Below are 108,883 nucleotides of genomic sequence, written 5' to 3'. Positions count from 1 at the left end.
TATTGCAACCCTGTTAACTTAGCGCGGTCATTTACCCAGCTGATTCACTGCAATCCTGAAACTTGCAAATTGTTGGCAACTTTAAGGTAAAAGTTTTTTTTTTTTTTTTTTTTAAATTGTGTTACAATTGGCTTAAATTGAGTGAAAATACCAGATTAAATATGGAAAAAAAGATCAAGGTATGAAAATCAATAATAAAACTATTTCGTGTTCTCATTACATTTGTGTCTGTGTTGTCAAATGTTTTGTAAGTGTCTATTTAGCAGGAATGTGTTATAAAAGTAGTTGTGTTTTGTGGAGTGTTACTTTTTCAGCGCATATCGGCGCAAGCAACTAACCAGGTGAATTTACTTATAAATATATAGGAATTTAAATTTAATTGGTCCGTTTTTTTGCACGTTTTTGCCGCTTTTCGAAAAAACAATACATGTTGCAGGTGTTTATGAGTTCTCTTATGCAGCGCTCCTCGAAGTTTGGGAGGAGACCCACCGGAAAGACGGCGCTGTTAGAGGTTTAAATTAAATATTATAACTAATAGAACCATATTTAGTAAAAGTTGTAGTTCTTTTTATAAAAAACTTAAGTTTATGAAAAAATTAAGTAAAAATGACTGTATGGCCAACTCTTGATGTAGGGGGGCGGCCATAGGCGTGGTCAAATTTCCAAAACAATAAAATTCGAAAAAAATAGTTCAAGCATATATGCAAAATTTGATATCAAAAATTGGAGTTTATGCAAAAAAAAAACGGCGTAGGAAACTTTTTAAAGTCACCCCAAAAATATGCCCAAAACAATCGCAAAGATGCAATTCTAAAGATTGATAACCGCACTAAGCGGCACATTAGAGCTTCGAAATTACCTTTGCTGTATACACGATTACTAAAAAACTATTGATCCGATCAACACCAACACCGATAATTTTGACCAATTATTTATTATGATATTAGCTTGTCCGTGAACGAAGGATTTTAAATTTTTTTGGAAACTCCTTTTTTAGAGCATAAAAATCAAAAATCTTATACCTTGAAAAAGTAAATTGTTTGTTAAAACCGTCGTCATTTTTTTTTAATCAAAATTTTTACAAATCCTTCGTTCTTGGACTAGGCAATACATACGAATACAATACGAATATTTTTTGAATTTTTGATTTCGGATGAACCGTTATCGGGATATGATGTCCACCGCAGACACTATCGAAAAAAGACCATCGAAAAAAAGACCATCGAAAAAAGACGATCTTGGAATTCGGCTATAACATTTTTATTATTTTATATTTTTTTATGAAAAAATTTAAATAAGTACCCAGAAACATTTACTAAACGACGTCGGTAAAACATTTTTAATAAATATTTTCTATTGTGTCAAAAAAAAATCGATAAAATTTCATTTTTTGCGCGGTACAACTGTATATAACCCCATAAAAACGCTAATTGTTCATGCTATTGTTTTTTTTGTTATTTTAAAATACAGAAAAATCTATCAATTTTGGATTTGTGCGAATGAAAAAATTCCTACGCCAAATTTTAGAAGGATATAGCCCAGGTGAATTTTGTTTTCTAGATAAAAATTAGCCTTATGAATAATCATCCTGTACTGGCGTTGCAGAAATGTGCGATTTGTGGGGTCGAGACGTGGCAAATTTATGTATTATAGGTATTATAAGTGACTTCATGCAAAATATTAAAGCTCTATTTCTTATAGTCCTTGGGATCCACGCATTCATACAGAAAAACGAATATGACTTGAACATACAAACATACATATATACTTTATAGGGTCGGAGATAATTTCTTCCTTGCATATTCTTGAATTTTTCAATTCACAATTTTCCCAATTTCCTTGATGTTTAAAATATCTCAGTATAATTGGTATATGTGCAAGATTTGTTTTCTATATTGCTCCTATTTTAATAGCTCTAGAAGTGTTTTGAGTACACACGATTTTTCTCCGATGTCCCTCAATTACACATCATGTATTAGTTTCTTATCTGTCCCCATCCTATTGCACCGTTAGCCCAAAGAATAACGCAAGGAGAGGAATTGAATAGAAAGTTTATATATGTGCAAAAAGCTTCATTCACGTTTGGAGTGGGTTCCGGCAAGGTCCTAGTAAAACAAAGATAACAAATTTGACTGTTTACATTTTAAAATTTAATTAAAAATTATCTTCAGCTATTAAAAATAGGTTTGCGTTAAATAAATTGTATTAAATATCAAAAATGCCACGAGCAACCGAATTATCTAAAGAAGAGCAGAACCAAATAAGAACTATGGCTGACTGTGGCGTCAAAGTTGGTGCTATTGCTAAAACAATAAATAGGCATCGAAACACTGCACTATGGTCCCAGTGCGGCATAAAATCGAAAAAATTATGAAACTATTTTTTGAATATGCACAAAATTTTGATGAATAGACATTCCAAATAAATATAATTATAAATTTTTTTGAGCTTTATTGCAACCCTGTTAACTTAGCGCGGTCATTTAACCAGCTGATTCACTGCAATCCTGAAACTTGCAAATTGTTGGCAACTTTAAGGTAAAAGTTTTTTTTTTTTTTTTTTTTAAAAATTGTGTTACAATTGGCTTAAATTGAGTGAAAATACCAGATTAAATATGGAAAAAAAGATCAAGGTATGAAAATCAATAATAAAACTATTTCGTGTTCTCATTACATTTGTGTCTGTGTTGTCAAATGTTTTGTAAGTGTCTATTTAGCAGGAATGTGTTATAAAAGTAGTTGTGTTTTGTGGAGTGTTACTTTTTCAGCGCATATCGGCGCAAGCAACTAACCAGGTGAATTTACTTATAAATATATAGGAATTTAAATTTAATTGGTCCGTTTTTTTGCACGTTTTTGCCGCTTTTCGAAAAAACAATACATGTTGCAGGTGTTTATGAGTTCTCTTATGCAGCGCTCCTCGAAGTTTGGGAGGAGACCCACCAGAAAGACGGCGCTGTTAGAGGTTTAAATTAAATATTATAACTAATAGAACCATATTTAGTAAAAGTTGTAGTTCTTTTTATAAAAAACTTAAGTTTATGAAAAAATTAAGTAAAAATGACTGTATGGCCAACTCTTGATGTAGGGGGCGGCCATAGGCGTGGTCAAATTTCCAAAACAATAAAATTCGAAAAAAATAGTTCAAGCATATATGCAAAATTTGATATCAAAAATTGGAGTTTATGCAAAAAAAAAACGGCGTAGGAAACTTTTTAAAGTCACCCCAAAAATATGCCCAAAACAATCGCAAAGATGCAATTCTAAAGATTGATAACCGCACTAAGCGGCACATTAGAGCTTCGAAATTACCTTTGCTGTATACACGATTACTAAAAAACTATTGATCCGATCAACACCAACACCGATAATTTTGACCAATTATTTATTATGATATTAGCTTGTCCGTGAACGAAGGATTTTAAATTTTTTTGGAAACTCCTTTTTTAGAGCATAAAAATCAAATATCTTATACCTTGAAAAAGTAAATTGTTTGTTAAAACCGTCGTCATTTTTTTTTTAATCAAAATTTTTACAAATCCTTCGTTCTTGGACTAGGCAATACATACGAATACAATACGAATATTTTTTGAATTTTTGATTTCGGATGAACCGTTATCGGGATATGATGTCCACCGCAGACACTATCGAAAAAAGACCATCGAAAAAAAGACCATCGAAAAAAGACGATCTTGGAATTCGGCTATAACATTTTTATTATTTTATATTTTTTTATGAAAAAATTTAAATAAGTACCCAGAAACATTTACTAAACGACGTCGGTAAAACATTTTTAATAAATATTTTCTATTGTGTCAAAAAAAAATCGATAAAATTTCATTTTTTGCGCGGTACAACTGTATATAACCCCATAAAAACGCTAATTGTTCATGCTATTGTTTTTTTTGTTATTTTAAAATACAGAAAAATCTATCAATTTTGGATTTGTGCGAATGAAAAAATTCCTACGCCAAATTTTAGAAGGATATAGCCCAGGTGAATTTTGTTTTCTAGATAAAAATTAGCCTTATGAATAATCATCCTGTACTAGCGTTGCAGAAATGTGCGATTTGTGGGGTCGAGACGTGGCAAATTTATGTATTATAGGTATTATAAGTGACTTCATGCAAAATATTAAAGCTCTATTTCTTATAGTCCTTGGGATCCACGCATTCATACAGAAAAACGAATATGACTTGAACATACAAACATACATATATACTTTATAGGGTCGGAGATAATTTCTTCCTTGCATATTCTTGAATTTTTCAATTCACAATTTTCCCAATTTCCTTGATGTTTAAAATATCTCAGTATAATTGGTATATGTGCAAGATTTGTTTTCTATATTGCTCCTATTTTAATAGCTCTAGAAGTGTTTTGAGTACACACGATTTTTCTCCGATGTCCCTCAATTACACATCATGTATTAGTTTCTTATCTGTCCCCATCCTATTGCACCGTTAGCCCAAAGAATAACGCAAGGAGAGGAATTGAATAGAAAGTTTATATATGTGCAAAAAGCTTCATTCACGTTTGGAGTGGGTTCCGGCAAGGTCCTAGTAAAACAAAGATAACAAATTTGACTGTTTACATTTTAAAATTTAATTAAAAATTATCTTCAGCTATTAAAAATAGGTTTGCGTTAAATAAATTGTATTAAATATCAAAAATGCCACGAGCAACCGAATTATCTAAAGAAGAGCAGAACCAAATAAGAACTATGGCTGACTGTGGCGTCAAAGTTGGTGCTATTGCTAAAACAATAAATAGGCATCGAAACACTGCACTATGGTCCCAGTGCGGCATAAAATCGAAAAAATTATGAAACTATTTTTTGAATATGCACAAAATTTTGATGAATAGACATTCCAAATAAATATAATTATAAATTTTTTTGAGCTTTATTGCAACCCTGTTAACTTAGCGCGGTCATTTAACCAGCTGATTCACTGCAATCCTGAAACTTGCAAATTGTTGGCAACTTTAAGGTAAAAGTTTTTTTTTTTTTTTTTTTTAAAAATTGTGTTACAATTGGCTTAAATTGAGTGAAAATACCAGATTAAATATGGAAAAAAAGATCAAGGTATGAAAATCAATAATAAAACTATTTCGTGTTCTCATTACATTTGTGTCTGTGTTGTCAAATGTTTTGTAAGTGTCTATTTAGCAGGAATGTGTTATAAAAGTAGTTGTGTTTTGTGGAGTGTTACTTTTTCAGCGCATATCGGCGCAAGCAACTAACCAGGTGAATTTACTTATAAATATATAGGAATTTAAATTTAATTGGTCCGTTTTTTGCACGTTTTTGCCGCTTTTCGAAAAAACAATACATGTTGCAGGTGTTTATGAGTTCTCTTATGCAGCGCTCCTCGAAGTTTGGGAGGAGACCCACCGGAAAGACGGCGCTGTTAGAGGTTTAAATTAAATATTATAACTAATAGAACCATATTTAGTAAAAGTTGTAGTTCTTTTTATAAAAAACTTAAGTTTATGAAAAAATTAAGTAAAAATGACTGTATGGCCAACTCTTGATGTAGGGGGCGGCCATAGGCGTGGTCAAATTTCCAAAACAATAAAATTCGAAAAAAATAGTTCAAGCATATATGCAAAATTTGATATCAAAAATTGGAGTTTATGCAAAAAAAAAACGGCGTAGGAAACTTTTTAAAGTCACCCCAAAAATATGCCCAAAACAATCGCAAAGATGCAATTCTAAAGATTGATAACCGCACTAAGCGGCACATTAGAGCTTCGAAATTACCTTTGCTGTATACACGATTACTAAAAAACTATTGATCCGATCAACACCAACACCGATAATTTTGACCAATTATTTATTATGATATTAGCTTGTCCGTGAACGAAGGATTTTAAATTTTTTTGGAAACTCCTTTTTTAGAGCATAAAAATCAAATATCTTATACCTTGAAAAAGTAAATTGTTTGTTAAAACCGTCGTCATTTTTTTTTTAATCAAAATTTTTACAAATCCTTCGTTCTTGGACTAGGCAATACATACGAATACAATACGAATATTTTTTGAATTTTTGATTTCGGATGAACCGTTATCGGGATATGATGTCCACCGCAGACACTATCGAAAAAAGACCATCGAAAAAAAGACCATCGAAAAAAGACGATCTTGGAATTCGGCTATAACATTTTTATTATTTTATATTTTTTTATGAAAAAATTTAAATAAGTACCCAGAAACATTTACTAAACGACGTCGGTAAAACATTTTTAATAAATATTTTCTATTGTGTCAAAAAAAAATCGATAAAATTTCATTTTTTGCGCGGTACAACTGTATATAACCCCATAAAAACGCTAATTGTTCATGCTATTGTTTTTTTTGTTATTTTAAAATACAGAAAAATCTATCAATTTTGGATTTGTGCGAATGAAAAAATTCCTACGCCAAATTTTAGAAGGATATAGCCCAGGTGAATTTTGTTTTCTAGATAAAAATTAGCCTTATGAATAATCATCCTGTACTGGCGTTGCAGAAATGTGCGATTTGTGGGGTCGAGACGTGGCAAATTTATGTATTATAGGTATTATAAGTGACTTCATGCAAAATATTAAAGCTCTATTTCTTATAGTCCTTGGGATCCACGCATTCATACAGAAAAACGAATATGACTTGAACATACAAACATACATATATACTTTATAGGGTCGGAGATAATTTCTTCCTTGCATATTCTTGAATTTTTCAATTCACAATTTTCCCAATTTCCTTGATGTTTAAAATATCTCAGTATAATTGGTATATGTGCAAGATTTGTTTTCTATATTGCTCCTATTTTAATAGCTCTAGAAGTGTTTTGAGTACACACGATTTTTCTCCGATGTCCCTCAATTACACATCATGTATTAGTTTCTTATCTGTCCCCATCCTATTGCACCGTTAGCCCAAAGAATAACGCAAGGAGAGGAATTGAATAGAAAGTTTATATATGTGCAAAAAGCTTCATTCACGTTTGGAGTGGGTTCCGGCAAGGTCCTAGTAAAACAAAGATAACAAATTTGACTGTTTACATTTTAAAATTTAATTAAAAATTATCTTCAGCTATTAAAAATAGGTTTGCGTTAAATAAATTGTATTAAATATCAAAAATGCCACGAGCAACCGAATTATCTAAAGAAGAGCAGAACCAAATAAGAACTATGGCTGACTGTGGCGTCAAAGTTGGTGCTATTGCTAAAACAATAAATAGGCATCGAAACACTGCACTATGGTCCCAGTGCGGCATAAAATCGAAAAAATTATGAAACTATTTTTTGAATATGCACAAAATTTTGATGAATAGACATTCCAAATAAATATAATTATAAATTTTTTTGAGCTTTATTGCAACCCTGTTAACTTAGCGCGGTCATTTAACCAGCTGATTCACTGCAATCCTGAAACTTGCAAATTGTTGGCAACTTTAAGGTAAAAGTTTTTTTTTTTTTTTTTTTTAAATTGTGTTACAATTGGCTTAAATTGAGTGAAAATACCAGATTAAATATGGAAAAAAAGATCAAGGTATGAAAATCAATAATAAAACTATTTCGTGTTCTCATTACATTTGTGTCTGTGTTGTCAAATGTTTTGTAAGTGTCTATTTAGCAGGAATGTGTTATAAAAGTAGTTGTGTTTTGTGGAGTGTTACTTTTTCAGCGCATATCGGCGCAAGCAACTAACCAGGTGAATTTACTTATAAATATATAGGAATTTAAATTTAATTGGTCCGTTTTTTTGCACGTTTTTGCCGCTTTTCGAAAAAACAATACATGTTGCAGGTGTTTATGAGTTCTCTTATGCAGCGCTCCTCGAAGTTTGGGAGGAGACCCACCGGAAAGACGGCGCTGTTAGAGGTTTAAATTAAATATTATAACTAATAGAACCATATTTAGTAAAAGTTGTAGTTCTTTTTATAAAAAACTTAAGTTTATGAAAAAATTAAGTAAAAATGACTGTATGGCCAACTCTTGATGTAGGGGGCGGCCATAGGCGTGGTCAAATTTCCAAAACAATAAAATTCGAAAAAAATAGTTCAAGCATATATGCAAAATTTGATATCAAAAATTGGAGTTTATGCAAAAAAAAAACGGCGTAGGAAACTTTTTAAAGTCACCCCAAAAATATGCCCAAAACAATCGCAAAGATGCAATTCTAAAGATTGATAACCGCACTAAGCGGCACATTAGAGCTTTGGCAACTGCCAAAAATTTGAGCTGTGCCAAAATTAAGGCACAATTGAAGTTACCAATATGTAGGCAACGGGTGTAACAAATTTGCCGAAAAGATTTGCATCTCACATACGAAGCAAAAATGGCATTACGGCGGCATGAAATGGCTCGACTAGCCTATTAGGTGTTATGACCACTTCGGGTCCGACGGTCTGCCTATCGGCATGGGTCTGGCTCCGGCTAGCTCATCCAGGGCCGTGGCTTCCCTGACCCCTCCCATCCGACCGTTAACAATAAATTAATCCTAAAAACACAAAGGTCTAACGGACGTTACTCAACACTGAAACTCCCACAACATTCAAATTTATGACTCCTAATACTAACACACGTAACATTTATGCTTACCCTACTGAATCACAGATCTTTTAATACTCCTGTTGACTTGGAGTTTCGTTGGCCTTCCCTCCCATCCTTAGCGGAACACTGGCCTTTTCTCGCGTCCGCCCCTATTTCATACACCCGATCCCCCCTCTACTTCCCCATTATCCCTTCCTCATGCCCCCTCTCGTATCGCTCTACTCAATATTCATCTCTTTTCTCAATTATTTCTTTATTTTAAGCTAATATTTAACAATTGATCTCCGTTCTTGAGCTTTTGTTTTGCTTTCCAGCGTTTTCCTTTTTCGAATTTTATCCCACCACGTGGGGAGTAAGGGTTTTAAATTTTCCCTACCTAGGAGAGCTCTCTTGGGATTTGGGACAGCCCACACATTATAGGGAAATAATTTCTGCCAGCTTCCACAGCCGCTACCGGAACTCACAATTTGTATTGGCAATAAATAAAAATCAAATAGGACTTATAATTAGGTACAAACTTTACAAGATATAAATAAAAAAAAATGTAACAACAAAAAAAAATAATTAACACACACATACACATTAAAATAAATACTAATATATATAAAGAAAATATAAAAAAAAATAATCGGGGCGTCGATGGCGGGATTTCCCCTTTTCCTTTTTTGCAGTCTTTGAAATAAAGGGACGAAAGCGATGTCCTCGTTTAAGAGTTTGGCCTCCGTTTAATTTTCCAAAGTTTTCTTCATTAAGGCGGGCCGCGCATGCCCAGTTGATGGCCCGCAGAAATAAAAACGTGTGGAGGAACCCAAGAAAACGGAAAATGCCGGCTTGCCTGGCACTAGGTTCACACTCCTGGTATTGGCGGTGCGGCGAAAATTTTAAACCACCAAAAATTATTCGCCAGGCCTAATTTTTCTTTTCAGGCCTGGCTTCCTTGTCAGGATAAACGGGTGTGGTCGGTCTGGAAAGAAGCAATCCATTAGTCATGGCTCTTCTTTCTGGACCGACCTCTTACCTTTATTTTCCGCCGATCCTGCCTCCCGTCTCTGTCTTCTACTTCTGGATTTTATTGGCCGGAACTATCCCTTTTAGTTTTACTTGGTTTAATTATACCCTTGCAGAGGGTATTATAATTTTGTCCAAAAGTGTGCAACGCAGTGAAGGAGACATCTCCGACCCTATAAAGTATATATATTCTTGATCAGGATCACCTCCTGAGTTGATATGAGCATGTCCGTCTGTCCGTCTGTCCGTCTGTCCGTCTGTCCGTCTGTCCGTCTGTCCGTCTGTCTGTCCGTCTGTCTGTTTCTACGCAAACTAGTCTCTCAGTTTTAAAGCTATCGTCTTGAAACTTTGCACACACCCTTCTTTCCTTTGCACGCAGTATATAAGTCGGAACGGCCCGGATCGGCCGACTATATCCTATAGCTGCCATATAACTGATTGATCGGAAATGGTATAACTTTGGTATTTTTAAAGTTAGAGAGTTCAAATTTTAGGTGAGAGCTATTTTTGGCAAAACATTACGACATGCCAAATTTCATAAGGATCGGCCGACTATATCCTATAGCTGTCATATAACTGAACGATCGGAAATGACCCAACTTTCGTGTTTTTGAAGATAGAAAGCTGGAATTTAGTACAGACTCTATTTTTGGTCAGTTGATCCAACCTACCAAATTTCATTAGGATCGGCCGACTATATCCTATAGCTGCCATATAACTGAACGATCGGAAATGGTATTTGGTAGAAATATCAACTTTCGTATTTTTGAAGATACAAGTTTGCGACTTTTTTTAGATTTTGTATTGTAATAAATTGGAGTATATATTCCTATTCCCATAAGGATCGGCCAACTATATCCGATGTTTGCGATATATATCCGGTTTTAACTGCAAGGGTATATAAACTTCGGCTCCGCCCGAAGTTAGCTTTCCTTTCTTGTTTTTTCTTCTTTTTTTTTTTTCTCTTTGAAAATTATGCTTTGGGTCTTTAGTTTCACATTTTTAATTTTTTTTTATATCTTTAGGTGACGTTGTCGCCTGCACTGCTCGACACTTGCATTTCTTCTGTTTCCCAGTTCTCTTGGGCCCCGGAACGGTCATTTGGATAGGTCCGTTATTCCATACATGAACCGTCCCGGGTCAACAACCCCTTCAAAAAAATTACCCCAAATTTCCCTATATCTTACTATCACTAGGTGGCATCATTAGGCCGATCTTGCCTGAATAGGTGGCATCCCTAGGGCCTACCATGCCTGAATAGGTGGCATCACTAGTCCGACTTATTTATCGGCCACAACATAGGAGAAATTTAAATTTTTGACCACCGAATTCCAAAATGTCATCTTCAGTGACGAAAAAAAATTTAATTTAGATGGCCAAGATGGAAATCAAAAGTATTGGCGAGACCTCAGGCATCCCAGACAAATTTGCCGAAAAGATTTGCATCTCACATACGAAGCAAAAATGGCATTACGGCGGCATAAAATGGCTCGACTAGCCTATTAGGAGAAATTTAAATTTTTGACTACCGAATTCCAAAATGTCATCTTCAGTGACGAAAAAAAATTTAATTTAGATGGCCAAGATGGAAATCAAAAGTATTGGCGAGACCTCAGGCATCCCAGACAAACTTGCCACAGACGCAACCATGGTGGTGGTTCCCTTATGGTATAGGCTGCCTTTAGTTACTTCGAGAAATCGCCTATATGGGCATTTCCAAAATCGCGCACGTGACATTCGTACGCGCTCAAAGTAAAAAAACTGTAAAAAGGAAACAATTTTTTTTTTTTATTTTGTTTGCATTGTTGCCTCTTCAAAAAGGTTAAAAAATTTTTCAAAGATAACTTGTATTTTTTTTTTAACGTCATTTGAAGTAAATTCGCACGGGACATTTTTTACCACCACTATTTTCGTAATTATACCCTTGCATAGGGTAGTTTAAGTTTGATCAAAAGTTTTAAACGCAGTGAGAAGGAGACATCTCCGACCCTATAAAGTATATATATTCTTGATCAGGATCACCAGGAGTTGATATGAGCATGTCCGTCTGCTGTCTTTTTCTACGCCAACTAGTCTGTCAGTTTTAAAGCTATCGTCTTGAAACTTTGCACACACCCTTCTTTCCATTGTCTGCAGTATATAAGTCGGAACGGCTGAAATCGGCTGACTATATCCTATAGCTGTCATATAACTGATTGATTGGAAATGCTATAGTTTCGGTATTTTTAAAGCTAAAGAGCTCGAGTTTTGTATGAATGCCATTTTTAGCAAAATAATACGACATATCAAATTTTATAAGGATCGGCCGACTATATCCTAATGCTGCCATATAACTGAACAATCGGAAATGACCCAACTTTCGTATTTCTGAAGATAGAAACATGTTACATGATTGTATGATTGTATTTTTGGTTAGTTTATCCGAACTACCAAATTTCATAACAATCGGTCGACTATATCTTATAGCTAACATATAACTGAACGATCGGAATTGGTTTTTGATAAAAATACCAACTTTGGTGTTCTTGAAAATAGAAGCTTGGGACTTTTTTTTTACATTTTTTATTGTAATTTTTGTATTTTTTATTGTAATTGGTTATATTATAATATTCAAATAAGGATCGGCCAACTTTATCCGATTTTTGCGATATATGTCCGGTTTTAATTGCAAGGGTATATCAACTTCGGGTCCGCCCGAACTTAGGTTTCTTTTCTTGATTGTACTTACAGTCGCGCACGGGACAAACTTCAAATGATCACCAAAAATACAAATATTTTTTTTCTCCATTTTTTTTTTAAATATTAACTGCACACTTAAACTCTGTTTGCAAAAAAAATTTGATGCAATTCGAGCAAGTGCTTTGGATCTACGGATAAAAAATGTTGTTTTTCAATCGCGCACTGAACAATAAAATAAGCGATAATGTAAATACAAATTTTTACCGTTATTGGTGATCGCCTGTTACATTTGCGTTCCTTTTCCATTTATTTAATCTCAAAGTGATTTTAGAAAGCAAAATGGAAAGCATAATGCATTTATTTTAGAAGTTGTTATAAACATATGCTTTGTGCCATGTCGCATGAACGCGGAAACGTATACATACTAATCTCTTGAAAAGTGAGCTAGTACCATTTTCCGAAGAGTTTCATCCCGGAAATATTGTCTTTCAACAGGATAACGCTCCTATACACATAGCGCGGTATACGAAGACGTTTCTGGAAAGTAAATCAATCGATTTGATGCAGTGGCCAGCTTTAAGTTCGGACTTAAATCCGATCGAGCATCTTTGGGGCATCCTGTCAGCAAAAGTTTTCGGAGGTGGAAGGAAATTTAAGACCCTTAAGGAATTAAAGGCGGCCATTGTTAATGAATGGGCATCCATTGATATAGCTGTCCTCCAAAACTTGGCAAATTCAATGCCGAAGCGATTAAAAATATTATATCAGCAAAAAGGAGACACGATACTATATTAATTAAAAAGTTAACTTATATTACAAATGTATATAATATTTTTTTTGTCACTTAAATAGTTTTGTACATATATCAATTTTCTATGAATAATAGTTTTAAGTTCCTATATAAACATTAAACAATGATTTATTAAATATATGTTAAGTTCATTCAATTTTTACATTTACTACCTACATATATAACAAGAAAGGAAAGCTAACTTCGGGCGGAGCCGAAGTTTATATACCCTTGCAGTTAAAACCGGATATATATCGCAAACATCGGATATAGTTGGCCGATCCTTATGGGAATAGGAATATATACTCCAATTTATTACAATACAAAATCTAAAAAAAGTCGCAAACTTGTATCTTCAAAAATACGAAAGTTGATATTTCTACCAAATACCATTTCCGATCGTTCAGTTATATGGCAGCTATAGGATATAGTCGGCCGATCCTAATGAAATTTGGTAGGTTGGATCAACTGACCAAAAATAGAGTCTGTACTAAATTCCAGCTTTCTATCTTCAAAAACACGAAAGTTGGGTCATTTCCGATCGTTCAGTTATATGACAGCTATAGGATATAGTCGGCCGATCCTTATGAAATTTGGCATGTCGTAATGTTTTGCCAAAAATAGCTCTCACCTAAAATTTGAACTCTCTAACTTTAAAAATACCAAAGTTATACCATTTCCGATCAATCAGTTATATGGCAGCTATAGGATATAGTCGGCCGATCCGGGCCGTTCCGACTTATATACTGCGTGCAAAGGAAAGAAGGGTGTGTGCAAAGTTTCAAGACGATAGCTTTAAAACTGAGAGACTAGTTTGCGTAGAAACAGACAGACGGACAGACAGACGGACAGACGGACAGACGGACAGACGGACAGACGGACATGCTCATATCAACTCAGGAGGTGATCCTGATCAAGAATATATATACTTTATAGGGTCGGAGATGTCTCCTTCACTGCGTTGCACACTTTTGGACAAAATTATAATACCCTCTGCAAGGGTATAAAAAGAATAAAAAAATATAACATGAACGAGTTAGAAAAAAATCAAGAAAAGCACGTTGCACATTTATCAATTTTACTGAGGTAACATGCTATAAATTGAAAATTGGTTGAAGTTACAATATATGTACAATCGTGGACATAAGTATTTTGACATAAATAAAAATGTACATTTTTTGTTCAAAACTCTAATTTATTTATCCAAAAAATATTAATTAAATTTATTCATAGCAATAGTGTAATAAGAAAATAAAAAACAACAAAAATATTACATTTCATATTACATCTTATAAACCAGAATTAAAAATGCATTAAAGTGGAAGGCCAAATGTATTTTGACATAGCATAATTTGTTAGAAAATTAATGTAAATTGACAAAAATGTTAAAAACAAAATATAAATTATTAAAAAGACCCTCTTTTTGTAGTCGTGCAGGAACAGATTTTACTTAATTTTTAAGTATTTCAAGGGAAATTTCCTTTCATAGTCCTTCGACTTCATCAATTGTCTCCTCGTTCTTGTTATGTTTGGACTCCTCTTACGTTTTATATAAGCTATGATGCTAAGATCGGGATTTTGGATCGGATCGGGGTGGCCAATCTAAAGATTTTACTTCCAAGTCCCTCAAAAATTTGGTTATCATTTTTTCTTTATGGCATGGAGCATTATCCTTTTGCAGGATAAAGTCTTGCCCAGTAAGTCTGTCGCCGGCAAGCAATACGGAGTCATTCAGGATACGCAAATAGTGTCCTTGATTCATCGTCTCATTAATAGGGACCAAATCACCGATCCCGTTAAAACAGACACATCCCCAAAACATGACACTGCCGCCACCACGTGGGATACGTTGAATTACAGGTCGCACTTTCTTTTTTTTTCTGGGTAATCTGCAGTAAATTTTATTTTTTGAACCATGCTACTCAAAGGAACTCTCATCGGTCCACAAAATTTTTTCTTAAAAAGATTGAGGCTTGTTAACAAATGATTTAGCAAAGGCTCATCGTTTCAACTTATTTTTAGGTGAAATGAAAGGTATAGGACGGGCCACATAAGTAGCAAAGTTAGCCTCTTTCAATCTACTTTAACTGTTTTTCTACTAATTTAAATATCATAATCTTTTTTAACTTCAATTGAAGCTGCTTTTGGTGTTATAATCATCTTTAAATTGTTCAAGGAGTAGACGATCTTGTCTAGGCGTAGTTTAACGTGGGCGTCCTTTTCTGACTAAATTATCCATCAAATTTGTCAGTTTATGTTTGTTAATTTTATAGTAAATGGTTTGTTGAGGTAGTTATAAAATATGCTGAGGCTCTGGACCGAAATACCTACCTACCTGTGATACTAAATTACTATTTCATTTCGCTGGATTTGGCTTAGCTCCCGTGTTTTTCCCATATTTTTATTAAATAACCGTAGAGAAATTAGGAAAATTGACAAAAAATGTATTAAAGCTGCTAATAGGTTTATAAGCTGGAGTTATAAATAACAATAAACTGTCTTCAATGCGCCCGACACAAATGAGAACTGATTAAATGAAATGTCAAAATATTTTTGTCCACCCAAAAATGCATAATCTCTCACATCACGTGTCATAGCTAAGAAATTAATTTACTTATCAGTGCCATCTTTTGCACTCTTAAAGCTACAAACAGAATCTCTTACTGGAAATGGATCCCATAACTTTTACGAGTACAGAGAGACACGCGATGGAATAAAGCTATACGCTGTGTCAAAATACTTATGTCCACGATTGTATATAAAATTTAACATTTTCTGGGAATACGTATTCATAGTTGTAATTTCGTTCTGTATTTTTTTACGCGAGCTAGTCTCTCAGTGTTAAAACTATCGTCTTTAGGCATCCTTATTTCCTTGCACGCAGTATATAACGCAGAATGGCCGGGATCGGCCGACTAAAGCCTAAATAACTGATAGATCGGAAATGTCATAATCTGGCTTTCTATACCCAGTAGCACAAGCGTAACTTGTATTCGTGTAACATGGAAAAAGAATCATCTCCGACCCCATAAAGTATATAGATTTTTATTAGAATCAACAGCTGCAACCTCCTGTAACCAGTAATACCCACGCAGTTCACGTTAGTTTCAAACTTTCCCCACGACCGCTCCCGCCCCCATAACTCGCACATTGCTGTACCGCCACTATAGAAAGGTATTTTGAAAAACTTTTGATGCCAAACTATTTCTATACTTCATTTATTTTTGAAATACAGGGGAAAAATTTGCAGGCCAACCGGCAATTTGAGACCGAGTCCAACGTTGGTACAATTTGGTTTTTACTAATGACAGCTTCTTTGAGTCGAAGTTTATATGAGACTATTGGAATACCAGTACCCTTCATTTCGTACTGAAGGGGTTTAGTCCTATACGAGCGTGTTCGTCTGATGTAAGTTGATGTGAGTATTATGTATGTCCGTGTTACCAGATAAGGCAAAATGCATTTTTTATACCTTTGCAGAGGATATTATAATTTTGTCCAAAAGTGAGCAAAGCAGTGAAGGAGACATCTCCGACCTTATAAAGTATGTATATTCTTGATCAGGATCACCTCCTGAGTTGATATGAGCACGTCCGTCTGTCCGTCTGTCTGTCTGTTTTTACGCAAACTAGTCTCTCAGTTTTAAAGGTATCGACTTGAAACTTTGCACACACCCTTCGTTCCTTTGCACGCAGTATATACGTCGGAACGACCGGGATCGTCCGACTATATCTTATAGCTGCCATATAACTGATTGATTGGAAATAGTATAACCTTGGTGTTTTTAGAGAGAGAGAGAGTTCAAATTTGACACGAGAGCTATATTTGTCAACACATTACGACATGCCAAATTTCATAAGGATCGGCCGACTATATCTTATAGCTGCCATATAGCTGAACGATCGGAAATGACCTTTTTTTTTTTTTAAGTTAGAAAGCTGGAACTTAGTACAGATTATATTTTTCTGGTTTTAACAGCAACGGTATATAAACTTCGGCTCCGCCCGAAGTTAGCTTTGGGGCCGTCCATATATTGCGTGACGCGAATTGCAGACTTTTTTGACCCCCTCCCCCCCTGCGTGACAAACCATGACGCGAGGTTAGACCCGCGTGACCACAAACCGTGACGTTAACCCGAACCCCCTCCCCCCAGGCGCGTCACGCAATATATGGACGGCCCCTTTCCTTTCTTGTTTGCAATACATATCGGTACACTGAATAAAAAAAAGTTAGTAACATAGTGAGGGGTTAAAGAAATTATTATTATAATAAAAAAAAAATTTTTTAATATTTAGCAATAAAAAAAAAACCCGCATTTTTTACATTTATAAAATAATACATAGCTTCTTACCTAAAAAATGTTCTGCGAAGAAGAAATTCATCGCTTCAAGTCGACCATTCTGGCAGAATCAAAAACAAGAATGTATTTCTTGCAGTAAAGTTTTAAAAAATCCAACACAATGCAACCGGATTTGCACGATCGATGAGAATACGAAAAACACTATAAATTGGTGTTGTAATTGTCCTTTGCATTTGCTGGGAGCCACACATGTAGATGACTTTTCATTTCCCATATGAAAGGCAGTCCAACAACAAAGAAAGGACGAGATCATTGGGAGTGGGCACCCCTGTTTTAGAGTTTTCCTAATTGCAATCCCCTCAGGTTGGAAGACGCTGCACATAGTGCAGTCCAGTCTAACATTTTTGTTGGCCAAAATCCATTTTTTTAAATTTTAAATATTAATGATATTTTGATTACATTCTAACAGAAAAAGAGTGACCATCAATTTTTCTTACCAAAAATTTGCATAGATTTGCAATTAGCGCCATATTAATATCAGCCTTTAAAGTCAGATTTTTGAATGCAATCACGTGCAGTGAAAAGCGTACTCTTAAGTGTTGTTTTCAAAAAGAAAACTTGTTTAAAAAAAAACAAAATTTTAATAAAATTTGTGATGGGTTCTAATCCCTCGGGTTTGTACTACATGTTTTGTAATGTGAAATGTTTCAAATTGTTGTGATGTCTTTGTAGTTATATGTAAAAGTAAGTCGTCTAACAGGTGTAATATTGAAATTAAATCTCATTTTCAAAAAGGTGTACAAAGTGAGTCCAACCTAGTCCAATCCTGAAACCTAATGTGTGTCGTACAGTTATCAATTCTTGATCAAGTGTATATAGTGTATATAGATATGGCTATTCCACTTTCAACCACTTTTTTTGGAATTTGCATTTTTAGTTCGTAACCTCAAATTCAACAACTCAGAGTTGTTTGCCCTGTGGAAGTCTATCTAGGGCCAAGTATCCAAGGAGAATGCTATTGTCGAATTTTTTAAAACGGCAATTGTCGGCAATATTTCTGAGGAAATTATTCAAGATTTTGAAGATGCTGGCAAGAAATTTTGTTATCGTTTTGCAGGCATAATGCAGAAGTATTTCAAAGCAGACATTCTGATTGGCTAAACACACAAACGTGTTTATCAGTTGGCCAGAAAAACAATTCAGTGGGACGCCCTGCATTAACATATAGTCAAATATCCTGAAGGATATTTTGGTGGGGAGGGAGCTGAAGCGCGAAACAAATCAGATCGCTTGCATCATGCACGGAAGTCCAGTCGAATAAATAACACAGTGCGACAAAAAAAGAAAATTTGGAGGAACTTTTGAAAAGACCTAGTAGAAATTGTATATTAGGTCGAATATGGAATAAGGGTGTTAGAAAAATTTTAAACACGGTTTCATATTCGACCTAATGACCTAGGTCTCTTCAAAAATTCCAAATCACTGTTGCACTGTGTAATTTTTGTGACGTCTTTTGTGACGGATTCCAGTATATAAAAATCAAACTTTAATCGTTTATATTTCATATATACGCAACCACTTAGTTGATTTATTTTTTAGTTCAATTAAGTTCCGTTATGTTTGTTTTCGGTTGAGTGTTTTACGTTGAAAGATTCGTAAAATACTCGCCTACTGAACATCGCTCACTGAGAGATATGATTGACGTTCGCACAGAGATCCGATTGAACCGATTGAACGAAAAATTCAATTCAAAAAGTCTTTTCAACACTTTAAATCAGGGGTGCCCAACCTCAGCATACAGCACACTATAGGAAATTTGACCACTTTTTCTGGCCAAAACCCATTTTTTGAACGTTAAGCATAGTACATACTGAGTTGACGAAAATCCGCTGTCGAACGAGTGACAGCTGTCAAACTAAATATAAAAAATACGGTGTAAAAAAAGGAAGAAGAAGAAATTTTCGCCTTCTAGATTTTGCGGGTACTGAGTTGACGAAAATTTTTGTTATCGATTTCAATGCTGTTGCCGGATCAAAAAAAATAAACAGCTGATCTCGGGGAGTTGAAAGAAATAATTTCATTTATTTCTATAGGTGTGACATGAAGGGTCAATTGATCAAATAAAAAAATAGTCGGCCCGAAAAATTTTCGACGCGCCAGGACAAATTAAAATTAATTTCTGCGGTCAAGACGAAGCCCATAATATGGCATTTGACCCACAAGGGGCATTTTAATTCCATAAAATGGCATTGAAATGATTTGTAATTGATTTGGATTTTAATTTTGACCCAGTTTTCTATTTCTTTATCAGCTCCTTAGCGGCGAAATACATACAGTGGGTCGCAGCTTATTTCAACCAGCACCCTAAAAAAAACTCAAAGCTAAATATCTCGTGAACTAAAAAAGGTATCAAAATAATTCAAATGCAGATTTTTAGTTTTACTTTTCAACAACAAATATATGTTTCTATTTATTTTCTAAGATTTTTTATACATTTAATAATAATATTTAAAGAAAAATACAACTAAAAATAGCGTCGCAGCTTATAAACAAAACACCAACATCCAATCGTTTTGAATTCATTTTTGCTTATTTGTTTTTTGTTTACAAACAACAGCTGTTCAGTATTACCATATTTCTTAATTTCTTTGGGTCACACTAGCTCGGTAGCTGAATAAAGTGCGATATCGTTATCGGATTTTCAACAGCGGATTTTCGTCAACTCAGTACTAGGCTTTAAAGTATTTAAATAATTTTAACTGCATATCATTCACAATAAATAAATTTTTAATGTTCCATACCAGAAATTTTCATAGATGGCGCCACTGCGAAGAAATCAGCTGTTAAAAACAGCTGTTGATGTTAACATTTACATGAGCTTAGAATTTACGATTTTTTGGTGCGATTTTAAAACGTGAAAATATGGACAAAATCAAAAGTTTTGAAATGAATACTTTTCAATGTGGTTTGTGTTATTTGTTTCTATATGTGAACTGTCCAAAAAACTTGTGTTGTCTTTTCAAGTGGGCGATGCCACGCCCACATTTTTTAAAAATCTTAAATCTATTGACCATGTGAACTCAAATCAAAAATCAGAAATTAAATATCTTGTTTCGTTCTTGAGATATTATTTTTGGCCAGAAAAAGTGATCATATTTCCTATAGGGCAGCAGAGCAAACTCCAATCCAATTTTTTTTGCAAGTCATGTCAATATACGGAAAAAAATTATAGTAACATTTTAAATGGAAAAAAGTAATAAAAAAATATTAATGAAATAAAAATTAAAAAATGTAATAAACTTTCAAATAAAAGAAATTCATAGCTCCGATGTCAACCGAGAGCAATTAAATTCTGTTCGATGCACAGTGGTACAATGCGTAACTATATTTATAAAATATTTTTAAAAATCTTTGATTTATTACATTTATTGGGAGTTAAGCCTGACAACTAATAAAGAGATAAGGTTTTGGGTATTTATTGAACTCCGTCGTTCGCTTAGAGTAAATTCTTAAGCTGAAAATGCTTTCTCTACAGATTTTTGAGTTGCAGGGATTGCACTACATGTGCAAGCGCACTCAGGTTTCACGATTTTAGCCTTAAATTTCTATAAAAATGTTTAATTCTAAACGACGATACATTTTGTCAAAGTTCTAATTTTGTTTATTTTAATTTTATTTATGCAAAAAAGACTTTTTGAATCGTCTCACTAAGTCAAACGGTCCTGGAAGGAACAGAGAAAATGGGAACAGAAAATATTGCTCGTCATTTGATCGAGAGCAAAATTTGTATACGAATATAGCAAACGGTTGCTCTCAGACTTTTGGCTCAAAGATCCTGAACAACACTTTTGAGACCCTAGAAATCGGTTAATGGTTATTTGCAAGCTATGAATAAAATATTTAAATAAAAAATTCGTTTTACGAAAATATTTTATGTTTTCGATCTTAATTTTCATGAAATATTCTTCTAAATTCTAAATATTCTATATTTGAATTTCCCCAAAAATATAAACAAGCTATAAATCAAAATAATTCATTTTAGACTCTAACTTTTCTCGTTCCTCGTACTCTTTTTTTGAATAGCCTAAAGATTTCGATTTTATTTAAAAAGTTCGCATTAAAAAACCAATCCATGAATTATAATCAAATGTATGTTATACATAAGTGTATACTGTCGAATGTAATACATTGTAGCTTTTATTAAATAAAAAAAAAAATTTTTTTCATATTCATAACATTTGGTAGACATGAGATGGAATTAGCTCGGAATTAGAAAGAAGACTGCGGTTAAGGCCACAATCATAAAAACTCACAGATAGGAACATTTTTAAGAGTTCGTTTTAAATATAATTGCCAACGACTAAAGAACATAAAATGAATATCAATGGAGTAAATCCTTGTCCTCCCGAATTAATAGATTCAGATTCCGGGTGCGATTTCTGGTAATTGCGGCAAAATGTCTCGTTTCGAATGAAATTAAACATGGACTCAACCAGATTCGCTGGTGTTATGTCTGGGCAAGTCTCCAGGCGAGCAACCACGCATGTCTGTAGGCTCAGCATGTCGTCACACTGCTTCTGACCTACAATAAGCTTTGGAATTGATTTTATTTTATTTTCGGCGATATACGAGGAATGGAATAATGCAGAGAAAGTGCTGTTGAGGCACTGCTGAATGTTATCCTTCTCAGACTGAAGGCACTCAGGTCCTTTTTCGCCAATGAAAAGGGCTATCTGGTCGCCATTCTTGTGACAGACGAAATTAAGCAGGCTTTGAACAATGCGTTTTATTGCATTTGGGCTCTCCTGTTCTTCTTTTTCAAGACATGGTGAAACAATCAAGGTAAAATCATCGACACAGTGGATGGCATCCGACCGCTTGTTGCAATATTTATTAAAAACAACATCTAGTTCGCCCCGTGGAGTCGCTTCTTCGATTTCCTGCTGTATCGCCGTGTGATTTACAATATTTACCATGCATTCGCTAAATACGCCAAAACTAGACTCTATTTCGTCATAAGCTTTGCTGCCGTCTTTTTCGCCGAGCACAGAAATACATTTGTTGCGAAAAGTGTCTCCTTCGAGACCTTCGAAGTTTGGCCTAAGCTCTAGAGGTACTTCTTTTGCAAGCTGGGCGTGTGTCCAAATGACATAGAAAAATAAGTGCAATACTACACAAATTGTGTTTTTCCATAGCGTCATCATATCGACTTGTGTATTGCTTGATTGCCAAAAACTAATTCCAATGTGAAAAAGACTTTGTATTCTTTGAAGCAAAAATGCAACCTTTTTCGTATGCTCAAAGTATTCTTGGAATGAGAAGCAGGCTTGTCAACACTAGTGTTGCCACTTTAGCAATTTATTTGCTAAATTTAGTAGAGATATCTAACCTTGTTCAATGTAACAGCCGAAAGTATAACATTTTTAAATTATTTTTTTATTTATTATTATTATTATTATTATTATATTATTATTATACATAATAAATGACACATAAAAGAATATTCGTACACGGCATGTGTCTTTGTTATATTTTTTTTCTTTCATGGGGCGAATAATATTATATCTTAATGTGTAATTTTTTCTTTAATATGATATATTGATTGATATAGTAATATTGTTTTTAAAAATTATTTGATTATGAGTATATTACAAATACTTTCCTTTCAACAGCCGATTAACACAGCCAGCAAGAATACTTCAAATGTAAGCCTAAAACTCAGATCGACAGGCGAGAGGCAAATAGGTGCCTTTCGGCCTGTTCGCTATCAAGTACTCAGATCGAACAAAAAAAAATACCAGAAATTTACATGGGGAAGTAACCCACACCAAACAACCTTTTACAGGGTTCGCAGCGAAAAGATTAGAAATTTTAATCTTTCGTCCCGTTTGACAGAGTCGGTGATAGAATTGCAAGAAATTTGATTTTTTATTTTAATAATGCAGAGAATCAATGTAAATTCTTGCCCAAGTCAAATTGATAAATTCGATGCGCTAAGAGTTAAGCCTAGTACTGAGTTGACGAAAATCCGCTGTTGAAAATCCGATAACGATATCGCACTTTATTCAGCTACCGAGCTAGTGTGACCAAAAAAATTAAGAAATATGGTAATACTGAACAGCTGTTGTTTGTAAACAAAAAACAAACAAATAAAAAACAAAAACAAAAAACAAAAATGAATTCAAAACGATTGGATGTTGGTGTTTTGTTTATGTATTTCGCCGCTAAGGAGCTGATTAGGAAATAGAAAACTGGGTCAAAATCAAAATCAATCAAAAATCATTTCAATGCCATTTTATGGAATTAAAATGCGCCTTATGGGTCAAATCCCATATTATGGGCTTCGCCTTGACCGCAGAAAAATAATTTTAATTTCTCCTGGCGCGTCGAAAATTTTTCGGGCCGACTTTTTTTTGTTTGATAATTTGACCCTCCATGTCTCACCTATAGAAATAAATTAAATAAATGAGATTTTATTTATACAGCTGAGATCAGCTGTTTATTTTTTTTGATCCGGCAACACCATTCAAATCGATAACAAAAAATTTTCGTCAACTCAGTACCCGCAACATCTAGAAGGCAAAAATTTCTTCTTCCTTTTTTACATCGTTTTTTTTATATGGAGTTTGACAGCTGTCACTCGTTCGACAGCGGATTTTCGTCAACTCAGTACTATGCTTTAGAGATCTAATTAAATTAGTAGAAATTTTTCTCGTCGACATATCATGATGGGGCAATTTCATGGCGCCAATCGCGTTAATTCGAACAAAAACCATTTCATATTAATAGTTTTACATCCAGATCTTCAATCAGTTGTTTCCAACATTGTCAATTTTTAAATTCTAATTAAAATCAATTTTAGAAGGGCTGCGTAAATTAAAAATATTTGTTCACACTGGAAAGAATAAACATTTTTACTCGTCAAACCTGTTTTTCGATATGAGTACTAGTCCATACGCTCAATTGCATATCGACCTTTATCTCCCATCACTAGAAGCGCCAAATTCTGCATTGCTTGCATTTTTATTCAAAAAGTCTGATTGTCTTTTAAAATATGTGTGATATAGATAACCTGATTGACTTAACCGAATGTGACGAAACCAAGGAAGACCATGGAAGTTTCCATAAAGAGGAGGAAAAGGAAAATCATCTCGTGGCCACAAACTGTTTCAGGGAACCCTACGATCCTTTTGACATGGTTGAGAACGAAGCTTATAATAAGGTTAGCTCTTGAATATATGTACATATGTATGCGAGTATAGTAAATACTGATTTTGTTTCTGGCAGGCCATTTCTTTAAAGTCTCAGATAGATGAAAAGGTGTCGAGTGCCGAGTGCCAGTACCCGGATCTTATTAATGAAAGTCCTCCGGTTTGCATGCAATCAGATGGGTTGCCTGCAGAAGCATCTAGGCAGCGATGTACCAACAATTGTTTTCAAAAACAATTGCTGAAGCTTAATGTTTCGCGTTTGATGGCTGACATGCTGCCTAAAAGTTTTGATGATTGCGCTCAGTTCGAAAACACCATTTTGAGGGAAAATTTGCAGATGTTGGCAGCTGAGTCACCGTTAAAATTAATAGAGGACGACCCATTATCTTCTAGTGCTAATTTCGAAGAAGATTTAAAAATGATGCGCATTCCGATTTTGGATGTATTGAGTAAGGAAAAGACATCATTAGCCATAGAAAATCGCGACAGCCAACTTTCTGAAAAAAGAAAAGAGGATGCGCCTCTGACCAATGACCTGTCAAAATCAAAGCATTTAAGAAAACTTCTCCAACAGTTAAAAGTTCTGACTCGTGAAAATATTGACAAGTCCAAGTGGCATCATTTTGATGAGATAATAAGTTCTATTTTTCAAATTATATATGGATGTACCGATGAAAATTTTGAAGCCAACGAAGACAATCAAAATGCTAAGGCAACACTTTCACTACCTTACCCGTACACACGGCAGGGGACATTCGACCTTGAACCACAGGTATATATCGTCGCATCTCCGGGAAAGTATTGTATATATGTTGCTTTTCTATATAAATTAAGATTTTAATTCCAAATTAATAACAAGAATGGAAATCTAATACCCTAAAGCCTTTATTATAAAACCAATTTATTAGAATACATAATTTAGAAAAAGTCCAAAGCTTTAATCTTGAAAAAAAAACATGTTGGTGATTTTACCAAACACCATTTCCGATTTTTTCAGTCGTATGCCAGCTATAGTATATAATCGGCCGATTCCTGTTTCTACTTATATACTGCGTGCAAAGGAAAGAACATTACCCTTTCTGCCATGTAACTTAACGATCGGAAATGATATTTGGTAAAAATACCCACCTTTGCTTTTTTCAAGATAGAAGCTTTGGACTTTTTCTAAATTATGTATTCTAATAAATTGGTTTTATTGACTTTATCCGATTTTTGCGATATTTATCCGTTTTTAACTGCAAGGGTGGGTATATTAACTTCGGAAGTTGAGTTAGCTTTCCTTTCTTGTTATTGAAAACTTTAATCCAATAATTTTCTTAGCGCATTTCGTAATAAAATTTCTGTACGCCCGTTAAATACAATTTTTTTTTATTATTTCTAGTACAATAAAGGAAAGAACGATGAGAATGTAGATAACCAAGAGACTAGCTTCAAGTCCACCATCGGTGGTAACAAGATTCAAAATTTTCCTGAAGCTATGGTCTCTTCGACAGCGACGTTTGATGGAGAATCTTATTTTGAAAAAGATTCCTACCAATGCCTTCAACCTTTACCTTCCATGCAATTGGCCGCAAGAGATACGTTTATGACTCAGTTGGTGGATGAAAGTCTGGCTATTCAGATTAAAAACATTTTAGAACAACATAGCCTTACTAAGACTGCCATTGGTATCATTGAACAGCCCAGCACCGATCCAAGGACGGTAATTTTACTAGTAAATCCAAGAAAAAATGATGAGAAATTGCAGACCCCTATCTGTGTTAAGCCTTTAAATCCAACGCCCAAACCTATTTTAAAAGATGCAGGAACGATGCGTCGGCGATCTTCTTCACTTTCAATACATGACAAGACGAATCTGATCAAGGAATCACGAAAGTCCGATCGCCAAATGGAAAATTTTGAGAACATTCAACCTACGGATACTAAAAGCACGAGCTCTACCGCGTCGTTTAATGCATCGAATGCATTTCGACAGAGGCGGAATTCGTTTTCTACGACAAATACAGTTTCGAAGCCATGTGACAGGCGCTCAGTCTTGGGAAGTCGTATAAAAACGCCGTCGATATCAGAGTCTTTAGTCAAGGGCCAGGGTGCTATGAAGACTACTATTCCAATAAAACGAGTGGTTCCCATTATGAAACCTTTGGGCTCCTGTAACGAAAGTAAAGCCCTATCCGTATCAGCCACTCGCTGCCCTGTTCCAGAGACGCCAATGTCATCAAAGGGCAAGACTGGACAGAAAATATTTAGCACCAGCACTCCATTACCCCAGATGCGCTCCCAACCCCGCAGATCGCATAAACCTCCTCTTTAAAGACCTAAATCAGAAGCCCAAAAACCAGAAATCAGTTTTTCTGATATGTCTGAAATTGGTCAACGTGCTGATACTGCCGATTGCAATCCATGCATCGTCGCATAACTGGAGGCAATGTCGTTTGAAAGTGAATATATTTGTGATGTCTAAGGTGAAGTTATTAACCTTGAAAGATAAAGCGAATGTAAATATGATTAGATCCTAATATTTTCATGGTTGTTTCCCCCCAACTTCGCTAGATAAGAGAAAGACACTAAGTTATTGACCATTCTAAGTTGATTTAAATGTTAGAATCGCTAGTTTTATGCTTTACTATCTTTATTCTAAAATAAAAAAAAAATGTGTTATTTACCGAATGTTTTATTTTTCTATAGAAATAAATAGATGAATTTTATTATTATGCCAATTTTAAATATTTCTGTACAAAGTACAAGTCAATACAACACTAAAACATTAACAATATAATATAGTATTTCTTCTTCGGTCTTTAATATGGTTGTAGTACAATAATGTATGTCAGGGAAGGGTACGAAATGTAACGGTCGGAGCAGAAGCTCGGCCAGACAAAAAATTACAACCACAATCACCACCGTCGGTATGCTTCGCTGCCACGAGCCAGACAGAATGTGCGAGCGAAAAGAACACACTGACAAAAACAGTTTCAGTACAGTTTCAATTTCTTTTCAAATTCTAAAGTTTCAATTTCTTCGTCTTTCTTTTTACGTTCACTGGTCGTCGACAGCACAGAATTACAGTATGAATTTCATACCATTCTGAACAACTCTATTATGATAACCACTCATAAAGGAAAAATATATACAGAGAGGTCAAAATGTATAACTTAACAGTTTAACTTAGACTTAAAAGTTTTAACTTTTGTATATGAACATACATATTATGTATATTTAAGGGGGGACATCTGAGTAGAAAAAAATCGAGTTTTGAAAAAATCGAAAATTTTTTTTTCGCTTAAAAAATTCTTTTGGGTCTTAAAAATAACATATCAAAAGATAGAGTCCGGCCAAAGTGTCTAAGTGTCGAAATTATTCATTCTGCGGCGATGCCTCACAGGCATATCCCACAGTACTTAAAACTTTAAACGCGTTTTTCTCGAAACCACTTTTTTTGAGTTGGCCGAACACATAACTCGAACCACTCTAAACCTATCGATCTAAAATTTTGACAGTATACTCAGAATACTCAGTATACTTTTGACAGTAATACCTATGTCTATCGACACACGTAGGTTTTTTTTTTGTATTTTGCTTACTTTTTTTTTTATCAACAATTTTGTGACGTTTTTTGTTCGTGAAAATTGAGAATTTTGTTCAATCACTCACTATTTTGCAAAAAATCAATATATCAAAAAAATCCTACGTGTGTCGATAGCCGTTGAGATACAGAAACTAACCAAACTTGATTTTTTGTTCTAGATCAAAAATTAGGGACGTTAGGTGTTCGGCCATGGACCCCCTTTAAAAAAATGGGGCCTACGAATAAGGGCTGCAGGGCCGCCAATTTGTGTTCGATTTGTTAAAAAAAAATTTTATTGTGTAGTTTAAATATAAAGTAATAAAACCGCATTTAAAAATTTTCGATTAGCTGTTTTTATTTGGCCAAAAAAAATTCCAGAAAATCCGTTTTTTTTTCGCCTGTTACTCAGATGTCCCCCCTTAAATCAGTGGTCGGCACCAAATACTTAGATATGGTTTTAAGGCATTAGTATTGGTAACGAATAGCAGAAAGTAGGCTTTGAGCATGACGTTTGTATGTGTATGTATGTGTGTGGCAGAGCTTGGTCAAAGAAATTTACTATGCCCGCGGGATAGGGCCGTGCCGACCACTGATTTATATAATTGTGGTCAAAAGTGAGAAACGCAGTCAAGGAGACATTTTCAATAAAGTGTTATCTTGATCAGGATGAGCTCCTGAGTCTATATAAGTAGATTTAAAAGCTATCGAGTTCACACATTATTCTTCCCTTTGTCGACTATCGGTCGGTCCTCGTCGACGATATCCTATATCGGAGACGTAAAACATATGACTGATTAATTAAAAGTGCTGTCACTTAATTTTATTAAGAGGATAATGCCGTGTTGAAAAAACGTTATTTGGGGAAAAAAAATTCAGTTTAAAAATGTTTATTTTTTAAAACTAAAGGATAGTACTGAGTTGACGAAAATCCGCTGTTGAAAATCCGATAACGATATCGCACTTTATTCAGCTACGGAGCTAGTGTGACCAAAAAAATTAAGAAATATGGTAATACTGAACAGCTGTTGTTTGTAAACAAAAAACCAAAAGGTAAAAATGAATTCAAATCAATCTCAGTACTATGGTCACACTAGCTCGGTAGCTGAATAAAGTGCGATTTCACTAGCGGATTTTCGTCGTCACAGTACTAGTCTTAAGTTCCTACCCATAGCCACTGAGCCAAACAAATTCCCCACATGACCCCCTTAATACATAAGTATACATGTATGTATACTTCATGTATGTATATGTATATATACAATAGTATATATTGTATGTACATATATCCGATCAGATATATGTACATCATAAAATATTCATTCCGACTTATTTACATAAGTGCTTATAAGTCATAATGCGTCCTTATATGTATATGTATGTATGTTAATACAATAATATATGTATACTTATTATTATATAATAATATAAGTAATAGTATGATAAAATAAGATTACGCAAGAGACTGATAAATAAACCAAATAGCTCCGAATAAATTAATAAAAAAAAATAAATACGGCAGAAAAAAGGATCATTATGGTTTTCTTTGTGGCTTCGTTTTATTTATATGATTCAGTTTTATTTTAATTCATTGCAATTCATATTTTAAACGTACATCTCACCGTGATAACTCAAATAAAAAGGCAATCATAAGATACAAAAAAAATTTGTCTACTGTATCTTATTGAGTTGGCTCTTAAGAATGCTAAGTTGGGTGAGACAGTTGTCTCTGTAATTGCGGCGAGCGACCAACTGATCCAAAGGCACCATTTCCCCCAACTGTTTGGCAACATCAACTGCTACAGAACCCTCCATTTTGGGCGTAGGCCCCATGGTCTCGCTTACTGCATAAATGGTCTTGGAATAGCGTTCAAAATAGTTTGCCATACCCTCGGCGTTCAGGTGGGCTGTTTCCAATGGGCCCAAGAAGGCGTAGCGCATTCCCAGACCGTCGCTCATCACACTATCAATATCCTTGACGTTTAGGATGCCAGCCTCGACAAGGCGCCATGTCTCATTAAGGATTGCATATTGAATGCGGTTCAAGGCAAATCCCTCGATCTCACGCGATAATGTGACTGGCTTCTGACCGATTTCGTTCATAATGGCTCGGGTTTTTTGTACCCATTCCGGTTTGGTCCAGGGAGCTGGTACAATTTCAACAAGCGGCACATAGTAGGGTGGGTTGACGGGATGCGACACCAAAACCTGTTTGGTATGGAATCAAAATTTGTATTAAATATAACATCACTCCCAATCGCTATTTGGCGTGCATTCAGTAGGAAAAATGGAATCTAGGCAAAAATACATACATATGTACATATTTACAAAACATTCATTCAGATCAGATACAGCACTCGGATCCAATGAATGTTATTTTAGAACAGTGAGCAGTGGGTAGCAAACTCTCATTTTCCATAGTACATAGGGTCGAAAATTCTGCCGCAGCGCTGCCGGCACACTAACAGTGTCAATTTTTGAACTTTTAATTTTTTTTAGAAGCTCTCATTTGCTCACATTTTGCCTCACTTAACAGCCCAAACTTAAAAAAAAAAAAAGTTTTTCACTCAGAAAAGTTTTCTAAGAAATTTGATTGGACAAGTTTTCTTCTATAGAATATATAGTTGGGGAAGCTTAGATTAGATAGGTTTAAGAACTGAACTAGAAAAGCTTTCTTTTATATAAAGTGGACTATTTTAGTGCCCATTTAAATTTTTGAATTAAAGAAAAATTAATTAAAAAACTTCCCTTTTTCCTTCAGTGAGTGCTTTGTTTTTTTGGTGCTTACGCGCACACTCAAACTTTAAACAGGTGTGAGTTTTGCACACCACTGACGTAGAGTAATGAAAGGCAACGGTTCTGAGAAAACAAATAATTTTACTTACGTTGGCCTTGTTTTTCAAGTCTGCGCTAAAGAGAGAGGGAAGGAAGGTGCTAGTGGAACTGGATAGGATGGTATTGGGACCAACCACTTCGTCGAGCTGTTTGTAAAGCGCCTTTTTTAAGTCCAGACGCTCGGGAATACACTCCTGAATGAAAATGGTACCCTTAGCCAGCTCCTTGAGGTCATTTGTTCCCGAAATACAGGAGAACTGTTGTGCGGCGGTCAGTTTGCCACGGAGCAGACCCTTTGACTCCAGGTTCTGCAGCTCTTTCTCTGTGAGGCACAAGGCAGTGGACACCTGCTCAGGCAGGATGTCATACAAAACCACTTGATACCCCACAGAGGCGAACAACATGGACCAGGAGCGGCCAATAAGCCCGCTGAAAGAGAGTAGAGTGGATTATTTTACTAATTGCGATAAATGGGGATCCGGGATGAGACTTGCCTGCCAACAATGCCAATTTTTTCCTTTTTCAGAGACATGTTCACTTTTTCCTACAGATTTCAGCTGATTAAGTGCTTGGTAGCTAACGAGGTAGTGACCACAACAGAGCTCGACGTGCGGGCAATTGAACAGCTCTAAAACTGCGCAACCGGTTTAATATTTTGCGATAACGCAGAGGTGAACCCCAGATGAGTGGCCCAATTGTGGGGTGCTCCGTGCCACTGATGGGTGTTAGTGATTTCTGAAAAGATAATGAGCTACAATGCGATAGTATTGCTCTCCGGAGAAACAGTTACCAGAGCACCAGTGCCTTTATAGAAAAAATATCATTGTTACTACATAAGCCCAGCAGCCATTAGATGTCTGCGGTGTGATTTAGGGCTTATCTTTTATCTTTTTGGTATTCTTATCCAGTGCGGAAATTTTCCACTCCATGTGCTTCGCATGACAGGCGAGGTTGAAGCGGATCAATCCATTTCCTACTGGGTACTTTTGAGAGAAACTGTATCAAAACGCCCTTAATTTGACATTTATTGAAGGCGTTGTTTTGTTTTTAACCGCTGAGTATCTTTGAAATTTGTAGAGGGCACGCTACTTCGCTCCTGTCGGAAAACGTATTATATTTTAAAATTCTAGATGATAATAATTCATTTTTATTTGGGATAATTGACTGTATTTATTTCGGTTTCGCTAAATTTTAAGATTATTCCTATTCCATAACAAAAGTTTGCGTTTAAACTTAAATTTCTATCGGTGATATAATTTTTTTCTGAATTTTGAAAGCACCAAAGTTACAATAACTTTGAAATAAGCATTAAAATCTGAAATCTCAAATTATATTATTTTTTAAATTTCTAATATGAGAGTCCGTGGTATAATTTTTGTTATGAAAAAATGCAATATAGGTATAAAAACTACACATGAAAAATTTTTCTTACACGGCACGTGTCAGTGTGGGACATTTCTTTTTTTCTTTCACGAGCCAAATATTTTAGGACATAAATATGTAGAAAATATCGGATATACTTGGCCGATGCTTATCATAATTTCATTATGAAAAAAAACATAACTAAAGTTGATATACCCTTGGCACGGGTCCGTTGCTGTTAAGATCGGATATATGTCGCAAATATCAGATACAGTTGGCTGATCCTTATGAGAATTTCAATAGTAGACAAATTTCTTAGAAAACAACATTAGACAAAATATCTTAGTTTTTATCTTCAAAAATATCAAACTTCCAATTTCCATTTCCATATCCAATCGTAGATATAAGGTAGCTGAAGGATATAGTCGGCCGATCCCCGAAAAAAAATGACAAAAAATTAAATACATATATAGAAGATTACACTCCTCCCTTCCTGAATGCCAATTAAGACAAGAACACTTCATATCCATACATATAAGCACAAACTCCAAACACACCAAATTTTTAAAAGTACAGTTACATAACATATGTATATGTACATATATATTACATAACAAAAGTTTCAAGTCGATAGCTTTAAAATTTAGAGACTAGTTTGCATAGAACCAGACAGACGGGCATGCTCATATCAACTCAGGAGGTGATCCTGATCAAGAATATATATACTTTATAGGGTCGGAGATTTCTCCTTCACTGCGTTGCACACTTTTGGGCAAAATTAGAATACCCTCTGCAAGGGTATTAATATGATAATGAACATGCTCCATTTTTTCAGATTGTTCTGCAGAGGAAACACAAACTCACAAACGGATGGATAAACTAGACAGCTAAGAAAAATTCGTAATTTTTAAAAGTTCTTAAATAATTTGTGAATGGATTGTCGGATCGGGCTGATTGAGGTGTCAATCGACTGTATTCAAAATTAGAATGTTGTTGAAAATTCAAAATTTTGTGATATTTAATATTAAAAGTAAGCCAATGGAAATATTTTATTGCGTTTTTCTTTCATTGTATTGGTTAATGCCCTAAGAAGCTATTAAAAAAAAAATTTGCGTGTCAACAAAGTCAATTTTTTTCCAAAATATGACCTTTGAGACAATTGACGAAATTTGCAAATATTAGTTAAAGAATCAAACAAATGAAAACATTAATACACAAAACACATAAACAAACATAATAAAAACCTGTAGTATTGGTGTCCATCGCAATTTATATCAAAACATTATTTTTATTATGAATATGAATTTCGGACACTTAAAGTTACCCAATTACGTTTTTAGCGTGTTTTTAACACGTTTGCATAGAAAAAAAAAACCCTAAAATCAATATTTTTATAAAATGACTACACTACTCCTACCCTCCACAGTGAAAGCGTTTTTGTAAGATTGCAAAAGATGGTACACAGACATTAAAAGCTGTGCAGGTTCTAACATAGGATTTGTAGCTGTTAAGATGTTATATAGGACTTGTTTGGTCATTGAGAGTTTTCAATGCCGTAAATAAAAAATCAGAATTTAATTCAACGTTATAACTTTATTCAGGCCGCATATGAAATTAGGATTTATGAGGATTTATAGAACATATGGGAAATCCAATTTAGGATGCGAGCGCAGTAAGGAGATGAACGAGAGTGGCGCCAACCTTGCAGAATAGGCTGAGCGGATGTTCGCTAACTATAAACGCCGAAGTAGCAAAGCCGAGCGGCCGAAAGAGAGTCGGCTTGCGACCAGCAAAACATCAGTTACTAATTAATTGTTGTGTTTAAATTAGTTGCTTGCTGCTTGACTCTAAACCTTAAAATATGTAATTATATATGAGAAGGTATTGAAATAAATATGAAAAGCGTAACAATTAGTCGTGTTTCAAGAAATGACATTGTATCTTTTTCATGCTTTTCTATTATTACCTACCTTGCCATTAAAATAAGGAATACTTAAAACTCACGTTTGTAAATAAAAATGTTCTTGATTATTATATTAAAAAATAAAATTTGGTAGTATTGTTCTATAGTTTTGATGATTTTATTTTAGTTAACTAAAATGCTGCTTATAGGGCCATTTTGCGACCCTCTATAGAAATTTCGACTGCCCGGCGACTTTCCTTTAACCGTTTAGAGTCCAGAAATCGCTTCATGTGCTTTTCGTAGCGGTTTGGTTTGCGCTTAGTTGACTAGAATTGCATAAAACGTTTTAACCGGTTAAAATATTAAGTAAAAAATATTCTGGGTGTACGTGCCTTGGAGATTTCGCCTTCAACAGTTGACTTAGGTCTTATAACGTAATCCTTGTTAGATGGCATGGGCACTCGAGCGCGAGCAACCCATCCGGGATCACCAGGTCTCAACAACTTGTCCTCGCCTGAAAGAGTTTGATTTAGGGATTGCGCTTGGGCCTTACTTGTTGAGGCTGGTTGCGGATCTGGACTCTTCAAGCGATGTTTTGACATTTGCGCCAGGTCACGCTCCTGCCGCTCCTCCTTACTCATCGCCGAGAAATTGCAGCTTAAGTTAAATATCGGGCGAGCCCATTCGGAAATGAGGCGACCAGCTCGATCCCGATTTTGCTTTGTCTCTTGCGGGTGCTTGTATAAATACATAACAGCTTTTCCGATCCCAGATTGTTTTAGAAGTCCCTTTTCAATTGTAGGAAACTAAAATAGAACAATAGTGTTAAAAACACGGTTCGTAAACTTAGAACCAAAAATGATAATTTTTATTACACAGTAAATTATCTTTGAAACTTAAATATATAGGTGAGGGAATTGACCAACTGATTGTTCGAATTTTTATGAATTTTTTTTTGCTGGGATATTTGTAAAATTTAACACATACCAGAAATAAGTTGTAATTCGCTGTAATTTACAAATTTTATGGCTTTTAAAAAATATATATTTTTTTTTTTCTATACTAATTACAATATTTTATTATTCAACAAGAAAGGAAAGCTAACTTCGGGCGGAGCCGAAGTTTATATACCCTTGCAGCTAAAACCGGATATATATCGCAAACATCGGATATAGTTGGCCGATCCTTATGAAATTTGGTAGGATGGATCAAAATTTAATCTGTACCAAGTTCCAGCTTTCTATCTTCAAAAACACGAAAGTTGGGTCATTTCCGATCGTTCAGTTATATGGCAGCTATGGGATATAGTCAGCCGATCCTAATGAAATTTGGTAGGTTGGATCAACTGACCAAAAATAGAATCTGTATTAAATTCCAGCTTTCTATCTACAAAAACACGAAAGTTGGGTCATTTCCGATCGTTCAGTTATATGGCAGCTATAAGATATAGTCGGCCGATCTTTATGAAATTTGGCATGACGTAATGTTTTGCCAAAAATAGCTCTCATGTCAAATTTGAACTCTCTAACTCTAAAAACACCAAAATTATACCATTTCCGATCAATCAGTTATATGGCAGCTATAGGATATAGTCGGCCGATCCGGGCCGTTCCGACTTATATACTGCGTGCAAAGGAAAGAAGGGTGTGTGCAAAGTTTCAAGACGATAGCTTTAAAACTGAGAGACTAGTTCGCGTAGAAACGGACAGACAGACAGACGGACAGACGGACAGACGGACATGCTCATATCAACTCAGGAGGTGATCCTGATCAAGAATATATACACTTTATAGGGTCGGAGATGTCTCCTTCACTGCGTTGCACACTTTTGACCAAAATTATAATACCCTCTGCAAGGGTATAAAAAGGAAAGCTAACTTCGGGCGGAGCCGAAGTTGTTATACCCTTGCAGTTAAAACCGGAAACATCGGATATAGTTGGTCGATCCTCATGAGAATATTATAATATAACCAATTTATTACAATAAAGCTAAAAAAAAGTATTTCTACCAAATACCATTTCCGATTTCCGCCCGAAGTTAGCTTTTCTTTCTTGTTTTCTAATAATTCCTTTATCTGTAAACTATTCGTTCTCAGAAAACAACCACATTTGAAATTATGACAAAAAAACAGAATGAAATTTTATGTTGCAACTATGAAGTGTAAGAGCAGTGTAGCTTTTATTTCAAAATTCAATAAAATGAAAGCGTACTTACATCTGATAATAATTTTAAAATACTTTCGCGTATTTGTAGGCAAGGTAGACTTTTGTTTGGCAAAGGCGCCAGCCAATCAGTAAGTACGTTAAGAATGTTGTGCTCCAAAAAAGCCAGCTGAAAGTGTTTTTTAATTAATTGTGACATTACTTGCTTTAGCATTGATATCTTTTTCGTGGCTGGTTGACCCAGCATGTTTAGCTGCCGATCATCATCGGAAGCGTTCTTCATGTTTATGATTAACTGATCAATGAGGTCATCGTTATCATTTATTAAATCAATATCTCCCTTGCGTCGGCGAACGCGTTTTTCTGCTTTTTTTCGTTGCAACATTGCGTCAAAGTCCGATATAAAGTTGCTGCTTCTGAAATTAAGATAGATACAAGCATCAGAGGTAAAATGAAGATAGATGAATCATTGCGATGGTAAATTTTACTCTGTTTCATTTAAAATTGGAGTGTTCTCATCGTCAGAGCTTTCTACTATTTTATTTTCATTTTTTCCTTTGTCCAAGCCGCTCTCTTGCTCCTCTTCTTCGTTGTCTGTGTCTGTGATTTTGACTCGTTTTTTGTTTGTTTTCGGAGACTCATCTGCATACAAAAGTGCCAAATGAATTTTAAATTGTATATTTTTTTAAAGAATTCAGCACACTTACCTTCAGAGTCAGTGAGAAGCAATCTCTTGCGTCTAGAGTTGTCTTTAGCTCCGTCTCGCTTACTCTTCGATCCAACGCTACTAGATCGGCTTTGAGACCGTCGCGTACTACGTTGAGAATTGAATGAAGGACTACGAGAGCGACTGGATAAACTGCGAGATCGTCTGGATCCGGATCCACTGCGAGACCGTTTCGATCCGGATTTACTGCGGGAACGTCTAGAGACACTGCAGGAGCGCCGTGAGCTACATATAGATCGCCGAGATCCACTTCTAGATCGCCTAGATCCGCTTCTAGACCTCCTAGAGCCACTTCTAGATCTTCTGGAACCACTTCTAGATCGCCTCGAGCCACTTCTGGATCTCAGGGAGCCGCTTCTAGATCGCCTGTATTCACTTCTAGATTGTCTGGATCCACTTCTAGATCGTCTGGAACTACTTTTAGATTGCCTAGAACGTATAGAGCCGGTTTTAGAGCGCCTAGAGTCACTTCTAGATCTTCTAGAGCCGCTTCTGGATCGCCTGCGTCCGCTTTTAGACCGTCTGGAGCCGCTTCTAGACCGTCTGGAGCCGCTTCTAGACCGTCTGGAGCCGCTTCTAGACCGTCTGGAGCCGCTTCTAGACCGCCTGGAGCTACTTCTTGACCGCCTGGAGTCACTTCTATCTGGTCTTGATCTACTTCGCGACCTTCTAGAACCACTTCTAGATCGCAAGGAACCACTTCTTGATCGCCTGGAACCACTTCTAGATCGCCTTCCGCCAGATTCACTGCGGGATCGCAATGAATCACTTCGAGAACGTAATGATCTCTCTTGGAAGCGACAGACTCCGGACGAATTCCTTGGTCCTGAACCGCTGCGGGGTATAGAACCGCTTCCCGACCGTCTTGAGCCACTACGAGAATGGTGAGGTCGGATCGAGTTGTTTGAGCCACAACGAGTAGGGGACTGTTTGAACGAGCTGTGTGAATGCCGAGAACTGGCTATAGAATGTTCAGAGCCACTGCGAGCCCCATCACTTTTTTCCAGAGAACGACTTCTCAAACGTGAAGCACGAGTTTCTTGTTCTTCTGGGAATAAGGATTTACGGTTACCGGTACCATCCGATTTCTCATGAACTGCATCGAAAACAGAATCATGCGAAGCTTTATGTACAAGATTTTCGGGTTTTTCACCTATGCTTTTTGCCTCCTCGATGCCCATAACATCTAGTAATTTAGTAGTTTAACAATAATTCATGTGATGGGTGATTTTATAACTTACCTTTATCAGACGCCGCCATCGTACGAGGCAGTGTATTACATAAAGAGGGCCGTCGCCTTTAATCTCCTTAGATCAATAAAACCATGAATGAAATATTCCTGGGTAAAATATTCTATCCGGATCAAAATCGTGAATCTTATAAAACGAACGACGCGATTTCTCAGCATTTATCGAACCAATGAAACGAAATGGATTTGAAACAGAAGCGATATATAAGCACACATACATAAACACACACATCTTAAGGACCTTACACACGTAAGGTTTCATACTGTTTCTAAAACACATCACAGAAAATATATCAATTAAACTTCACGATTTTAAATTCATACATTTATTAGAATAAATCAAATTAATTGAATTTAAAGGAGTAGTAACAAAAAAAATGTTTCTGACGCAATAGGTCGTGCACTAACGCAACACGTTAACCAAGTTTTATCCAAAACTGTTATGTATGTAGGTAATCTAATCTAAAGTGTTCTTGTGCAAAATTTGTGTATATATATTGAAAAGTGACAAAAGAACTTACTAGATTTGATTTACTATACTCATTAAAAAATTTTTATAAATATGTAAACTTTGCCCCGACGACTAGATTTAGACATTTGTTTTAACTATTCCATTATAGCATTATTTTAAGTTTTTTGGACAAAGATTCCATTTTTTCGAATTTGAATATATATATATATATATTCAACATCAATTCAAATTTCAACAACAGAATATTTCTAAAATAAAATAATCTGGGGTGCCATACAAAACACTTATAATTTGATGTAATATCAAGCTCCAAACTACTGAAACATTTTCGCCCTGAAACACAGATTCGACTAGTATAGCCAAGACAGAACCACTAGAGTGTTAGTTGTAAAAGCTGCCAGATTGCAAAATAAACATTTTATTTATTGCACATAATTAATTTTTATTATTTAATAATGAAAAAAATTGATAAAAATGAAATTTATTCACAAAATTATTTCATAATTAAGCGTAAAAATAAATTTGATCCCATTTAATTCACTTTATATCAAAATCAAAATCACCTCCAAAATTGTAATATTATTTGGGCTACTGTATGAAAGGCAAGTAATTTCAACCACAAAACAAGCAAACAAGCCCCCTAAAATAAAATTGAAGCGAAATTTGAGTGGAAATGTTATTTGTAGAACCCCAGTATGTTTATTGATAGAAGTTTAAAAGTATGTTAAAACTTTAAGATGGGATCTTTTTTTTCTGAACACCAACAAAAACAATGCCTACCTCAATCCAATAACAACCTCTTAGGAAAATTTTTGATATCAAATTTAATGAATTGGCATTTATTAATACAAGAATCAAACAATTTTTATGTGATTTTTATTAAAAATAATGAAATTGGTCGAGTAAAAGAAATTCTCCGGAGTTACAGTTCTGTGTCCAGTATCTTTCAAAATAAAAAAAATCAAAACACAATTTTCCAACAACAAGTTTTGCCAGGTAGTCCCATCTATTTAATAAAAAATATAAGAATTCATAATGTAAAATTCATAATAATCATATAGAAATTAGTTGAATCAGTTTTATGTTAACTTTCAACACAGTTGGTGCAGTCGACCTATCGAGTACCCGACTCTCTAAATAAAAAATTCCAAAACCGAGTTTTTTGCTCAATCGTGAGCCCATGCAGATTAAACTGCAGTCTGGGCCAATTTTCAATTCCCCTTCAATATAATCAATCCCTGTACCATTTTCTAATCCATTTCATTTTTATGGTATTGCTTAAATAAATTTAATATATTATTGCGCATACATAAATACATGTTTAGGCACAACTTTGGATCAATGTAATATTCTATACATGGTTAAGATGTTGAGAGTCACAAAAAAAATATTTAAAATAAAGGGAACAAAATCACCGAAAATGTTTTTTCTTTCCTTAGGCCCTAAGGAGATAAAAAACTTGTGTCAACCCAATTTCTAAAGAACTTTTTCTCAGTGGATACATTTTTTTTATAAGTTTGGGCTTTCAAATGAGGCAAAATAAGAGCAAATGGGAGAGCTTCTAATACAATATGAAAGTGCTCACACTGTCAGTGTGCCGGCCGCGCTGCGGCAGAATTTACAACCCTACGCACGCGTGTTATGGAAAATGAGAGTTTGCCCACCACTGCCTTGGGGAGAGGAAATGTTCTTTTAGAAGAACATCTGATTTTAATTACATGTAAATTGTGCATTACAATGAAAATTATTTATCGAAATAGACACATATCTTATAATAAAACAACAACTGTTTATATCATAAAATTTACGTATTCATAACATTGTAAAACGATTTTTCAATTTGTATGACCCTTCATTATGTATATTTACTTGTTAAGGCATCTTTTTCGCTTAAATTAAACTATACATTCTTTTACTCCATTTTAATACAATTCAAATATCAATTATTTTTTAAAAGCAATTATAATTTTTTGTATAACGTTTTTTTTACTTTTCCTGATGAAGCTTCGTTTGAAGTCCGTTACAAATGGTAAATTTTACGATAAATTAATAAATCTACAAAATGATTCGAAGCCAAATCTAGTTACTTCCAGAAATTCGTACGGTCAACATCGCATAAACGCAATAGTAAACACTGAAGTTCTGCACTTATATAGCTCCTTATTATGAGAAAACATAAAATATCAATGTGTATGAATTTAAGATTATTCTTCAATGACGCCCTCATATACATACGTTTTTTTTCCATAGCTATTTATGCCGGGGACATCCTTAAGAGCTATGGATTGTTTATAGAGGAACACGATGAAACTTTGAAAAAGTTAAAAAAGAAAACGCCTGGATTCTCCGAAACTAAAAATAACTCACTGATTTCCATGATATCCGTGATAGAGCTTAACTATGTTTTTAACGATAGCATTGTGGCACAGATGTTTTTAGAGGAGTCGCAGATGGTCGCAAATAAACCCTTGACTACCTTGGCCAATCTGTGCAATCAGTGCCGGGATTTGACTCGGACAGCAAAGGAGTTGCAGCTGACTTGGTTACTCACTGGCTCCAAGCTTAAAGATCAGAAACAGCATTTAGGATATGATCTAGCTAAATTGGAGCAGATTCTGTTTCGTATAAGCACCTCTATCGATTTTTTTTGTCGGGTAAACTTTACATTAAACCGCATTAATGAAACTGTTCAAAACCTGTGGACACAAATTGTCGCCGTCAGCGTGCTGGAGGAAATCAATGAATTACATATATTTGTAAGGCAGTAAACGCCTTATCATACATTTTATATTCAGCATAAATTCTTACAGACCCTGTTTGATTATATGAATGAACTACTAGAATCCGTTGTAGTTTTTAATGAAATAGTGGAGCGTTCATACATAGCGTCCATATGGGTATTATACAAAAACTGGCTAGCTACGCTGACCAATAATAAATGTATATTGGACCACTGTACTACTTTGGAACTGCTTGGGCTAAGTAAAGCTCTTAAGGAGATTGAGTCTGTGATTTCAGGAAATCTTTTTCGGGTAAGAAAAACGTGTTAACGTGCGTAACACTAAATTTAAGTTTTATTTTAACAGACTCTTTTAGCTCATCTGATGAAATTGAAGAATCAAACATGCCTAAAAGATGTGAATCGAATTACTCAACGTTCCAATGCCTATATTCGCAAGAAGGTTTTTGCTGTTGATATAAATCAGGATACCGAGTACACGAACATTGAAGACCCAAAACTAATCATTCGGGTCATCGCATTTGTTGTAACGATCCAGCAGTTAGGAATCCAAATAGAGGCAAAGTTAGTCAAGGCTATATTTGACCTTGTGACCAAGCACCAGCTGCTACCCCTAATTGGGAAATTTCGCTGGTCCCCCCATAAATTTATTTTGGAGCATTCCAAAACATTATTTAAAACGTCAGGCAGGTTCCATGCTATAACCGGCAATGGCAACAAAATCCAAACATCAATTATTGAAAAAATAAAACTAAACGACTTGAAAACCAGTCGCCTATTAGGTAATCAGATTGCCGTTTGGTCATTCAACCTTAAAAAAGTAACTGACAGTGGAATTTTCGGCCACTTTAAGATGTTGTATAACCTCCTCCTTAGTGGTCATTCGTATATCGACGAAATATGTGTTTTAACAAACTCTTTAATCAACCGCCACATAGCTCTCAGGTCCTCATTGGTAAAGGCTGATATCTCTCTTATATGCCGCCTACTTCAATATCTTATGATAATACAGGATATTTTTGAAACAAACCAAATAAATTTCATTCGTTTCTTAGATTCCTTGATTCAATGGCAAAAGCAGAAGGTTTTGTTCCTTCTACAAAATACAAAGAAAAAAATTCTTGACATAAAGTTAGTTCAGCGAAAGGCAAATCTTCTCTCCATAATTAAGTTAACTGAAAACATATTTGTTGGCTTCCCAAGTACAAAGCGGTTGACTTTTCTTAATTTGGCTCTTGGGGACTTTCTCGACAAGGATCGATTGCAAATTGGTGATAAACATAACTATTTTAGTTCTTTTTTATTTCGAGCAAACAATTTGGGCCGTTTTAAGCAAGAATGTAGGATGAAAGTGGACTCATCAATTCTTATTTACATCTTATGGCTTCAAAATACGTCTTTTTTTAGAGAGTATGTTGAGTTGCAGCGCAATTCTTACTCCATGCAGGTAATATAACCCACTCCCAAAACTCTTCTTTTGGTTTATTTTTAAAAAATGTTCCCAGAATATCGTGGCGGTAAGTCAACAACTGCAAAAGAGCCGTCATATTTTTACCGGCTGTGAGGACAACAAACACTCGCCGAACACTCTTATGATCGAGTTTCTTAAATTACATTTTGAGTTCTTTCTTCGGGTTGAAGCTCTCTCGCATTTTTTTCAAAATCAAGATGAGCCTTTTCAAAAACAAAGATTAGATTATCGCCTCTGCCTAACTTCGACCGCTTCTGAATTTCTGGGGAGCTACGACATAATTCGAGGTAAGAATTTAATAAAGATAGATTTTTGTTATATTTTCAAAAAAAATTTTTTATTGGATAGCCTCAACATTGCGTTTTTTGTATGAAACACCACTTCGTTCAGATGGCTGCCTCGGTTGGCTTTACATCACATACAGTCGACCCCTGATGGAGATTTCAATCTCGTGCTTTAGGTCGTCAATCGTCTCTGGGCGGTTGGCGTAACACATATCCTTGAGGGCACCCCACAAAAATTGTGGGACGGACTGTTGACATCGTCGTTTCGGCTGAATGTGCGATTTTCGAACTTACCGCGCAAAATATCGATTGTGACGTTGGCTATGTGGCACGTAGCGCCGTCCTGCTGTAACCATATGTCCTCTATGTCTTCCTCTTCCATTTGGGGGAAGAAAAAGTCATGTGGGAAGACGCGATAGCGGACACCATTTTACCAGCGGATACCATCGAAAATGTGTTTAAAAATTGGGTCGACCGTATGGGCTACTGTAATGCCAGCAGAGGCAGCCATGTGAAGGAAGTGGTGTTTCATACATAAGCCGCATTGTTGAAGCTATTCAATAAAAAAAAATGTTTTGAAAAATATATATTCGTTGGTTTCTTATAGCGAGTTTAAAACGCAAATTTATACTCGTTTTTTAATAGCGGTTTTAAAACTAATCTATCGTGGGCCACCGTGTACAAAAAAACGTTCTTATCGTAAAACAAGAAAGGAAAGCCAACTTCGGGCGGAGCCGAAGTTAATATACCCTTGCAGTTAAAACCGGATATATATCGCAAACATCGGATATAGTTGGCCGACCCTTGAGAGAATATCATAATAAAACCAATTAATTCCAATAAAATAAAAAAATATTCTATAAAATAAAAAAATATTTTATAAAATAAAATATCTAAAACAAGAAAGGAAAGCAAACTTCGGGCGGAGTCAAAGTTGATATACCCTTGATATCGGATATAGTTTGCCGATCCTTATGAGAATATCATAATAAAACTAATTAATTACAATAAAATATCTAAAAAAAAGTCCCAAGCTATAGGATATAGTCGGCCGATCCTTATGAAATTTGGTAGGTTGGATCAACTAACAAAAAATAATCTCTGTACTTATATTTTACAACGAAATAATTAAACTGATATAAGTCGGAACGGCCGGGATCGGCTTGATCGGAATTGGTATAACTTTGATATTTTTAGAGCTAGAGAGTTCAAATTTTACACGAGAGCCATTTTTGGGAAAAAAATACATGCCAAATTTCAAAAGGATCGGCCTACTATATCCTATAGCTGCCATATAACTGAACGATCGGAAATGGTATTTGGTAGAAACATCATCTTTCGTATTTTTGAAGAAAGAAGCTTGGGACTTTTTATACCCTTGCAGAGGGTATTATAATTTTGGTCAAAAGTGTGCAACGCAGTGAAGGAGACATCTCCGACCCTATAAAGTATATATATTCTTGATCAGGATCACCTCCTGAGTAGATATGAGCATGTCCGTCTGTCCGTCTGTCCGTCTGTCCGTCTGTCCGTCTGTCTGTCCGTCTGTCTGTTTCTACGCAAACTAGTCTCTCAGTTTTAAAGCTATCGTCTTGAAACTTTGCACACACCCTTCTTTCCTTTGCACGCAGTATATAAGTCGGAACGGCCCGGATCGGCCGACTATATCCTATAGCTGCCATATAACTGATTGATCGGAAATGGTATAACTTTGGTGTTTTTAAAGTTAGAGAGTTCAAATTTTAGGTGAGAGCTATTTTTGGCAAAATAATACGACATGCTAAATTTCGTAAGGATCGGCCGACTATATCCTATAGCTGCCATACAACTGAACGATCGGAAATGACCCAACTTTCGTGTTTTTGAAGATAGAAAGCTGGAACTTGGTACAGATTATATTTTTGGTCAGTTAATTCGACCTACAAAATTTCATTAGGATCGGCCGACTATATCCTATAGCTTCCATATAACTGAACGATCGGAAATGACCCAACTTTCGTGTTTTTGAAGATAGAAAGCTGGCACTTGGTACACATTCTATTTTTGGTCAGTCAATCCGATCTACCAAATTTCATAACGATCGGTTGACTATATCTTATAGCTGACATATAACTGAACGATCGGAAATGGTATTTGGTAGAAATATCAACTTTCGAATTTTTGAAGATAGAAGCTTGGGACTTTTATTTAGATTCTTTATTGTAATTAATTGGTTTTATTATGATGTAATCATAAGGATCGGCCAACTATATCCGATGTTTGCGATATATATCCGGTTATAGCTGCAAGGGTATATAAACTTCGGCTCCGCCCGAAGTTAGCTTTGCTTTCTTGTTTTTAATATTTATACCCTTGCAGAGGGTATTATAATTTTGTCCAAAAGTGTGCAACGCAGTGAAGGAGACATCTCCGACCCTATAAAGTATATATATTCTTGATCAGGATCACCTCCTGAGTTGATATGAGCATGTCCGTCTGTCCGTCTGTCTGTCCGTCTGTCTGTTTCTACGCAAACTAGTCTCTCAGTTTTAAAGCTATCGTCTTGAAACTTTGCACACACCCTTCTTTCCTTTGCACGCAGTATATAAGTCGGAACGGCCCGGATCGGCCGACTATATCCTATAGCTGCCATATAACTGATTGATCGGAAATGGTATAACTTTGGTGTTTTTAGAGTTAGAGAGTTCAAATTTGACATGAGAGCTATTTTTGGCAAAACATTACGTCATGCCAAATTTTATAAGGATCGGCCGACTATATTCTATAGCTGCCATATAACTGAACGATCGGAAATGACCCAACTTTCGTGTTTTTGTAGATAGAAAGCTGGAATTTAATACAGATTCTATTTTTGGTCAGTTGATCCAACCTACCAAATTTCATAAGGATCGGCCGACTATATCCCATAGCTGCCATATAACTGAACGATCGGAAATGGTATTTGGTAGAAATATCAACTTTCGTATTTTGGAAGATAGAAGTTTGGGACTTTTTTTTTAGATTTTGCATTGTAATAAATTGGATTATATATTCCTATTCCCATAAGGATCGGCCAATTATATCCGATGTTTGCGATATATATCCGGTTTTAACTGCAAGGGTATATAAACTTCGGCTCCGCCCGAAGTTAGCTTTCCTTTCTTGTTTTTATTGTAATTAATTGGTTTTATTATGATGTGATCATAAGGATCGGCCAACTGTATCCGATGTTTGCGATATATATCCGGTTTTAACTGCAAGGGTATATCAACTTCGACTCCGCCCGAAGTTAGCTTTGCTTTCTTGTTTTAAATTACTTTTATTTTTAATTTGAATTTTGTTACAAAATAACCTAATCAGATGTAGCTGTTTCCAACTTTGAAAATGATAAGAAAATTTTCTTATCAATTTCTTATCAAATTATCTTTTCATTTCAAATAATGTAATATATTTTACAACAAAATAATTAAACTGATCGAATTCGAATAATGTTAATGAAGTAGGTTTTTTTGTTTATTATTTTTATACCCTTGCAGAGGGTATTATAATTTTGTCCAAAAGTGTGCAACGCAGTGAAGGAGACATCTCCGACCCTATAAAGTATATATATTCTTGATCAGGATCACCTCCTGAGTTGATATGAGCATGTCCGTCTGTCCGTCTGTCCGTCTGTCCGTCTGTCTGTCTGTCTGTTTCTACGCGAACTAGTCTCTCAGTTTTAAAGCTATCGTCTTGAAACTTTGCACACACCCTTCTTTCCTTTGCACGCAGTATATAAGTCGGAACGGCCCGGATCGGCCAACTATATCCTATAGCTGCCATATAACTGATTGATCGGAAATGGTATAACTTTGGTGTTTTTAGAGTTAGAGAGTTCAAATTTGACTTGAGAGCTATTTTTTGGCAAAACATTACGACATGCCAAATTTCATAAGGATCGGCAGACTATATCCTATAGCTGCCATATAACTGAACGATCGGAAATAGTATTTGGTAGAAATATCAATTTTCGTATTTTTGAAGATAGAAGCTTGGGACTTTTTTTTAGATTTTTTATTGTCATTAATTGGTTTTATTATGATGTAATCATAAGGATCGGCCAACTATATCCGATGTTTGCGATATATATCTGGTTTTAGCTGCAAGGGTATATCAACTTCGGCTCCGCCCGAAGTTAGCTTTGCTTTCTTGTTATAAGCTAAAAATGTCTTTCATTATTATTAATAGCTTTTAATATGCGGTTTGGCATTGCATTCACCAAATTTTAAAGAAGTAATCCCTTTATTTTGTTCCATTCAGCTACAATAGCTTCTTTTGAATCCTTTAAGGGGCCAAATTGTCGCCATAGCAGAATTATCCTGCTGAAATGTCCAAGAATATCCGTATTAAGACCATCTTCAAGAAGCTCCACATATGTATACTCTTTTTTTCTTTTTATAGCTTTGCTTTTTTTTATTAAATGTATACTCTTAATTTTGAGACTAACAATAATAACATTAAAATTTAACTAACAGTATACTAAGACTGCATTCTGGTTGCGTGTCCCTCAGGTCGGTCGCTTTGTATTCAAGGGTAAGAGGTGACCGAGCGTTGAAAAGCCAATGAAGGCTGCTGGCTTTTAGCTTTAGGTGTGTTCTTTTGGCTTCAATGTGCCGGCGCCATGTGAGTCTTTTGTCGAGATGTACTTCTAGGTATGTTACTTCGTTTGCTTGTGGGAGTAGAGTGTTGTTTAATCTGATAATCTGATCTGATAGCCATTTTTCAACATCGACCATATGAAAAGCTAGCTGCGCAGATGCTTGAATCGGGCATTTTGAGCGGCTAAGAATAGCTGTGCCATCGGCAAACGTAGATGTTGTTAGTCGTGTGCTTGTCGGGATGTCTGCTGTGTCGGGATTCTAGCACGCTACCTTGAGGAACTCCAGATCCAACAGTGTAATCATCAGATATAGCAGTATTGCACCTCACAACAAATTTTCTGTCGTAAATGTAAGACTGTAAAATTCTGTGGGTGCTGTAGGGGAGCATTGTCATTGTTGATATTGTATTGTAGAGACATCTAGAAATAGGGCAGTACAGTTCTTTCGTTTTTCGAACGGGTTCCGAATTTCGAATGTTATCCGGTTGACCTACTCAATTGTTCCATGCTTTTCACGAAACCCAAATTGGTGTGACGGGATTCCTTCCTGGATTCTCAGGTATGTGTTTATCCGAGTCATTAGGCATTTTTCAAAGAGTTTAGATAGGCAAGAGAGTAGGCTTATAGGTCTATACGACGTGGGGATAGTGTGGTCTTTCCCCGGCTTTGCCATCATTATTATAATTGACTTTTTCCATCTCACTGGAAAGTGGCCAAGTTTGGCGATGGCATTAAAGAGCTGTGTGAGAGTGCAAACGGCGTAGTATGGGAGCTCGGTGATCATTTTGGGATCTATAAGGTCGCAGCCCGGGGATTTTTTCGGATTCAGTTGTCTTTTGATAATGTTAACGATTTCGTTTGGGCGAAACTCAATTGGCTCATGTTGAGGCTGGGGCTCATATGATAGAGTCGGCAAAGTAAACGCATTGGTGGCAGGATTTGGTTGGAAGACATTTTTAAGGTGTTTGGCAAACGTGCTGGCTCTGTCTGCGTCGCTGCGCGCCCACCCGCCTGTGGAATTTCTAATAGGCATCACGGTTTCTTTCGGTGAGCTCTCCATAGTGAGTGTTTTGTACTGTTAGTTGACAATCGCTCTATGTAGCGGCGGTGGACAAAGGTTTTTCTTGCTGTAGAGCTTGATCAAGTTGACGTGAGGCATGTTTTAAGCTTTGCTTAGCAGATGCGATCTGTGAAATTGCCATTCTCGACATAAGCGTCGCTTTTTGAGGACGAGCTGTTCGATTTGTAGATTTGTCTTCTTTTGAATGCATTGTGTGTTTATGGTTTGAGGTGTTGAAACTCGAGCTGCAGAGACGAGTACAGACTCTAGTATATTAACAAAACTGTCTACGTTGGCTTCGTCGCTGAGGTGAGGACTTACTTCCCAATGTACCATACTTAATGTACATTAGTACAATGTACTTAACCCAATTAGTTTTATGTGAGGTCAGTGTTGATGATTGATCCCATGTTTCTGGGTGTCGGAGTAGAGTAAAAAGGACAGGAAAAGGAGTGATCAGATGAAAGATCCGAAAGGTATTCGGCGCTTATCAGATTTTTTGGAATGTTTTTGGTAATCGCAAAGTCTATTAAATCGGGAAGTTTCTTTGGGTCTGCCGGCCAGTATGTTGGTGTGCCAGAAGAAGCATAGTCTAGCTTGTTCTTAGCTTTGATAAGTGCATTATAGAGCTGCTTTCCTTTTGGGGTCACGAGACGAGATCCCCAGTGTGTCTGCTTGGCATTGTAGTCTCCTGCTGCTATGAAGTGGTCTCCGAGTGAGTTGAAAAACTGCATAAACTCATTTTCGGCAATGGTGAAGCGTGGGGGGCAGCATACGGCGGCTAGGGTTAATTGCTTGCCAGTATTTAGGTGTATAATTATGGATGTGGCCTGTAGGTAGTTTTTAGCAAATTTCGTATGATGATGGTGCTTAATACGGCTTCTGATTAAAATTCCAGTCCCGCCGTGTGCTTTACCATCTGGATGATTTGTTCCAAAGAATGAATATCCTCGTAGTTGGAAATTATATCTGTTTGTAAGATGTGTTTCTGGAAGCAGCATTACGTCGATTTGATTGTCTAGTAGGAATTGCGCTAACTCGAGTTTATGCTGCGAAACGCCGTATTAATAGATTTTGGTTTCGCATCAGATCTTACATAGTTGTACGCATAAACGACATAAACTCCGTAAGGCTTTGTTGTAGACTGCATATCATAGCTTCAAAGTTATTTTTTGGCTGCTCCGGCGGTTGATGCTGCTGTTCGGTTCTTGGTGTGCTGATTGCGGCAGTGAGGTTTTTGAGGCTGGGGTAGCCCGTCCTGATTTTAAAGCGCCTGCGTGTGTGACATTTTTGGCAGAGTTTATGGGTCCTAGTGAGGATCTGGCTGCAGTCGTAAAGAAGACTTCAGGGTTTGACCTGGAGGCTATCAACTGTTTATTTTGGGTGCGGGCAGTAACTTCCCTCTGGTGAATGCGACTTTTCAGCTCCTTATAAACTGGGCAACCTCTATAGTTAGCATTGTGATTTCCACCGCAGTTGCCGCACTTTTTCGAGTTGTGGTCATCTTTGCTCGCTGGGCAGTGTGCGGAGTCATGAAGTTCACCACAAACTACACACACCGGGCGCAGTTTACAGTAAGACCTTGTATGGCCATATTCTTGGCAGTTCGCACATTGTACCGCCATTGCGTTAGTGTAATTCTGTAATTCTGCGGTGCAGCAGAAACTGAATATTGTATATAGGGTGCACTTCGTATTTCTTTAGGGGCTTAATTCCTGGTTCGAGCTCAACCTTAAAAAGTGGCTGCGGCTTTTTATCTCTTTTAAGGATATTGAAGACTGTTAGCGCTAAATCCCTTCTCTTGTAGCGCCTTTGGTATGGTATGGTATTTAGTAAAAATACCAGCTTTGCTATTTTTGAAGATACAAGCTTGGGACTTTTATTTACATTTTGTAATGTAATAAACTGGTTAAATTATGTTATTTTCATAAGGATCGGCAAACTATATGCAAGGGTATAGAAACTTTGGATCCGCCCGAAGTTAGCTTTTCTTTTTATACCCTTGCAGAGGGTATTATAATTTTGGTCAAAAGTGTGCAACGCAGTGAAGGAGACATCTCCGACCCTATAAAGTATATATATTCTTGATCAGGATCACCTCCTGAGTTGATATAAGCATGTCCGTCTGTCCGTCTGTCCGTCTGTCTGTCTGTTTCTACGCGAACTAGTCTCTCAGTTTTAAAGCTATCGTCTTGAAACTTTGCACACACCCTTCTTTCCTTTGCACGCAGTATATAAGTCGGAACGGCCCGGATCGGCCAACTATATCCTATAGCTGCCATATAACTGATTAATCGGAAATGGCATAACTTCGATGTTTTCAGAGTTAGAGAGTTCGAATTTCGCATGAGTGCTATTTTTAGCAAAATAGTACGACCTACCAAAATTCATAAGGATCGGTCGACTATATCCTATAGCTGCCATATAACTGATTGATCGGAAATGGCATAACTTTGGTGTTTTTAGAGCTAGAAAGTTGGGATTTTCTATGGGTTCTATTTTTGGCAAAATAATTCGTTTTATCAAGTTTCGTAGGGATCGGCCGACTATATCCTATAGCTGTCATATAACTGATTGATCGGAAATGGCATAATTTTGGTGTTTTTTGAGCTAGAAAGTTGGGATTTTCTATGGGTTCTATTTTTGGCAAAATAATTCGTTTTATCAAGTTTCGTAGGGATCGGCCGACTATATCCTATAGCTGCCATATAACTGAACGATCGGAATTGACCCAAATTTTGTGTTTTTGAATATAGAAAGCTGGAACTTGGTACAGATTATATTTTTGATCAGTTAATCCGACCTACCAAATTTTATAACGACCGGCTGACTGTATCTTATAGCTGCCATATAACTGAACGATCGGAAATGGTTTTTGGTAGAAATACCAACTTTGCTATTTTTGAAGATAGAAGTTTGGGACTTTTTTTAGATTTTGTATAATAATAACTTGAGTTATATTATCATATTCTCACAAGGATCGGCCAACTATATCCGATGTTTGTCGATATATATCCGGTTTTAACTGCAGGGGTATATCAACTTCGGCTCCGCCCGAAGTTAGCTTTTCTTTCTTGTTTGTTTTATAGTTCATTTTGTAGGATACGAAGCAGAACAGACATTTTCCTACAAATCCAAATGCTCATATACCATAAGAGAACCACCTTGAACGCGACACTTCAACCTACTTGAGTTTCCTAATATCCCGATATGGTGGGAGAAGTTGGCATTATCGTGGGAGAAGTTAGTATTTGACACTTTTTATTCCCGGTACTCGTAGAGTACAAGTTCGCATTGTAGTCGTATGAATGTATGTAACATAGAAAAGGAATCGTCGTCGGCTCCATGAAGTATATATGTATATTCTTGATCCGCATCAACAGTCGAGTCAATATAGCTAAGCCCGTCTGTCCGTTCGTCCGTTCGTCCGTTTGTCCGTTTGTCCGTATGAACGCGTGGATCTCAGAGACTACACGAGATAGAGCCATGTATCAAAGAGACTTCTTAAATGACCAAGCAGTTCAAGTTTGTTTCAATATTTTGCCACGCCTGCTCCCGCCGCCAACCATTTCTTTAGTTAATATATATTTTGAAATTTCATCCGAATCGGCCGATTTTTATACTCATATATATACAATTACCCATACAAACGAGCTAAAATTTTGAACGCGTGGATCTCGAAGACTATAAAAGGTAGAACTATCCGATTTGGAACTTGGAATCTTATGGTATCCGCGGAGATTAAGAATGTGTCAAAATGTTGCCACGCCCACTCCCGCCCCCAAAACAGAAATCTGGTTGTACCCCTAGTTCGTTAATTTTTTTTGATAATGGTTTGATGGCAAACTGTTCTAATGGCTAATCTACACCTACAAATCAAAAAGCAGCCAGATCGGATAATTTTTAGAAGAGTTAAAGACTTTTTACTCTGCTTCCCTACTGAATCGGTAGTATGGCCGTACGTTAGGTTTGTTGTTGTTTTGCCAAAGCGTAAAAGTATGCAACAAAAATTTGTTGCTGAGAATCCACAACGTTGAAGCTTAAGCATAGTACTGAGTTGACGAAAATCCGCTGTCAAACGAGTGACAGCTGTCAAACTCCATATAAAAAAAAACGGTGTAAAAAAGGGAAGAGGAAGAAATTTTTGCCTTCTAGATTTTGCGGGTACTGAGTTGACGAAAATTTTTGTTATCGATTTTAATCGTGTTGCCGGATCAAAAAAAATAAACAGCTGCTCTCGGGGAGTTAAAAGAAATATTTCAATTTATTTTTATAGGTGTGACATGGAGGGTCAATTGACCAAACAAAAAAATAGTCGGCCCGAAAAATTTTCTACGCGCCAGGACAAATTAAAATTAAGCATAGTACTGAGTTGACGAAAATCCGCTGTCCAACGAGTGACAGCTGTCAAACTCCATATAAAAAACGGTGTAAAAAAGGAAAGAAAAAGAAATTTTTGCCTTCTAGATCTTGCGGGTACTGAGTTGACGAAAATTTTTGTTATCGATTTTAATGGTGTTGCCGGATCAAAAAAAAATAAACAGCTGCTCTCGGGGAGTTAAAAGAAATATTTAAATTTATTTTTATAGGTGTGACATGTAGGGTCAATTGATCAAACAAAAAAATAGTCGGCCCGAAAAATTTTCGACGCGCCAGGACAAATTAAAATTAATTTCTGCGGTCAAGACGAAACCCATAATATGGGATTTGACCCACAAGGGGCATTTTAATGCCATAAAATGGCATTGAAATGATTTGTGATTGATTTTGATTTTGATTTTGACCCAGTTTTCTATTTCTTAATCAGCTCCTTAGCGGCGAAATACATAAACAAAACACCAACATCCAATTGATTTGAATTCATTTTGATTATTGGTTTTTTGTTTACAAACAACAACTGTTCAGGATTACCTTATTTCTTCATTTTTTTGGTCACACTACTTCGGTAGCTGAATAAAGTGCGATATCGTTATCGGATTTTCAACAGCGGATTTTCGTCAACTCAGTACTAGGCTTAAAGTTTAGTTAAATTGTGGGTGGAAGAGATGAAACGGGAAACTCGACTAAAGCTTGTTTTTATACCCTTGCAGAGGGTATTATAATTTTGTCCAAAAGTGTGCAACGCAGTGAAGGAGACATCTCCGACCCTATAAAGTATATATATTCTTGATCAGGAAACCTCCTGAGTTGATATGAGCATGTCCGTCTGACCGTCTATCTGTTTCTACGCAAACTAGTCTCTAGTTTTAAAGTTATCGACTTGAAACTTTGCACACACCCATCTTTCCTTTGCACGCAGTATATAAGTCGGAACGGTCGGGATCGGCCGACTATATCCTATAGCTGCCATATAACTGATTGATCGGAAATGGTATAACTTTGGTGTTTTTAGAGTTAGAGAGTTCAAATTTCACACGAGAGCTATTTTGAAAATAATACAACATGCCAAATTTAATAAGGATCGGCCGACTATATCTTGTAGCTCCAGTACAACTTCAACCTCCGAAGAGATAAGTCGTGCCATAACAGCGTAAAGCCTAGCCTCGCGCAAACCAAAAAAGATATCAGCATAATTTTTTGCACAAACAAATATTAACCACAAAAAGAAAACAAACAAGAAAGGAAAGCTAACTTCGGGCGGAGCCGAAGTTTATATACCCTTGCAGCTAAAACCGGATATATATCGCAAACATCGGATATAGTTGGCCGATCCTTATGAAATTTGGTAGGATGGATCAAAATTTAATCTGTACCAAGTTCCAGCTTTCTATCTTCAAAAACACGAAAGTTGGGTCATTTCCGATCGTTCAGTTATATGGCAGCTATAGGATATAGTCGGCCGATCCTTATGAAATTTGGTACGTTGGATCAACTGACCAAAAATAGAATCTGTATTAAATTTCAGCTTTCTATCTTCAAAAAAACGAAAGTTGGGTCATTTCCGATCGTTCAGTTATATGGCAGCTATAAGATATAGTCGGCCGATCCTTATGAAATTTGGCATGTCGTAATGTTTTGCCAAAAATAGCACTCATGTCAAATTTGAACTCTCTAACCCTAAAAACACCAAAGTTATACCATTTCCGATCAATCAGTTATATGGCAGCTATAGGATATAGTCGGCCGATCCCGGTCGTTCCGACTTATATACTGCGTGCAAAGGAAAGAAGGGTGTGTGCAAAGTTTCAAGACGATAGCTTTAAAACTGAGAGACTAGTTCGCGTAGAAACAGACAGACAGACAGACGGACAGACGGACAGACGGACAGACGGACAGACGGACATGCTCATATCAACTCAGGAGGTGATCCTGATCAAGAATATATATACTTTATAGGGTCGGAGATGTCTCCTTCACTGCGTTGCACACTTTTGGACAAAATTATAATACCCTCTGCAAGGGTATAAAAACCCAACAACACCAAACACACGGAACCTCTAATACGGGCTCAAGCCCTTCATCCAATCATCTAATTCGTCCTTCATCCAACCTGACATTTTCAAAACCAGCTTAAAATCGTATCATTCCCAATTAGGCGACCCAAAATTTATTGTACAGGGTGACAATAAATAACCCGGACAAACATTTTTGATCATAACTTTTTAAGGAACTGTATTTGAGAAAAAATGCAGATACACAACTATTAAATAGGTATTGTGTTAACATATATTCAGCTGGTTTCGTAGTGGCTTCCTTGGGCTGCGATGCAGAGCCCTAAACGTTTCTGGAAATTTGGCGCAATGAGCCGCAGGTCCTCTTCCGATAATCGATCCCATTCTCGGAGCAATGATTGCTTTAGCACCTCCAAACTTATGTGGCGTTTAGCACATCCCCTGGACTCCAAAATAGACCACACACTATAGTCCATCGGATTAAGATCTGGCGAGTAAGGTGATCGTTCACAGCATGTGACAAAGTCCGGGAAATTGGCTTTGCACCAGTCCTGAGTCAATTTGGCTCTATGGGCTGACGCTGAATCCTGTTGAAACGTCCACTCCGTATCACCGAAGTGCTGCTGGGCCCAAGGAAGCACAACAGTTTCCAAAATGTCCCGGCGGTACACTTCCTGATTGATTTTGACCCCTTGATCGATGAAAACAAGGGGTGTTTTGCCAGTGGCGCATATTCCTCCCCAAACCATTAAAGACTGCTCACATTGACGGCGCTCGATTATTGCAGAGGTACCTGGAGCTTTAGCAGACCAGCTTCTGTCATTTTGATGATTGTGCGCCTGTTGGATGGTGAATATCTTCTCGTCCGTGAAAAGAATACGCTCCCATTTTTGACCTGCGGCCCGACGCTTTAACTGACGGCATCTTTGGAGTCTCACGCGCTTGTTGTCATCCATAAGAAGATGCTTTTTTTGGAGCTTGTAGGGCTTGAGATTAAGTTCATTTTTTGCTATCAACCGAACACTTTCTCGATTCACTCCGATTTCACGGGCTATTTTTCTGACCGAGACTCTGCAATTCCGAGTGATCCGCTTTTTCACTATCTGGCGAATTCTGGAAATGTTAGCGGTACATGGTCTGCGTCGTCCGGGACGGTCACCTTCATGGCCAAGCTCATTAAATCGGATAGCGTCAGAGACCGTTTGTTTTGGTATGCCAAGCAAACGAACAATGTCGCATTGGCGATTTCCTTGTTGAAACAGTTTTAAAATTTCACAACGATTGTTAGACATCCCGAAAGAAATATCAAATTGATGGGAATCACAAAAATGTAAATATATTTGTTTTAGAAAAGTACAAGCTATCGATAAATGCATTTATTTAAGGGCTGCATCATAATACATTTATATTAGATTGCTTCAAAGTTTGTCCGGGTTATTTATTGTCACCCTGTAATTAAAAGGAAGGACAACGGCTCGTTCGAAAAAATATCACCATTCCTAATCAAACAAGAAAGGAAAGTTAACTTCGGGCGGAGCCGAAGTTTATATACCCTTGCAGTTAAAACCGGATATATATCGCAAACATCGGACATAGTTGGCCGATCTTTATGAGAATTTGATAATATAACCCCATTTATTATAATACAAAAACCAAACCTAAAAATGTCCCAAACTTCTATCTTCAAAAACTCGAAAGTTGGGTCATTTCCGATCGTTCAGTTATATGGCAGCTATAGGATATAGTCGGCCGATCCTAATGAAATTTGGTAGGTTGGATCAACTGGCCAAAAATATAAGTTTCAGCTGTATTAAGTTTCAGCTTTCTATCTTCAAAAACACGAAAGTTGGGTCATTTCCGATCGTTCAGTTATATGGCAGCTATAAGATATAGTCGGCCGATCCTTATGAAATTTGGCATGTCATCATGTTTCGCCAAAAATAGCTCTCATGTCAAATTTGAACTCTCTAACTCTAAAAACACCAAAGTTATTCCATTTCCGATCAATCAGTTATATGACAGCTATAGGATATAGTTGGCCGATCCTTACGGAATGTCAAATTTGAACTCTCTAACTTTAAAAGCACCGAAGTTATACCATTTCCGATCAATCAGTTATATGGCAGCTTTAGGATATAGTCGGCCGATTCCGGTCGTTCCGACTTATATACTGCGTGCTAAGGAAAGAAGGGTGTGTGCAAAGTTATAAGTCGATAGCTTTAAAACTGAGAGACTAGTTTGCGTAGAAACAGACAGACGGACAGACGGACATGCTCATATCAACTCAGGAGGTGATCCTGATCAAGAATATATATACTTTATAGGGTCGGAGATGTCTCCTTCACTGCGTTGCACACTTTTGACCAAAATCTGCAAGGGTATAATAAAAATCTTCAATAAAGATAAGTCTAAAAACCTAACAACTAATCTTAAAGCATCTAAGACTAAGACCAAAGCGCTAAACAAAAACAAACACACTAACAACAGCGATAGCGAATCCATATAGAACCTTAATCTCTAAGTAAGACTTAAACTTAAACCGTTAATACTACTAATAAAGTTAAGTTACAAACTTTCATCTTCCCTAAAATGTCATTAACAATAATTCAATGGAATTTAAAAGGATATGTAAATAATTATAACCAACTTCTTATCCTCATCAAAAAATATTCACCGCATATAATTTCCCTCCAAGAAACTCACATTCAATACAAAATAATATACCAATCCCAATAAACTACAAACTATTAACAAATATAGCAACCAACAGATTTGGCGGCGTAGCACTTTTAGTTCATAAGTCAATTCAACAAACTACCCCTAAAACCACAGACGACCTAGAAACAATAGCCATCTAAATAGCAATCTAAACTAAAATTAAACATATCTTCAACATACATATCTCCCTCCAAAAACATTACTACCCAGACACTTGAAAACACATTTAACACACAACAAGCACCCTCACTAATTATGGGGGACTTCAATGGATGGCATCCTTCCTGGGGCTCACCAACAACAAATGTATGTACACCTTATTCTACTGAACGACAAATCTCCCACTCATTTTTCAACTCACAATACTTACACACACATAGACCTCGCACTCTGCTCTCCAATTTTGGCCCCCCACACTAAGTGGGAAATACTGAACGACCTTCATGGTAGCGATCATTTTCCTATCATCATCACCCTATTCCCATCAACTAATTCACAAAAATTCAGCAGACCCTTCTTTAAGCTAAAAGAGGCCAACTGGGAAAAATACAATTTACTTACGCAACAATCAACCGAAAAATACCCAACCTCTCAAAACATAAACAAAGAAGCAGCCCAAATTAACAGAATAATTATATCTAGCGCAAACCTTGCCATCCCACAAACCACACCAAATACCCACCCCTACAGAGTTCCATGGTGGAACAAAAATTTCGACCAGCTACAAAAAGAAAAAACAAAAAGCGTGGAAAACACTCAACCGCCATATAACACTAGAAAACATCATAGACTACAGACGTAAAAATGCAAAATTTAGATACACCTTAAAAAGTAGTAAAAATGAAGCCTCTAGATCTTTTACTTCAACCATCCAACCGTCAACCCCTTCATCCAAAATATGGGCGAATATAAGACGCTTCTGCGGACTTAACCCTGTTAAGCAAATCCACGCCATAACAAACCCAGACAACATCGAAGTAACTACAACTAATAACGAAACTGCCAATATCTTTGCTAAACATTTTTCAAACCTGTCAGACGACATGAATTTCCCAGAACAATTTCGAAACAACAAATGCAGGAACAATACTGTAAATTACACACCCTCCCCATCAGCTCAACTCATAGAAAAACAGATTTAAAATCTCGAACTAGCGTCAGCACTACAAACCCTCAAAGGATCTGCCCCAGGACTCAACAGAATCTCCTACCAAATGATTAAAAATAGCTCCAATACTACAAAAAACAGAATAACAGCCACAAGCCTCACATACCACAAGCCTTCAAAACTAGCCTTATAATTCCTGTCCTGAAGCCAAAAAGTGACAAAACTCAAACCACCTCCTACAGACCCATCTCCCTCAACTGTTGCCTAGCAAAAACACTAGATAAGATCATAGCCAAACGACTTTGCTGGTTTGCAACTTACAACAATCTGCTAAATAAAAACCAATTTGGATTTAAAAAAGGCAAATCGACTTCGGACAGTCTACTTTACGTAGACTATCTCAATCGAAGTCACACCAGCACAGCTCACTCGTCACTCTTGATTTTTCAAAAGCCTTCGACTGAGTAGGTGTGCATTCCATAATCGACCAACTTCAGGAATGGAAAACAGGGCCGAAAATAATAAATTACGTCCGAAATTTTATGCCTAATAGAAAAATAGTAATTCGTGTCGGTCAACACAGATCCAACACACTACCATTATTCAATGGAATCCCTCAAGGATCCCCAATCTCCGTTATACTATTCCTCATAGCCTTTAATAAATTTTCCGATATAATATCCTTACACAAGGAAATCAAATTTAATGCATACGCTGATGACTATTTTCTTATAATCAACTTTAATAAAAAGAAAAATATTAACTTTAACCTAGGAAACCTCCTAAATGACATAGAGAACCGGGGTTCATATTCCGGGGCATCCCTATCCCTTTCAAAGTGCCAACACCTCCACATTTGCAAAAAGCACAACTGCACTTGTGTCGTTACATTCAATAGCATAAAAATCCCCACAGTTAGCTCGTTAAAAATATTAGGAATAAATATAGGCAGCAAATACAAATGGAACACACACATAGATAAACTTATACCTGCACTCCATAAAAAACTAAATATAATAAAATGCCTCTCAAGTCTCAAATTTAACTGCAGCACATACACATTAATCAACGTGGTAAAAGCTACTATTGTTGCAAAAATAGAATACGGACTTTTCCTATACGGACACGCACCCAAAACCACACTCAACAAATTAAAACCGCCCCTAAACTCCGCTATTCGCCTAGCTCTCGGAGCCTTTCGTTCTACTCCAACACATAACCTCCTACAAGAAGCCAATAGAATTAAAACGAGATCTACAAATAGCCAAACTAAGTAAAAACCTCATTTATTCCAAAGACACGCCAATTCACAAATTCGTAAAACAAAGTAAACTTAAAAAGAAATCTCCACCAATTATAGACCATATAATGAACCTCTGCCAGCAATTTCATCTACCTTTTGAACCTCAAAAACAAAAACAAACTCAAGCCACCCTGGGACCTTCAATAGCATAAAAATCCCCACAGTTAGCTCGTTAAAAATATTAGGAATAAATATAGGCAGCAAATACAAATGGAACACACACATAGATAAACTTATACCTGCACTCCATAAAAAACTAAATATAATAAAATGTCTCTCAAGTCTCAAATTTAACTGCAGCACATACACATTAATCAACGTGGTAAAAGCTACTATTGTTGCAAAAATAGAATACGGACTTTTCCTATACGGACACGCACCCAAAACCACACTCAACAAATTAAAACCGCCCCTAAACTCCGCTATTCGCCTAGCTCTCGGAGCCTTTCGTTCTACTCCAACACATAACCTCCTACAAGAAGCCAATAGAATTAAAACGAGATCTACAAATAGCCAAACTAAGTAAAAACCTCATTTATTCCAAAGACACGCCAATTCACAAATTCGTAAAACAAAGTAAACTTAAAAAGAAATCTCCACCAATTATAGACCATATAATGAACCTCTGCCAGCAATTTCATCTACCTTTTGAACCTCAAAAACAAAAACAAACTCAAGCCACAAAGTAAACTTAAAAAGAAATCTCCACCAATTATAGACCATATAATGAACCTCTGCCAGCAATTTCATCTACCTTTTGAACCTCAAAAACAAAAACAAACTCAAGCCACCCTGGGACCTACCCAACCTTATAGACACATCCATACGACTACATAAAAAAAGCAACACACCCAAAGAAATATACCAGAAAATATACGAAGACATAAAATCAAACCTTAAATCACACAACTTTATATTTACTGACGGATCAAAAATAACCGACATTATAACATACGCCATTACAACGGAAACAAGCATCCTAAAATGTGGAATCCTACCACCATACTCATCTGTTTTAACAGCCGAAATCATCGCCATTCTCGAAGCTATCAAAATTATAAAAAACAAAAGAGGCAAATATGTAATCTGCTCAGACTCCCTCGCAGCAATAGACTCAATTAAAAATACAAACAATAATAAAATTTATCCAAATAAAATAAGATCATTAATAACACAGTTAGCCCCAAATATAAAATTCCTGGCCATGCTGGCATTGCGGGAATCAAACTAGCAGATCAAGCAGCAAAGTCGACCAACAAAAGCCCACTAATCTTTACACCCAATATAAATCCTACAGATATAAAAAGACAACTTAAAACCGAACTCAAGGCAAGACAAAGTCAAAACTTAATACACTGTAGCCAATGGTACCAATCCATCAACACCAATAGCCACCATATTAGCGAACATTTTAAACAAACCCACCAAAACTGCAATAGACTCGACCAAACCAAAATTACCCGACTACGTCTAGGACACACCAGTCTCACCCACCAACACTATCTGAACCAAACTCCAACACCACCTTGCCCTTTCTGTCAAGGCAACCTCTCCCTACACCACATACTCAACACATGTCCACCTCTCTTGCAAACAAAAAAAAATATCTTCCAGAACTCCAACCCGCTACATATCCTTAATGACCTAAACCCAGAAAACATTGAAAAAATACTACTTTTCCTTAAATCAACACAATTATACCACAAAATCTAAATACAAACATTTAAGAAGACTAGTTGCCTAATTTTAAGAAAAATAATGTACAGAATACATAAATAACGGTTAAATATTAAGTTAAGACACAACATGTATATATATCATCCCTTAAGACTTAAGCACCAACAACTCACTTCGGCCACAGTAGCCAGCGCTAAATCATTAAGCTAGTCTAGTTTTGTAAACTTTTCTACCTTTAATAATAATAATAATAATAATATCTTATAGCTGCCATATAACTGAACGATCGGAAATGACCCAATTTTGTGTTTTCAGATTCTATTTTTGGTATGGTATTTGGTAGAAATACCAACTTTGGTATTCTTGAAGATAGAAGCTTGGGACGTTTTTAGGTATTTTATTGTAATAATTTATCCGCCCGAAGTTAGCATTCCTTTCTTGTTTCATATGAATTTAACTAATTTGCTCCTAAAATATTTTGGACTCGAAACTGCAAGTCTTTTGGGCTTGAAACTCGAAACCCTTTGAAATTGGAAGGGTTATTCTAGTTTAAAATAATAAAATTTAAATGTACAGCTACGCTCAATTTTTCTTTAATCGCCAAACATTTTCGATTCAGAAAAAAATCTCAACGCATAATTTCAACTGCTTCATAATCTTTAGGCTCCATTGAACTAATTTCCAGAACAAACATAGGTTCCATCACCTACAGTTTCTGCGGTACACCTAAGAAAAGAAATTCATCAAATTTTGCTATAAATTGAATTATGTAGGCCGTGTTATTGCACTGACCATCATCGTTTTTAGTACAAATCATTTTTGAAATGTATGTGTACTAGAGGTCTGCAGGAATAGATTCTTATTGCCTCAGCCATAGAATACATCCGAATGGAATAGAATGAATGAGTGCAAGAGACACAACAAATTGAGTAAGAGGGAGTGAGAGAGTGAGAGAGCATTCTAACTCATGGGCATTCTCTTGCTTTGAAACCGAGTGAATTGGGGTGGGAAGTAAAAAGAGTGCTTTTTAACACACTCTATGAATTCATTTATTTTCTTTTGTTGAACAAAACGCTTATTTAATACTTCTTTAATACTGAGGGAATTGACCGAAAGGTGAATTTTAATGAAAGTGTTTTTTACTTATGGCTTTAACTGTTATTATTATTTTCTGTTTAGTTTTCTTAAGTTTTTCCAAATTAAATTATTTTACAACATTTTTTTAGCGGCAAAATTGTGTTGAATAATTATTTATTAATAAATATTGAAAATATTTTTACATTCTTATAAGTAAAATATGTAAAATAAAATATACAACATATATTGAATATTTCTGAAAAAAAAAAACAATGATTTGCTTTCACTTTAGAATTATTTTATTATCAGCGTCTAAAAATACAGGCAAATATGCATAGTTGTATCGAACACTCTAGAATGCATTCGAAACTATTCGAATGCGAACTGTAACTCTAACTCATTCAATTCGGGTTTCATCCCTCGAATGTTGTGCAAGTGAGACCTATACAGTCGCACTCACTCATTCATTACTTTTCGTCTCAGCATTCTATCTTACTCAATTCATTTTCAAGGTTGTGCATTTGAATGTCGTTTTTTAGCTATTCATGCAGACTGCTAATGTGTACCACCTCAAATTAAACAAGAAAAGAAAGCTAACTTCGGACAAGTAACAAAGTTATTTTTAATCGTTATCGGCCAATCGTTATGAAAGGTCGGATCAACTGACCAAAAATAGAATCTGTACGAATTTCCAACTATCTATCTTTAAAAACACGAAAATTGGATCATTTCATACTGTTCAGTTATATAGCCGCTATGGGATAGCTTTCGTACAAAATCTGAACTATCTCACTTTAAAACAAGAAAGGAAAGCTAACTTCGGGCGGAGCCGAAGTTTATATACCCTTGCAGTTAAAACCGGATATATATCGCAAACATCGGATACAGTTGGCCGATCCTTATGATTAGATCATAATAAAACCAATTAACTAAAATAAAAAATCTAAAAAAAGTCCCAAACTTCTATCTTCAAAAATACCAAAGTTGGTATTTCTACCAAAAAACATTTCCGATCGTTCAGTTATATGGCAGCTATAGGATATAGTTGGCCGATCCTTATGAAATTGGATTATAGGATTATAGTAGGTCGGATTATCTGACCAAAAATATAATCAGTACTAAGTTCCAGCTTTCTATCTTCAAAAACACGAAAGTTGGGTAATTTCCGAACAATCACTTATATGACAGCTATAGGATATAACTCTCTAACTCTAAAAACACCAAAGTTATACCATTTGCGATCAATCAGTTATATGGCAGCTATAGGATATAGACTTATATACTTATATACTTATATACTTATATACTTATATACTTATATACTTATATACTTATATACTTATATACTTATATACTTATATACTTATATACTTATATACTTATATACTTATATACTTATATACTTATATACTTATATACTTATATACTTATATACTTATATACTTATATACTTATATACTTATATACTTATATACTTATATACTTATATACTTATATACTTATATACTTATATACTTATATACTTATATACTTATATACTTATATACTTATATACTTATATACTTATATACTTATATACTTATATACTTATATACTTATATACTTATATACTTATATACTTATATACTTATATACTTATATACTTATATACTTATATACTTATATACTTATGTACTTATATACTTATATACTTATATACCGTTCCGACTTATATACTGCGTGCAAAGGAAAGAAGGGTTTGTGCAAAGTTTCAAGACGATAGCTTTAAAACTGAGAAACTAGTTCGCGTAGAAACAGACAGACAGACGGACAGACGGACATGCTCATATCAACTCAGGAGGTGATCCTGATCAAGAATATATATACTTTATAGGGTCGGAGATGTCTCCTTCACTGCGTTGCACACTTTTGACCAAAATTATTATACCCTCTGCAACGGTATAAAAACCAAAGTTGTACCATTTCCGATTAATGACAATATGACAGCTATAGGATATAGTCAGCCGATCCCGGCCGATCCGACTTCTATACTGTGTGCAAAGGAAGGAAGGGTGTGTGCAAAGTTTGAAGTCGATATCTTTTAAACTGAGAGTTTGCGTAGAAACAGACAGACAGCCGGTTAGACGGACATGCTCATATCAACTCAGGAGGTGATCCTGATCAAGAATATATGTACTTTATAGGTTCGGAGATGTCTCCTTTACTGAGTTGCACACTTTTAACCAAAATTACAATCCTCTTCAAGGGTACAAAAATTCCTATAAAATGAAAGCTATCTAACAGGTAAATTTTGCCGGTTTTTCAGATAACCTTGAGAACTATTTAACTGAGACATTCTACAACGTGACAACAATTGCACCCCACGACTGGAAATCATACGAAAAGATGCGTTACTTGGCTAACAAGGTGTTACTTTTAAGTCCCATTGATGATCATCTTCCCAACCAGATCATAGACCAAGTAATCTGAGTGCCATCATCACGAATAGCTTTATATAGACCCTTTTGATCCATTTTTCATTTTGCAGGGTATAGATGTGCTAAAAATTATGCGAAATATACACACCTTTGCCTCCTCGTATGCGTATAACATGAATCTACAACTTTTTGTAGAAATGCAAAGCAATGGCAAACACCTGGAAATCATAAGTACACGGCACGTTTCGAACTCGGTTCAGACACACGGCACTGGTATCATTAACACCACCGTCAACTTTATATACCAGTTCTTACGACAAAAGTTCTACACGTTCTCCACTTTCTTGCATGATGAGCAGATCAAGTCGCGATTATTAAAAGAACTACGCTTTCACTTGGCAAACAAGCATGGTGAAAAATATCACTCCTATCCATATGAAAGATCTGAGAACATTCTTAAAAAGATAAAAAAACTAGGTCTTTCTACCAACGGAGAGACCTACATGGACCTTTTTCGAAAAGTTATTACACAAGTCGGTGAGTAAAATAGAAAAAAAATATATATATTTTAAGCTGGTACTCTTACAACAAGTACAATATTAAATTTTAGTCGAACGAGTATATGTGAAAGGAACGAGAACAAAGGTTCCAGAATATTATACCCTTGCAGAGGGTCTTATAATTTTGGTCAAAAGTGTGCAACGTAGTGAAGGAGACATCTCCGACCCTATAAAGTATATATATTCTTGATCAGGATCACCTTTTGAGTTGATATGAGCATGTCCGTCTGTCTGTCCGTCTGTCTCTTTCTACGCAAACTTGTCTCTTAGTTTTAAAGCTACCGACTTAAAACTTTGCAGACACCCTTCTTTCCTAATATAAGTCGGAACGACCTGGATCGGCCGACTATAGGTGATGTATATTTATTTTGGTTCCCTACAATTTTTTTTGGGCCAGTTTTTTAAAACAATTTCAATCAAGTGGCCACCTTTATTAGCAATTACTAATAATAATTACACAGCCACACAAAAAAAAATATTTTTTCGGGTCTGGAGGTCGGACCATGTTTACTATATGTTTTCGGGGTTGCTGAATCCAAATCCGAGGTCCGAAAACCCCTAGCACGTCAGGGTTCTGACATAACCTCAAAAAACCTCATACAAAATTATATTCGAGCCCGGAGGTCAGACCATGTTTATTATATGTTTTCGGGGTCGCTGAATCCGAATTCGAGGTCTAAAAAAATCCATAATGTCAGGGTTACGACATAACCTCACGACAGTTATGGACATAACCATAACTTCTGGGCTCAGATCACGTTTACCCCAAAAACATATGGTAATTATGGTTTAAGCCCATGGAACTCGGAAAAGAAACATTTTGTCTAGTTTTTGAGGCTATGTCGTAACCCTGACATTCTGGAGTTTTTTAGACCTCGAATTCGGATTCAGCGACCCCGAAAACATATAATAAACATGGTCTGACCCCCGGACTCGAATATAATTTTGTATGAGGTTTTTTGAGGTTATGTCAGAACCCGGCCGTGCTAGGGTTTTTAGGACCTCGGATTTGGATTCAGCGACCCCGAAAACAAATAGTAAACATGGTCTGACCTCCGGACCCGAAAGGATATTTTTTTTTTGGTGGCTGGTTGTGGCGACGATGCGGGGGGCAGTCACTGACCTCCCGAATCCACTTGAGCCGCTGGGGCTCCTTGTGATAACGCATAGGCAAGAGGTCTTGCAAAGGAATCAGCGGCGCAATTTCCCACGTGGTCCCTATGTCCGGGCACCTATATGAGGTGAATGTCATGTTGCCCCGCCATCTCGTTGGGAGATCTGCAACAGCCATTCACTGTCCTAAAGTTGGATGAAAATCCCTGAGATGGAAATAAAAGTAGTTTCTTGTATGATATCAAGTGCTGAGATCTAAGTGCTTTCATGATACCTATTACTTCAGCTTGGAACACACTGCTGTAGTCGGAGAGTCTGAAGCACTCATTTAGACACAGCCGCTCGCAGTGAAAATAGCCTCCCACCTGGCCAACTTGGATCCATCCGTGTATATATGAAGGGAACCCGCTGTTATTTTTGAAGCCCATTCCACCCTCGATGGAATGGAGGCCTTATAGTTTAAGGTGGGATGATCCACGGATATAAAGTAGTCCGTAGCCCCCATAGGCGTGAAACGGTATAAATCCAACTTGGTGTGACAATAGTTAGTCCTTTTCTATAGACCCGCCTCGCGTAGCCTGATTGCAAATAGCGTGGCTATCTTGACTCCCAATATCTCTACAGGCAGTAGTTCGAGTATGAAGTCTAGGACATCAGTTGGTGTGGTACAAAGGCTGGCTGCAATGCAAACCGCCGCCATCCTTTGCGTTTTCATAAACCTTTCCCTAAATATGGAGTTTATTAGGGCAGGCCACCAGACCGCTTCCTTGTAGAAGAGGATAAGTCATAAGACCGCTGTATCTTAATATATACAGCCATCTTAATATTTTTGGAGATATACCCCATTTAAGCCCCATGTCCTTGCGGCAAGTATAGATCGCGATAGCCATTTTGTTTGCTTTATCCTAGCGTAATTCTTTGGTACTAGGCGTTAGTACTGAGGGTAAGAGTTTCCCCTGATAGTTGAACCTCCTTGCGGAACGCCTCTCCTGACGAATCTTTAAATAGACTATCATCAGAAATAAGTCTGAATACTGTGTCACTAATTGCCTATTCGACGAACGGGGTGATCTCATGGAGAGGCGACTCCGTGTATCGGCCCTTTCTATACGCATACTAAGATGAATGTGGAGGCTAATAAGCCTCTCCAATGTCTCGAAGAGGAAGGACGACAGATTTATTGGTCTGAAGCCCTTAGGAAAGCAGTGCGATGGGTATGAAGACAACCTTCGTCCGCAACCACGTCTCCGGCACCATACCTGTCCTGGTGTGAAGATTTTTCTAATCCATAACCATAGATTGGCCCGGTTTTGGTTAGTTGTGGCTTGAAACTGTTTTTCGCCCAACTGAGATTCCTATTACTTAAGAGGTATTCGTGTCGTTCTGCGTGCCTGGCAGAGTGCCTGGCAGATCCTCCTGCCGAGACGTGAAGGGCCTTGCCGATCCCCCTCCCGAGACGTGGAGTGCCCGGCAGATCTCCGTGCCGAGAAGTGACAGGCCTGCCCTCTGCCGAGACGTGAAGTAAAGCCACTTCTATGTTTGCTTTACTACCATAGTTTTAGGCCCTTTTTTTAAGGACTTGCTACTGCCCGATCTACTTTTGGAACAGGCCCTATTGAATGCCCCGGCCCAGGCCGCCGTTAGCGTGCCCACCATGGCGTCAAGGCCTTCCTTGTCGTTAACGTGTCTTGTTGGATGCTCCCCGAATGATCTGTCTAGCTTCTTCCTGTAGAGCTCCCAGTTTGCCTTCCTAGACTTGCGTACTACTAGCTGAGTGAAGTTCTTGAAATTGACCACTACTTCTATGTATCGGTTCTCCGAGAAGAAGCGCTTCTCTAGGACTCTCCATCTAACAACCCTGTCTGCTAGAGAGTCTGAGTAAAGACTGTTCTGTTCTTGACGATAAATGTTGGTCCTATGACCCAGATGATTTGAGCTTAGGATAAAATCGAAAATTGACTCACCTATCTCGATAGTGGCAGCGCTGATGATGATGGGCGTTGGCATCGCACCCTATAATAAGTTCAATCTTATGCTTCCCGCTGTCTTCCACCAGCTGTTTGAGTAGGGGGTGCGGGGAAAGGGCATCCTGGCACGCACGACGAGCATACCCTTAGAGGTCCCTTTGGTCTCTGTATTGCTGCGGCTACATAATCTTTATTGCTGAAATTAGGTAGCAAAAAGGTTCTTCTTTGCGAGTATGCAGGTTCTTCTTGCCTTTTACCTGTTGTATCGGCCTTACAGAGCCTATACTTCAATGCCCCCCACCCAAGAATCCTTTCTCCAAGGATCCAGGGTACCTGGGGGGTGGAGTAGAAGGGCAGCTGACGCCGCCTTACTGTGTTGGAGGCTTATCTGCAAGATTGTCAGATAAATCCTTGAGATTCTCCACCACAGTCACATGTTTAAATCCGTACTTTATCCGGTGCCCCGACTTCTCCAGGATCTTCGCGGTCTCCTTATTCAGCGTGAGGACAACCTGCCGGCGCAGTCCTACCTCCTCCTCCACCTCTTCCTCCTCAGTCCGCCGTGGGAAGCGTCGGGTTGTACATCTTTAGCATTGCCAGGATGGTGTTAGGATCAGCCGGCTTTTCGGTGAGCCATACTCGCGCCCTCGGCTTGCTTGGAATCTCAGCCCAGTCAACCGCCGCCAGCTTTGCACCAGGGTACCCTTCAGTGCACCGCTCTTCAGCATCTCCTCCATGAAGCTGGAATTCTTTTTCTTCGCTTGGAGCGCTCCTCCTTCTGTAAACCTCTACCTATTCGCACTTTACGCGATCTCCTTGGTAGAGCCTACTCTAGCCTTCTTCTTCGGCTCCAGCCTTACTCCCGTCTTTGCCAGCTCAAAGTTGGGCAGGATCTCCCTTGCCCACCTTATGATCCTGGCCTGGTCCGGGTTGGCCTCTGCCGATTGCTTCGCCTTCATGAGAACGATGGCTGCCCTCCTCCTGTCTTTGTAGGAGCCTTATCGCTTCGTTGAGTGAGACGTTGCCGGACCAGGGTTTTTCTTAGGGCCCCGCAGGTTGATATAGAGGTTGACCCTGGGGTCTTTCTCTCCTCGCCGTTTGGTAGTCCCATGGCTCGCCCCGCTTTGCCCCTCTGTAGGGAGCTTCTCCATTCCAGCACCTCTCAGCTTTTGAGGGCCTTGAGTTTGTCATGTCGTTGACCACACTTCCGGACTTTTTTAGGGAGTTCCGTTCTCCAATTTGATTTTTGTTTGACATTTTTGAATTCATGTTTGGAATCACGAGCAGGCGGGAAGGGGCTCGTTCATCATGACGTAGCCCACATGTCACAATAAGCCTGGTTAAAACTGGGACTTCAGCTGGTCCCCCAGAGCTGGTCAGCTGGTCCTCCTATATGCTGTTCCACCTTGGATTGGGGTGATTTAAGGATGGGAGTGTTCTTCTCCCCGCCCGACTACATTTAGCTAGCATCTTTGGCGGAGACATGACCTTACCGCAATCTGTTACCTGCCGACCTCACGTGGAAAGTATAGTCGCACTACCAGCGGTGTACGCAGTTACGGCACGCAATTGCTTGTCAGTAAGGAAAGCCTGGAGGTCCCCTAACGCCCCTGGCCTTAACAAAGAAAACCAGTTTTTTTTTGGTTCAAAATTAGCTTTATCCATTAATCAGTAATCAATTTTACAGCAATCTACATTAAGAGCAACAGTTTGACATTGTTTTGATTGACTTATGACATGGTTCGTTGTTTTAATGAAACACAGTTTTTTACGGTGGTTCCTTTAAATTTCGGCCTTAAAACGCACCAATAACGCTATATAATATTCACTTTTTATAGTACATCCTTTCTCCTTTCCCATCCTGAAATACCGAGGCCATTACCTTTTCAGCCGATTATTGTGCTTTCAGGCGCTCTGGAAGAGGTTTTGATTCCGGAGTGAAGGGATGGATCCATGTTTCATCCATCTTCACATGTCGACGCAAAAATGTCGTTTTTTTACGTTTAAACATGACCAAAAACTGCTCAGAATCATAAACATGTTCTTGTTTGGTCAACAGTGAGCATTTTGAACAATTTTCTCATAGTCAAATGCTCATGCAATATAAAGCAAACACGTTCTTGATATCTTTACGATATCACCTAATTCATGAAACACTCTTTTTGCATCATCGGTGACTCTAAAACAGTGGTCGGCACCCCAATACATTGATATGATTTTAACGCATTAGTGTTAGTAACGAATAGCAGAAAGTAGGCTGTGAGCATGACGTTTCACACATTTATACTGTGTGTGTGTGGCAGAGCACTGGCAGAGAAATTTCCTATGCCCTCGGGATAGGGCCGTGCCGACCACTGCTCTAAAACCATGTTTGAAGTCAGCAAAGCAACGTTTTAATGTTGTTTCTGATGGGTTGCAATAACACTTTTTAAGCCATTGCTTCGCTTCAACAGAATTTTTTCTCATCAAGTAGCAGTAAAATTTAAGTCATGAATTCTTTTGAAAATATCCAAAGTAGCGTCACAGTCGGGTATTGCCATATCTACGGATTTTAAATATATTACCACGGAAATTTTATGTATATTTTAAACCAAGCGCCAATTGGACTATTCCATCGCAAAAGTGTATTTCATAAAATAAACTTGTACCTAGAATCCGCCAGCTTCAAGTTATTTGAGACTTGCTAATTGGCGACGTCTAAACTAACGCTGGATTGAAGGTCGGTAATCGCAGGCGTCACGATCGTCTAACGATGAGCAGTGTAGTCAGAAACTTGTTACTGCAGACAGAGTCCTACCTAGATGGGTAGAGCGTCACAGCCACGATCCGTCGCCGCTTGGGATTTTACTGGAGGATACGCAGAGTCCGTATCCGCAAAACTGCTAGAGGAAACTTGACTGATAGAAGAAACGGGATCCAAAAAATCTAATGAGTTGTGGTGCCTTCGTCCCAAATAGGAAGCGGTAACGGCGGCAACGTCCGGATTTTACCACTACGTTTGATCCTATTTAGTAGTAGGTCTCCCACTCATTACCGTCGAGTGGCCGGCCAGAAAAGTGGAGCGAAGGATTAGATCCTCTTCGATGATAAACCTCGCTTCTCTTTCCAAGTCATTAGAGTTAATTCGTTACTCGCTTTTCAGCTCCGCGAGATCCAGTTCGTCCAACTCCATATGCGAGGACTTAAAATCTTCCACCAGTCCTTTCAGTTCCTCTAGCCGAACGGTAACCATTGCATCTGAAGTTATTTAACGTTCACGTTCTTTAGAGACTGGCGCATATTTTCAAATTCTCAAACATGACGACTGCGCTTTGGCATAAATACGTCATCCTGCTCGAAAAACAACTTCCACAGAGTCCCAGTACAAATTCATATTTATACCCTTGCAGAGGGTATTATAATTTTGTCCAAAAGTGTGCAACGCAGTGAAGGAAACATCTCCGACTCTATAAAGTATGGTATAAATATTTTTGATCAGGATCACCTCCTGCGTTGATATGAGCATGTCCGTCTGTCCGTGTGTCTGTCCGTCTGTTTGTCCGTCTGTCTGTCTGTTTCTACGCGAACTAGTCTCTCAGTTTTAAAGCTATCGACTTAAAACTTTGCACACACCCTTCTTTTCTATGCACGCAGTATATAAGTTGGAACTACCGGGATCGGCCGACTTTATCCTATAGCTGCCATATAACTGATTAATCGCAAATGGTATAACTAGAGAAGAGAAATAAATTTTTCAAATAACTTTGGAATTGCCGAAAAATTAGGGAGAAAATTCGAGGTTTCCAAAGATAAGTTAAAAATCTATGAAAAGGTTTGCACAGAGCCCTGGCGCAGTATTTTAGCACACATCTTGGTACTCCATCGAGGCCTGGCGAATAAACCGGTTTGACCCTTAGTAGATCAGATAATGAGGTATTCCCGGGAAAAAACTGGCAGAAAATAAGATTTTCTGATTGAATTTTGTATGCGTAAGGCTAATCTGTCGTTTTAGGCGAAGAATAGTTGCTTGGAAAAATACTGCGAATAGACTGGCAATGGCGTGATCAGAGGTAACAGAGGAATTTTCAAACATAAGCAGAGGTGGAAAAGATACATGTTTACGCTTAATGTTTACAAACTGCTTCCGATCCTGAGTAAATCGTATCCGGCAGCGGCGAATGTAATACCTATAACATTCAACATTTTGCACAGTAAAATTGGACCGAGCTAGTAGATATCTTGAAAAATTTATACTACTGCAGGTTTTTTTTTTATATTTAAATAAGAGCCTGTTTTTAGTATATTTTAATTTCATGAGACACCTTGTAATCCAAGGAGGATTTGATAAAGCGGACGGATATTTCCATGACACATATGAGTCAAAAAATGTATTTAAGGTACGGTAAAATTTTTCTAAGGTGACGTTTACATCGGTGCATGCCAGAATATCGGACCAATCATATGTATCGATAAGGCTATTAAGTTTGTGAAAATCAGCTTTACGGAAGCATCGAATCTTATCTGGAGACATCTGATCGATACCAGGAATGGTTTTGATTGGGACCCCCAGCGTGGGGTGATATGGGGTTGAAAGGGGGGAAAGCTCTGAAGAGAGCGGTACCATCAGGATCAGATACAAAACATAAGTCTAAAAGCCGACCTAACAAATTTCTAACATGATTAATTTGACCTAGTGAGAAGATAGTGAGTTATCGACATTAGACCACTTTAATTCTGGGATATTAAAGTCACCCAGATCTATAAGCTGGTTACGTTCGGTCATAAGTTTAAAAACGGGTTGTATAGCGGAAAAAGGATGCCAGTATGTGGGTGGTTCAGACGAAGGCGGTATATACAAACATTTAATGTGTAAAGATACAAAGAATAAAGCAGTTTTTTAATGCAAATAAATTCTATGCCACCAAACTCTTGTAATTTCACCTCTTCAGAAGTAAGTTGGTAGTCTACCGAAATGAGGACTTTACCCCCCACCCTTTGCAAAGATCGATCACGTCTAAAAGTGGTACACTTACTTGGAAAAACTTCGGAGCTAAAGATTTCCGGCTTTACCCAAGTTTCTGTTAAGGATATAATTTGGGTTGCAATGAGAGAACTATCAGAATATAGTTTAAGGAGTTTGCTACGTTCCCCCTAGTATTCTGATAGGTAAGTGACGGTATTAGTTTTATGGATTAGTGGACTAAGAAGAGGTGGAAGGATTGTCAGTGGTTCTAATATGGGGAAGTTTCACTCTCACTGGTTTTAAAACTTGTTTCTTTACGGTAATTTTCTTGGACGAAAATGTTCTCTGCGCAAAAACTGGGTAAAAAAATCGTCTTGAACATCAGCGCGGGCACACGAATCTTGAAAGAAGGCGTGCGGCTTATATAATTTTATTTATATTTAGCTATGTCCACCTTTATATCGGCTTTATTTTTGGCGTTGATAAAAGCAGAAATAATTATCTCTGAAGTATCGGGGTCAAGCCGAGAAACAAATATATTTTACGATGGAGGAATCACCTGTAAGGGTTTTGGTGTCGCAGGTACGAAAACTGCAGCATCAGTCGGTGCCGTTGGTCCGGACTGTGGAATATCGTTGGAAGACTTTAACGGCCATTCACTAGGACCTGTGGTATCACTTGAAGGGATGCCTTGGAGGACACATCGGATAATTCCTCATTTGCACTGAGAAATAAGAAGGGCGAATTGTTCTCAGTTCTGCCCTTGGGGTGGCCAGAGATATGAGCGGGTGCGTTAATGTCGGCTTTCTTACGCTTAAAGAACTCATTTAGAAGCTGAAGGCCGCTAAACTGAGTGTCAAGCGCACAACCCTAATCATTGATTTTACGAAAACCAGTAATCAACTGTTTAAATCCATTTTTAGTCTGTCTTATGAACGACCTCCTTTCGTCTTGGACAGCACGACAATTATCACGTAAGACCAACAAATGGCATCCGAAACTGAGGCAGTGAACCCGGAACAGAGATTGTCTTCTTACAAGACTTCATTAAACAGACGAGTTGAATTCCATTTTAATAATTAACAGTATAAAAAAATACATAGATGGGACATCAGGGCCCAAAACGGTCAACTTTTTTCGTCGAGCTTGTTGGTGAGGGGGGTGCATACGATTCTATTTTTAGAACTCTTTACATGTATGCGTCAACAAAAATGTGAGCCTTTGTATGTATGTGTGACTGCTCGCACGACGGCGTAAAAGTTTTTGGTTTCCAAATTTCAATTCCTCGTTTCTGTTTCCAATGCGCCGATGTGGTAGTTAGTAGAACAAATAGTATTTTTAATCGCTGCAGATCTAGACAGGGTGGTAGCGTAATGCATAAAGTAGTTACTCAATGTATAATTTTTCTGTGTTCAAATTCGCGTAAGGACTTTGAACTTTTTCTTTCTTTCGTTATTAATATTTTTTTTTATTTTTCTTAAATTGTAATATTTTCCTTTTATTTTACAATTGTAAAATTGTTTAATTTTTTATTATTTTCGGCTAATAAAATTTCAAGGGAGTCCTTCCTGCGTTTTGTCTTTCGACACGTTCGTCACTTATTTTTAGAACAATTGTAATAGAATGCAATTAAAAACCAGAAAAGAAAGCTAACTTCGGGCGGAGCCGAACTTGATATACCCTTGCAGTTAGAACCGGATATATATCACAAACATCGGATATAGTTGGCCGATCCTTATGAGAATATGATAATATAACCCAATTTATTATAATATAAAATCTAAAAAAAGTCCCAAACTTCTATCTTCAAAAGTACCAAAGTTGGTATTTCTACCAAAAACCATTTCCGATCATTCAGTTATATGGCAGCTATGGGATATAGTCGGCCGATCCTTATGCAATTTTGCGTGTCGTATTAGTTTCCCAAAAATAGCTCTCGTGTAAAATTTGAACTCTCTAACTCTAAAAACACAAAAGTTATACAATTTCCGATCAATCAGTTATATGGCAGCTATAGGATATAGTCGGCCGATCCCGGTCGTTCCGACTTATATACTGCGTGCAAAAGAAAGAAGGGTGTGTGCAAAGTTTTAAGTCGATAGCTTTAAAACTGAGAGACTAGTTTGCGTAGAAACAGACAGACGGACAGACACACGGACAGACGGACGAACGGACAGACGGACATGCTTATATAAACTCAGGAGGTGATACTGATCAAGAATATATATACTTTATGGGGTCGGAGATGTCTCCTTCACTGCGTTGCACAATTATGGACAAAATTATAATACCCTCTGCAAGGGTATAATTGTAAGAATTGTTCAAGTTATAACGCTTTTCCCAAAACAAGTCAGTGCAATTTTACTAGCGCTCCGGAGTAAAAGTGTGTAAAAGAAAGGAATAAGCGAAATGGAAGGGCACACTGTTACTCCGGAACGATAGCAAGATTGGACTGATTTTTTTTGGGAAAAGCGTTATAACTTCAACAGTTTTCTCAATTTTGTAATGAAATTGAAATTAGTGCTTAGGAATTTTTAAGAGCAAAAAAGTCCCGAAAAACCGTATTTTCTAAATAAATCAAGATTTGAGAGTGTTAGAAAAATTTCAAACACGGTTTTATACTATATTCGACCTAATAAACAATTCCTACTAGGTCTCTTCAAAAGTTCCTCCAGTTTTTGTTTTTTGTCGCACTGCGTAATTTATCACTGATCATTTCTCAGGCTCCACATCTTTGCGATTTCTTTAAAATATCGCGGAGCATTTTTTTTTTTGTACACAGTTTATTTGAAACACCGGGGGAAACACCTATTAACCTGCATTATTGAACTTCAATGCATTTGTGAGCTTTCGACCTGCACTATTATTCCCTCCCTCGCCCTTTCAGCCGATTGGCCCTCTGCATTTGCCAACTTTTTCGGGACCGTTTCTCGCTTTCAAACTCTCTCGGTGTGGTCTCGGCCGCTCCGCTGGAAGTGTAAAGCGTTGAGCCGGGTTCAATTATTGTTATTCTCTCGCCGTCCGTCGATTATATTTGTTAACAAACACAAAAATATTTAAGGGTGTAGTCTCATGTGTGAGGTTGAAAAAATCGATATTTTTTTTCAAATATTTTGAAAGTACTGTTTATTGAGAATGTACTGTTGAAGTTTTTAATAAAAATATCAAATAATGACATAGATACAGCCCATAATCGAGAGCGCGCCTACACCGAATAGTATGAGTTACTCGGTAGCGTCTAAACTTTAAACGCGTTTTTCTCGGAACGACATTTTTGTGTGCGGCGCAGGTGATTCACAAAATTCGATGGTACCGATCTAGCTGAAATTTGGAAATGTTCTAAGAAGTGAGTTCGCCATTTTGTTATTTATTGAGAAAAATATTTCATTCTAGTACGGGACAGAGCCATAAGCTTACAAAACAATAATCTATTCTAATTTTTTGTTTCGGATGACTCGTGTTTGCTCCAAATGGCAAACTGCGAAAATGCCTGTTTTAGGCCAGCAACTATGTTATGGTCCCAGTAGAAACGCATCAACCGAATTCAATGGAAGTTCATTTATTACTAGTTTCTATCTGCTCCTTCTCTTCTTTCATTCGAAACTGCGACGCAGCGAGTAACAAGAACGAGTACTTAACAAAGCGATAATATCTTTAGGCGGTACAATTCAAATAGTTCTCATAAGTATGGGCGTAGGGAACACACGTAGATATTTTGCAGCTCGGGCTCGTTGGGGGTTATTTTATTTGCTCGTAGTTTGCTATGCCCCGTCTCATAGCTAAGTAGCCCAAGTCGTGAGTTCTACGTATTTCCCTCACATATTATTTTTATAAACAAGTTCCGATTAAACAACTCGGATGACTAGCAGTCGAAATCACCTGCGCCAGAGACCTACACTTTTTGTAGAAGCATATTTTGGCATGCTATAAAGTGTATTAAACTACACAAGAATAAATTTAATAAAAAACGGCTATAAAAACATATTTGAAAATTGAAACGATCGCATTAATTTTTATTACAAACAATTTTTGTTTAAATAACTTCTAAAAGTAGGCCGGAACATGAGACTACACCCTTAAAGTGGCGGACTTATTATTTGACGGAAATTTTGGACATATTTTGCAGTTACAGAAAACGCTTGGTAACATAACAGTCATTCTTCAGGCACAATAACTCAAAAACTAATGAATAGACTATCTTGAAGTTTTTGCAGCTGTCGTTTAAATGTTGGTATTGAAAATTGTTACCCTTAAATATTTATTCGATATAATCTTATATTTTTATGAAGAAGGCAGAATGCTGGCAGAATTTCTTCGTCTGCTTCGATCCGATTTTCGTTTTCGGGGGTGGTGCAAAACGTGCACGTTTCAAATTTAAGTGTATGCGTAGCAGCAAAAACTTTGAGAGCAGAGCGAAAAAAACGTAGTTTTTGATTTCATTTTTCGTTAATTTAAAAGTTTGAATGGTCACTAAAATAGTGTATTTTATTTTAAAGAAAGCTTTTCTAGCATCATTTCTTAAGGGGTTATATACCTTTTTTATTTTCAAACAAGAAAGGAAAGCTAACTTCGAGCGGAGCCGAAGTTGATATACCCTTGCAGTTAAAACCGGAATATAGAATAGAATCTGTACCAAGTTCCAGCTTTCTATCTTCAAAAACACGAACGTTGGGTCATTTCCGATCGTTCAGTTATATGGCAGCTATAGGATATAGTCGGCCGATCCTTATGAAATTCGATAGGTTGGATCAACTGACCAAAAATAGAATCTGTATTAAATTCCAGCTTTCTATCTTCAAAAACACGAAAGTTGGGTCATTTTCGATCGTTCAGTTATATGGCAGCTATAGGATATAGTCGACCGATCCTTATAAAATTTGGCACGTCGTATTATTTTGCCAAAAATAGCTCTTGTGTCAAATTTGAACTCTCTAACTCTAAAAACACCAAAGTTATACCATTTCCGATCAATCAGTTGTATGGCAGCTATAGGATATAGTCGGCCGATCCGGGCCGTTCCGACTTATATACTGCGTGCAAAGAAAAGAAGGGTGTGTGCAAAGTTTCAAGACGATAGCTTCAAAACTGAGAGACTAGTTCGCGTAGAAACAGACAGACGGACATGCTCATATCAACTCAGGAGGTGATCCTGATCAAGAATATATATACTTTATAGGGTCGGAGATGTCTCCTTCACTGCGTTGCACACTTTTGACCAAAATTATAATACCCTCTGCAAGGGTATAAAAATCGAAAATTTGTTTTTGCTTTATCTTGAAGAAAATCCCCTTAAGAAAATTTTCCCAAATTTTCATAGAGATTGGAGCAGTAGAAAAAAAGTTACAGCGCTCCTAACCGCGTGCCTTGTCGCGGCCTTGCACTGAACTTGAAACTTTGAACGCGAATATCTCGAAATAGTGTTTCTTGAAAAATGACTTTGCGGTGACATGGATTGGCGGAAAACTACTGAACCGATTTACTTCAAATTTTTTTTTAAATGTTCATAATAAAATTCTTCTGTGCTGGAACGATCGACTACTCACGCAAAAACTCACGCTGTCGCCGAAATGAATTTTTTAGTGAAATTTATAGAGACCAAAAAGTTCATTTTTAGCATAAAACGTATGAATAAAAAAAAAAATTAAAAATCGATCGTTCAAGCACAAGGAAATACACTAAACTAATGAAATTTTTTTACTTTTATGGTTTAAGTTGACCTGGGGAACTGTCACCGAAAGGCTCTAAAAAAAAGCCTCTAAGGGAAACAGCCACGCCTTTAAAAACTATTTAATATTTTTCCACCAAATTTTGCACAAACATTGTTAATAAAGTGTACTATCAAAAAATTTAAATTACGTTACATCCCTGTAAATCCATGTAAAATTACATTACATCCCTGTAATTAAATAATTGCTACATACCTAAAAAAAAATCCGAACTTTGCTCTTTTTCTTAGACAAAGAAGGTATATAACCCCTTAAACAAATGGACATATATAAAATAATATAAATGGGTTTGGTATAATAATGTTGTTGTTTGTTATCCCTCCCTGCAGTCGGTGATGCCGCAGACGCTGGGCTTCCGGCTAGACGCATGGGCTTTCGGCTAGACGCTATGTCAGCAGTTTGGCCAGAGCGAGCTCTTAAATAATCGGACATTGCCGCTGCTTGGTTAACTTATATACGCTTCCCTATCTATATTCTCTGTGAAGAAAACTTGTTCCAACCCAAATTCTTAAAAAAATGTTCTCAGTGGGAACATTTTGATTTTTAAGTTTGGGTTATCAAATGAGTGAACATGGGAGTAAATAAGAGGCTTCTAAAATTCTAAAATTTGAGAGTGCTCACACTGTCAGTGCGCCGACAGTATTTATACCCTTGCAGAAGGTATTATAATTTTGGGTAACTAGTACTCTACCACTAAGTGCCTATTATTTTAAAAATAATAAAATTTAAAATCAGTATCCTTCTCTGCAGGTGATATGATACCATTTTAAGTTTTTTGCCAAATATTCTAAGAATATTTTGAATAAATGTGGAATCCTACCTTTTTACATGCATCTGCAAGAATTATTTTAACCTATTTGTATTTCAAATTAAAATTATATTTTCTGTCATAAGGCAATGCCGTAGGATATGTGCGCCTTCTTCAGGCTGGAAGCAAAAATTCGAATTACAGAAGCCGATCTTATATGTCAATATATGAAAATAATTTTAATTCCGCGGGCCCTAGAGGGATGCACACAGTGACTGAAAATTCAATCGGGGAATATGGCAAAAACGTGGGTCACATGAAGGAGTGCTACTCTGACTGCACGAACTACTTCAAGGTATGTGTCAAGTATTAAATTGTGTTCTAAAGATATATTTTAATGGAATATTTAGCTTCTGCTTTTAGGATTCAAGCCGTTCCTGTGCAACCCGAACAATCATCATTTGAAAACCTTCTTTCTCATTACACCAGCAGTGATCACCAACTATATAGAATACAGGGTCAAGGAGAAATTGAAGGTCCATAAGAAAGATCAAACAAATTCCTCAGTGTTTGAAGATGGATTTGCAATCGGCTTGATCTATATTTTATGCATGCTTAACCAGCTTGGCGATTTTCACGAGCTTAGTTGGAGCAAAAGCACTGCTAACCAACTATATGCGGAGCGCTCCAAAGTGACCAGTATAGTGGAAGGGCAGAAAGTATCAGCAGGCCACGTCGACGAAAAGTTGCTACAAACCGTGGCGATTACTGAACGGCACGTGAATGCGTATGAGCATGAGTACAATCTTCTTTACGCCACCCTTAGTAGTGCCGAAATATTCTTCCAATAAAATAAATATTTCTTGCTCTAATACCATTTATTTGCTTTTTTAAGACAAAAATACAATTTCAATATCGGTACGTGATACAACACGTTGCAAGTCTGTATCTTACTTGAAAACATATGTATGTATATGCCAGTTTGGGACGAAAACCTTTTGCTATACCTTTACGTGAAGGTGCATTGTTAAAAAATGGAAATTTATAGCCAATGTTTGACTACGCTTTATTCAGATCTTGCAGGGCTGCCACCAATTTTTGACCTACGAGATCGAAAGTTTTTTACGGAAAATTTAAATTTGATTATATGCTGGACCCAAAAAAAAATTTATTGGCCAATAACCCGATGGTATATTTAAACATGTCTATTGAAAATATTTTTATATTGTATTTCATAATATTACAGTGATTTGTTCAAAAAAAAATTATTTGAGAAAATGCAAAGGGTTTTTGTCTTAACAGGTTTTTATCTTGTGAGATGGTTTGAATGGATAATCATCTTATAGAGAACCACTGTTAGCCACCATAATCTTCTTAGAGGTCTTTCCAGACTGGGATCCGTACGACTCAATTTTTTTGACAATGTCCAAACCTTCGACGACCTCTCCGAAAACTACGTGTTTGTTGTCCAACCAAGCGGTCTTCACAGTACAAATGAAAAATTGGGATCCGTTGGTGTTGGCGCCGGCATTAGCCATAGACAGGATACCAGAACCAGTATGCTTCAGCTGGAAGTTCTCATCGGGGAACTTGTTGCCGTAGATGGACTTGCCTCCAGTGCCGTTATGATTGGTGAAGTCACCGCCCTGGCACATGAAGTTCGGGATGACGCGATGGAAAATGGAACCTTTATAGCCAAATCCCTTCTCGCCAGTGCACAACGCGCGGAAGTTTTCGGCAGTTTTTGGTACGACGTCGGAGCGCAGCTGGAAAAAAAATGGGGAATATGAAATGTTACAAAATTAGCGATTATTTTATACGGACTACATACTACAATTTACTACTAGAAACTGTTACCTAACAAAAACGCATTTAATGTCATACCGTGTCGTTGAGTAAAGGAATTGCACAAAAGAAATTATTTATATGGGACTAATAAAAATAAAATGTTATGAAGAATTGTATCTTGGCGTAAAAATGTATGTACATGTACGGTAAATGTAACTCATCGCAGTTAATTTATGTAAATATACATATGCATACTTATATACACAATTATTAGATTATTCGTTGGTAGAGAGTATATGTGAATAAAATTCTGAACCCTTATCTACTCATATATTAATACCGGTAAAATTTTTAAAAAATTAAATTTAATGCAGGTTCCAATGCAGTTCAGAACATCATGCACACTTTTGAGTATCGCCAACTTAATTTTCTTAAACGCTTAAACTTTAATAAGATATTGACCGGTACACTTCTCCATAGATATGAATATGTGCATGTATGTATGTAAGAATGTATGCACATGGGCAAAGCGCTACCTTAGAATGTATGTATATACATATATGCATATATATTTTGTGTTAATTGATTTAAAAATTTTGCACCTTAATATATGTATATATTGTCAATATATAGGGGCAATAGTTACTAATGGCTTTCAGCTTTATATGTTAAAACAAAATTTTAAACTAGAATAAAACATGTTCATACATACATATACATATGTATAATGCTTACATATGTACATATATGTATACACATTCAATTTTCAGTCTCTAATTTTTTTTAATACTTTTTAAAAATCACGTGTTTTTATGAACAGGTATTTAAAATTGTTAAATTTAAATAAGGTAACATTCCAATAATTGAAGTGGTTGAACTTACCTCCATGATAATCCGACCCAGGGGCTCGCCATCGGCCGTCATATCGAAAAACACCCTAGGTAAAGTACTCATCTTCGACACTCTCGAATAATCGCGAACAAATTGAATTCCAAATTGCAACTGACCTCTGTTCAGACCACTTGCCAAGCGAGCTAGGGTTACAGAATTTTGAGTTAAAATGGCGGATTCCGCAACGTGAAGTGCCGTCGCCGACTTGTGCCTAAAGTGCCGGAGCAGAGTTGCACCAAAAAAAACCATCGTGTATGACCGCGTGTACTATACTACATGCAACATACATGGTGGTAGGCATTTCGTTTCATTTTCAGTCGGGGTTCTTATATAATTAACCCATATGTGTATAAAATATATCGCATTTTGTTTTGCTAAAAAATAATTGGGTTGATCAATATCGAGGCAAATAATATATTTCCAAATTTTTTTTTTAAATTTGTCCTTAAAAGATAAATGCTAAAGAATTTTTAATGTTAAGAGCTAATTTTATTCATCTTTTTTAAATTCCCATCTGTCATTCTCAATTGCCATCACCTTTAATAAGGTATCCTATTTTAAAGCTTAATTGATTTGTTGTAAATATTTTATTTTACACAATATATGTAGCTGCAAATTCTATCAATATTTTTCTTGCCTATGGTAGGTGCCTACTGCTTCTATATCCCATTCTGTGGTACCGTTGAAATGGAATGATGCAAACTTAAACTTTTGTAAAAATATCATTGAAAATGATTGTATTAGACTTTTGACAACATAGTTTTTGTTTTCACTAGTGTTGATTTTCTCATAAAATAGTGTTCTTAACTACCAAACCTCTATAAAAAAATTTAAAAAGCATTTAAAAATTTGTTTTATTTATTAAAGATCAAAGTTTCTTAAGTTTTTTAAGATTTCACTTTTGCAAACTTTTGACCAAAACTATAATACTCCCTTCAAGGGTATAATAAAAAATAATAACGAAAAATTACCGGTAGATGAAGGAGTTATAAGATTTATTTCAATACATATAATAAAAAAATTTAAAAAGTTAAAAAACGACTCATATTCTTTAATATAATTCTCTTTAATTCTTTAACCCATAATAGATTGTTCAATGTATTGTATTGTAAAATACATAATTGAAAAATGTATTTAATCGCCAAATGTAGGAACTGTAGAAAATCCTAACCTTCTAATATAATGGCGACTGAGGAATAATTCTTATAATCATACTTGGTGACAGTGTCGCGACGCATTTGTGTAATGTGTAGCGATGCACGAAACGCACCGCAGATTCCACGTGTATGTAAGTAAACATTTTGTTTTCATTCGATAGTTTATCTCTTATTAATATAATATCAACAAAATAAACCAATGTTTGTAATACATGGGACCGTTTGAACCCTTTACATGGCATGTAAACTAATTTTTATGATGTTTTGTAGTTTTGTAGAGAATAAATAATATTAAAATACACTTGTTTTTTATACTTTTAATTAATTTATATTAAGCTAGTTATTTAAATTTATAAAGAAGTATTGAATTCTAATGCGAAAACCCAAAAAACAAACGTAATAATATTAACTACTTATTAAAATAAGATTTTACGAGCGATAAAAATTTTTTAATTATTTTGAACTCTTGAAAGTGTAGAAACCTAAAAAAAAACACCATTCAAAGGGCTAACTGCTTACTGGAAATTGACTTATCATTTTAGTCAGTATTTTTTCTTTTCTTCTGAAGCTACTGTGGAACTTGTCCTTCTGGTTATTTTCTTAAGTCAATATGTGCATATATGTAGATTCTTTTATTGTTTAAGGACTCTCAAATGTAACTGTCTCTCTCTATAACCTGTTTTACTTCAAAAGGACCCTTGAATCAATTTAGTTGATGTTTGATAAAATCTCAAATTTTGTGTCTAAGAACTTCGGAAATCCTTTTTTTTTTAATTATTGCTTTCGTTAAAAATTTATTTTCTGTCGGACGATGCAATTATTCAGGGGTCATTCTAACATATTGTATTTCCCTAGTGGGAGTAATATTACAGGGTGTCCCACCTTTCATAATGACATTTTATTTTTTTATTTGGCCAAAGGATAAATCCTTACATTGCTACAAAATAACAACTTTATACTACATAATAAGTGCCTCATTATCAATCCTTCAAAAAAAAACACCCTTATCAGGACCCCACTTAAATCGAAGGCAAGGCGGCAAAGACTTAAAATATGAAAGACCCCGCTCAATCGGCTCATTTAAAAATTAAATGGCTCCGTTATATTTCATCCGAAAGGGAGCAAAGGTAGGAAGATCCCTTTGAAAAACAGGCGTGTCTCGGTTCTCTCCGAACTCGTTTAACGTGGCGTGTTCCACACTGATGGAATTACAACCACAGCACTCAAATATACCTACTATGAGCACGGATGGTACGCCTGCCAGCGCTCCAGACTAGAAGAACTGTGTACATAGCGATTACCCTGGTACCTTTCGAATATGTGGTTGCTGGGCAGCATAGTCTCTCTGGATAAGAGACGAAGTGTATCTATCATCTCAACTGTTCTATGGGTCACAGCACCCGAGATGTATAACGCAACTCCATGTCGAATCCTCGGATTCTACCAGCTATTGGGGTATCAACCACAGCCACCACGATACTCCCAAAGGGGGCCTACCTCAATGGTAGAGCTTGGACACTATTCAACCCGTGGCACCGAATTTTGTGGTTTCGGTGACCCACCCCTTTAGCTCGGACAAGCTCGGATAGGGCGATGCCATGTTAGTTGTCTCCTACGACAAACTGTGGCAGAAATTTTCGCCGCTATCAATTGGGCGTGAAAAATGGGCCTAAAGACCCCTCCTCTGGGACACCTCCTCAGCAAACTCCAGAAGTTTCCTGGTCCTGTCTCTCCAGAATCCTTCCAAACGTTCAGGTTCCGCAAACTGAGAGTCCATCGAGGTCTCGCAAGTCTGCATAAAGGGGACAAACACATAAAATGTGCTCCCAACCCTTATAAGGATAATCACATGAGCATGCGGCGGTACTGCTGAGAGCTCGTCTATGCAGAAATGCATTGAACGACCCATGCCCTGTCAACAAAAAAGCCAACGCGCATCGATAATCTAAAGTTTGGATTCTAATAGATGAACTAGACGTCTGGGATGAACTTGTTGGTCACCCGACCGGGTAAGCCAACGACATCCCACCTGTAAGATCCTCACCGTAGAGCCATTCAACCCTTTCAACTTCGATGCTTTCTTTTGCATAGCAGCTAAGTCAAGAGGCGGGGCTCCAGCAAGCTCCAGCGTTGACACTTTTCGGCATAGCAGAAGGAATCTTTTAAGGTTCAGCCTCTGGCAAGCAAGAAGTCGCCTCCTGGCTACAACTTGCCGCGTCGTAATGACATACCGCACCGAGGTACCGAATAGTGCACAGTCATGGTGTACAAGCACCATGAGTGCAACATAAATGGCCCGAGGCGCGAGGACGGAAACCCCAGTCAACTGGCATCACAAGTGCCAATGATCTCACGACTCCGGTCATTCGCTCGGGCAGCGATGCGATATGTATGAAGAAAATCATGCGTTCGCTGATCGTGATGCCCAGGTACCTGTAGCTGCGCACGTATGGGAGACTTCATCCGGCAGATCTCACACGCGGGGTACGCGCGAGGGACCCCTCTAGCAGCATTATTACAGTCTTGCTGGTGGAAATGGAAATGGAATAGATCAGCTTCGCTCGTCGTCGGGATTCCTTGGGATTCGTCCTCGACAAGGACCAGCAGGTCGTCCGCTTCGGACTGCTACGGAGAAGCAGGAGGAGAACTGCTTCGGATCTTTTCACTCTTTTCTGAGAAGAAGCTTTGCCACAAGCTCAACTCTTGGCAGCCCAAGTCGGCGAGTCGGGCAGTGCAGCACTCCATTCGACATTGTCGAACGCTCCTTTGAAATCGACGACCACGTATCTCGTCGGGCTTGCGGCGACAATTAGCGCCAATACACGTGGACACTTCCATTCTCGGGGGAAGTAACTCGACTGGATGCATCGGGTATATAGAGCTATTCTGAGGTGTGCTTTGCACATAGTGTCAGTGATGCCGTTCATGCCAGGAGTGCGTTTGCATCAAGCATCAACCTTTACTTTCTCCAGGGCCGGTGGGACCTCCTCCACTCCGGCAATCGGTGCAACTGGGAGAAGCACACGCGCACAACAGGTGACCAACACGCCAACAACGCGGACGCACCCAAAATCCGTGTCACGAAGCGTCTTCAGCTGTCTGCCTTTGGGATAAGATTTTTGCAATCGGCTGAGGCTTGCCTCAGCGTGACCACTAGCAGCTCAGTTCCATTGTCGTCACGAGCGTTTTAAATCCGTGAAGTCTTCTGACTGAGGCTGCAGTTCCCAGCTGGTTGCTTTTCAGACGACATAGCGTTGGTGGTAGTAACCTAGCAGCGGGAGGAAGTGGAGAGAGCGACAAAGAAAGCCATAGACGCAACGGAGCACGGGCTACAAAATGCTAGACGAAGCTTGATTCTCTAGCATGACCTCCACAAGATTTCCTGGTTGGACTAACCTCTCCTGGTTTGCGGCAACGGTACGGCAGAGGCTCAGGAGCATCAAGCAAGAGAAGCGGTAGAAAAAAGACTCCCCCAATATCTACTTATTAATTAGATTAAGCTAAATTCAAATATTGATGGTTACTGATAAATAAAAATAAATAATTACTTTTATACATATACAAATTATCATCGTTGCATTTGTTAGATTTAATTGAGAGACTTATGACATCTAAAAGAACCAAACATAAAATTGGTTACTCTGCTGGTCGAAAGCAACAATTAAAAATAACTAGCAGTCGATTACTGTTAATTGGATTTCAATAGAAGCAAGCAACAGTTGCCGCAAGTCAATTTTACGACTGCAGCTTCCAACGACTACCAAAATTCAAGAGCTATTGTAGCTTTGACTTACCCTGATGATCGATCGCCGTTGCCAAGCAATATGCAGACAAATTTTCGACAAGAGTTAAATTCCGAGGCGTATGGCTGAGTTTTTCATCACTTTGTGTAAATATTCGAAATGATTAGTGATTAGCTTGGCAACCCGTAGATCGATGCTGGGTGTCGTTTTCTTACACAACCTTATTATTGGCGATGTAGACAGCCAGCATCTACTTACACGCTTAATTTAATGTTAGCTAATCCCCCCTAGAATGATCCTTTGGTATATTATGTTCAAACTACAATGGTTTCTATCACATAACTTCGCTTTGCTCTACTTTTAACTATAAATCTTCTATTCTTAACGCCTTCTTAATCTTCTAAACTTTTCTTTACTCTTGGATCTATCCCCACGATTTGAGCCGTACATCATGCGACAAGCTTCTTTCTGCTAAAGCTAGCATATAACTGAACGATCTGAAATGACACAACAAACACTCAAAAAGTTCTGCCTCGGAAAGCCTAACACAAAAAAAGCCAAAACAAAAAAAAACAACTAATAAGCAATTGTCAAAAATCAGATAGAATCAAACTACTCATTGAAAATGGGGCAGAACTGACAAAAAAATATGGGTTTTATTTAAAGATGTTCAAAAAAATTTAAATTCCCCAATGTTACTAAAAGTTTATTATTTTTTTTTTTGGTGCGTCCGATACTGAAGTACGGTTCATATGTCTGGAGTCCTCAATTCAGATTCATCAAGACCGCATAGAATCTGTACAAAAGAATTTCTTACTATTTGTTTAAAGGGACCTAACTGGGATGTAAATCATCTCCCTTTGTATCATATCAGACTCTTACTAATGAACTTACCCCTTAACAAATCGTATAACATTTCTGGGTGCCGTTTTCCTACACAACTCTATTAATGGTGATGTAGATAGCCAACAATGACTTATACATTTTAACCTTCCCAATAGGAGAAATAGAAACTTTAGTCATTGTAGAACTTACATACAGCACGATCCTCTTAAAATCTTATTTGTAATCTTAAATCGGTATGGTACCATAGCCTCTATCCGTCGCCCGTCTATGCTCTATATTACAATACAGTCTCTACCACATCATCTCACTTTCCTTTCCTTCAAATTTAGATTTTAGACTAAGTCTATACTAAACATCTATTTTAAATTTCTAACGAGAGCACAGCAATTCTTCCTCGTTATCTTTCTATTTTTTCTATCGATTTAATAACTCGGTTCTATTCCCGCGATTCGAGTCGCACGTTATGCGGCGGTGCCGGTAGGTTGGGCCTTAACGTTTTTTTGCTTTGTGATGAATGCAGGAATGCTAGCTGGACTAATTGGAGCACTAGCCATTTAGCAGGCACTTAAAGGCACTTAAAAAAAGAAAACGGAATAAACAAAAATACATGGAAAGTTACAGCATTAATAAAATGAAACCATAGATAAGGAAAAGATAACTGCATTATCTGGCCGGTTCAATTGGCCGTTAATTATGAAATAATCATGATGCCGTTCTTTAGAGTGAACAGATCATCCTTTTGTACTTTGGCGTTTAGAGTGTACAATAGGTGGCGCTAGCAAAACTAGGTGTTACCGGTTAAGCTTAGATCAGAGGTCGGCACGGCCCTATCTCGGGGGCATAGGAAATTTCTCTGCCCGAGCTCTGCCACACACACACAGTATAAATGTGTGAAACGTCATGCTCAAAGCCTACTTTCTGCTATACGTTACTAACACTAATGCGGTAAAATCATATCAATGTATTGGGGTGCCGACCTCTGGCTTAGATTATGCTACCCTAATTAGATTATTAATAAGGGAAGATTAGTGGGTGGTTCTAAAACGTCGAGGATAGTTTATATCGGGGTTAATTCCGCTGTAGCTGCAATTAAAGGCTCTGAGCCGGTTCGGTCTCTTTAACGGTCGAAATGACACTCGAGTCTACGCCAATTAAAAATCTAGTTCAACCTATTGTATTTAGAAAAGTTACAAAAATAAGTGGATTTATAGTAGATGAAGTAGATGAAGGGAGATGAAGTATCGTGTTCGCAGTCGTAAATGACAGTCGAGTCTACGCCAATTAAAAATCGAGTTCAACCTCGTGTATTTAGAAAAGTTACAAAATAAGTAGATTTATAGTAGTGTTTAGTTTATATAGTGTTAGTCCACAAACAATTGTTTTAGAAGGAAGGAAGAGTAATTCCCGCCAGAACTCTCCACAACCGAGCGATCCACACTGCTGGCTATTTCTTTGGCCATCCCCTGGTCGGCCAACCGACCCATAACATCTATACTTTTGAAAGGCAGGAACCATAGGTATGTTGAAAATATGAAAAGTGCGGATCGGTGCTCTCTTTTGTTGGTGTTGTAGTTCTTACCCTTAATCCCGAGTTGAATAAATCTGGGATAAGTTGAGGGATCGACAAATTTAAAAGGATGAGCTAAGTTACCATATTTCACGAAACGTACGTCAGCTTGTAAAGAGCTTTGGCTTTACTTTACTTTTAAAATAGAGGCATGTAGCTTTCTATCGAGTCTATTCCCAATTAAATATCTCCATTAGTTTTTTTTTAAATAAATTAAGTACGGGTCGCGAACGTACGGGTCGCGAACGTACAATTTTTTTTGTTACCTCTTTTTTTTTATAAATAAATTTATATTTTCCCTGCAGAACTGGAGGTGTTGATTGACCATGGGTAAGTGCTTACCTCGCCGATCACTACATGGGTACTTACTAAAGTGACCCTATAGTAAACGAATGTCGAACCACCTAGTCGACTCGAGTTTGCGATTGGCTCTAGGTAAGTGCTTACCTCGTCGATCACTGCATGGGTACTTACTAAAGTGACCCTATAGTAAACGAACGTCGAACCACCTAGTCGATTCGATTTTGCGATTAGCCCTGGGTAAGTGCTTACCTCGTCGATAACTACATGGGTACTTACTAGATTAACCCTATAGTAATCGAACGCCGAACCACACAGTTAATAAATATATGCGCATTAGCGCATAAGTACAAAGTAACGGCAAGCATCGCTTTTGTTTTTGTTATTTTGTGAAAAGAGCATACACAAGATTAACAGCAAATCTTCGATTATGCTTTACATCGCTGTTTGTTTACGGGTCTTCGGTGCACTGCTTACAAAAACAATTGTCCAGAAAGAACAGTTTGTTTTATTTTGTGCTACTCTTTCGCTTAAACGCAGCTGTGTTTGCTGGCTGACGAAATTTTTGCAAGCATTTGAGTTAAGAAGTGCAAAGCGGATCAATCGATTATTAGGTGAGTGACTTAAAAAATAATATATGTTTGTAATATAAAATATTTTTATGTATATTTTATGTATAAATATATTTTAGCCAATGAAGTGGTCTTGGTGTATAATGTGGATGGCGTTCAGGGGAAAAGTGCCCTAAGAAAAGAAGAAAATTTCTTTGGCGTTATGATCGGTGAGTATTTTAAAAGATAATTGTTTAATAATCATTATACACTTCAATCTATTAAAACTTGTTTAATCCTTTTTATACCCTTGCAGAGGGTATTATAATTTTGTCCAAAAGTGTGCAACGCAGTGAAGGAGATATCTCCGACCCTATAAAGTATATATATTCTTGATCAGGATCACCTCCTGAGTTGATATGAGCATGTCCGTCTGTCCGTCTGTCTGTTTCTACGCAAACTAGTCTCTCAGTTTTAAAGCTATCGACTTGCTATAAAAAAAGCTATAAACTTTGCACACACCCTTCTTTCTTTTGCACGCAGTATATAAGTCGGAACGGTTGGGATCGGCCGACTATATCCTATAGCTGCCATGTAACTGATTGATCGGAAATGGTATAACTTTGGTGTTTTTAGAGTTAGAGAGTTCAAATTTGACATGAGAGCTATTTTTGGCAAAATAATACGACATGCCAAATTTCATAAGGATCGGCCGACTATATCTTATAGCTGTCATATAACTGAACGATCGGAAATGACCCAACTTTCGTGTTTTTGATGATAGAAAGCTGGCACTTGGTACTAATTCTATTTTTGGTCAGTTAATCCGATCTACCAAATTTCATAACGATCGGTTGACTATATTTTATAGCTGACATATAACTGAACGATCGGAAATGGTATTTGGTAGAAATATCAACTTTCGTATTTTTGAAAATAGAAGCTTGGGACTTTTTTTTTAGATATTTTATTGTAATTAATTGGTTTTATTATGATGTAATCATAAGGACCGGCCAACTATATCCGATGTTTGTGATATATATCCGGTTTTAGCTGCTAGGGTATATCAACTTTGGCTCCGCCCGAAGTTAGCTTTGCTTTCTTGTTATTTATAGATTCAATAACTGCAGTCGGCGGTATTGGCCCAGCTGAGGAATAATTAAGAAAGGCCCTGCAGCTCCAAAAAAAAAGAGAAATTTTAAAAACTCAAGCAGCCTAAAAGTAATGAAAGAACAAACCCAGTTATAAAAAGAAAAATTTTAACTAAATAAAAACTGTAATTGCAATTTTACATGTTTTTTAATTTATAATGGCAGGCCCCTCCATGGGGTCCAATGTAAGTACTTACTTCACCGACCTCTCCATGGGGTCCGATGTAAGCACTTATTTTACCGGCCGTTCCATGGGGTCCCATGTAAGCACTTATTTTTTACCGGCCGTTCCATGGGGTATAATGTAAGTAGTTTCTTTAAAGACCTTAATATGTTGCACTATTTCACTAGTTCGTGGGTAATCGAGGCGGTGACGATTGACCCTATTTGCGGACATTTCATACAAAAACGGAAATTAAAAACGCATGGCTAGACGCCACTTTCTAAGTAGTGGTGGTCTGCTGGTAGGTGCTTATTTCACCAGCAACGAACTAGTGCTCAGAACAATTACAACAAAAACAAAAAAAAATTAAATTTGAATTTTATTTTTAATTTTAATTTAATTTAAATTGTCACTTTTTTTTATCCATCTACAACTATTTTTAAGCTTGTTAAAAAAAACAAATTTATTTTTTTCAATAATATTTTTTATATACGTATGTCATGCTAACACATTATATGTTTTCCTTGATAAATAAATAAACATAAAAATGTCTTTAAAAGTAAAAAAAAAGGTAACAATTACATTTTTGACTTTTCGGGCTTTTTTTTTAAAAAAAAGCTGAGATATGCTATGAATCCAATAGATTATAAAAATTTGGATATTTATTTATGAAAATACAAAAAAAGAATCGAGGAATATGGACATTTATTTTTTCGGTCCTGGTTGACCATCCGCCGGAATAGCCGATATACAATTTTGACGTCCTTTTTTTATTGGTTGAATATTTGAATAAATAGTGCAATTTACGATTATTCTAGTGCAAGTTTGGTTTTTAACAACTACTAAGGTATGTGCTACATAGAAAATCTGTGCTTGTGAGGTGTCAGTATATGTTGTACTTATAAATTGTAGTGGATTTCGAGTGTATTAACAATGTGCGAAATAGAGCGTACACCAGTCTTTCGTGAAGTAGAACTTAACAGATTCACCTGGATTCACTCTGGTTGCAATTGTTTGTTAAAGTGTGAATTATTATCTGTCCGAAATTTCAAAAATGAAGTGCGTAGTCCTGCGTATCCACATGTTATTTCACTTTTTAGGAAGAATGTCAGTTTCGAAGCGCGCACTTTTCTTAGTATGGCACGGCGAAGCAATCCCCACTTAAAAGTTCTTCGTAATGGAAAGCTTTGCATTAGGAGAAGATTGTAGCAAATATGATTGTAACGAAAAGGAGCTTTGCAAAATTGGGAAAAAACTGTGCAACTTTAATAGTAGGCTTGTCCAGTAGTGGAAGAAATTCGATATAAATAAGGCAGCTTTTGAAAAAAGGAATAAAGAAACAAAAATTGATACAAATTCTTTGATCCATATTTTTCGATAGCGAAAATCGCCGAGCACGCAAAACATTTTGTAACCTTTACGCCTCTCACAAACAAACAAAAATGTTAGGGAAGAGTGTAGCAACATAACAAAACAAAAAAGTCGAAAATCGAAAATGTGTTGCCCGGGAAATTTGAAAAGTCACCTTACTTTTGAACACACTTACTTTTTTTTTTGAACTTTTGAATTTGTTCAAATTTGACATGAGAGCTATTTTTGGCAAAATAATACGACATGCCAAATTTCATAAGGATCGGCCGATTATATCTTATAGCTGTCATATAACTGAACGATCGGAAATGACCCAACTTTCGTGTTTTTGATGATAGAAAGCTGGCACTTGGTACTAATTCTATTTTTGGTCAGTTAATCCGATCTACCAAATTTCATAACGATCGGTTGACTATATTTTATAGCTGACATATAACTGAACGATCGGAAATGGTATTTGGTAGAAATATCAACTTTCGTATTTTTGAAAATAGAAGCTTGGGACTTTTTTTTTAGATATTTTATTGTAATTAATTGGTTTTATTATGATGTAATCATAAGGACCGGCCAACTATATCCGATGTTTGTGATATATATCCGGTTTTAGCTGCTAGGGTATATCAACTTTGGCTCCGCCCGAAGTTAGCTTTGCTTTCTTGTTATTTATAGATTCAATAACTGCAGTCGGCGGTATTGGCCCAGCTGAGGAATAATTAAGAAAGGCCCTGCAGCTCCAAAAAAAAAAAAAAAATTTTAAAAACTCAAGCAGCCTAAAAGTAATGAAAGAACAAACCCAGTTATAAAAAGAAAAATTTTAACTAAATAAAAACTGTAATTGCAATTTTACATGTTTTTTAATTTATAATGGCAGGCCCCTCCATGGGGTCCAATGTAAGTACTTACTTCACCGACCTCTCCATGGGGTCCGATGTAAGCACTTATTTTACCGGCCGTTCCATGGGGTCCCATGTAAGCACTTATTTTTTACCGGCCGTTCCATGGGGTATAATGTAAGTAGTTTCTTTAAAGACCTTAATATGTTGCACTATTTCACTAGTTCGTGGGTAATCGAGGCGGTGACGATTGACCCTATTTGCGGACATTTCATACAAAAACGGAAATTAAAAACGCATGGCTAGACGCCACTTTCTAAGTAGTGGTGGTCTGCTGGTAGGTGCTTATTTCACCAGCAACGAACTAGTGCTCAGAACAATTACAACAAAAACAAAAAAAATTAAATTTGAATTTTATTTTTAATTTTAATTTAATTTAAATTGTCACTTTTTTTTATCCATCTACAACTATTTTTAAGCTTGTTAAAAAAAACAAATTTATTTTTTTCAATAATATTTTTTTTATACGTATGTCATGCTAACACATTATATGTTTTCCTTGATAAATAAATAAACATAAAAATGTCTTTAAAAGTAAAAAAAAAGGTAACAATTACATTTTTGACTTTTCGGGCTTTTTTTTTAAAAAAAAGCTGAGATATGCTATGAATCCAATAGATTATAAAAATTTGGATATTTATTTATGAAAATACAAAAAAAGAATCGAGGAATATGGACATTTATTTTTTCGGTCCTGGTTGACCATCCGCCGGAATAGCCGATATACAATTTTGACGTCCTTTTTTTATTGGTTGAATATTTGAATAAATAGTGCAATTTACGATTATTCTAGTGCAAGTTTGGTTTTTAACAACTACTAAGGTATGTGCTACATAGAAAATCTGTGCTTGTGAGGTGTCAGTATATGTTGTACTTATAAATTGTAGTGGATTTCGAGTGTATTAACAATGTGCGAAATAGAGCGTACACCAGTCTTTCGTGAAGTAGAACTTAACAGATTCACCTGGATTCACTCTGGTTGCAATTGTTTGTTAAAGTGTGAATTATTATCTGTCCGAAATTTCAAAAATGAAGTGCGTAGTCCTGCGTATCCACATGTTATTTCACTTTTTAGGAAGAATGTCAGTTTCGAAGCGCGCACTTTTCTTAGTATGGCACGGCGAAGCAATCCCCACTTAAAAGTTCTTCGTAATGGAAAGCTTTGCATTAGGAGAAGATTGTAGCAAATATGATTGTAACGAAAAGGAGCTTTGCAAAATTGGGAAAAAACTGTGCAACTTTAATAGTAGGCTTGTCCAGTAGTGGAAGAAATTCGATATAAATAAGGCAGCTTTTGAAAAAAGGAATAAAGAAACAAAAATTGATACAAATTCTTTGATCCATATTTTTCGATAGCGAAAATCGCCGAGCACGCAAAACATTTTGTAACCTTTACGCCTCTCACAAACAAACAAAAATGTTAGGGAAGAGTGTAGCAACATAACAAAACAAAAAAGTCGAAAATCGAAAATGTGTTGCCCGGGAAATTTGAAAAGTCACCTTACTTTTGAACACACTTACTTTTTTTTTTGAACTTTTGAATTTGTTCAAATTTGACATGAGAGCTATTTTTGGCAAAATAATACGACATGCCAAATTTCATAAGGATCGGCCGACTATATCTTATAGCTGTCATATAACTGAACGATCGGAAATGACCCAACTTTCGTGTTTTTGATGATAGAAAGCTGGCACTTGGTACTAATTCTATTTTTGGTCAGTTAATCCGATCTACCAAATTTCATAACGATCGGTTGACTATATTTTATAGCTGACATATAACTGAACGATCGGAAATGGTATTTGGTAGAAATATCAACTTTCGTATTTTTGAAAATAGAAGCTTGGGACTTTTTTTTTAGATATTTTATTGTAATTAATTGGTTTTATTATGATGTAATCATAAGGACCGGCCAACTATATCCGATGTTTGTGATATATATCCGGTTTTAGCTGCTAGGGTATATCAACTTTGGCTCCGCCCGAAGTTAGCTTTGCTTTCTTGTTATTTATAGATTCAATAACTGCAGTCGGCGGTATTGGCCCAGCTGAGGAATAATTAAGAAAGGCCCTGCAGCTCCAAAAAAAAAGAGAAATTTTAAAAACTCAAGCAGCCTAAAAGTAATGAAAGAACAAACCCAGTTATAACAAGAAAGGAAAGCTAACTTCGGGCGGAGCCGAAGTTTATGTACCCTTGCAGTTAAAACCGGATATATATCGCAAACATCGGATATAGTTGGCCGATCCTTATGGGAATAGGAATATATAACCCAATTTATTATAATATAAAATCTAAAAAAAAGTCCCAAACTTCTATCTTCAAAAATACGAAAGTTGATATTTCTACCAAATACCATTTCCGATCGTTCAGTTATATGGCAATGAAATTTAGTAGGTTGGATCAACTGACTAAAAATATAATCTGTATTGAATTCCAGCTTTCTATCTTCAAAAACACGAAAGTTGGGTCATTTCCGATCGTTCAGTTATATGGCAGCTATAGGATATAGTCGGCCGATCCTTATGAAATTTGACATGTCGTAATGGTTTGCCAAAAATAGCTCTCGTGTCAAATTTGAACTCTCTAACTCTAAAAACACCAAAGTTATACCATTTCCGATCAATCAGTTATATGGAAGCTATAGGATATAGTTGGCCGATCCGGGCCGTTCCGACTTATATACTGCGTGCAAAGAAAAGAAGGGTGTGTGCAAAGTTTCAAGACGATAGGTTCGAAACTGAGAGACTAGTTCGCGTAGAAACGGACAGACAGACAGACGGACAGACGGACAGACGGACATGCTCATATCAACTCAAGAGGTGATCCTGATCAAGAATATATATACTTTATAGGGTCGGAGATGTCTCCTTCACTGCGTTGCACACTTTTGACCAAAATTATAATACCCTCGGCAAGGGTATAAAAAGAAAAATTTTAACTAAATAAAAACTGTAATTGCAATTTTACATGTTTTTTAATTTATAATGGGGTCCGATGTAAGCACTTATTTTACCGGCCGTTCCATGGGGTCCCATGTAAGCACTTATTTTTTACCGGCCGTTCCATGGGGTATAATGTAAGTAGTTTCTTTAAAGACCTTAATATGTTGCACTATTTCACTAGTTCGTGGGTAATCGAGGCGGTGACGATTGACCCTATTTGCGGACATTTCATACAAAAACGGAAATTAAAAACGCATGGCTAGACGCCACTTTCTAAGTAGTGGTGGTCTGCTGGTAGGTGCTTATTTCACCAGCAACGAACTAGTGCTCAGAACAATTACAACAAAAACAATAAAAATTAAATTTGAATTTTATTTTTAATTTTAATTTAATTTCAATTGTCACTTTTTTTTATCCATCTACAACTATTTTTAAGCTTGTTAAAAAAAACAAATTTATTTTTTTCAATAATATTTTTTTTATACGTATGTCATGCTAACACATTATATGTTTTCCTTGATAAATAAATAAACATAAAAATGTCTTTAAAAGTAAAAAAAAAGGTAACAATTACATTTTTGACTTTTCGGACTTTTTTTTTAAAAAAAAAGCTGAGATATGCTATGAATCCAATAGATTATAAAAATTTGGATATTTATTTATGAAAATACAAAAAAAGAATCGAGGAATATGGACATTTATTTTTTCGGTCCTGGTTGACCATCCGCCGGAATAGCCGATATACAATTTTGACGTCCTTTTTTTATTGGTTGAATATTTGAATAAATAGTGCAATTTACGATTATTCTAGTGCAAGTTTGGTTTTTAACAACTACTAAGGTATGTGCTACATAGAAAATCTGTGCTTGTGAGGTGTCAGTATATGTTGTACTTATAAATTTTAGTGGATTTCGAGTGTATTAACAATGTGCGAAATAGAGCGTACACCAGTCTTTCGTGAAGTAGAACTTAACAGATTCACCTGGATTCACTCTGGTTGCAATTGTTTGTTAAAGTGTGAATTATTATCTGTCCGAAATTTCAAAAATGAAGTGCGTAGTCCTGCGTATCCACATGTTATTTCACTTTTTAGGAAGAATGTCAGTTTCGAAGCGCGCACTTTTCTTAGTATGGCACGGCGAAGCAATCCCCACTTAAAAGTTCTTCGTAATGGAAAGCTTTGCATTAGGAGAAGATTGTAGCAAATATGATTGTAACGAAAAGGAGCTTTGCAAAATTGGGAAAAAACTGTGCAACTTTAATAGTAGGCTTGTCCAGTAGTGGAAGAAATTCGATATAAATAAGGCAGCTTTTGAAAAAAGGAATAAAGAAACAAAAATTGATACAAATTCTTTGATCCATATTTTTCGATAGCGAAAATCGCCGAGCACGCAAAACATTTTGTAACCTTTACGCCTCTCACAAACAAACAAAAATGTTAGGGAAGAGTGTAGCAACATAACAAAACAAAAAAGTCGAAAATCGAAAATGTGTTGCCCGGGAAATTTGAAAAGTCACCTTACTTTTTGAACACACCATGTTTGCACATAAAAGCGTAAAGTTTTTATAAGCAAAAGCCAGTCTCCCTCACAATCAACGATAATGAATCTCTACATTTTCTTTACAGAATTTAATTCTTCAACCACCTAATTGGTTAATTACAGCTTTCAGCTCTTGGAAGATTGTATTTTTTACTCTGGATCTGAAGTGAATATCGCGAGTCATTTTAATGCATGATTTTTTTATTATATTTATTATTTTTTATTATGTTTTATTAAATGTGGATAATGATCCAAAATGCATCTATACAAAGAATGAAATCAAGTAAACACAATAAGAACTAAAGATCTAAAACCCTGCCAAATAATGTAACTTCTCTCATCGCCACTAAATCTAAAGTAAAGTAATGCGACTTTGTTGCTACAAAAATGCATTGTTGGATATCTTTCAGTGAATCTTTTTGTATAAATTATGTTTTTATATTTCTTAATAAAATTATGATCAAATTTTATTCTTACAGTTACACTTTACCTTTACGCTTTATTCTTATATTTAATTAAAAAATTTATTTTTGAACAGCTTTTGCCTAAATAATCAATATGTTAGAATTAAAGTTTATTTTGACCATTAAATCTTAGTTAATTAATTAAGTAAAAGTTAAATTTTTAAAAGTTTAGTTAATTTTCATGATTCAAGATTAAAAATCATAAAAATTAACTAAACTTTAATTCTCTGATCTCAGCTTCTGTCTTATGTTATGTTATGTTATACACTTCCCGCTTATACCTTTTTCTAATCTCGCCTTTAAAATTTGGAACTTCTATAGACTTCTACTGGTTCTATCTTGCAATTAATTTATCGCGAGCACGTCATATTCTCGACGTTATATTATTTACATGTAGCTTGTGCGATCCGTCCGAAGCAAGACCACCACCGCACCAAGCCGACGAGCAAGAGCCGGACTCTATAACGTGCCCAGAAAGACCGGGTTATATTAATTAAATTAATGATCATAAAGAAAATTAGCACTCAACGAGTAGGGGGGTCTATGAGTACAGTAAATACGCATAGGGGCTTACGAATAGAACTTCAAATTTGATTTTTGTTTAGTCTATTTTTTCCAAATGGTGGCTAAAAGCCGAAATTGTGAGGAAAACAGAAAGGATGATCCGTAAAATTTTTTCTGTCCAAAGTTAAAAAGTTGAAAATAGCTACATCATTTCTTACCAATAACCATCCGAAGTAATGTTAGTTAGTTCGTGAATACAGATTATAAAAAAACTGCGGTTAGTTGTTTGTCCGGCCAATATTAACACCAATGGAAATATTTTATATTCTTAGTAAGTGTATCGTTAGTCTACATTTTTCAAGAATTTCGTGCACAAGCTTACGAGCTGTGTAGGGCCATCAGATAACGAGTACAAAAGGGGGACCTACACGGTGTACACCGCTGGTAGTGCGACTATACTCTCCACGTGAGGGCGACTGGTAACAGGTTCCGGTAAGTTCATGTCTCTGCCCAGGATGTTGGCAAATTTTAGTCAGGCAGGAAAATAATCACTCCCTCTTCTTAATTAACCCAACCCAAGGTGGAACAGCATATGCGGAAGGATGCTTGTTCGAGGGGGGGGCTCGGAAGCTAATATGCGAACTCTGGGGGACAGGCCAGGACCCCCCAGTTTTAACCAGGCTAAAGTGACAAGCGGGCTATGTCATGATGGACGAACCTCCTCCCGCCTACTCGGTGGTCCAAAACATGTATTCAACTAACTCAAATAAAAACCAAAGTGGAGTGAAATATGTTTCGTTCTCCAGCAAGGATCCCGTCCAGTTTATAATAAAGTCAGATTTATTTGTATTTGTAATTGGATCTTTATTTGGATCTTTTATTTGGAGCAGCCGATGTTGCCGCTCCAAGCTCCTAAGAGGTTATCCTCCTTTAGAATATTCTTAGGAGTAGGGAAATCTAAAATCTCGTAGCTGCGCTGCCAACAGCGGCAGCGGAGAGACGGCTATGTATTCTTAAGTATATAGCTATGCTCGCTTAGGCGGAGGTATATGCACATATAAGAAGTCCGCTCGTATTACATTTATGCCGAAATATGCAGTTTCGGCGTTCAGCTAAGGCACAGCAAGCATTTCGCATTTCGGCCACTTATGTTTATGATCGAGACCTCGAATTATGTAAACACTGCGACAAAGTGTTACAGTGTGTGCCCCTTTTAGAACTCTTGGTTCAGTGGGTGCTCGATATAAATATTAATACATGTGTGCATATTACAGGACAACGAAACTCTCCTAAAAAGTCCGGAAATGGTGTCAACGACCCGTCAAACTCCAGGGCCCTCAAAAGCCAGGAGTTACTGGGGTGGAGAAGCTCCCCACTGAGAGGCAACATCCGGAAGCGGGTCGTGGCGGTGCGGAGGAGGGTGCCATGGAATCTTCCTCTAAAGCGGGGCTACCCATGAGACTACCGAGCGACGTGGAGAGGAAGACCCTAGGGGCAAATCTGCATACCAAACGGCGGGGACCCTAAGGCAAACCCTGTCCGGCAGCGTCTCACTAGACCCAGCGCAAAGGCTCATACAAAGAAAGGAGGAGGACAACCTTCATTCTTATGAGGGCGGACCCATCGGCAGAAGCCAACCCGGCCGAGGTCAAAAAGTGGGCAAGAGAGATCCTGCCCGACTTCCACCCGGCAAAGGCGTGAGTGAGGCTGGAGCCGAAGAAGCAGGCTGACTCTACCACGGAGATCGCGTAAAGTGCGAATAGGTAGAGGTTTAGAGAAAGAGGAGCGCCCTTAGCGAAGAAGAAGAAGATCCAGCCGTTCGTTCGCCAAGGTCACAAAAGAAAGAACACTCATTGGAGTCCTGGACAGGGGATCCAAGGATGGCCTGATCCCTAAGGACCTTTGGCGGAAGGTGATAAATGAGCTGCATGGGTGCTTCATGGAGAAGATGCTAAAGAGCGGAGGACTCCCACCAGAATGCGAAGACGCAGCCTGGTATCAGGGTAGTGTCAAGGCAATAGCATGCCAAGACGCGCGATCGGTAGAACTATAAAAGCGTATAATACCATTGCTTGGAGATGTCTATCCTGGTGCAAAGCTGGTGGCGGTTGTCTGGGCTGAGATCCCAAGCAAGCCGAGGGTGCGAGTATGGCTCACCGAAAAACCGGCTTTTATCCTGGTGATGGTGTCAGGACTGGAGGTGGACTGGAGAGTCACCAAGGAGGAGGATGCGATAGGACTACGGTTCTCCTCACGCTGAATGAGCAGACTGCGAGGCAGCTTGAGCAGATATAAATAAGGCAGCTTTTGAAAAAAGGAATAAAGAAACAAAAATTGATACAAATTCTTTGATCCATATTTTTCGATAGCGAAAATCGCCGAGCACGCAAAACATTTTGTAACCTTTACGCCTCTCACAAACAAACAAAAATGTTAGGGAAGAGTGTAGCAACATAACAAAACAAAAAAGTCGAAAATCGAAAATGTGTTGCCCGGGAAATTTGAAAAGTCACCTTACTTTTTGAACACACCATGTTTGCACATAAAAGCGTAAAGTTTTTATAAGCAAAAGCCAGTCTCCCTCACAATCAACGATAATGAATCTCTACATTTTCTTTACAGAATTTAATTCTTCAACCACCTAATTGGTTAATTACAGCTTTCAGCTCTTGGAAGATTGTATTTTTTACTCTGGATCTGAAGTGAATATCGCGAGTCATTTTAATGCATGATTTTTTTATTATATTTATTATTTTTTATTATGTTTTATTAAATGTGGATAATGATCCAAAATGCATCTATACAAAGAATGAAATCAAGTAAACACAATAAGAACTAAAGATCTAAAACCCTGCCAAATAATGTAACTTCTCTCATCGCCACTAAATCTAAAGTAAAGTAATGCGACTTTGTTGCTACAAAAATGCATTGTTGGATATCTTTCAGTGAATCTTTTTGTATAAATTATGTTTTTATATTTCTTAATAAAATTATGATCAAATTTTATTCTTACAGTTACACTTTACCTTTACGCTTTATTCTTATATTTAATTAAAAAATTTATTTTTGAACAGCTTTTGCCTAAATAATCAATATGTTAGAATTAAAGTTTATTTTGACCATTAAATCTTAGTTAATTAATTAAGTAAAAGTTAAATTTTTAAAAGTTTAGTTAATTTTCATGATTCAAGATTAAAAATCATAAAAATTAACTAAACTTTAATTCTCTGATCTCAGCTTCTGTCTTATGTTATGTTATGTTATACACTTCCCGCTTATACCTTTTTCTAATCTCGCCTTTAAAATTTGGAACTTCTATAGACTTCTACTGGTTCTATCTTGCAATTAATTTATCGCGAGCACGTCATATTCTCGACGTTATATTATTTACATGTAGCTTGTGCGATCCGTCCGAAGCAAGACCACCACCGCACCAAGCCGACGAGCAAGAGCCGGACTCTATAACGTGCCCAGAAAGACCGGGTTATATTAATTAAATTAATGATCATAAAGAAAATTAGCACTCAACGAGTAGGGGGGTCTATGAGTACAGTAAATACGCATAGGGGCTTACGAATAGAACTTCAAATTTGATTTTTGTTTAGTCTATTTTTTCCAAATGGTGGCTAAAAGCCGAAATTGTGAGGAAAACAGAAAGGATGATCCGTAAAATTTTTTCTGTCCAAAGTTAAAAAGTTGAAAATAGCTACATCATTTCTTACCAATAACCATCCGAAGTAATGTTAGTTAGTTCGTGAATACAGATTATAAAAAAACTGCGGTTAGTTGTTTGTCCGGCCAATATTAACACCAATGGAAATATTTTATATTCTTAGTAAGTGTATCGTTAGTCTACATTTTTCAAGAATTTCGTGCACAAGCTTACGAGCTGTGTAGGGCCATCAGATAACGAGTACAAAAGGGGGACCTACACGGTGTACACCGCTGGTAGTGCGACTATACTCTCCACGTGAGGGCGACTGGTAACAGGTTCCGGTAAGTTCATGTCTCTGCCCAGGATGTTGGCAAATTTTAGTCAGGCAGGAAAATAATCACTCCCTCTTCTTAATTAACCCAACCCAAGGTGGAACAGCATATGCGGAAGGATGCTTGTTCGAGGGGGGGGCTCGGAAGCTAATATGCGAACTCTGGGGGACAGGCCAGGACCCCCCAGTTTTAACCAGGCTAAAGTGACAAGCGGGCTATGTCATGATGGACGAACCTCCTCCCGCCTACTCGTTGGTCCAAAACATGTATTCAACTAACTCAAATAAAAACCAAAGTGGAGTGAAATATGTTTCGTTCTCCAGCAAGGATCCCGTCCAGTTTATAATAAAGTCAGATTTATTTGTATTTGTAATTGGATCTTTATTTGGATCTTTTATTTGGAGCAGCCGATGTTGCCGCTCCAAGCTCCTAAGAGGTTATCCTCCTTTAGAATATTCTTAGGAGTAGGGAAATCTAAAATCTCGTAGCTGCGCTGCCAACAGCGGCAGCGGAGAGACGGCTATGTATTCTTAAGTATATAGCTATGCTCGCTTAGGCGGAGGTATATGCACATATAAGAAGTCCGCTCGTATTACATTTATGCCGAAATATGCAGTTTCGGCGTTCAGCTAAGGCACACCAAGCATTTCGCATTTCGGCCACTTATGTTTATGATCGAGACCTCGAATTATGTAAACACTGCGACAAAGTGTTACAGTGTGTGCCCCTTTTAGAACTCTTGGTTCAGTGGGTGCTCGATATAAATATTAATACATGTGTGCATATTACAGGACAACGAAACTCTCCTAAAAAGTCCGGAAATGGTGTCAACGACCCGTCAAACTCCAGGGCCCTCAAAAGCCAGGAGTTACTGGGGTGGAGAAGCTCCCCACTGAGAGGCAACATCCGGAAGCGGGTCGTGGCGGTGCGGAGGAGGGTGCCATGGAATCTTCCTCTAAAGCGGGGCTACCCATGAGACTACCGAGCGACGTGGAGAGGAAGACCCTAGGGGCAAATCTGCATACCAAACGGCGGGGACCCTAAGGCAAACCCTGTCCGGCAGCGTCTCACTAGACCCAGCGCAAAGGCTCATACAAAGAAAGGAGGAGGACAACCTTCATTCTTATGAGGGCGGACCCATCGGCAGAAGCCAACCCGGCCGAGGTCAAAAAGTGGGCAAGAGAGATCCTGCCCGACTTCCACCCGGCAAAGGCGTGAGTGAGGCTGGAGCCGAAGAAGCAGGCTGACTCTACCACGGAGATCGCGTAAAGTGCGAATAGGTAGAGGTTTAGAGAAAGAGGAGCGCCCTTAGCGAAGAAGAAGAAGATCCAGCCGTTCGTTCGCCAAGGTCACAAAAGAAAGAACACTCATTGGAGTCCTGGACAGGGGATCCAAGGATGGCCTGATCCCTAAGGACCTTTGGCGGAAGGTGATAAATGAGCTGCATGGGTGCTTCATGGAGAAGATGCTAAAGAGCGGAGGACTCCCACCAGAATGCGAAGACGCAGCCTGGTATCAGGGTAGTGTCAAGGCAATAGCATGCCAAGACGCGCGATCGGTAGAACTATAAAAGCGTATAATACCATTGCTTGGAGATGTCTATCCTGGTGCAAAGCTGGTGGCGGTTGTCTGGGCTGAGATCCCAAGCAAGCCGAGGGTGCGAGTATGGCTCACCGAAAAACCGGCTTTTATCCTGGTGATGGTGTCAGGACTGGAGGTGGACTGGAGAGTCACCAAGGAGGAGGATGCGATAGGACTACGGTTCTCCTCACGCTGAATGAGCAGACTGCGAGGCAGCTTGAGCAGATATAAATAAGGCAGCTTTTGAAAAAAGGAATAAAGAAACAAAAATTGATACAAATTCTTTGATCCATATTTTTCGATAGCGAAAATCGCCGAGCACGCAAAACATTTTGTAACCTTTACGCCTCTCACAAACAAACAAAAATGTTAGGGAAGAGTGTAGCAACATAACAAAACAAAAAAGTCGAAAATCGAAAATGTGTTGCCCGGGAAATTTGAAAAGTCACCTTACTTTTTGAACACACCATGTTTGCACATAAAAGCGTAAAGTTTTTATAAGCAAAAGCCAGTCTCCCTCACAATCAACGATAATGAATCTCTACATTTTCTTTACAGAATTTAATTCTTCAACCACCTAATTGGTTAATTACAGCTTTCAGCTCTTGGAAGATTGTATTTTTTACTCTGGATCTGAAGTGAATATCGCGAGTCATTTTAATGCATGATTTTTTTATTATATTTATTATTTTTTATTATGTTTTATTAAATGTGGATAATGATCCAAAATGCATCTATACAAAGAATGAAATCAAGTAAACACAATAAGAACTAAAGATCTAAAACCCTGCCAAATAATGTAACTTCTCTCATCGCCACTAAATCTAAAGTAAAGTAATGCGACTTTGTTGCTACAAAAATGCATTGTTGGATATCTTTCAGTGAATCTTTTTGTATAAATTATGTTTTTATATTTCTTAATAAAATTATGATCAAATTTTATTCTTACAGTTACACTTTACCTTTACGCTTTATTCTTATATTTAATTAAAAAATTTATTTTTGAACAGCTTTTGCCTAAATAATCAATATGTTAGAATTAAAGTTTATTTTGACCATTAAATCTTAGTTAATTAATTAAGTAAAAGTTAAATTTTTAAAAGTTTAGTTAATTTTCATGATTCAAGATTAAAAATCATAAAAATTAACTAAACTTTAATTCTCTGATCTCAGCTTCTGTCTTATGTTATGTTATGTTATACACTTCCCGCTTATACCTTTTTCTAATCTCGCCTTTAAAATTTGGAACTTCTATAGACTTCTACTGGTTCTATCTTGCAATTAATTTATCGCGAGCACGTCATATTCTCGACGTTATATTATTTACATGTAGCTTGTGCGATCCGTCCGAAGCAAGACCACCACCGCACCAAGCCGACGAGCAAGAGCCGGACTCTATAACGTGCCCAGAAAGACCGGGTTATATTAATTAAATTAATGATCATAAAGAAAATTAGCACTCAACGAGTAGGGGGGTCTATGAGTACAGTAAATACGCATAGGGGCTTACGAATAGAACTTCAAATTTGATTTTTGTTTAGTCTATTTTTTCCAAATGGTGGCTAAAAGCCGAAATTGTGAGGAAAACAGAAAGGATGATCCGTAAAATTTTTTCTGTCCAAAGTTAAAAAGTTGAAAATAGCTACATCATTTCTTACCAATAACCATCCGAAGTAATGTTAGTTAGTTCGTGAATACAGATTATAAAAAAACTGCGGTTAGTTGTTTGTCCGGCCAATATTAACACCAATGGAAATATTTTATATTCTTAGTAAGTGTATCGTTAGTCTACATTTTTCAAGAATTTCGTGCACAAGCTTACGAGCTGTGTAGGGCCATCAGATAACGAGTACAAAAGGGGGACCTACACGGTGTACACCGCTGGTAGTGCGACTATACTCTCCACGTGAGGGCGACTGGTAACAGGTTCCGGTAAGTTCATGTCTCTGCCCAGGATGTTGGCAAATTTTAGTCAGGCAGGAAAATAATCACTCCCTCTTCTTAATTAACCCAACCCAAGGTGGAACAGCATATGCGGAAGGATGCTTGTTCGAGGGGGGGGCTCGGAAGCTAATATGCGAACTCTGGGGGACAGGCCAGGACCCCCCAGTTTTAACCAGGCTAAAGTGACAAGCGGGCTATGTCATGATGGACGAACCTCCTCCCGCCTACTCGTTGGTCCAAAACATGTATTCAACTAACTCAAATAAAAACCAAAGTGGAGTGAAATATGTTTCGTTCTCCAGCAAGGATCCCGTCCAGTTTATAATAAAGTCAGATTTATTTGTATTTGTAATTGGATCTTTATTTGGATCTTTTATTTGGAGCAGCCGATGTTGCCGCTCCAAGCTCCTAAGAGGTTATCCTCCTTTAGAATATTCTTAGGAGTAGGGAAATCTAAAATCTCGTAGCTGCGCTGCCAACAGCGGCAGCGGAGAGACGGCTATGTATTCTTAAGTATATAGCTATGCTCGCTTAGGCGGAGGTATATGCACATATAAGAAGTCCGCTCGTATTACATTTATGCCGAAATATGCAGTTTCGGCGTTCAGCTAAGGCACAGCAAGCATTTCGCATTTCGGCCACTTATGTTTATGATCGAGACCTCGAATTATGTAAACACTGCGACAAAGTGTTACAGTGTGTGCCCCTTTTAGAACTCTTGGTTCAGTGGGTGCTCGATATAAATATTAATACATGTGTGCATATTACAGGACA

At 37.0% G+C, this 108,883-nt stretch overlaps 6 protein-coding genes and 1 long non-coding RNA gene across 13 annotated transcripts; 3 read left to right on the top strand and 4 right to left on the bottom strand.

The window, feature by feature from the left end:
- The first annotated feature begins 20,223 nt into the window (after positions 1–20,223).
- On the top strand, positions 20,224–27,192 carry LOC108133626 (uncharacterized). 2 transcript variants are annotated; one of them, XM_070282944.1, is made up of 4 exons: positions 20,224–20,281; positions 24,384–24,538; positions 24,604–25,299; positions 25,909–27,192. In XM_070282944.1, the coding sequence occupies exons 1-4, from the start codon at positions 20,239–20,241 to the stop codon at positions 26,839–26,841; spliced, it is 1,827 nt and encodes a 608-aa protein (XP_070139045.1). In that variant the 5' UTR covers positions 20,224–20,238; the 3' UTR covers positions 26,842–27,192. The 2 variants fall into 2 exon arrangements, with proteins under 2 accessions (XP_070139045.1, XP_017109114.2); XM_017253625.3 differs by lacking the exon at positions 20,224–20,281 and having other exon boundaries at positions 24,253–24,538.
- Positions 21,484–22,660, bottom strand: LOC108133627 (27 kDa glycoprotein). The gene has a single exon (XM_017253628.3). It carries the CDS (start codon positions 22,518–22,520, stop codon positions 21,657–21,659), a length of 864 nt encoding a protein of 287 aa, XP_017109117.2. The 5' UTR covers positions 22,521–22,660; the 3' UTR covers positions 21,484–21,656.
- A 2,434-nt stretch (positions 27,193–29,626) lies between the features above and the next one.
- On the bottom strand, positions 29,627–32,783 carry Had1 (beta Hydroxy acid dehydrogenase 1). The gene is made up of 5 exons (XM_070283173.1): positions 32,506–32,783; positions 31,718–32,023; positions 31,422–31,662; positions 30,978–31,356; positions 29,627–30,300 (listed from the first exon to the last, which is right to left on the bottom strand). Exons 3-5 carry the CDS (start codon positions 31,457–31,459, stop codon positions 29,764–29,766), a joined length of 954 nt encoding a protein of 317 aa, XP_070139274.1. The 5' UTR covers positions 31,460–31,662; positions 31,718–32,023; positions 32,506–32,783; the 3' UTR covers positions 29,627–29,763.
- Positions 32,784–34,289: 1,506 nt separating this feature from the next.
- Positions 34,290–38,589, bottom strand: LOC108119400 (IWS1-like protein). The gene is made up of 6 exons (XM_017232581.3): positions 38,324–38,589; positions 37,063–38,268; positions 36,844–36,997; positions 36,408–36,771; positions 34,585–34,998; positions 34,290–34,518 (listed from the first exon to the last, which is right to left on the bottom strand). The coding sequence occupies exons 1-6, from the start codon at positions 38,340–38,342 to the stop codon at positions 34,396–34,398; spliced, it is 2,280 nt and encodes a 759-aa protein (XP_017088070.2). The 5' UTR covers positions 38,343–38,589; the 3' UTR covers positions 34,290–34,395.
- Positions 38,590–40,560: 1,971 nt separating this feature from the next.
- Positions 40,561–81,598, top strand: SWIP (strumpellin and WASH-interacting protein). Of its 6 annotated transcripts, XM_043211279.2 has the most exons (12): positions 40,568–40,645; positions 40,808–40,832; positions 40,887–40,993; positions 41,054–41,559; positions 41,614–41,835; positions 41,890–42,107; positions 42,837–42,990; positions 43,049–43,301; positions 65,557–65,711; positions 65,779–66,205; positions 80,871–81,079; positions 81,135–81,598. In XM_043211279.2, exons 3-12 carry the CDS (start codon positions 40,969–40,971, stop codon positions 81,573–81,575), a joined length of 2,610 nt encoding a protein of 869 aa, XP_043067214.1. In that variant the 5' UTR covers positions 40,568–40,645; positions 40,808–40,832; positions 40,887–40,968; the 3' UTR covers positions 81,576–81,598. The 6 variants fall into 6 exon arrangements, with proteins under 6 accessions (XP_070132678.1, XP_043067214.1, XP_043067211.1 ...); XM_043211276.2 differs by having other exon boundaries at positions 41,890–42,990; XM_043211277.2 differs by having other exon boundaries at positions 40,616–40,645; positions 40,897–40,993; positions 41,890–42,990.
- Positions 81,599–81,932: 334 nt separating this feature from the next.
- On the bottom strand, positions 81,933–83,667 carry Cyp1 (Cyclophilin 1). Its single transcript, XM_017239039.3, has 2 exons — positions 83,395–83,667; positions 81,933–82,490 (listed from the first exon to the last, which is right to left on the bottom strand). The coding sequence occupies exons 1-2, from the start codon at positions 83,650–83,652 to the stop codon at positions 82,065–82,067; spliced, it is 684 nt and encodes a 227-aa protein (XP_017094528.1). The 5' UTR covers positions 83,653–83,667; the 3' UTR covers positions 81,933–82,064.
- Positions 83,668–91,488: 7,821 nt separating this feature from the next.
- On the top strand, positions 91,489–92,734 carry LOC122321404 (uncharacterized). The gene is made up of 3 exons (XR_011444195.1): positions 91,489–91,630; positions 91,708–91,797; positions 92,698–92,734. It is a non-coding gene; the product is annotated as an uncharacterized lncRNA (long non-coding RNA).
- The last annotated feature ends 16,149 nt before the right edge of the window (positions 92,735–108,883 follow it).

The sequence above is a fragment of the Drosophila bipectinata genome, chromosome XR (genome assembly GCF_030179905.1).
Source record: "Drosophila bipectinata strain 14024-0381.07 chromosome XR, DbipHiC1v2, whole genome shotgun sequence".
Taxonomy (NCBI): domain Eukaryota; kingdom Metazoa; phylum Arthropoda; class Insecta; order Diptera; family Drosophilidae; genus Drosophila; species Drosophila bipectinata.
This window is presented reverse-complemented; position numbering and strand designations above follow the sequence as displayed.

What these genes read in the sequence shown, in the direction of transcription:
- LOC108133627 (XM_017253628.3), bottom strand. Translation starts at nt 22,520, where the DNA reads ATGATGACGCTATGGAAAAACACAATTTGTGTAGTATTGCACTTATTT.
- LOC108133626 (XM_070282944.1), top strand. Translation starts at nt 20,239, where the DNA reads ATGGACAAAATCAAAAGTTTTGAAATGAATACTTTTCAATGTG. An exon ending in AATGAATACTTTTCAATGTG is followed by an intron (nt 20,282 to 24,383) that starts GTTTGTGTTATT and finishes TGTGTGATATAG; the next exon opens with ATAACCTGATTGACTTAACC. An exon ending in AGAACGAAGCTTATAATAAG is followed by an intron (nt 24,539 to 24,603) that starts GTTAGCTCTTGA and finishes TGTTTCTGGCAG; the next exon opens with GCCATTTCTTTAAAGTCTCA.
- SWIP (XM_043211276.2), top strand. Translation starts at nt 40,969, where the DNA reads ATGAGAAAACATAAAATATCAATGT. An exon ending in TTTCAGGAAATCTTTTTCGG is followed by an intron (nt 41,836 to 41,889) that starts GTAAGAAAAACG and finishes TTATTTTAACAG; the next exon opens with ACTCTTTTAGCTCATCTGAT. An exon ending in GAGCTACGACATAATTCGAG is followed by an intron (nt 43,302 to 65,556) that starts GTAAGAATTTAA and finishes CCGGTTTTTCAG; the next exon opens with ATAACCTTGAGAACTATTTA.
- Cyp1 (XM_017239039.3), bottom strand. Translation starts at nt 83,652, where the DNA reads ATGGTTTTTTTTGGTGCAACTCTGCTCCGGCACTTTAGGCACAAGTCG. An exon ending in TGGGTCGGATTATCATGGAG is followed by an intron (nt 82,491 to 83,394) that starts GTAAGTTCAACC and finishes TTTTTTTTCCAG; the next exon opens with CTGCGCTCCGACGTCGTACC.
- Had1 (XM_070283173.1), bottom strand. Translation starts at nt 31,459, where the DNA reads ATGTCTCTGAAAAAGGAAAAAATTGGCATTGTTGGCAG. An exon ending in AAAATTGGCATTGTTGGCAG is followed by an intron (nt 31,357 to 31,421) that starts GCAAGTCTCATC and finishes ACTCTCTTTCAG; the next exon opens with CGGGCTTATTGGCCGCTCCT. An exon ending in ACTTGAAAAACAAGGCCAAC is followed by an intron (nt 30,301 to 30,977) that starts GTAAGTAAAATT and finishes CATACCAAACAG; the next exon opens with GTTTTGGTGTCGCATCCCGT.
- LOC108119400 (XM_017232581.3), bottom strand. An exon ending in CCAATTTTAAATGAAACAGA is followed by an intron (nt 36,772 to 36,843) that starts GTAAAATTTACC and finishes TCTTAATTTCAG; the next exon opens with AAGCAGCAACTTTATATCGG. An exon ending in TTTTAAAATTATTATCAGAT is followed by an intron (nt 34,999 to 36,407) that starts GTAAGTACGCTT and finishes GTTCTATTTTAG; the next exon opens with TTTCCTACAATTGAAAAGGG.